The 116,745-nt window shown below is 41.7% G+C and overlaps 6 protein-coding genes across 12 annotated transcripts in view; 5 read left to right on the top strand and 1 right to left on the bottom strand.

The window, feature by feature from the left end:
- Positions 1–5,348: 5,348 nt before the first annotated feature.
- On the bottom strand, positions 5,349–14,721 carry LOC119499373 (tissue factor-like). 3 transcript variants are annotated; one of them, XM_037788667.1, is made up of 8 exons: positions 14,523–14,717; positions 12,171–12,285; positions 11,085–11,139; positions 10,578–10,667; positions 9,799–9,899; positions 8,001–8,179; positions 7,692–7,857; positions 5,349–6,182 (listed from the first exon to the last, which is right to left on the bottom strand). In XM_037788667.1, the coding sequence occupies exons 2-8, from the start codon at positions 12,283–12,285 to the stop codon at positions 6,046–6,048; spliced, it is 843 nt and encodes a 280-aa protein (XP_037644595.1). In that variant the 5' UTR covers positions 14,523–14,717; the 3' UTR covers positions 5,349–6,045. The 3 variants fall into 3 exon arrangements, with proteins under 3 accessions (XP_037644595.1, XP_037644593.1, XP_037644594.1); XM_037788665.1 differs by lacking the exon at positions 11,085–11,139 and having other exon boundaries at positions 14,523–14,721; XM_037788666.1 differs by lacking the exon at positions 11,085–11,139 and having other exon boundaries at positions 7,701–7,857; positions 14,523–14,720.
- An 18,482-nt stretch (positions 14,722–33,203) lies between these two features.
- fam110b (family with sequence similarity 110 member B) lies at positions 33,204–75,125 on the top strand. 4 transcript variants are annotated; one of them, XR_005209146.1, is made up of 6 exons: positions 33,204–33,375; positions 56,131–56,245; positions 63,721–64,355; positions 64,953–65,362; positions 66,664–67,734; positions 74,470–75,125. XR_005209146.1 is itself a non-coding variant. In XM_037787619.1 (5 exons), the coding sequence occupies exons 3-5, from the start codon at positions 64,233–64,235 to the stop codon at positions 67,544–67,546; spliced, it is 1,416 nt and encodes a 471-aa protein (XP_037643547.1). In that variant the 5' UTR covers positions 33,204–33,375; positions 56,131–56,245; positions 63,721–64,232; the 3' UTR covers positions 67,547–68,595. The 4 variants fall into 4 exon arrangements, 3 of the variants coding, with proteins under 3 accessions (XP_037643547.1, XP_037643548.1, XP_037643549.1); XM_037787619.1 differs by lacking the exon at positions 74,470–75,125 and having other exon boundaries at positions 66,664–68,595; XM_037787620.1 differs by lacking the exons at positions 33,204–33,375; positions 74,470–75,125 and adding an exon at positions 45,132–46,312 and having other exon boundaries at positions 66,664–68,595.
- Positions 75,126–76,589: 1,464 nt separating this feature from the next.
- On the top strand, positions 76,590–82,045 carry atg10 (ATG10 autophagy related 10 homolog (S. cerevisiae)). Its single transcript, XM_037788031.1, has 7 exons — positions 76,590–76,732; positions 78,936–79,058; positions 79,166–79,279; positions 80,164–80,347; positions 80,991–81,088; positions 81,180–81,277; positions 81,506–82,045. The coding sequence occupies exons 2-7, from the start codon at positions 78,951–78,953 to the stop codon at positions 81,627–81,629; spliced, it is 726 nt and encodes a 241-aa protein (XP_037643959.1). The 5' UTR covers positions 76,590–76,732; positions 78,936–78,950; the 3' UTR covers positions 81,630–82,045.
- Positions 82,046–83,149: 1,104 nt separating this feature from the next.
- fam151a (family with sequence similarity 151 member A) lies at positions 83,150–95,141 on the top strand. 2 transcript variants are annotated; one of them, XM_037788029.1, is made up of 13 exons: positions 83,150–83,352; positions 83,549–83,700; positions 86,043–86,192; positions 86,289–86,438; positions 87,539–87,701; positions 87,988–88,045; positions 88,766–88,855; positions 89,909–89,985; positions 90,230–90,366; positions 92,073–92,243; positions 92,852–92,934; positions 93,645–93,824; positions 94,664–95,141. In XM_037788029.1, the coding sequence occupies exons 1-13, from the start codon at positions 83,303–83,305 to the stop codon at positions 94,967–94,969; spliced, it is 1,767 nt and encodes a 588-aa protein (XP_037643957.1). In that variant the 5' UTR covers positions 83,150–83,302; the 3' UTR covers positions 94,970–95,141. The 2 variants fall into 2 exon arrangements, with proteins under 2 accessions (XP_037643957.1, XP_037643958.1); XM_037788030.1 differs by lacking the exons at positions 83,150–83,352; positions 83,549–83,700 and adding an exon at positions 85,365–85,411.
- A 1,290-nt stretch (positions 95,142–96,431) lies between these two features.
- On the top strand, positions 96,432–108,407 carry LOC119499274. The gene is made up of 2 exons (XM_037788547.1): positions 96,432–98,300; positions 106,165–108,407. Exons 1-2 carry the CDS (start codon positions 96,639–96,641, stop codon positions 107,920–107,922), a joined length of 3,420 nt encoding a protein of 1,139 aa, XP_037644475.1. The 5' UTR covers positions 96,432–96,638; the 3' UTR covers positions 107,923–108,407.
- Positions 108,408–111,112: 2,705 nt separating this feature from the next.
- LOC119498765 (acyl-coenzyme A thioesterase 11-like) overlaps positions 111,113–116,745 on the top strand; it is an 11,263-nt gene continuing 5,630 nt past the window's right edge. Inside the window, exons 1-5 of the mRNA XM_037787816.1 lie at positions 111,113–111,204; positions 114,321–114,518; positions 114,660–114,729; positions 115,507–115,567; positions 116,650–116,745. The exon at positions 116,650–116,745 is cut by the window's right edge and continues 9 nt beyond it. Coding sequence (XP_037643744.1) covers positions 114,329–114,518; positions 114,660–114,729; positions 115,507–115,567; positions 116,650–116,745 — 417 coding nt within the window. The 5' untranslated portion in view covers positions 111,113–111,204; positions 114,321–114,328. The remainder of the gene's footprint in view (positions 111,205–114,320; positions 114,519–114,659; positions 114,730–115,506; positions 115,568–116,649) is intronic.

The following is a 116,745-nucleotide window of genomic DNA, read 5'->3' as shown; positions in this document are numbered from 1 at the left end:
GTCACATGAAAATGTTTTTTAATCATATCTTGATTAATCTGCAGGAAGAACACCTGAGAAGAAATAAAATATATAAAAGTTAATGAAAGTTTGATTTAGTTCATAAATTTGCTCTAAAAAGTTGAACCTGTTTTTTAGAGACGTGAATGATCAGATTAAAACAGACCTTATCTGAAATAGACGCATAACAGAGACACTATTTAATAAAACAGGATTGATTTGATTAACCTTTTATCTCAAATCTGTTCAGTAATTATTCTTCCAGCGCAGGCACGTTATGGACTAATGTGTTTGTATTGCACTGATAAACAATCGAGATGTTAAAGGTGTAGTGTCTAGGAATCTGGAGCCATCTAGTGGTCAGGTCGCAGACTGCAACCACATGAAAGTTCTCCTGTGTGCCAAGCATTTAGGAAAACTACGTGAAGAAGATCCACTCCCTCTATACATGACATGCGAAAAAAGCTAAAATACGTACTGACGACACGCAGAATGTCCGTGTAATGGCGTGCTATTTATACGCCTTCCCCTGAGCCCACGTTACACTGTTTTGTCAACACGTTTTCACTCCCAACTTGTCAATATACCGCTGCGTGTTGATGTACGCTAGTGTCCTTTCAAAATAAACTTAGAAGTTAGGTTTAGGCAACACAACCACTTAGGTAGGGTTAGGAAACGGTCGTGGTTGACATTAACTTCACTGACTAGCGACTCACGGGACTCAGAGGACTGACGATACCGTCGAGTCACGTGACTAAAGACTGACATGACAAAATAAGTTAACGTTATTTTCAGTTTCAAACGGGACACAAACAGCGGTCTCCTGGTTGAAAGTCTTGTGTTTGTTTGACCCGCCCACCCTGAACGGACTCTCACGCTATTAATACTACGTCACATGCTCCGACCGTCGAATAACGCCGCGGGTGGGTTTACATTGGAGTTAGTTGAAAGCCCGGTTCGTCACATACTGTTGCTAAAGGGTGCCTCCGTGCGCCATTTTCCAATGCTGAGGGGCGCTGACCAAACTTACAAAGTTGGGAGTGAGAACGGGTTGCCTAAACCTATTACTGCTGGTTGTTTGCATGGCGTACAAATGACACGTAAAAAGGCTAAAATGCATACTCATGACACGCGGAATATCTGTGTAATGTGTCATATCATTCAGGTCTGAAGTATCATAGGTGGAAGATGAATTAAAGTGAAGAAATAAGATATGACATAGTGGCTACGGTCTCTACATAGAGTACTATATACATGTATGATCAATGCATAATACAGGGACATATTGTATATGTTATATATTAGCTTAGTGTGGGTTTACTAAGGGATTGAGTGTGAAAGAACATCATTTTCTCATTATTAACAGCAGCAACAGAAGGTTATCTGGAAACAGACCGCGGTGTTGCATTTAAAGCAGTGACATGTAGGTGTGAAGAGAAGGCTGAAAACACGGCTAATGTATGTAGGTTACTGCTTGTTCTTTCTCTTAAATGAATCAAAGGTCCACACGGTAGTTTCATGTATGATTGTAGATGTTTGACTTTTCTCAAGTAAATGTTAAAAAGGGATTATATATATATATATTTAATAATAAAATAATGTATAATAATTATACATTTGTTATGAATAATACATATAATATTTGATTATTACTGTATGTGTTTATGAGTTTTGTGACTCTTTGCCCATGAAGCCTGTAAAAACCTCACTTTCCAGTTACATGGACATCAATATGGAAAGTGTACTTTTCCTTTTTATGATTGAGGGCACGTTTATGTCATTAAAAAACAACCCATATTTATCATTCTTATTCCTCATATCTTATTATTAAACCTGATTAAAGTCTCCGCTTCAGTTTTATTAAATCAGTGATGATATCCAACCCCTGCTAAATACTTCAAAATAGTTGTAATGACATTATCAACCTGTTGCAAATGTTTCTTCTTCTTTTTATTTTAAATAAAAAAATTTGATTAAATGTGTGAAGAGTTAATTTTGGTTGTTTTTTTTGCCCACATAACTATAAAGTAAATAATAATTTAAAAAAAAAATTGGGTGAGAAATGGAGGTTGTTTTTTTTTTTTGTTACCTTTTTCTCACCTTCACATTAAAACCACATCGGTTGAAAAACCAGTCCTTGGCCAGCTGATAGATCACATTACTTTCCTGTCATGTCAGGGTTGCCAGGTTTGATAATACTTTACATTTTGTCCACAAGCGTTGCTCCTATTTAAAGCTTTTATTATTAGGATTATCTGCCTCCGTTCTCTGTGTTTCTTTCCTCTTACCTGAACAGTCTGCAGACACACGATGTTCGTTGCCGCTGCGCTGTGGCTTTGCAAATTACTCTTCCCCCCACCCTCATATAAGGAAATCATTGTACCTCCTCCTCCTCCTCCTCCTCCTCCTCCTCCCCTTCATCATCATCCCTCTATCTGTCATTACCCTGCACAGTTTCAGAGAGGAGACCAAATGAAAGGAGAATAATGAACATGGCAGTGTTATACTCTGTTTTACAAGATAATCCTTTGTCATTACTTTTAGTTTGGTTAGAAATGTGCTCATCTCGATGTCTCGGTGATTTGCCCTCCTGTGATGCTCTTGACCCGAAGAGAAAGAGTCTTATGATGCATCTAATCATCAGAGAACCAGGACGACTCCAAGATAATCTACTTAACCTTCAGAAATCTGTTGAATAGCAAACAGTGGGCGAGTAAAGAAAACGTGGGCACGGATGAAGATGTAAACAAACACCTTTTCTTACAATTTATTTATCTAACACTTTCATTGCACATTCACTACCACACACGTTTAGCTTGATTTTTGTCTCCAAAGGTTTGTTATAACAACGTATTCTCATCCCAACTCCTCGTATACTGACGCTTTATCCGAACCCTCGGCGTCACTCTTTTTGGTCGCAGTAAACACGTGTTAAATGTTGTGAAGTCAACAGAAACACTTGCTTAGGTTCAGGAAATAAAACCGCTATAGTTAGGTTAGGCTTAAATTACATTTGTACAATGAAATTGACGCTGAGATATGAGACACGAACAGGATGAACGCCTGGTGTGTGAGTGTTTAATATCGACGCTGATGGGTTTACATTGGGGCCAGGTCTCGGGGGCCGCAGGCTAAGCAGCAAATTCCAGACGTCCCTCTCCCCAGCAACGTTTTCCAGCTCTTCCTGGAGGACCCCGAGGCGTTCCCAGGCCAGACGAGATATATAATCTCTCCAGCGTGTTCTGGGTCTACCCCGGGGCCTCTTACCAGTTGGACGTGCCCGGGAAATCTCCAAAGGGAGGCGTCCAGGAGGCATCCCGATCAGATGTTGAACCACCTCAGCTGGCCCCTTTCGATGCGAAGGAGCAGCGGCTCTACTCTGAGCTCCCTCCGGATGTCTGAGCTCCTCACCCTATCTCTAAGGCTGAGCCCAGCCACCCTACAGAGGAAGCTCATGTTGGCCGCTTGTATCTGGGATTTCATGCTTTCGGTCACTACCCAAAGCTCATGACCATAGGTGAGGGTCGGAACGTAGATGGACCGGTAAATCGAGAGCTTAGCCTTCCGGCTCAGCTCCCTCTTCACCACAACGGTTTGGTACAACGCCCGCAATAACTGCAGACGCCGCAACGAGTGTGAGTACCTCGGGATCCCGAGATACTTGAACTCCCTCGCTTGGGGCAAAGACTCGCTCCCAACCCGGAGGACGCAATCCCCCGGTATCCGGCAGAGAACCACGGCCTCAGACTTGGAGGTGCTGACTCTCATCCCAACCGATTCACACTCGGCTGCGAACCGCCCCAGTGTGTTCTGAAGGTCACGGTCTGATGAAGCCAACAGAACCATGGGTTCTTATTTCCCATTAATTGAACATGCACATCATATTAATGTTAATGAAAAAAAAAAAGTGGTTTCTGAGGAGCTTAATATAAAGAGGCAGTCAAGAGGAAGGACAGTGTGAGGTTTTATCTTCCTCTATCATAATTTAAGTGTTTTAAAAATCACAGTTTTTATTTACTTCCTATAAAAGTGACACTGTACTAAGCAGTTTAATAATGAGTTAATCTTTAAATAGAATTAATCAATTATTTTAGTTGTTGTTCTGTACATTAAAACATTTCACAAGTTCACTTTATATCAACTGTAGCTACACAGTCACCCTTTTGTTTCTCAGAATTTAATTCACTGTGCATGATGTGGATTTATCCTCCGTTTATAAACACTACCATGACATCTAGTGGGGAAACACCCTCTGTACAAACTCTGCTATCAACACACTGCTCTCAATCAATTTATATGATGTTCTCTTTGAATTGTACATGTTAAATCATGTTTCTTTAAACACCTGGCCGGCCTACTCATGCGCTCTGAATTACAATGAGGTCAACGGTAGATTAAGCTCCAACTCTGCAGGCAACAAATAGGATGAAATGGTCAAAGGTCGATGGCTTGTATCCCTGAAGGCCCGAGGGATTGGCCAAGTGGTGGAAGAATGGGGTTGACCGACAATCACCTCTTGTATATTTTCACCAGACAAAAAGGATAAAGTAGGATGCAATTTTGGAGCGTGAGTGTGACTACAAACGGAGTTCACTCCACCACGGAGTGGGAGGCTGTAGGGACCGTTGATGTAGGTATAGGGGCCGGATTGGAGTTGGGTCTCTGTCTGTTCGTCTGTCTGTGTTCCTGGTCCCCGTCCCCTGTACTCTGTTATCTCAATCTGGTCTGCTGGCCTGCAATGATCCACACCTGTTCTGCCTCAGCAATCAAGCTCACCTGCTCGTCATCAGTTCTTCATCTCCACACAGCATATGTTCACTGCACTGATTCATCTCTCTGTTCAACGGGTTGTTGTAGCAGTGAAATCTAGTTAGTCAGTTTGCTAGTTACCCGTCTGCCTGAATCAAGTCTGTCTCTGTCTGCACAGTTTGTCCAGCCAGCCAGCCACGCCAAACCTCAAGCCCGCCAGCAGCTCCTGATCCTGGACCGTGTCTTCTGCCATCAGCCTCTCTGTGAATCATCTCCCACCATCACCATCACAATAAAAATTGTTTATTTTCCACTGAAAACAGCTGCCCGCTGCAGGTAAACAACACTGATGAGAGTTGAGTTTGTGTGTTGAGCTAAAACAGCTGAGGTGGGGGGGGGGGGTGCAGTGCGGAGTTGGTGTTGGTTCATTTATCGTTTCAGCTCAGTCACATACAGAACGGACCGGTCGGCAAATGTTCAGATGGCTCACTGCCTCTCCAATCATCTTAACCTTGTTATTAACTATTAAAACTATGTATTAAAATAAAGCCTCATGAGCATCATCGCTGAATATGAAATGAATTAAGAAAACAACAGGATCTGGAGAACCTTTTTTATTTTTAATGTTTTATTGCTTTTCCATCCTTTTGATCAACAAAAGTTCATCCAAATGAGCTCCAACACGTAAGACTAAAAGCATAATATATGAATATGGATTTGCAGCGATGAGTTATGCTGATGTTTTTGTAGTTTTACGGGGCAGCCACTTGGTGCCACTACAGCTCTTCATTTACTGTCCTTTTTAGTGGTCACTCCTATTTGGTCCTGACAGAACTGTGAGGGGAAAGTTGAATTGAATAAGAACAATGAATGGAAACACATGTTTAGAGGAAATAGAGTGAGGGGCAACTGGATTAACATGACGGGTTAAAAGAAGAAGATAATGTAAGATTAAACAATCTAACTGGTATCACATTTTAAATCTTCTTAATTAGCTGCTGACAAAAGTCTTCCAGTTGGAACTGTTGCTGATGATCATGAGTCCACATGAGTCATTCACACACATAGAATAAATGTAATAAATGCACAGTTGGTGCAGCATGACCTCAGAAGCAGAAGTCTTAATGTAAATTCAAATGTGAAATAAAAAAAACTAATGACGACAACACACTGTAAACAAAGAGCACAGCAGTGTAAAGTAATGTTCTCCTAGAAACAGAGAGGAGAGAGGAAAGGGAGACCAGCTCCCACACACACACCCCTACGCACACACATACAGACACACACACACACACACTAAATAGGTGCCGATGATTGTTGAGATGTGTTTCTTTGTCGGCAGCATCTGCAGCAGAGGACCGTCACCGTAACGATGATGATGAGGACCGTGAGAAGGATGAAGACTGCACCGACCCACGCACCGAGGCTCAACTCTGGAGGGACAATGAGAGTCACAGTTAGACCGTCACTTTAAAGCTGCATTGTGTAATATCTAGCTACATGCTGCTAACAAATAGAGGACAGCATTTCACCTCTGCTACTGGGGCCATACAATCGAAATTTACAGTATTTTTTATCTGTTCAAAATGTACCTTAAAGGGAGATTTCTCACGTATTTAATACTCTTATCAACATGGGAGTGGACAAATATGCTGCTTTATGCAAATGTGTGTATATAATTTATTTATTATTGGAAATCAATTAACAACTCAAAACAATGACAGATATTGTCCAGAAACCCTCACAGGTACTGCATTTAGCATAAAACAATATGCTCAAATCATAACATGGCAAACTGCAGCCCAACAGGCAACAATAGCTGTCAGTGTGTCAGTGTGCTGACTTGACTATAACTTGCCCCAAACTGCATGTGATTATCATAAAGTGGGCATGTCTGTAAAGGGGAGACTCGTGGGTACCCATAGAACCCATTTACATTCACATATCTTGAGGTCAGAGGTCAAGGGACACCTTTGAAAATGGCCAAGACAGTTTTTCCTCGCCAAAACTTTGTGCAGATGTGGAGCGTTATTTAACCTCTTTCTCGACAAGCTAGTATGACATGGTTGGTACAGATGGATTAATTAGGGTTTCTAGTTTCATATGATACCAGTATCTTCATTGTAGCTTGAAAACCGAGCCTGCTACAATCTAAAAATTGTAAGTTGCGTCAATGCTTTAAAGAAATTAGTGGCAATTGCCCGCCCGTTCCTAATGCGCTGACGTTGACCCTGTAGAGCAGTGTTTTGATGGGCAGGTCCCTGTGTGTTGTTTGATAGGATTTTTCCAAAGCACATTAAAATCTAATCAAAGCACAGGAAGTGTTTAAAGGACATTCCACCACTGAGATCAAGCACGAGAACGTTTCTGAGATATTTCAGCTTTTTTGAAGAAAAATGTTGCGGTTCCATTTTTGCTTTTTGTTTTGTTATGCACAAAATTAACATGCACATAAAACATAATGGGTGGAATTGTACCTCACACAATCTTTCCAAACACAAAAACATCAGTTTAGCAGATGTTTTATGAGGTACTAAAATGCCTGTCAGACTTCGGGTGAAAACATGCTTGGTTAACAAGAAAGCTCTCAGAGGCTTAGGGGACTCTTAGAAAAATGACCACAAAGTACGTCAGCTGGAAAGGTCCCTAAGCACACAGACAAAAGAACTTCTTATCCATAAAAGCCACAAGCGAGACTCATGATCTGGCCCACCCTCCTCTGCCAAAATGTGTCTCCAGTGCTGTTGTCCCTTCAGAAACCCGGAGGTGACCCTATGTCATGTGAGTCTTTGCAGTCTTAGCGATCACACGAGGGCTGAGGTGCAAAGATATCACAGGAACCACTCAAGATCGTAGTTTAACAATGTCCGTTCTACTCCTATTCTATTCCTATGGTCCATTCTGTGTGTAGTGTGGTGTATAGAGAGTGTGTGTGTGTGCACCTTGCAGACCGTTAGTGGTTCCAGGTGTACACTTCTGTTTGCTCCAGGCTCCCAGCTTGGTGCTTTCGGGTCTGTTGCGGATGGAAGCTGCCACCATGAAGCAGTAACTCTGTCCTGCATCCAGCGTCGACACCTCTGCTGTACTGGATTCAGATATGTTGTCTCTCTATCAGGTCAGAAGGAAATACATAAATCCAACACACTGAACTTCCTCTATGATCATTCTAGTAGGTATTTCGTTATACAACGGCTTTGTGTGTATGACTGAGCTTCCTGTTAGTGTCAGTGTTGGGCAGCTGAGTACCGTACCTTGTTGGTACTTTCAGACTTGTAGTAGCTGATCTTATAGTTGAGCTCCTTTTTGAAAACGTCTCTGAGGCTGAGCTGCTTCCCACGCCGGTGAATACCAGTCAGAGGATCTGTGATGTTGACAATTACTGTTCTCTCATCTACAGCCTCCACAGTGAAGTTCACAGCACTGATGTTACCTGAGGAGAGGACAAATCGCCAGGGATGATGAGACTTACTGTCAGGCTTATTCATACGGGTTGAAAGTGTCTTATTCGTAAAGCTGAAGGGGGTGAGTTAGTAATAGCAGCTATCACCTTCTTTTATCATTTTGTGTGTTCAGCCCGTTCTCGTTCCCGGGGGCGCCTAAGACCGACTCTTTGTCGCGGCCATCGTCGTTCGATACCGCTGCACGAGGCACCCCGTAGCGGCAGTATTAAACGCACCAGGCGTTCCATTAACTACAGTGTAAACCCATCCACGGCAACAGTAAACTTTTCGAGAAAGTGCCCCGGGAGTGTGGCGACTTAGTTTTAAGAGCAACAAGACACACACCGGGTGTAGCGGGAGGGGAGGTGGATGGGTCCAACAAACACAAGTCTTTCATCCAGGAGACCGCTGTTCGTGTCTCGTGCATCACGTTACAATCAGCTGTTCCGTTCGTGTGTGTTCACGACGTCCAGTGTCATCTTCACTGTACAAACGTAGTAGTTTTAAGCCCAACCATGTAGTTCTTTGCTGAATCTAACTATAGGGGTTTTGTTGCCTAGAATAAAGTAACGCCAAGGGGTGTGACGCCAACGCCAAGGGGTGTGATGCCAACGCCAAGGGGAGTGATGCCAAGGGGTGTGACACCAACGCCAAGGGGTGTGACACCAACGCCAACGGGTGTGATGCCAACGCCAAGGAGGGGCGTGTGACAAGTGCGTCTCCACATGCGTCTCCACATGCGTCTCCACATGCGTCTTGAGTGACCACTTGTGGTCTGACCACACTTACCTGCTCTCTATGCAGCGTACACGTAAACACGTACATCATTTCTGTTTGCAAAAACCAAATGCGTTGTTGTAGAGACAGCAATGCACTTCCATTCCATTCTATTCCATGGTCTACTCCTTTGGCGTGTTCCAGGCAAACCAAATCACCTAAGATGTTCAACGCACTTGTAATATCTCTAAGGGCTCTTCGAAATTGTCAGATGTCGTGGACAAAGCCGAATGTGTACATAGGCCTGCTTGCGCTTATGCAGAAGACATCAGTTGAGTAGGCGGTCCTTAATGTGGTCCAGGACACATTTGCGTACACACTGCTAAAAGAATGCGGCCATATGTGGCTCAGACCACCTCTGAATGTGGTCTGAGCAAACGGATCTCAATGCGTCTTGAGTGCATTCACACCTGTACTTAGAGCTGTCCACTTGTGATCGGATCACTCAGGACGCATGATTATGTCAGGCGTAGTACGGTGTTTTCTTTATACAGGCTTCCCCATGGGCACATCGTTACAATAATTCAACATTGACTTAGTTTCACACAGGACATGAACAGAAGTATCCTGGGTGAAAGTCCTGTGTTTGTTTGACCCCCCCACACCCCACAACCACCTCCTTATGTGGACTTCCATGGACTCATTAGAAACATATTTCCTATTCGTCAAAAACAAACTTAATCCGGGAGGAAATCTGTTTCCCTCAAAACATAATTGACAATGCAGTTTCATTGTATGGGAAGGCAATTGTTAGGCGACAAGGCTGCTCACCGTCAACTGTGATGAGTGTTAATGTGTGGAGTTTTTTATCGTGTGTGCATGCGATACTTACTGTCTTTATAGGGGTTGAACTGCGGGGAATAGGTGTGAGGGAGCTCGTCGTAGTCATATTCCACGTTCTCAGCCTCTGTTTTGACGTCAGCAGTGAAGGTCCTGTCAAACAGGAATACATGAATGTGGGTTGGAGGTATGTGATCAGAAACCGACGCACGGAGGCACCCTTTATCAACAGTATGTGACGAACCGGGCTTTCAACTGGCGTTATTCGACAGTTGGAGCATGTGATGTAGTATTAATAGCGTGAGAGTCCGCTAAGGGTGGGAGTGGAGGGAGGGATGGTGGATGGGTCAAACAAACACAAGACTTTCAACCATGTTCATGTGAAACTAAAAGTCAACGTTGAATTATTTTGTCACGTGACTCGTTGGTATCGTCAGCCCCGTGAGTCGCTAGTCAGCAAAGTTAACATCAACCATTCCTAATCCTACCTAAGTGGTTGTGTTGCCTTAACCTAACTTCCTGTGAAGTTTATTTTGAAAGGACACTATGCATGTAAGTGTTTATTGACACTTCCCTGGTCCGTCCAAAAGTAACGTAAGAGGGGTCCCCCCGTGCGTCAGTCTCCGATGATAAATCAAAACTAAGATAAAGATGGGTAAGGCCACAGGCATAGATAATGATAACAGAGAAATATACGTTTCTGTAGAAATATTTCAAAACATGAGTGGTGTTAGGAATTACAAATGAATGTGAAGTAAACCAGATATCTAAGCTCTAAAATATTACAGAGATATTACTCAGGGTTTGAAGTGATAGAGGTTTTGTTCCTACCTGTCGAAGTCTTCAAGGTTGTTGGTCAGATCACATTCTGATCCTGACACTTGGATGCAGTCGACAATGTCCAGCCAGTCACCATTATCGCTGATAGTCACATGACAAAACACACAAAACAGGAGAATAATGTCAAAAAACACAAATTGCTGACTTATTGCAAGATCCCTGTAGTACAGGAGCACATAGACACTGCAAATAGATGACGAAAGAAATGGAAACAAATATTAAAACCTTCATGAGAAAATTACGGAAACCCTGAGAAGCAAAAATCCTTTTTCTAAGTCTGATCTAAATTGTTTTTTCACTGGTCTAAGTGTTTGTTGGTGTAGTACTCATTTCAGCCACAAGAGGCTGAGGTGCACCACTACCCCGTGTTCTAAATAGGACTAAAAGCATTCACGTTTTCTTCCAGGTGAGTTTTAAATGACATAACTTGCTACCACACAATATATATATATATGTATATACTTTGTGTTTAGAGTGAATGGAGAAATTAAAACTCACCTGGAGGAAAACATGAATGCTTTTAGTCCTATCATGAACAATTGTTCCTCCTGATCTGTGAAGAACACAGAAGACATTCTGACATGTCATATTAAAGGAAAACAGGTGTAAAAAATTTAAATTAAATTATCTGCTTCAGTTTCAGGGTCCTTTTCACAGCATCATTTTTCGATATGACATGGAAGGGTAAATACAGGTGTGATTGAGCAACATGGCAGACTCCGTGAAGAGGACCCGCTCCCTATGGAGATGTGAGAAGCTCTTTCTAAGCCAACGAAAACACAACGATTCTTAGTTTCAAGTGATGATACACTAATGAAAACATAGTTATGAATATTTGTTTTTTGCAGCCAGAAGTGACACGAGAGCGTGGAGCTAAGTACGACTGAACACTGAATAAGACATTTCTAGGCGACCAAAATGACAAAGATGAAAACACGGACAACTCCCAGACCGGACAATGCCGTGGCAGCGACCTGTCAATCACAAGGTAGCCCCGCCCTAAAGCATCCCCTGCTTTATGGTCTCTTTGACTCTAAATGGGACCATAATTTACTAAATGAACATCATTCTATATTGAAGAAGACTTGAAACTAGAGATTGAGACCATAAACTCATGTTTACAATGTTTACTGAGGTAATAAATCAAGTGAGAAGTAGGCTCATTTTCTCATGGACTTCCATACAATCAGACTTCTTTTTGCAACCAGGGGAGTCGCCCCCTGCTGGCTGTTAGAAAGAATGCAGGTTTAAGGCACTTCAGTGTCGGCTTCACTTTTCAGACCCGGAGGTTTCCGCCTGTCCTGAATCCTACACACTGGTCCTTTAAATGATGGGAGTACAGTGTGTGACAAGCCTTCAAATGTCATTCAAAATTAACTTCCTGGTTCATATTTAGATTGCTCACCCTACCCTAAAGCAACATACAAACACGAACGTAGGAGCAGTGGAAGTATTGTGATTCTAGTAAAAGTAGAAGTACAACAATGTAAAAATGATTCTATTACAAGTAAAAGTATCATTATATTTTGGTCAAATTTGACCAATTGTTCAATTTTCACAAACTGTATGTGTGTGTGGACTCACCTAGAGTACTGGACAGTGTATTTGTAGTCAGATGGTGTGGTAGTCCACTTGAGGATGGTTTTAAAGTCCAGAGACACCCAGCGTACGTTCTCTGCTTTGGGCACAATGTTCCCATCTGTGAACGTAACACAACATTACAGAGGACCTGTTATGCTCATTTTCAGGTTTCTACTAGAACATGTTTCCTTGCTTTAATGTTCAAAAGAATGCGTAACTTTTCTCATACTCCGCAAAGTCTAGTCTGCTCTGATTGGTCAACTGAAGAAAACACTTTGGACTCCGCTCCAGCTCCGCTCTAACTATAGCTTTGTTTTAGGGCGTGCCAAACTTGCCATTCAAATGTGTTACTTTGTGACATCACCACGTTTCGGAGGAAAAGGCGGGATTTCAATCGAGGCGTTTCAGTCAGTTCAGGAGCAGCGTTTCTGTGTAACTCTCTTTGGACTTTGGGCTTTATAACTTCGCAGACCTTTTGCATGCACAAAAAAACTATATAACACACTAAAGGAAAGGTGGAAAAACACAATAGGTCCCCTTTAATTTCCACTCATCCATGAGCTCTGAAAGTTCTCCCCTCCTGTTTTTTTTTGTTAGTGTAATGTCACACCGATATCGACTTTGATAAATCAGCTGAGAGAGAGAAAAACTTTGACTTCCACCTCCTCTTCTTTCTCATAAACAAACCATAATTAAAGACAGACTTTGCCAGTGAGCAAAGCTGAATAAGGGCCAGAAGTGATACCGTTACATAATAGAAACACACTTATAAATGCTGTTTATGCAGTGTGAGATACTGTATGTCCAATCTCGTAACATTCCACTATGTTGTGATTCATTTCTTGCGATGTCTAAAGAATTTAGTGGAACATCTTGTTTGGTTCGTTAGTTGCTTTAACATTTCCACATGTCTAATTAAATGCTGAGTCACGATTAGGTAAGAACTGCCATGAACGTTTACTGATTACAGAACACCTGAAGAATGTTATAGAGTTCTTGTTCCACCAACTTAATGAAGAGCCTGTCTTTATACAACTATATATCCAGAGAACACTGTCTTTTCTACTGAAGAAATAGTCCCCTATGAAAACGGTCCACAGTGAAGTCTGTGGAAATTCCACTGACCTCCATTGTATTGTATTGGGGTGGGGTGGGGGGGCGGAAATATCACAGGCAAGTATTTCAAAACCAAGACAAACAAAAGCAAAACTTGCATGCAGCATAGCTTTTTTAGCAGAGGTGACTGCCTGTAATATCAAACATCATTATGCCCCCATTATGTTAAGTTAGAACAGGAATGTAGGAACCAAACTCCAAACTGCAGAGATCCAGTTACAAGCTGTAAAACAACTGAAAGCCATAAGCAAACATCTTCGAACACAGCCAAAGTTCCCTCTAGGATGCCCTTCCCGTAGAGAAAACAAGATGAAGTGCCCTCTAGGGTGCCTTTTCAGCAGAGAAAATGTGATAAAGTGCCCTTCCAGTAGAGAAAACGAGACTCAGTGCACTAATGGGTGCTCTTTAAATGGAGAAAATGTGATAAAGTTCCCTCTAGAGTGCCCTTCCAGTAGAGAAAACGTAATAAAGTGCCCTTCCAGTGGAGAAAACAAGATAAAGTTCCTTATAGGGTGCCCTTCCAGTAGAGAAAACAAGATGAAGTGCCCTCTAAGGTGTCCTTCCAGTAGAGAAAACGTAATAAAGTGCCCTTTAGGGTGCCCTTCCAGTGGAGAAAACAAGATAAAGTTCCTTATAGGGTGCCCTTCCAGTAGAGAAAACAAGATGAAGTGCCCTCTATGGTGCCCTTCCAGTGGAAAAAACGTGATAAAGTGCCCTCTATGGGGCCCTTCCAGTGGAGAAAACGTGATAAAGTGCCCTCTACGGTGCCCTTTCAGTGGAGAAAACGAGATGCAGTGCACTAATGGGTGCCCTTTAAATGGAGAAAATGTGATAAAGTGCCCTCAAGAGCGCCCTTCCAGTAGAACAAACGTAATAAAGTGCCCTTCCAGTGGAGAAAACAAGATAAAGTTCCTTATAGGGTGCCCTTCCAGTAGAGAAAACAAGATGAAGTGCCCTCTAAGGTGTCCTTCCAGTGGAGAAAACGTGATAAAGTTCCTTATAGTGTGCCCTTCCAGTGGAGAAAACAAGATGAAGTGCCCTCTAAGGTGTCCTTCCAGTGGAGAAAACGTGATAAAGTGCCCTCTATTACGTTTTCTCTACTAGAAGGGCACTCTAAAATGCCCTCTAGGGTGCCCTTCCAGTAGAAAAAACATGATAACGTGCCCTATAGGCTGCCCTATCTATCTACAGATCTATCAATCTATCTATCTATCTATCTATCTGAACATGTGGTTTTACCTGCTGTAGTGATGATCCAAGCAGACAGACAGACTCCCAGATAAAGCACAGTTTTCAGAGATGCCATGTTAGCACAACCCAAAATCCCTTCTCCTGGAGCTGTTGAGGTACTGCTGTATCTGCAGAGGTTCTTCTGGGTTTCAGCTGCTCACACTGACTGTGGTTTCTGGTGAACAGGACAGAGGGTGTGGGAGCTGTAAGTGGGGGAGCTGGGGGGACGTTCTGCCTGCTGATCCCTCCCACATGCCTGCCTGCTGATGGGAGATTCTACAACGATTTGCTCAGTTTGAACGCCTCCTTTCTCCGAAGCACAGATTATATGAATGTCCTCGGGCTGATACACGACACCCCGTTAAAACATGGAAACTGTCCCTCTGTGACGGACTAAACTCACAGAAACATGAGCAATTAGTTAGCAGTGGTCACACCCAGCCTGACAAGAACCAAATAGCTGATTCTTTCTTCGTGGGAAGGGAACTCTTGGCACAATGCTGCTCATGTATTCAACTGTGTTTCTGTGAACAACCAAACAGCTTGACGCCCCGTTGCCTTGACGGCTGAAAGAGTTTGTGCCAAGTGGTCCAGTTCAAGTTCTGTACCGGCCCTTAGCTCACCAGGAAACTCACTCATCTCTTTCTTAACTCACACAGCAACACTGGAGTCTCAGAACATGGAAATCTATATGGGATGGCAATGCTAATACCCACTAGTACACTTTTTCTCGATCGCTTTGGCTCATTTTTCAGTCTCTAACCTCTAAGTGCAATGGTCACAACTGTTTGATGGGACATCACAACTCTTTTGCATGTTTGCAAAAGGCAGTAACTCATCCAAAATAATTCATTCATGCTTCAAAAACCTAGTTATTGTGTCAGTAAGTTGGTCAACAAAATTAAAAGTTGTTTAGTCATCGTGAGATCCGTACTGGTAAAAATAAGATAATAAGATAAGATATACTTTTATTGTCCTCCTGGGGACATTTTTCCTGGACTCTGTCCAACTGCAGTTACAAACACTAAATTAAAAATAAAAATGTTTAGATATTTGTCACCATGGCAGTCAACTGGAAATGTTTCTTATATACAAATCTGTGTTTTTTTTTTAACTTTTTGTTGACTCACTCTCAGTGAATGCTGTTGTGTATCGCACGGAGCTTTTTAGATTCCCATTTCAACAGTAGGTCAAAGTTTACGGTAAAAGTCAACACTGTAGCTACACAGAAACATGATATGCACGTTTATATATAGTCAATTTATTTGTGTAGCAATGTGTCACATGTACTGGAAACAGAAAATTCACTTTCGATGCCAAAATATCACCATTAACCCTGCTGCAAAAATGAAAAAAAACAACAAGTTGTACCTCCTCGTCACAGATATTCATGGAATATACACGTATGTCTGACAGATTTTGATAACTGAATGGATCATTTTATTTGCATGAGACGGCTCAGACGATGAAATAAAGTTTAGAAGTTGTGAAGAGGACGACAACTTCACTGAGAATCATCTCCTCAGTTTTGATCAGCAAGATGTGTGCAGGTGGTTATTGTACTGACTCTTTAGCACATGTGCCAAAACGTGAATGAGAAATTCAAATTTGTTGTGAACAACAACAACAAAAAATAATTCTCATTCAAGAATTGAGCCAAAACGAATGAGAAAAACTGTAATTTTAATCTTTATCACAACTTGATATATGTGATCATATACATTGTTGTATTTCTCATTTGTTTAAAAATGTTTTTTAATTGTGTAAAATGCGAAGCGAGACCATAAGCACTACACTGTTCTATTGTTTTTCTCATTTGCATTGGCTCAATTCTCGAATGAGAATTATTTTTTTTCAAAGCTATAAGTTCAAATCTCTGAACAATTAGTTTGTTGTTCACAGCAGATTTGAATTTCTCATTCATTCAAGCAAATTGCACGTGTTTTTGGCGCACATGTGTAAGTACAAACAAGTCTACAAATAACCACTTGGACATATCATTCTCAGTGAAATTTTCATCCTCTTTACAACTTCTAAACATTCCTTCATCGTTTGAGCCGTCTGTGATGTTACTGAACTGTCGTTGCGTTTCTGATGGAGGTGTAAATAGGTGACTCTGTGCTAACAAATTCCCCATAACAACTTTTTTATGTGATAATATGTCAATGTTGTCTTTAAAGCTTGTTCTGCCGCCACCAAATGACCCCAAAAAAAAAATAATAATAATCACGTAATGCAGCTTTTTAGGGGGTTTTTTCTGCTGCAATGACATTGGGGCGCTTTAGGTTGTAAAAGTTGCCTAAGTGTTGCACCACAATAGTGAAGTTTCTTATCCAATCTATAAGAATATGAAACCACTGGTCCACACTCTAAAAATAATTAAAAAACAAACATGTAATTTAAAGGAAAGTGCAGTTTTTAAATTGAGACAAAAACATTTTGTGGCAGTTGGGATTAAAATAATTTAGTTATGTCCTCTTAAAATATTATATTATTGTTTTTGATGTTATTCATTTTTGATTCATCCCATTATAACATTAACAGATTAAAGACAACCCATTACATTGATTTTTGTATTTACCATAACATTTTTTAAAAACTACAAACTTTGCTGCTATAAATTGACAAATTCTGCTGCATATTTTTGAAGCGTCCCTCCGCTCTCGTTCTATGAGTCCTCTGGGACAGGAGAGCAGCCAAGGAATGTGGGACTGAAGAAAAGTGGAAACATACTAACCGGCTGTTTGCAGAGATCGCAGCTAAAGCAACGGGCATTCTGTGACTTTGTCTATTTAAGGTAATGGCATTCAGGTCAATCAGAGATCTGCAGTAAAACTCTGCGACCTGTTCGGACGGACACAGTGGTATTGAGCAACTGTGTGGGAACATTGCAGCAGTGTCAGTGTGTGCGTGTGTCACCTCCTGGTACCAATTAGAAACCATGTGACTGTTCTAGTTGGACCTCTCTTCCACAGACGTACGCACGAACTCTGAGAAACACACTCATGTGGCTGATTTATGTTTACTCAACCCTGTCTCATAACAATTACACTAAAGCTGGGCGGCAATTTTAGCCCGTTTCTGGCCCGAATGTTGAGCCGCATGACTCATTTTAGAGTTGGACCGAATTTTAGCTTCGTCGGGCGTCGTTTGCCGTGCGGTGTACGAAGGGGGGGGGGGACCAAGGACCGATTAACTCCTTTTATTTACATACACTGCAACAGGAAATAAACTGGGACACATTTAGAATGTTCACATTTAAAACCATGAAATAGTCTAAATATTGTATATTTGTGACATCACAAATGGAAAGAAATCCTAACGGCTTGTTTCAAACGCACAATTTCTGAATACGGACTGTGTGTGTTTCTCCGTATATTGAGCGTTTTGATATTTTAACAGGATTTATAAAGCATTTAAACCTGTTTTATAATATAAAAGACATGAAAATCTCGCTGTTTACAATATGGGACCTTTAATTATAACTTTTTTGGTTGCCTAGAAATGTCTTATTCAGCGTTCGGTTGTACTTAGCTCCACCCTCTCGTGTCCCTTCCGGTTGCAAAAAAACAATATGGCGACGGCCAAAATGCTGAACTCAAGGCTTCAAAACAGCAGTCCACAAACCAATGGGTGGCATCACGGTGACTACGCCCACTTGTTCTAAACAGTCTATGGTCCAAACCAAAGTTCTGGACACATTTCATTTTTGACCTGATGATGGTGCTAGAAGACAAGTGAAGGGATCACTGAAAGTTCTCCCAATCCATCCAGAGGTTGAGCTAAGTTTCATGGCAATAGTTTCACTCTGAATCAAAAAATGTTACTTCAGTGGCGCTAGGGGAAAAAGTCAGGAGATCATTAAAGCCATTAGTCCGGATCAAAGAGGAGAACTGACCGATCGGTCGATAACCTGACTGACATTACTGCCTTTGCTTCTAGCACGGCAAAAAAAAACAGAGAATAACAGCTCTCTGACACTGGCGCAGAAGCACGATCATTCAGCGATGGGTTGACCCAACCTTTGTGCATTTATTGTCCCCTTAAGTCAAAAACATACTTCATACACACCTCATGTTAATATGGAGTCAAATGAGCTATAGCTGAACTCTCACAAACATCCACTCTTTGTAAACAACTCTTGCCCAAAGCTGCACTTATTACTGAGTTTTGTTGTAAATAAGCTGAAACCACAGACAGCTGTTTTTAATCACTGAGACAAAGAACACAATGAAAGTGAACAAAGCGTCGTGGGACTGTCGGTCCAACGGCTATTGTTCTAAAACATTTTGCAGAAACAATAACAACAGCCAGCCCACTGACTCATCCACAGAGATACGGATCAATGTACCACAGGCATTTACTTTCTTATATAAGATTAACCCTATACAGTGAGATAAGGTGCATACACTTGTACAGTAAAATGCAGTCCGATAGACCTGAGAAATGTGTTCTACCACCAGCGTACCAAGATCCAAATATATCTGCATATTTGTTGGGAAGTCAGATGACTTAGTTCACATCAGACCGGCCCATCCGGGTACTTCACAAAACGTCAAGGCCACACCCCCTTTTGAGGGATAGAAAACCAAAGAGACTTCAATATAATTTGACATATGTTTGGATTTTAATTTTGACAATTTTGTATGCATTCATCTCTTCTTATACAAATGTTTGTTTTATACACATGTCTAATAATTATTTTGTGCCTGAGCCTGAACCTGAGTGTTCGCAATACCTTAATAGATTAAGGTTGATCGCCACCATGAAATTAATGAGCGACTACTGGTACTGGTTTCTGTATGAAGGGTGTGCAAATGCTCCCGCTCGTCTAGTCGGAGGGCCATAGGACAGAGGAGAGGGAAGAGCGGAGAGCTGCAGGAGGAGGGCTGTATTTCCAAATTCAGGCTTTATTTTTTCTTTTCTTGTGCTCGCTCTACATAGACATGAACAAGGCGACACACGTCAGCTAAAACCACAATATCACTCTATATTTCACCTGCTTGGCAGTAATGTTAGCTGACCAGACGAAGGACTGTGTTTTCCTGCTTCAGCCTCCCGACCGTGTTCAGAAGGAACATGGGAGACACCGGAGTTTTGGTCGGAGACAATAAAGTTTACTCGCTCCGGAGCTCCGTCTATTCACTCAGCAGTGGGAAACAACACGGGAAACCTCTGTTGGTCTGGAGGAGCTGCAGCAGTTATTTCTGCACAAACGTCCACTGTACATTCACTAGATACTCTCAAAGCTAAACTAACTCTTCTGCAGTGTGTAGTGTGCGCGCATGCACGTGAGAGGTGGAGCGAGAGAGCGAGTGAGAACGAGCGCGGTGTGTGAGTGAAGGCAAGCAGAGGAGCAGAGCAGCAGAGTACAGCAGAGACTCCGGCCCTGGAGACCAAAGCTACGGTCTCCTCTGTGTCTTCTGACTGTGGTCGGGAGGCCGAAGCAGGAAGAGTTGACACTGTTTTGCAAGACGGGCTTCACTAGATGTAACTTTGCGGTTTGGTGCTTCCGTGTAGTTTGTGTTGGAGTCTGAGTCTGAACAGCGTAGCCACACGCGAGTACGCATGGGACACCGACCCGCAATGATTTATACGTCTAAGAAGTTACAAACAGTCCCTTTAAGAATGCTTTTACTAAACCTAACCAAGTAGTTTTGTTTGAATTTCTTAACCGAGTGTTTAAAACTGCTACGGTAGTTGAGCGTCATAGTTTGTCGCTTAGTGCTACCCAGTGGGTTTAAAAGTGACGCCACAGGGTCCTGACCAAGCGTCTGTATGTGATGAGTTGACATGAAAACGGGCTGCAGGGCTCGATCTGACCTTGAAGCAGTACACAACAAAATGTCCAGGAATCTGCTCTGTGCCGTACTCAACCCAGAGTACTCCTGTGGGATCTTAGAAGTCCATCAGTCTGGCATGATACATCAGGGATGGCAGATTCCAAGAAACGAGACAGCAAGTCTGGACAAACTCAGACTCTTTATGGATAGCCAGAGCGTAATATTTCAACAGAATGTCCTCCCTATCTCGGGGTGTGGAAAACTCCACCAGTGATACGTGTAAGGAACGCCAGTTTCCTGGAAGTGTGTGGGAGAGCTCGGCATGCTGTCTCATATGCCCACTAGGATGTAATCAATGAATGAATCTGATAGCTGACCCACCCAATAGTCATGCTTCTGACTCACACATTGAATAACTGCATATGTGTCAGCTTTAGTTAGAATGCAGCAGATGTTTTTCAGTAACCGCATGCCGTTACATGAACACATTGACTTCCCATCTGTGGGATTTGGATACTGTAACCTCGTAGTCGTAAATGTCGTCAGCTGCAGCTGGAACATCTGCATCCTATCTGACTAGTTTCTATCATTAGAACAGAAGTATTGAGTAAATCTACTCATGGGATTTATAGGAGTGTTTTGAGCAAATGTTTTACAGTTTGACATTTATAGTACTAAACCCAGATTATCGTCTGCATAGGAACTGATGTGTTTTGAATGGAGCGGCCAGAGCGAAGCGCTGACGTCATGGAAAACTGAGACCCTCCTTCCCCTGTGTCGTCTCTTTGCTCGGCTCCTGTCACTAGAGCACCAGCCGGGAGAGTCTCAATGGCCGGTTCTCATGTCCTGACAGTCAGGCCACTAAAATGAAGCACATCAGTAGTAGTGTGACCTATACACATTGTGTGTGTGAGGTAACAATCAGTGTCTCTAAAAGATAATTTACTGCTGGTTATTTAAAGCTGAAGTAGGCGAGATTGGAGCAAATATGATTAAAAAAAGTTATTGTTATAAAACGGTCGCTATATCCTGACAGTAGAACATGAAACAGGTAACCTGACAAAAATCATGTTCCTCTGTGTCCTCCGGTGCTCCTAACGGCATCTGCAAGATTTCACTTACCGGAGGAAAACAAGCAGTAAGAGCTGATCTGAGGTCTGCTGTCCATCTGCTGTCTTTGAGAGCTGGCAATCAATCATTCGCGAACTCCGACCAAATGGTCAAACTAGGCAGCGCTGATCAAATATGAATCAATATTATGTTACATTAATGCTTATTTCTCTCCTCAGATGTTTCCATATTTCATGTTGTAGTGCACGGTTTAGCTGTAAAATGAGAAAGTTTGTGACGCCGCTGCCATTGTGAAATCTGGTGAAGGAACGGTCACATGACCGGAGCACAGCCAATAGGAACGCTCTCTCAATGAAATGACCTGTGATTGGTCAAAGTCTCCCGTCACGGGCTAGATTTTTTAAAGCCTGAAAACAGAGCCATCAGGAGGAGCAGACGTCTAGTTTTCTCTCAGAACACTTGAATTACAATATGCTGAAAGGTTATTATGGAATTTTTACCCAATGATGCCAAAAATATACTGCCTACTGAAGCTTTAAGTAATTTAAGCCAAACCAGCAAATGTTTTTTGTTTGCATTCACAATGTTAACCACGTGTTTACTGCGACCGTAGCGGAGCGTCATAGTTTGACAAGCTGGGCTAACCAGTGCATTAGAAAACGGTAAAAGTTGTAAAACACACTAATAGCTGAATCCAGAGTTATTTCCCTTCTTCCATTCCGTGAATGAGACCCAGACCGAGGCTGGAGCGAGGGCTGGGAGGCGGAGTTAGCAAGCCGTGACGACAGCGTGACGACAGCGTGACGACAGCGTGACGGCTGTGACGCCGTGACCGAGCCATGTGAACGAGCGGACGCTACTGCACCTGCTCCATGGGCCCAATGGATGCGGACGATCGCCAGAAGTACTTTTCCACTCAGAAGTCAAGACATTTTGGCTTCATGCTCCACTGAGCAACTTTCATAGGAATGAACGGGGCCCCGCGTCCAACGCTGTATCCAGTTCTCTTAATACATCCATAGTACCTGCCTACCTTTTCCTGGCTACTTCTGTTTGGACTTTCTGCTCTGGAAGCTTCTGTATCATCACATTACCATTATCAACATCACTGAACCGTTCCTGTGGATCCTCTTCCTTGCTGCCTCGAACACATCCCATGACCAACTGACGGATAGTAGAGGCTTTCTTTACCGGCAGTGAGCCATGGCCACAGGTTTGATCATGTTTTTCTGAACATGAATGAAAAAACCTTTTGAATCAGAAATAATATGTTCTACTCTTTTGTACCTCTTAGCATGTTAGACTGCAACCTTTGCTTTTAATCCAAAATGGCTCTGGCTCACACAGAGAGAGAGAGAGAGAGAGAGAGAGAGAGAGTAATAAGAAACCATCTCATGACTGCATCAGATAAACATGACCTCAGTCAAACCTGAACTGCTCAAACACAGGGCATGTTGCTATGTTGTTGCGAAACACAGCACTTTGTGGAACTTTGCTTCTACCAAAGTGTGCACAAAGAACAAAAGAGAGATTCATAGGTTGAGTAACACCCTTTTCCCAACAAAATGAACACTTATATGCAGGTTTTTTAAACACGGAGAACCCTCTAAAAATATAGGCGATAGACTCCTTTCCCATTGCCAGTATGCTGTGTCGTTACACTAGCCTTTCTGTTGTTTTTTTGTTTTCAAAGCTCCTGGAATTGCGATTTTTACCTGACAACATTTATCACATGTTGACTGTAAGTCCTGAATCTGCAGCCTTCAGATCCACGAGGGCTTAACCCCTTGTTGTATTCAGGGTTTAAAGCCAAAAGAACCATCTCACTTCTTCAGCTGGTACAAAACGCAGCTGCTCGCCTTTTTAACAAAGATCACATCAGCCCTCTCCGCTGGTTACCGGTCAGCTTTAGAAGTGATTTTAAGATTTTACAGGTAGCACTTCATGGTTTTCCTCCCAGTTAAAGTGCTGAATTGCTGCTCCCCTATCAGCCAGAATCAGAACTAAAGGTGATTGGGCACTCTGTTATATTTAACAGGTCTTATCTGTTTTATTATTTTTATTATTTGGTGTTTTATTGTATTTTATTTTTGCATCATTTAACTTATTTTTTAAGTAATAATGTTGTGGCGCCTCAGATTTATCGTAACCCCTCAGGTTGGGAAACCACTGAATTAAAACCACCCGGCCATCTTTTAATTAAATTCATCATGAAATGCAAACTGTAAATGGAATAATGGATTTTTGACAAATTATAGATATGATGATAAATGTATAGTTTTTCACACTGTATATTTTTTTCCACATCATTTTCTGCAAGTGCTCCAAATCAGTCTCACTTTACTATGTTTATAATGGCTTCACTGTTTCAGACTGTGTACATTTTGATTACTCTTGAATGAAGACATTCAGCGGGGCATACATTAGATGTTGGCTGTGATCTTCCTCTCCGTATCCAAAGGATATTCTGTCCTTTTGGAGGATGTAATAGTAACCCACTCCCAAGGCAGTCAGGATGTTATGAAAGCTCCTCTTGTCTAAACAGTGATCCAGTCCAACCTCAACATCAGACATCTGCTCCACAATATAAGAATAACATGATGTGTTGGTGAAAGATGTGTGGGAAGGCCTCTTCACATACCTTCAGATTACATTAAAGCATTCCTCACGGTCTGACTGCGCTGACTATCATGGTGTGCAGATTGCACTGGGACGTGATATGGTGGTATGCACATTATACCATTACAGTACTGTTTGGTGGAGGAGCCCATTCTGAGTCACTATCTCTGTTATCTCAACCTGATTGAGCCATCTCTACCAATGGGTTAAGGTATGCTATATGCTAAAAGAATCCACTAGATGTCACTGTGTCTTTAAATAGTATGCCTTTTCAGTCTGCCTCCTTACAGGAAGATAGCAACAAAATAAGTGACCAGACATCAGGGCTCTGTCTGGTGGAATCTAAGCATATTTTACATACACACATGTCCCTTTGACTGTATAACAACACTGTGAGGGATTTGCAGCTGTGTCATGAATCTCAAATAGATAAGTACCTCCGCCAAGGCTGAAGGAAGGAGGTTATGTTTTCACCGGCGTTGGTTTGTTGGTTTGTTGTTTGGAGGATTACTCCAAAAGTTTGCGATGGATTTGAATGACATTTTTTGGGGGGGTTCAGTTCAGCTTGCGCCATCATCTACATGTGTTTTTGTTTATGTTGAGATCAGCTGTACGTTGCGGAGCAGTATAGCAGAGCAGCATAGCAGAGCATCGTAAAATGACTTCAGTGGAAGTGGTCAGAAACAAAATAAAACTCACCTAAAGTGTCGTCGTCACTCTTTGCAACAGTCACCAAGTGTGCCTTGGTCGAAGTAAGCTGTAATGTCACCGTGTTTGATGAGGAAAGCAGGCAGAAGGAGAAAGGCTGGGTGACGTGTCATGAACACGTCATCAGTCACACTGCGCATGTCTTAAAGCCTGTGGTGTGAATGCACAGGCTGAGCGGAGTTATTAAAAAAAAATCCCGAAGCCGGAACATGATCATCCGGATCGCCACCAAAATCAAATGGATCGTTCATTGTGCCACACTCCAACCGTCCAAAAAATTTCATTCAAATCCATCGCAGACTTTTGGAGTGATTCTGCTAACAGACAAACCAACAAACCAACACCAGTGAAAACATAACCTCCTTCCTAGGCCTTTGGCCTTGGCAGAGGTAAAAATACACAGCTTGACGGAGGTCTGCGCTCTCCGAGTGCCATTCTAGTTGTTAATGTGAACACACATCTATTCATGTTGTGAAATATATACACTGTAGAGTCTGTTTAAAAAAACATTAATTGTTATTGTTGCCCCAAGGACATTTTTCCATTGCGTTTTTCTTAGTGAGGACATTAAAACAACAAAGTTGTTCAGAGCTACTTTCTCATTACATACAAATCATTTAACACAGATTAAAGAAAGACTGAAAAAGTCGACTCCTCATACTAGTATTTAGAAAAACTGAATCATGAGGGTCATCTCAGAGAAACACCTTCATGACCAAAACAGTTTGGGGTTCTATAGTAAAAAAAAAAAGGGCTCATCTAATCTATAACACTGTACAGTATAAATATAATTTATTTTATACAAGAGGAATTCATCACATGCAGCATACAGTAGAGAGGATCTGCCATCTCTTATTAGTTGATCACATGGTCCACTGTGCCTGATGACAGCATGACAGACTGTTTCTCTGTGTTTGCTACACTCTTGTGGCTGCTCACTGAAATAGTATGTGAATCACACACTTACATTATCAGATCAATGCCCAGCGTCCCAAACCACTTAGTAATATTTTGGTTGGCTCCAATGAACACGTTGTGATCCTTTATTTTTCTGTAATCTTGTTTCATTGCACTGTATGACTGTGTGTTGTATTAAGTCACTTTCACTTGCCATTTTTAAGGGTGTGTGTTCGTGGGTCGGTGCTATAGGACAGAGCCATTGACCATGTGTCCTTGCATCCAGCAGGTTGCATGTGTTGCAACTCTGCAGGTCTGTTTGACAAGAGTTGCGCCTTAGGGGTGTTTGCAGCGGTGATCAAAACTGGCTACGGCAGCTTCAACCGCTTTGCTGCTAGATGTCCACTTGTGATGCGATGTTAGGGAACATCACTGGTTCCCCAATGGCATCTGTAGATTTCTTTGGGGGGGAAATCTTTATCTGTTTATCTGGTTGTGCTAAACCAAACTCTACAAAGGCCTCGTTGGAAGACATTGCCTGGCTTCTTTATGGACTCCCATCTCTGCCTTTGTGCTGTCATACCTCAGTCAATCGTACTCGTACTCGGGCACGGCACGGATCAATCGTACCTAATATGAAAACGCCCTGTGAGTAACTGACCGAGGGATGAAGTTACACGATTGGTCGGCCGAGTGTTGGAGTTCCCTCATTGGCTGTTTCTCTTTCAAAAAAAAAAAGGTGGGGAACAGCCCTTTATGCAGCGTGACGCATCCGGCTCAGGAAACTCGGACCAAGCTGTGAAACTAGGTGACTAGTTCTGAAATGAAACGAGTATCATCAGTGGCATCGCCTATTTCTTGCTGAAAACTTTTTCAGGCCGCCATGTTGTTTCCTGTTTGAAACAGCGAGCAGAAAACCAGGGACCAATCAGGTGCATTCATTGAGAGGGTACGTCACCACTTGAAGGGCCGGTTGAGCGGAGCAGCGCGTCCCCTATAGTATCCTCGCCGGACCTGGTGGACATGTACCGCTGGATTTAACTGCTACATTTAGCCACAAAGTCACAGACTGACCACACACAGTCCAGACATATATACTCGGTTCGAACCGAGTCTTGTTATGTTCTTAAATGTTCTGATTTAACTTTAAATATCTGAGGAATGCGGATTCTAATCTACATACCAAAATAACAAGAATCTACTAGAAATGCTTCTAAGCTTTTATAACACTCACAGGTCGGAGCTACTTAATGAGTCAAGTTACATCTCAGCTTCAATCAGGCTTACAACCTCTCTCTCAAACACACACACACACACACACACACACACAGCAACCCTGTGAGCCTTCTTCACCGGGTAAGTGTGCCAGTGCCCCTCGGTTTCCATGGCTACCATTTAACCCAGTCACCACATTAATCTGGAGCTATATCCCCCGGCAACAAGAAACATTTATGAAGGAGCAGTCGAGATGTATGAGCCATGTCTGTCTCTCGGTCTCATTCACAAGCACACAGGTCCGTACTGTGAAACGGCCTCGCCCTATTTTGATTAATCTTGTCCACGCAAATCAATTTCCTGTTATATTCAAAAACTCTACTGTCACAGACTACTGGGTAATATAATAATAATAATAATAATAATATGATTTTATTTCAAGTTAAAGCCATCCCTAACCCATCGGTGGTTGTACTGTACAGTCAAACACTGATCAAACCTACAAAACTTTATTTTGAAATTCATTCATCGGGACCACGGATGTCTGAAACGAGTTATGGCAAACCATCCGATATTTTTCAAGATATTTCAGTCTGGACCTCAGACCCTGATCAGGTAAAACTCATACATACAGACAACACATGTACCTTCTCTAACTATAAAGTGCGGTATCCCTGTCTGTCTTTCTGTGTGTCTGTCTGTGTGTCCTTCGCATATCTCAACAACCGTTCATCCGATCAACTTCACACTTGGCGGGTTTATTGCTGGGGACCCAAGGGAGCTCTTTGTCAAATTTGGTGCAATTTGGACATGCAACATATTTGTTATTGATAAACTTTGTATAAACAAGCATACACAGCGCTGAGTGCAGCAGCGGGCGGGGGCGGGGCTTCAGGGCTCCGTGGATCAGTCCAGCATGTCGTCTGCAGCGGGCCCATACCTGCCACACATCACAACGCGCAGCACTTAAAGTCGGGCTTTGCTCGATGCAACAAAAAGCCGTCGTGGCGCAAACCGTTGGAAATAACGGGTTTCAGAGCGCAGTAGTGTCGTTGTTGCATTGTGTCTGAAAGGGGCCTCAGTGAGTGAGAGACGGAGAGAGAAATGGAGAGTAATAAGAGAAAAAAATACCCAAGCAGGGGCAAGAAATGAATGAATGAATAAAAACTGATGAATATAAAGTGCAATACTTCAATCAATGCAATATGCGCAATATGAAAAAATAAAAAAATGCCTGTGCAATCTTTTTATAGTATGCAACCTCTACTGCTCCCATATATATATATATATGCTTCTATATTTACCATATACCAAGTATTTCCTTTATTATTGTACTGTATATTATTTGTAAATACACCTTTTTTTATTCTATTACTGTAAATATTTTTTTTATCTTTGTGTCATTATTTTATTTTTATTTATTTTTTATTTTTTTGCTACTTAACTTACTGTTTTCTTAATGGAGCTTCCCAGTAAAGAGTATTTCACACAATTATACTTGCAGTGTAGTTATTATTTTGCCATTTTTATTCTTTAAAAGTCACCAGAATGCAGGAAGCAAAGTCTCTGAAACTCAAATTGTCCTGGGGGACGACCCCCAGACCGCCTGCTTTCATTTTGAAAGAGTGTATTTCACCGGTGTCTCTGACCGTTAGTAAGCCACATCTTGGGTGTGTTTTTTACTGAGTAACACTGTATTCCCCGGTGTCAGACTTGATTTTAACTTATAACATTAATAACATTGTTAGTTACATTAAATTACATTAAATCCATGCTCTGCTTTATAACGATGTTCACTGATGTTTCTGACCACAATTAACTGCGACTTGAGTGTGTTTTTTCAGGGTGATAAACCCACTGTGATCAGTGAACCTGCTTAGATCAGAGCATGTCTGTATGATGGAGGAAGATCCTGATCCTGAAAGTCTATAAAAGATAAACTCCGACCCCGTTGTTGTGACGTGGCCTCTAGTAGTAGCAGCAGCAGTGTGTGTATCTGGAGTGACATCCACCTGGGCCTCGCATGGCTTTCACACTCTGTTTCCAAAACAACCAACCACACGGCTTGATCTTGTGTGAGAGTCTATGATGACAAGGATGCTGTCTCTGTAGCCTGGTTTTCCACCGTTGCTAGGTAACAGTGTGGGGGTTTGCCCACATGACAACACAGAGCCTCAGAAGCTGTGTAAGGGTGTGTGTGTGTGTGTGTGTGTGTGTGTCATGGCAGAGAAACAGCGCTGTCTTTCAGCGAAGCAGGCACACGCTTACTGACTCCCGACACGTTTCCTCCTCTCTTTCCTCCTCTCCATCTGTGGAAACCAGCCTGGCCAGTTTAGGTGTTTTAAGACTTTTACGGGAGAGTTTCTGAGCTGCTTTTTCCTGGAAGAAAAGAACGTGGAACTAAACGGCCCCAAAAATATATACTGAAGTCAAATCCTTTCTTGCTTAAAGCCCCGCTCCAGTCTATTTTGGTTTTTCTATATTTCATATTTATTTGGGTCATTTCCTGACTAAGTTGATTAGCCACGCTGTTTGCCAATTTTGTGCTCGAAAAAAGAAGGTTGTTGGTAAATGACGTATGACTATAGTAGAAGCTGCAGGTCACATTCCTGCTTTTTTGTGCTTCTGTGGAGTTTGTGTTCTGAGTTCAGAATCTGAGTTGTCAGCCGATCAGACTGTTATCAGGCTATTAAATAGGCGTTATCAGTCGCTATAAGCCCCATAGATGTGGGTCAATAGGGGCCTACTACACTCACTAGTAGGTTTTATCATCTATACACATGGTAGATCACCAAAAGAAGGGCACGACAGCGACCTCTAGCGACCGTAGTAATTATGACAGGAGCAGAAGCGGAAGTCAGGTGCTGTAGTATAGACAGTGTGAAACTCCATACGATATTGAGGTTGGGGGCAATGGATGGGACACAATACATGTGGCTTTCACCCAAGAGACCAGAGTTTGCATCCCGTGTGAAACCAACAATGTGTAGCTGTCTTTGTCTTCGTAATTATTTTAATCCAAAAGTGTTTTTTTGTTTTTTTGCCTAAACCTAAAGAACCTAGAACGTGTTGCTTTTAAGTTTCACTTTCACTTACAACGTAGTAGGCCCCTATGGTGCTTAGAACGACTAATAAGACCTATTTAATGGCCTGATAACAGTTGAATCAGGTGAGGTGGGAGCTGGTCGCTTGTTGGCGTTAGCGGACTCCATTTCTAACCGAACGTAGCTATGGTTGCACACTGTTAGCCCTGTTAGTGGAGCTGAAAATAAAGGCACTCGTGAGCGCACGTGGCGTCACATCCGTTGGATTTTCACAGAAAAACAGGCCTGGCTTCTTCACGTTAAAACCAGTCTACAGGCTGACAGAGGAAACCCAGAAAGTCATGAAAGGTCTCATTATTTTTAGGTTAGGTTACAACCTGTTGATTAAAACACGTGTTTAAAAACGTGCATACAGTCCCTTTAATATTTCACCTTTTCTGTACAAGGCAAAGGCAACAACATCTGAATCTTTCTTAGTGAGCTGGTCACCCGAGTCTCTTTAAATGTGCGTTATTATCAGTCGTTATAAATAGATGTTGTATTTGCGACATTTCTTTTCAAGACAGACATGAGACAGACGTCACTGGAGAATCTACCAAATCTAATCTAGCAACCATTAGTCGTAACTATCACAACCACAGACATCACAAAAAGCCAGAGTGCCCACTGTTCGCTAACCTTTCCATCCCTTTATACCAGGGACTTCCTCCCCCCCTCCCACCCCTGTGTGTGTGTCTCATACAGTAATTGATTTTCACAGCCGAGTGTGAAGTCGGTTACATTTTCACTTTGCAGCGTCTAACCTCTTTGATTAGATAGAGTTCAGAAAACACACACACCAATCCCCAAGGAGCCACATGGGATCACATTTGCTTCGGGTCCAGGCAGCTCCAGAAGCGTGCAGGCAGCCGTACACACACCCACACGTGGTGATGAACTGGGACTACAGACAGAAGAGGGCAATATGATGAATGAAATCACTCGTATCAGGAGAGTTAAATAAGAAGACCTGCGTGGATAAATAATGATCTATGAAAAAAGCTTTAACTGTCAGTCAGGGCTACAGCAAGGTGTTGGTAGGTGTTTGTAAAAGTTAGAGCCAGGCTACCTGTTTCCCCTCTGCTTCCTGTCTTAATGCTAAACTAAACTAAGCATGAGTCCAGCTCAGTACTTTATAATGCACGTTTAATACTCATGGTTTTGAGATGTTGAGCAGTTTATTTCCATGTCTGCTGATAAATAGATAATAATTAGCAAATAACTTCTTTGAAATTTCTTTAAAATAAAAACTCCCTGAATCATGACATCAGGTTACATTTGTGTAGACAATAAGTCACACAAATGGTGAGATTTTTGTCTTCTATTAGTTTTCTATTTAGCTTCTCAAGCCTAAGGGCCCTATTTTTAACAATTATATGCTATTTTATTATTTAATTATTAAATAATGTTTATAATAAAGTAGTTTTTTGATACATTTTGGGGTAAATATTGGGGGTAATTTGGCAGCAATTCCAAAGAAATTTCAAATAAGTTACTTGCTAATTATCACTTAATTACCATGAAATTTGCAGACCTGTAAAATGAAGTGTTACCACCATGCGTTTGTGTATTAAGTGTCTTCTCAGACAGTAATTAGAAAGGAAGGATTTTCCCTGGTTTGCTGTGATAAATGGGAAGCTGTCAATGTGGTTCAGACGAGCTGTCAGTACTGGCCCTTTAATGACTGGACTGCTCCATTCATAGTCAAAGGGGAGAACTGACTGTCTAACAATGAGGTGTACTCACATATAATAAAATGACAAAGAGTCAGGGGCATGTACAGAACTAAATCACATTGATAATGCAGTTGTTCAGAGTGTAGACTCTTACAGTGGATGTGAAATGCAGTAGAGAGCACAGTCAGAGCCTCTCTGCTCTCCTGCTCAGCTGCATCTAACTGTCTCATTGCAGAGACTGAGCTGCTGGCTGCTGCATCAAGCTGCACAACACTAATGGAGCTGTAACCGGAAATAGGTGATTTTATCCTTCAAAACAAAAGCATGAGAAGGGTTACATTTATAGTACTTGGAAGGAAACTGCTACTGTGTAAAAAATATATCAAATTTCTCTATATTTTTTATTCACTACAAACCCTAAATTCTTTCACTCTAAGACGAAGATATATTTTTATAAATATTAGATTTTTCTTTTACTTTGCATGCATTTTGGAACTTGTTTGAAGGTTAAAATTTTAAATTGTAGCGGGTAGTTTTAAAGCTAGAAGATATTGGTATCATATGAAACTATAAAAACCTAAGGAATCCAAATAAGAGAAATAAGAAAAAAAAAGTTTCCAAACAAGCCGCCATGCTGGTTCCGGTTTGAAAGCTGGGAGCAGCAGCCCAGGGAGGGAAAGCGTTTGTCCAATCAGGTCCCTTGTGTCTCATGGCAGCCAATCAAACGTCCAATACTGGGAAGCGAAGCGATCCCTCTCGATAAAGAAAACGCCCCCGTGGACCCGTACCATCACGTTGGCCGCTCCGTATTTGCATAAAGTTGAGGTTTAGGCTACTTTATGCAAATCAAGTGCGTCTGACGCGACTCGCCGTCTCTGGAAACGACTGAGAAACTTTTAAACTAATCTCGATCTGCAATAAAGACATATTCAGCAACTGCATGGCTTATTTCTCGCATAAAATATTTTCAGAAACACATTTCGGTGAACTATCTTCGTGAAATAAGAGAAAAACGAGCCACCATGCTGGTTCCGGTTTGAACGCTGGGAGCAGCAGCCCACGGAGGGAAAGCATTCGTCCAATCAGGGCCCTTGTGTCTCATGGCAGCCAATCAAACGTCCAATACTGGGAAGCAAGGTGATCCCTTGCGATAAAAAATGCCCCATCACGTTGGCCGCTCCTCATTTGCATAAAGTTGAGGTCTAGGCTACCTTATGCAAAACATTGGTGTCCGACGCGCCTCGCCGTCGCTGGATACCACTGAGAGACTTTTAAACTAATCTCGATCTAAAATAAAGACAGATTCAGCAACCGCATGGCTTATTTCTTGCATAAAATGTTTTCAGAAACACATTTCGGTGAACTATTTTTGTGAAATAAGAGAAGAAAGTTTCCAAAACGAGCCACCATGTTGGTACCATCACGTTGGCCGTTCCTCATTTGCATAAAGTTGAGGTCTAGGCTACTTTATGCAAAACATGGGCGTCTGATGCGACTCGCCGATCCAAAATAAAAGTTGATTCACCTAAAAAAAAAAAATGATCCGCTGAGTTACAGACGTTACAGACTGAGTTACAGAAGTCTCTTTCCCGATGTGAGTCTATGGAGGAAAAAAATCTTTTTGGGACCAATGACATCACAAATCTGCCTTTTATTGTGAAAGTTGTAACCGGAAGCGTCCGCTGTGTTGCCTGGCAGCCTGACAGAGAGCTGCTGGCTGCGAACAGGATGCTGTCAGGCCGAGAGACGCATCAACCTAACGGAGAGAAACCGCAGCAGCATCCTTTGTTTTCTGGAGCTGGACATCCAGGTAAGGACGGCTACCTAACAGCAGAAGAGATGCTGTAACTCAGCTGCCTGTCACACCTATAAAACACTCAAACTGTTACTGAAGCTGTAGACGATACGCAGGACCTGTTTTTTCCCTCCTCCTTCATTCCCAGACATGTTAGTTGTAAATATGGCTTATTGTTCGGCACTCTGCTTCAGCTAAAACACACATTTCATCCAACGTGTGTGTGTTTAGCTGAAGAAGCTAATGGCAGCAGTGGTCAGCTTGTTTGAGTTGTGCTGTGGTTGCAGCGCTACAGAGCTAGCAGGAACTCTCTCTCTCTCTCTCTGTGTGATGTGTGATGCATCCCCATGGTATGCTGGCTGGTTGGTTGGATGGTTGGTCGGTCGGTTGGTTGGTTGGTCGGTCGGTTGGTTGGTCGGTTGGTTGGTTGTGCTGCTGCAGTGTGATGCATCCCCATGGTCGTTTGGCCGGCTGGTTGGTTGGTTGGTCGGTCGGTTGGTTGGTCGGTTGGTTGGTTGTGCTGCTGCAGTGTGATGCATCCCCATGGCTGGCTGGCTGGTTGGTTGGTTGGTCGGTTGGTTTGTTGTGCTGCTGCTGTGTGATACATCCCCCCATGGTTGGTTGGTTGGTTGGCTGGTTGGTTGGTTGTGCTGCTGCTGTGTGATACATCCCCCCATGGTCGGTTGGTCAGTTGGTTGGTTGGTTGGTTGGCTGGTTGGTTGGTTGTGCTGCTGCTGTGTGATACATCCCCCCATGGTCGGTTGGTCAGTTGGTTGGTTGGTTGGTTGGCTGGTTGGTTGGTTGTGCTGCTGCTGTGTGATACATCCCCCCATGGTCGGTTGGTTGGTTGGTTGGTTGGTTGGTCGGTTGGTTGGTTGTGCTGCTGCTGTGTGATACATCCCCCCATGGTCGGTTGGTCAGTTGGTTGGTTGGTTGGTTGGCTGGTTGGTTGGTTGTGCTGCTGCTGTGTGATACATCCACATGGTCGGTTGGTTGGTTGGCTGGTTGCGCTGCTGCTGTGTGATACATCCCCATGGTTGGTTGGTTGGTTGGTTGGTTGTGCTGCTGCTGTGTGATACATCCCCATGGTTGGTTGGTTGGTTGGTTGGTTGGTTGTGCTGCTGCAGTGTGATACCTCCCCATGGTCGGTTGGTTTGTTGGTTGGTTGGTTGTGCTGCTGCTGTGTGATACATCCCCATGGTTGGTTGGTTGGTTGGTTGGTTGGTTGGTTGTGCTGCTGCAGTGTGATACCTCCCCATGGTCGGTTGGTTTGTTGGTTGGTTGGTTGTGCTGCTGCTGTGTGATACATCCCCATGGTCGGTTGGTGGTTGGTTGGTTGGTTGGTTGGTTGGTTGGTTGGTTGGTTGGCTGTGCTGCTGTTGTGTCGGTGGAGGTTCGGCATTGCATTACTCCATCACTAGCGCGTGCAGGTATAGTGTTTGGTGTCAACTGCTAACGTGCAGCTCCTGCCACGTGCAATCTGCATTTCGCAGCTGGACACAGTCAGTGTGTGTGTGGTAACAACAGCTGCTCCTCTTGTGTAATGAAGGGATTATTACATGTGCAGAGGACATATCAATGCTTTTAAAGTGCTTTGTTGACTTTTGTCTCCAGTCTTTTGATAATCCTGTGCACATCCTACTTATTCTTGATGTGACAGTTATACTTGCCAACCTTGAGACCTTAAAAATAGGGAGGATTTCAAAACCAAAGTATAGGAGGTCTGGGGGTCCTCTTTCGGGAAAAAAGTCGTAGTATTATGAGAATAAAGTCATACATTTACGAGAATTGTTTTTTATTATTATGAGAATAAAGTCAGAAGTTTACGAGAAAAAACTGGTAATATTATGAGAATAAATTCACGTTTTCCACCGAGGTCAAGGAAAAGTGGTTAGGAAAAAGAGATTAGGACTTCATTTTTTGACTTTTCGGCCACAGCCCTTGTTTCCTGCATTCTGGTGACTTTAAAAGAGTGGACTAAACCCTGGATGACTTGGCTTGATGCAGTCCCAACAGACTGACTAACAGCACACGAGATGGTGTTGGTGTATAATGGACGCATTCAAGTGATGCCATCACAAATGGGTGTTGCATGTTGTGAGTGTTTTCCAGATACATAACCAACTTCGGTTGAACAATGTTGGCACTCCGTTCAATGTCACCGCAACTTCCTGAGAAAAACACAATGCTCCCAAACAATAGATGTAAATGACATTGGAGCATCTCCCAGCTCCGGTTTTGTCATACTGATGACATTAACAATATGAGCTGTACCTCCAGGGACGGACCCCACCAGCATGGTGCACAACTGCCAGTTTTCAAGGTGGAGTTTTTGTTTTGTACTTGTACATGTGTCCCATAGCTCCTAGTTGTCATCACAGTGAATTAAACTAATGGCAACTATTTGCGTGATAGGGTGTACCCTTCCAGTCAGTGACAGCTTAGGGAAAATGATGGAGAAGACAGTGTGCATCCAAACCTTGTACGGGGACAGACAGAGCATGGCTGGATCGGTTCCCAGGGAAAAAATGAGCCGCTGGGGCCCTATTAACCAGCTCCTTCCACACTTACCACAGTGATTCTAGTCTAGAAAACTACCTGCACCCAGATTTGCTGTGTAGCAATGAACACACATACTTTTTGGTTATATTCAACACATAAGCACGGAATAGAAATAATGAATGTCTCAAAAGAAGGTCACGAGATAGGCCTCATGATAATAATTGATCATATAAGGCCTTATATAACAAAGGCCTTACCCTCCTTATCATATCAGTTAATAGTGCTGTAGTTCTGCTGTATACTTCCAAACAAATGTTCAATGAAATCAGCTCAAACCAGTTGACAGTAGGGCTGGGACGATTCACCTATCTGCTGATTCTTGGGTGCTGATTTGATTCGATATGTATTGTGATTAGATATTACAATTTATTGCAATTTTTGTCAATTTTTTTTAACACTAGACCATGGGAAAAAGTTGAATCATACACTTCTAGGGACTTTTACTTTGGAAAATATTAAAATTAAACAGTAAAGAAGTCAAATATATCAGTCATTGTCAGGCAATATTTATTACATGTCCCTTATAAATTAAAAAGAAAATACCACTAATTTGTGAGAGAAATGTCGTAGCTGGACATTTCTTTATAAATAATTTCTGCCAATGACTGATATATTTGACTCAAGGACATCTCTGACTACATACATGCTGAAAATCAAACATTCTTACTGTATTAATTTAGATATTTTCCAAAGTAAAAGTCCCTAGAAGAGTAAGATTCAACTTTTTCCCATGGTCTAGTGTTAAAAAAGTTAACAAGAGTCGTAATAAATCATAATATCGAATCACAATACTTGTAAAACCGCAACACATATCGAATCGTGAGATATATGTATCGTCCCGGCCCTATAAAGCAGGGTTTATTTAACCAGATGTTTGTTTTAAAACATGCTTTTTACACGTGTTAAACCTTGTTAAGCTGTGCTTGGTTAAGTTATTGCACAGCCCAGACCTTAACCTCACGTTGCCTCTCTTCTCTTCGCTGTTTGGCAGTCTGTAAAAAACTTAACTTGAGTCCGTCCGTGCAGTCGATAGCACAGCAGCACCATTTTCTCTCTGTTTTCCAGGTTGTGTATTCACTCAGATGGGAGTGAGGTGACCTTGCATGCTGTCTGATCTGTCGAGGGTTTTGGTTATTGAGGCCCCTTCGACCTAGTTATAGAGTCGAGGAAAAGTCATGGAATTTAGCGTCAGGGCTCCAGTGAGAACCTTGCTGACAGTGCACTGCTTCTGCCTGCAGTCTTGATGAGTAATGCTGGATAATTTAGTCTGTGCAAACACCACCAGTCAGGCTTTTTCCTGGCTCTGACTGGAGCCTCGGCGTTAGGCCCAGGGCTGCAGCGTCCAGGAACACGACAGGGATTTCATCACACTTTTTGCAATATTGAGGGATGAAATATATCAAGAGTATTGTAACACTTGACTGGGTAATAAAGCACACTATTTCCTCATGTATACAGGGCCTTTATACGGCGTGTGGGCCTTTCAGACACAACGCAACAACAGCACGCTGAATCTTTAGAAAGTTTAGCTGCGAGGTTGTCAGCTGTGTGGCTGCCCGGTGTAACTTTAGCGAGTGTCCGACAGACCGCGTGTGTGTGGCGGCGGTGAGTGTGGGGTTGTCGGTGGCGTTGTAGCTGTGAACGTAGCTGTAGCAGTGTGTGTACAGTTAATATGTTGGTGAATAAATGCTACAACTCAAGCGATTAACTATTTGAATCGATTGACAGCCCTATTAGAAGTATTATCTGGGCCAGTCTTTCTCTGCTGTTAGAAATGTAATGCTATTCCTGAATCTTATTGTAGTATTGATCAACTCTACAATCAATCATGAAGTGATTATAATCGTATGTTTGATCAGGTTCCACAGTTTACATACTGTTGTTTTCCAGGATTAAGTTAGGTCGCCAGTGTGAGTTAGAGAGGCTGTGTGTGTGTGTGTGTGTGTGGTTGGTCATGTAATGCATCATTTGAAGTGTGTATGTCAGTGTGTTTAAACTGAGCATGAATAATGAATAGTGTGTAGGCTGAACTAGGCCCCACTTACATTACTACACTTGGTCTGACCTCACAGAGATGGAAGCTTGGTTCAGCCTGCAGAAACCAGACTAAGGTTAGGGGACTGGAGCGCCGTTTTACTTTCACTTTGCAGATCTATAGCGTTTATTTCTGCGGATCCCAGGATACGTGGGCGTCATAGTAGAGCTGCACGATTATGGCCAAAATGCTAAATAAATGCTTAAATAAACACAGAGCGCTGCTTTCACCTTCACGTTGTGCTTCATTCCAAACGTCAAAAATTAAAAATGTTATTCTTTCACTTTGTTATTGTCATCTTTGTCATTAAATATTTGCTGTGATTAAAACAAAATCTTGGCATTAGTACTTCTAATTCTATATTAGAAGCTGTTTAGAGGCAGTGTTAGGAAGTTAAACAGGTCATATTCCTTCTCTATTATCTATTTTATATTGCTGTGAAAACATCTCCTTCAAACAACTAGATTAATCAAGTTTCTCACCAAAAACTACTTTTACAAGATTACATTTGAACGTATCATGATAGCGTTATAATTTACCATCAGCCATCATGTGGCAGCTGCACATGCGGGCTTTATGACCTAGACTGCAGCCAGCCACCACGGAGCAATCCAGATGTTTTGGCTTCACTTTTGGGGAGCTGTCATGTCGTCCATCTTTATACTGTAAACAGTCTATGATCTAGACTACACTAGACACAAAGGTGACGGGGCTCCTAGACTTTGGAATGACTTACCTGATGAGAGCAGGGCTGCAAACTCTGTATCTTCTTTTAAACCATTTTTTAAAAAACACCTTTTCATAGTAGCTTTTTATTTATTTTTATTCTGATTTAGTTGTATCTGTTGTGTGAATATGTTGTTTCAATTTGTCTCATTGTGAAGCACTTAGTTTGAAAAGTGCTATATAAATAAAGTCTACTAGTAGCTGTAGTAGGGCTGCACAATTAATCAAACATTAATCACGATTTTGGCTTCCCACAATTAAATGAACATGATCGACTATAGACATTTAAAATGTGTGCTCCGCTCATAGAAAACTCTGCTGCATAGCAAATCAAGCGCTTCCTAAACTAATAGCCAGCCACCAGCCGGCGATCCAGATGTTTTAGCTTCACTTTTGGGTATAGATATTATCTATATAACCAATGTGTTTATGATTAAATTGTGAGTGTAAAATTGTTTATCTAACCTCTTATTGTTGCTCTCAAAGTGCAGCAGATTGGTGCATTTAACTTTAAAATATAGCCAGCAAAAGGGTAGGTTGAATATTCCTGTATTTTTTCATATGCAGTCAGTTTTTTCCAAAATCATGGAGCTCCAATTTGTACATTAGCAGGATTGTAGCACAGCATGGAAGTGAAAGCAGTGCTCTGTTTATTTTAATGTAAAGTGCAATAAAAAGATGTTGCTGCTAAAATCAATGAATAATTGTGCTAAACAATCGGGTTCTCAATATTGATCAACAATAATCGTGATTAGCATTTTGGCCATAATCGTGCAGCCCTAAGTAGCAGTAGTAGTAGTAGATAGATAGATAGATAGATAGATAGTAACTTTATTGATCCCGAGGGAAATTCAAGTAGTAGTAGTACTAGTAGTAGTATTATATGTACAGTTATTTTTTCACATATCCATGAAAGTGTAAATCCTACATGAGCAGTTGCGGTCCCATTCTTCATTTCGTAGTCTCTGAAACCATGTTGGAGAAAACAATCTTTAAGACTGATTTCAGAGTGTCTGCATGAGACGCCCTGCCTGTCACACGTGTCAGCTGATGCTCTCAGTGTCACACAAACACAAATACACACTGTATACACACTGTATACACACTGTATACACACTGTAGGCTTCCAAGATGCTCTTTATCCTTTGTTTTGTTTTTGTAGGGCACCTTCAGATGATGTGAGGGGAGATGGTTAGATGATCGGTCACATTAGGGTGAACGGGTGAGGACGAGTACAGGGATAGGGTGTGGGTATGTATGTGTGGAGAGGGGAGGGGGAGGTCTTCCAGATGGCTGCCCCCAATCAGATTAGAGATTTTAAACCTTTCTACTCTGCCACCCCTCAAAACAAAGGCGAGTGTTTTCAACGTCCTGTTCTTCACAGCACTAAAGTGGGGCACCAAATGGTTCCAGTAATTCTCCTTCCTTGAGATTAATTGATGAACAAATGCTGCAAATCAGTCATTGTTGGAGGGTAAGAAAGAAAAGCACCTCCCCCCCCCCATCTCAGTCTTCAAAGCCACTGGCCTACATTACATCAGGTCAACAGCAGCTCTGCATTAACCCTTCCATTTCTATCACTTTAAAGTGGTGCTGTGTAACTTTTGAAAGAACTAGACATCACAGCTAAAAAGCTGCATGCTAACTCTGTAACAGACAAGAAACATTATCGTATTGTGGTAACGTGGCGGTCGAGCCGGCCGTCACTCTCGTCTCCGTGGTCAAATGGACCGACGCTACAACTGTAGAGCACCCATATACTGACATTTATGTTCTCTGCATTGAAACGGCCCCGATGGAGCTGACCATGGATGAATAAAGAGAACGGAGCTGACGGGAGAGCTAGAGACCACCTTGGAGAAGTTAGAGGAAGTAGACACGTGTGACTACGTCTGGTTTTCAAAATAAGGTGTTAACAAAGGGAACTGTATATACAAAATACATCTATTGAAATAAGATTGATTGGATTATATTCACCAGAAGTATAAAACATTACATGTCCCTTATAAATTAAAAAGAAAATACCACTAATCTGTGAGGGAAATGTCTTTATTCTTTGATTTTTGGGTTGCTGGAAATCGTTTTTACAATTATTGCCTGACAATGACTGATATATTTGACTTCAGGACATCTCTGACTACATACAGACACAAATGCAAGCATTTTTTCTGTATAAATTTAGAGACTTTCCAAAATAAAGGTCCCTAGAAGTGTATGATTCGACTTTTTCCCATGGTTTAGCATTAAAACAGTTCACAAAAATTGCAATAAATCGTAAAATTGAATCATAAAAATCATAATACATAACAAATCGGCACCCAAGTATCTTGATGGTATCGACCAGGCCTATTAGATAAAGTTTTCTGTTTCATTCCAGTCATATCCAGCTATAAGCTAACATCCATACAGCTATCATTACTACTTTGCCACTTCCTGCATGTGCTTCACAATAAATGCATTTTAATGTGAAGGCATTAGTAGATGACAACAGCTTTAGAAGCCTGTAAATAAGCTCAGAGAAGCCCTTTTTCCGCGTGGACACATGGGACAGTGAATGCAGCTCTGTGTATTGATCCACCTAAACACGGCTGGCAAAATCCTAACCTCGGTGGAGACGGATGCTGCTGGATCATCCACAAGCTCTGACTTCCAGACAGGGATCACTGAAATGTATGAGTTCATCAGAGCGCGTTAGTGCTATTCATGTGGTGAGTTAATAACGTTACATAAGAGTGTTGTTTTTTTTGATCAGTGACATCTGCTGTACAGTGAGGGTACTGAAGCTGCACAGAACATCAGCTTTTTAGACGTCAGGCTCTTCACAATATCTGTTTAAGTCGTGTTTCCAGGAGATTGGATTTCAGGAGCAATGGACTGTTGTAAAAAAACCTTCTTCTAATCAACATTGAACTGGTGCTAGTACACACTTTTAAGCTCCATGTGATGCTGTCTGAGTTGCAGGGAACTGTAGATATGAGGACTATGATATATATGTAGCTGATTTCTGGAGGAACACAGTTGGACCAGGCTGGGTCTTCCTGCTGATTGCACAGAGGTTCTGTATTATGGGCCCAGTAACCATTGAAAGCACAAATCTTAATTTACAAAGTTACAAATCAGACTAAATAAACTAACACAATGTGCGACAGACCATACTTTCTATTAGGGCTGTGACGATACACCTATCTCCCGATTCAATACTATCACCAAACTTGGGTGGCAATTCGATATAACGATTTATTGCGATTTTTGTTCACTTTTTTAACACTAGACCATGGGGAAAAGTTGAATCATACACTTCTAGAGACTTTTACTTTGGAGAATATCTAAATTAATACAGTAAAATGTTTGATTTTTAGCCTGTATGTAGTCAGAGATGTCCTGAAGTCAAATATATCATCATCATTGTCAGGAATTAGCTATTACATTTTTGTCCAGCAACACAAAAATCAAAGAATAAAGACATTCCCCTTACAAATTACTGGTATTTTCTTTTTAATTTATAAGGGACATGTAATGTTTTATAAATCTGGTAAATATAATCCAATCAATCTTATTTCCATAGATGTATTTTGTATATACAGTTCCCTTTGTTAACACCTTATTTTGAAAGCCGGACGTAGTCACTCATGTCTACTTCCTCTAACTTCTCCAAGGTGGTCTCTAGCTCTCCCGTCAGCTCCGTTGTCTTTATACATCCATGGTCAGCTCCATCGGGGCCGTTTGAATGCATTTAACATAAATGTCAGTATCTGGGTGCTTTACAGTTGTAGCGTCGGCCCATTTGACCACGGAGATGAGAGTGACGACCGCACGTTACCGCGATACGATAACGTTTCCTGCCCATTACAGAGTTAGCATGCAGATTTAGCCGTGATGTCTAGCTCTGCTTTTCCTGTCAATGTGTGAAACCCAAAGTGTTTCCATCCTTTACTGGATGTGTAGTGTTTACCACGCTGGATTTAACATGTGAAGGTGCAGGTCGTATCCACGCCGACCCTCTGCCGTTTTGTACTTCCTCGTTTTGGCTCGCTGTGGTTTGTTTTGGTTGACGGGTACAGAATGGATACGACGTCACGTTACTCAGACTACAACAATAAAAGCGCTAACTTCCTTCTACCTCCGTATAGACCCAAATGAAGCAAATATTTTGATTCTGGCATGAAAAAAATCTATTTCAATGATGTTGTGTAGAAACATCCATCAAAGTCAGATTGTATTCAACCTGGCCTGCATGTCTGTCGTGGTCGTAGTATGTGTTCAGTCAGATTAGTGTTCAGTCGCTGCTACTGTATTTCCACTGATTCTGGTTGCACACCACCCCTCTCTGTGCCTGCCTCATTAGTATTATCCGCCTCTGATGGGAGACAGTTTAATTAATGACATATTTATTGGACACTTAATTACAATACTGATTTCTTAAAGATGAGAACGAGAAGCATTTTGAAATGAGCAACAGACGGGAAGAAACATGCCTAAATTCTTCTAAAATTGATGGATGTTCAAATCACTAATGTGGGACAGTGCACATTAATCAACATTTGCCTGTAAATGTGCCAGATTTGAAATGTATCTGCGGCCCCTTACCATATTGCTAGCTTTACCTGCAATGATGCCATTCAGGCCTGATGAAGGATAAAGGTTTTCTGACAAATGCTGCTGCTTTTTGTGCCACTAAAGATTTAGGATATCCCGTCCCTCCCCAATCTGTTCTTCTTCTTAGTTGCAGTTGATTTCAGCCACAAAATATTGACTGAACAAGGAATTTGTCCAGTCAATAGAAAGTCCTTACAAGTGTGTGTGTGTGTGTCTGTGTCTGTGTGTGTGTGTCTGTGGTTACTGGATTGAGGCCATCAAATCCACAGAGTTCAGCAGGCTCACTGTCTATCTGTGGCGCTGAAAACCCGGCCTGGATTAACCTTTGTGTCGCCTCTGATCTGGTTAGCAGTGCTGTCACAGTGCAGCTAGTACTACCACTGACCCTAAAGCAGACCTCAGGAGTAAACAGCAAATATGACAGGATCACATATCACATGAAAAACCATCTTGCCAGGCTTCAAGTAATGCGTTTGTGTCCGGCAAGCCAGACCACGGACCAATCGGCGTCCTTGTGAGGAGCTACTGACAGCTATGGACATGGTTTAGGTATGTTTGACGACACACTGTATGGTCTGATCGTCAGCCACGACCTGAGTGCTCACACTACTTACTTACTTTATTTAGTACTTGTTGCGCCGGGCGACACATACGACAAGGACTAAGGATCTCCACTCATCTCTGTTGTTTGCTTTCTTCTCAATGCTGTTCCAGCTGTATCCTCTCGTCTTCATTTCTCCTTCGATGGTTCACTTCCAGGTTGTTTTGGGCCTTGCGTTTTCCCCTCTGGTGTCCAACTCAATTCCACTTTTGTCATGTCATCAGATGGTTTCCTTAATACACGTCCTAGCCATCTCCATCTTCTTCTTATCAATATCGTTTCCATGTCCAAGCACCCTGTTGTTTTGTGTACTTCATCATGGTTTGTAATCAGCCTAGGCCAGAATATCCTCATGATCTTTCTGAGGCGGGTATTGTAAAAGCTGGAAAGCTTGCCTGTGTCTCTTTCAGTCATTCTCCAGCACTCAGCACCATATAGAAGGACAGATAGTAAACGGCTGTTGTATAACTTTATCTTGGTGTTTCTAGTTATATGTGTCGACCTCCAGATGTTTCCAAGTCTTAGAAATGCTGTCCTTGCTTTTCCTAATCTGGCCACAATGTCTTGGTCAGCTCCACCATCTGATGTTACCCGGCTTCCGAGGTATGTGAAAGATGACAAAGCATGTCAGTCGTTGTCCATTTAGCTCTGTGACAGGTGGTTCTTTTATGTTGAGGGGCATGACTTCTGTTTTCTTGATCTTAATCTCAAGTCCTCACACTGCACGTATAAAATAGAAGGAAAAAAAAACACGACCGGTCGGCTCCTGAGGGTCGTTCTGGCTGTTGACAGTTGTCAATAAAGATTTGTTTGAAAGCTCCGAGGCAGGTAAAGTTAGTTTGCAAGCAGAGGTCTGTACGGGTCACAATGCTAACAAGGCAGAAACCTGCTGCCTTGATCATCTGTGCCATCTTGTCTGCTGAAACGTCTAAATAAAAAAAGAGACAGCGGCATAACGTTATATGGACTCTCAGGTGGCAAGGAAGACGTAGACAGTACGGGAGAATTGGAGGTAAGCTAGTTACATTTTACTAGCTATATCTATTGTAGCCTACATTGTTATCTGGATAGCTACGCTCTGATTTCTGTAAAAAGAGGAGAAAAAAGGCGCTGACGTTGGGGAATTGGCTCGTGGCTCTGCTTCAACCGACCAAAATTTCTGACATGACAGAAATTCATCCGACTGTCTGACAGACGGTCGGGAGGAGTTAATCGGTCCTCGGTCTCCCCTGTACGCTGTGCAGCAAACGACGCCCGACGAAGCTGAAATTCGGTCCAACTCTAAAATGAGTCGTGCCGCTCAAAATTCGGGCCAGAAACAGGCTGAAATCATACAGTGTATGCCCAACTTTAGATATTAGACACTAGCAGGAACTCCCCATCAAGTCAATGCAAAACACTGGCTACACCAATGCATCAGATGTTTTTTAGACTGTGTAATGATGTTGTGTCGGAACATCCATCAAAGTCAGATTGTATTCAACCCCGCCTGCATGTCTGTCGTGGTACAGTATGTGTTTAATCAGATTAGTGTGCAGCTATGGACGTGGTTTAGGTCTGTGTGACGACACGGAGAGGTTGTTCTAAACAGCAATGGCGCCTCCTAAAGAGGTTAGCGTAGAAACTGCAATAGCGTCAGTTCTATCAGCACTGGAGAGTATTTCTTCATTGAAAGAAGAGCAAAGAACGGACAGAAGATAAAATGATCCTCGTTTGCTGTTTGTAGGGATTAGTCTCTGAACTGATCTTGGCTCTGCTTCCTCTGGCGTTCCAGCTAGCATCATGCAGCCCTGAAGCGCACCACAAGCCTTAATACCAAGCAGGCCTACTCTTCCTCATCCTTTTTTTTTTTTTCTAGAGATGTCAGCCTCTGTCTTTCCTTGTTAAAAAGTGGAAGCAGTGCCAACGTCAGATCAGAAACTAATCCCAAACACAGTACAGACAATCTTGTCAAATGGTTTCAAAGATGTTTACTGAGCCTTTTTATTTCTAAACAGTGATTTAGTGTGACTGGGTTCCACAAGGTGTCCTCGACTACTGTGGTGATTAAGGCAGTGGGGTAAATCTGTCTGTAAGATGTGATCTGCAGCTCTGCGGTAAACTCATTAGCTCGGCCAGACGTCAGCTTCGCTCTTGCGCTTCTTAACTTGAACCCCGGGGCTTCAGGGATGCTCCTGCTTTCTGAACTTTCTCTCACATTCAGATTTCTGCAGAATATTCTTGAAATCTTCTATCAAATTTCTTTCTTGCATATAGATGTTGTGCTGATACAGCATATGATGTGAACGGTGGACTTACTTTCAGCTTGTCGTGAGGCAGGGCGGACCTACTGTTGCCATGGGCAACAATGTGTACCGTGATCGTGTGCTTCTTCATTCGCCAAGTTATCAAATGCTTGATAACTGTGTGGAATTCCAGGAACTGCTCTTGTGGTGAGTCCAGCTGTGTGAATGTGGTGTGTAGAAGTGTGACGTTCTCCAAAGTTTTGTTTCTCTGTAAAGTGAAAGAATTGTCAAACTGAACTAACGTCTACCATACACTAGGAGACTTTGAATAGACTGAAGTCTGACACCCTCTCACATCTAAAGACAGGTTTTAGTCACAGACTATAATATTTTGGAAGGACTGGGGATCTTTCAGCGTCACTATTTACAAGATACAAGAAGAAAAACTGTTGAGAAAGAAGTGGACCAAAATTGCTGCAGCCCTCGAAATCCCCCGGAGAGTATCGCTATAGCTAACTAGCATGAGCCCGCAAGTAGCCCCGTTTGGGAGGCTGCAGCTGTTTTCCGTCTCCACTCTATCGTGGTACAAATGGGAAGACACGTCAAAAGAGGCGATCTTGTTCACTCCAGTTCCTCCATGTTTACTTTCTACCCTGTTTGCCGCTTCCTGTTTGGTGCTGGAGAGAGCGCACCTATTGGTTGTTGACAATGTCCGCGTCACTGAACTTACGATAATATTAAATTTGTTTGATTTTATCGGAACGTCAAGACGAGAAAGAGACTGACTTAAAACAGCTTGGACTGAGTTTTATGACCTACTTGCACTAAACCATCGAGATCACGGGAGCGTAACCGCAACTCTCGTGATTTTATTCCGACATCGGAAATATGTCTGCGACAGTGAAATCGCTTGAAAAGTCGTTAGGTGTGAGGTCACATGGTCAGCGTCTGATTCAAAAGTAGTTTGTGCAACCACAGTGACAGTTAGCAGCACCAGAGCTGAAAGCTCTTTTTACTGTGCGGCCATATGTTTCCCTTCATTCTCTTCCTCTCTCGCTCTGTTATTAAAAGGCCGATTTGCTCCACTCTGCCTCAGTGGGATTTCAGTTATATGAAAATGCAATAATAACAATGCTGATACCCCCCTTCCCCTTTCCACACACGGGCCTTTTACTCTGCATGAAGAGCTGAAAGCCTGTAATAAGATTAGAGAACGGTTGAACAAACTGGGAAAGAGAGAGAGAGAGGAATGGGCAGGTGAGAGAGGGGTCATTCATTTCCCATTCACATACAGTACAGCTGTTGGTAATGCTGCAGGCTGGGATTACAGACGCACACTATCAAACCTGCAGGTTATAGAGTTCATGTAGGTGTTTGCAGATCGACGCATTTATTGATAAAGCAGACCTACTTGGCAATATTGACACAAAACAGCAGAAAACTGTCCATGTAGGTGGTGTAGATAGTTTGTGTGTGACTCACCCTTCTCTTGCTTACACAATCCCAAAGTACCTCGTGCTGGCGGAACCGCTAACCTCAAAAGTAGCATGGGTGCTGAAGTAGCATGGGTGCTTTTAACCGATAACCGACCCTCGTTTACCGATTATTAACCGTTAACTGACAAGATTAGTGCGTCGCATGCAGCGTATGAGAACAACAGACAACGGAGTCCCCAGTTCAGGGACTGTGCTCGCTATGCCCTCTCTGCCTGTGGTTTTGTCAAGTATTTAATACTCTTATCAACAAGGGAGTGGGAAATATGCTGCTTTATACAAATGTATATTTATTATTGGAAATCAGTTAAACCTCTTGAGACCCGCGCGTCCGGGGGGGCGACCCCGACCAACTTCACTGACTTTCAGAGGCTCTAGCAGGTTCAGTTTTAGGGCTAGAGTGAAGCTGCAGATATTATATGAAACGAGAAAACCTAAGGAATCCATTGGTATCACACATGAATACAGTTGGTCTCATTGGATCCACAAGAGTCTCAGCTTTACCGTGAAACCCAATTTATGTAATTCCAAGACTGTTTAGGGACCCCAGTATGCAGAAATATTCAAACACACCATTTTTAGAATAGGAGAAAATAACACATTTATACTGCATGAAAAGAACTGCATGGTTTTTGCCCCAAACTGCATGTGATTATCATAAAGTGGGCATGTCTGTAAAGGGGAGACTCCTGGGTACCCATAGAACCCATTTTCATTCACATATCTTGAGGTCAGAGGTCAAGGGATTCCTTTGAAAATGGCCAAGCCAGTTTTTCCTCGCCAAATTTTAGCGTAAGTTTGGAAAGTTATTTAGCCTCTTTCCAGACAAGTAACCCCTAACCTTAATTCATTAGGTTTTCTAGTTTCATATGATACCAGTATCTTCACTTTAGCTTTAAAACTGAGCCCGCTACGACCTAAAAATCACAAGTTGCGTTAATGCGTTAAAGAAATTAGTAGGGATGTCACGAGAACCGATGCTGCAGTACCAAGTCGATGCCAAAATTCTAAAAACGTGACGGTACTCATATTCTACTGTACCGAAGGTACACTACGACGCCTGCAGGGTCCGAAATTTACACCCGCCAAGCGCCAAATGCGGCTGCTTATGTCCTCTGCTCACACACACAACAGCACCATACAGCAGCGAGATCCAGAGATGCAGAGATCCTCTCTGTTCGTGAAGAGGACTCACTCGTGGGGAAAAAACTGAACTGAACTGAACTCCCCAGATCCACTTAGTTTGAACCAATCCAACAGCATCCAATCAAGTTTCACGAGAAAACCATGAAGAACTAACTTTACGTTTCTGAGCACCAGTTGGATCCAGTTACTCTGCTGTTAAAATGACGTTACATTTGATGAAGAGCCCATATGGCTTGTTTAGGACTCGAGACCCGAGTTGGGACTTGACTTGGGACTTGGTCCCACCTCTGATAGCCTATACAATACAGTGAAATGTCACCAATATGAAAAATGTGTGATAAAAAAGTCTTAAAAATGTCCGATAAAAAAAGTCTGAAAAATGTCCGATTAAAAAAAGTCTGAAAAATGTCCGGTAAAAAAGTCTGAAAAATGTCCGATTAAAAAAAGTCTGAAAAATGTCCGATAGAAAAAGTCTGAAAAATGTCCGGTAAAAAAGTCTGAAAAATGTCCGATTAACAAAAGTCTGAAAAATGTCCAGTAAAAAAAGTCTGAAAAATGTAAAAAAAAAAAAAAAAAAAAAAAAAAGTCTGAAAAATGTCCGGTAAAAAAAAGTCTGAAAAATGTCCGGTAAAAAAAGTCTGAAAAATGTTCGATTAAAAAAAGTCTGAAAAATGTCTGGTAAAAAAAGTCTGAAAAATTAAAAAAAAAAAAAGTCTGAAAAATGTCCGGTAAAAAAAAGTCTGAAAAATGTTCGATTAAAAAAAGTCTGAAAAATGTCCGGTAAAAAAAGTCTGAAAAATTAAAAAAAAAAAAAAAAAAAAAAGTCTGAAAAATGTCCGGTAAAAAAAAGTCTGAAAAATGTCCGGTAAAAAAAGTCTGAAAAATATCCGGTAAAAAAAGTCTGTAAAATGTAAAAAAAAAAAAAAAAAAAAAAAAAAGTCTGAAAAATGTCCGGTAAAAAAAGTCTGAAAAATGTCCGATTAAAAAAAGTCTGAAAAATATCCGGTAAAAAAAGTCTGTAAAATGTAAAAAAAAAAAAAAAAAAGTCTGAAAAATGTCCGGTAAAAAAAGTCTGAAAAATGTCCGATTAAAAAAAGTCTGAAAAATGTCCGGTAATAAAAGCCTGAAAAATGTAAAAAAAAAAAAAAAAAAAAAAAGTCTGAAAAATGTCCGGTAAAAAAAGTCTGAAAAATGTCCGATTAAAAAAAGTCTGAAAAATGTCCGATTAAAAAAAGTCTGAAAAATGTCCGGTAAAAAAAGTCTGAAAAAAAAAAAAAAAAAAGTCTGAAAAATGTCCGGTAAAAAAAAGTCTGAAAAATGTCCGGTAAAAAAAAGTCTGAAAAATGTCCGATTAAAAAAAGTCTGAAAAATGACCGGTAAAAAAAGTCTGTAAAATGTAAAAAAAAAGAAAAAAAAAAAAAGTCTGAAAAATGTCCGATAAAAAAAGTCTGAAAAATGTCCGATAAAAAAAGTCTGACAAAAGTCCGATAAAAAAAGTCTGAAAAATGTCCGAAAAAAAAGTCTGAAAAATGTCCGATTAAAAAAAGTCTGAAAAATGACCGGTAAAAAAAGTCTGTAAAATGTAAAAAAAAAAAAAAAAAAAAAAGTCTGAAAAATGTCCGATTAAAAAAAGTCTGAAAAATGTCCGGTAAAAAAAGTCTGAAAAATGAAAAAAAAAAAAAAAAGTCTGAAAAATGAAAAAAAGAAAGTCTGAAAAATGTCCGATAAAAAAGTAAAAAAAAAAAAAATTAAAATCTGAAAAATGAAAAAAAAAAAAAAAAAAGGGCTGAAAAATATCCGATACCATGTCAGTAAATTAAACTACTGCTTGCAATCTGAGGATATATATATATACACATTACATTATATGGGATTTATTGTTTTTTGGGGGCGGTTTTTACCGTGGTATCGAATTTGGTATCGAAAATTGTGGAAATTCACTGGTATTGGTATCCACTACTAGATTTCTGGTATTGTGACATCCCTAGAAATTAGTGGCATTAAAACAAATTTGCGTTATCGCGTTATTATCGTGTTAACTTTGGCAGCCCTACTGCAAACAAAATCTCTGCATTTTTGTTGTCCTCAGTAAGTCCTCGCTAAGTTTATAATTAGTAGCTCTAACCTTTACTGTGCTACACCAGGTGGCCATGGCATCACACACACACACACACGCACACACACCCTGTCGGTCCCAGGAGTGCTGGTATATTTGTAATGCAGGGGGCTGGGTTGGACCAATTTTGGCTCTTTATTCACTTTGATATGACTGTAGATCTGATTAATATAAACATGGGCTGTACTGGTTGTCTCTAGTTAGGTACCTCATGCATGTTCTGCTCCATTAGAATATTTTGGGAGAAATAGCAGTATCGGTGGTGGTTTGAACCCTGTCGGCGGTGCCTTTGCTGAGGGCTCCTGCTCCGGAGCAGCCTGTCCACCTCAGTGCCTGCTGGGAATGTGTGGGAGGAGAACGGGACGGTGGGGGGGAGAGATTAACAGAGGAACAGACGAAGGTGAGTTGATGGGAGGTTAAGAAGGGATAGAAAAGAGGAGGAGGAGGAGGATGGAGAGAGAAGAGGCAACGATGACTTTCCACTGTTGTCTCCGTAGAGGTCAGCATTAAGAATTCATCAGCTCTTACGCGTGTGTGTTTATTAAGGCCGTTAAAGATTAATCACCATTAAGAATTGAATTGATGGGCGAGCAATGAGCAAAGGTCACAGGTGTCTTCTTCTACGTTGAGACTGAGTACTGCGGTGGTGCCAACTCGGACAGCAGGGAACCTGGGAGTGACCCTGGATGACGAGCTGTCGTTGTCTAACGGGGAGGGATGGGAAGAGAAGGAGAGTAAAAGAAGACGTCCAAACAGAAAGAAAGAGGGTTGAATAACAGCAGCTCGTCCAGAACACTGTGTTCTATAGGACCGGCTACACACTAGTGATGTAACGTGTGTGTGTGTGTGTGTGTTTAATACTGCTGAGTCAGGCTGGAGGAGCTAGACTTCCATTATCACTGAGCTGGAAAAGACCCCGTCACACACACACACAGACAGACAGTTCTGCTTTTCCCCATGTTTTGGTGATGTGACTGTCTTACAAGCTGAGCACGCTCACAAATGGTTTTAAACATCTGGAAGTCAGGCTGAGCTCCTTAAAGATGAAATGTGACTTTAAGCGAAATTCAGTTGCAAATACAACCAACAGTATTAAAGGGGACATGTTATGCTAATTTTTAGGTTCATACTTGTAATTCTACTAGAACATGTTTACTACAGTTGGGATGATTCACCTCCCAATTCGAAACTGTCACGATACTTGGGTGCCGATCCGATATGTATTTAACACTAGACCATGGGAAAAAGTTGAATCATACACTTCTAGAGACTTATATCTAAATTAATACAATAAAAATGTTTGATTTTCAGCATGTATGTAGTCAGAGATGTCATGAAGTCGAATATATCATCATCATTGTCAGGAATTATTCATTACATTTATTTCAGCAATGACATTCCCCTCACAAGTTAGTGGTATTTTCTTTTTAATCTATAAGGGACATGTAATGTTTTATAAATCTGCTGAATATAATCCAATCAGTCTTATTTCCATATATGTACTTTGTATATACAGTTCTCTTTGTTAACGCTTTATTTTGAAAAACCAGACGTAGTCACACGTGTATACTTCCGCTAACTTTTCCTCCAAGTCCGTCTCTAGCTCTCCCGTCAGCTCCGTTCTCTTTATCCATCCATGGTCAGATCCATCGGGGCCGTTTGAATGTATTTAACATAAATGTCAGTATATGGGTGCTTTACAGTTGTAGCGTCGGCCCATTTGACCACGGAGATGAGATTGACGGCCGACATGACCGCACGTTACCGCGATACGATAACATTTCCTGCCCGTTACAGAGTTAGCATGCAGCTTTAGCCGTGATGTCTAGCTCTGCTTTTCCTGTCAATGTGTGAAACCCAAAGTGTTTCCATCCTTTACTGGATGTGTAGTGTTTACCACGCTGGATTTAACATGTGAGGGTGCAGGTCGGATCCACGCTGACCCTCTGCTGTTTTGTACTTCCTCGTTTCAGCTCGCTGCGGTTTGTTTTGGTCGTCGGATATGGAACGGATATGACGTATAATGACCCGTAACTTCGTTGTAGTGATGTCACATTTTACAGTATTTAGCAATTAACTATGCAAGTAATATGTTATCATAACTGATTGAAATGATGGCCAAAGCCACGAAAGTAATATGTAAAGTGAAATAATCCATTTTATCCAGTTGACCCTTTGTGTCACTATAAAACAAGTCACCATGGTCACTCTGTGTCAAATCATCGAGCATTGACAGGGAAAGAACTACTGCTGAAATGCTAAAGAGCTGATGGGCAACCGACTGCAGATTCAGGAAAATATCTGCTGAAGGCTAAAGACTGTGAAGCGTTGAAGTGTTGCTGACTTTGAGGGTGTGTAGTTTTACGACTGTACAGTAGCGGAAGCTGTTTGTGTGTTTCTGCTGTGTGACTGTAGTACAGCTAGCGGGTCATTTGGTGGGACTCCAGCTCCCACTGAGTGACCATCTGGACCCCTGAGCTCCTGCATACACAGGCACTGCAGTGAGTCATTAATGGAGAACCAATCAGTGCAGGGCCAAGTGATGATGTCAGCTGGTAAAAGAAATGGATTTGATGATTAGGACCAGGAAAAAGCAACACAGCTGGGAGGGAAACCAGACCGTATGTACAGTATGTAGTTAAGCCTCGGACATACTCTCCACGTTCTGCATCCGTGAAAGTGTGGTCTAGTTGTGCCTTTTGGGGGTTAGAAGTGCAGGGTGACCACATTTTTTGATAATAACAAGCTAGATTGTGCTCAATAGACTAATGCCATTAGATCCAAAAGGGCCAAACCTTTGGCACTACTTAAGTAGGGGTCAAGCAGGAGTGGCGGTATGTGAGCCATGCTTACTTTTGCCTTGTATTTCATATGTTCAGTGTTAGTATTGTGATATGGATGCTTTGGGGCTTTTTGCCTTTATTTGACAGAGATAGTGGTAGCTGTGAAAGGGGGATGACACGCAGGAAAGGGCCACGGGTCGGATTTGAACCACGGGCCGCTGCAGCAAGGACTCAGCCTTTGGTACATGGGGTCGCCCGCTTTACCTGGTGAGCTGCCGCGGCGCCCCGTGAACTGGACTTTTGACTTGAAGTGTTATTGTGGTCCTTGTTTTACATGTCTTTAATGCCTTTTCTTATGATTTGTATATGCGTAACGTGAAGTGATATAGTGATTCTTGTGCTAACCGTGCCAATTATTTATGTGGACACTTCCTCCAGTTGTAGTTGTTCCCTCCCTCATTTTATATTCATGGGCTCAGATACATAGATTCCTACTCTTATATATGTTATGAGGTACATTCTAGTTTATTTGTGACGCCTCTATTCCGCTCTAGCCATATAGAAAGTAAGACAGCCAGTGGCTTGATGTTATTGAGAGGTACTTGCTGATATTATGAACGTGTATATGAATTTTTGTATATATTGTTGTTTACTATGTATATATGAGTTTTGTGTAATATACATGTAACATTACTTTTGATTATATATGGGATACTTGGGTCACTGGCGTTATCATGTGAATATCATGTGACCAGAGCGCTTACCCTTTAAAGATGGCGTCTCTGTACAGATTTATTAAGTCTGATGAAGAGCTTGTGCTCGAAACGTCACTTACAAAGATGTGCCAATAAATTGCACTCCAAGGGAGCTACAGTGTGCGGACCTCCTTGTACGTTTTTCAATGGGTGAATGCTGACATGTAGTGTAACACGCTTGGTGAGTGGTCGGAAGACTAGAACGGCGCTATGTAAATGCAAGTCCATATACCAATTGATGGTCTGCATCGGTCTAGCATTCTGCGCATGTGCATTTCCCGATTCACTCTCCATTCCAGTTGGTAGCGGTACTACACCATAACGTTGTTTACCAGGAGTTCAACACCATTTGGCTGTATTCCTTTAAAGACCAATTATATAAATGTGGGTAACTGGATCCCCTAGCACAACCTCTCTTCAAAACAAGCATCCACTTTGTTATCTTCTTCTTCTTCTTCTTCTTGGCAAACCAGCTAGAGGGGCATTCGCCACCAACTGGACTGGAATGTCGAATAAAACTGGAGCATGAGCAGTCGGCGCGCTTGCTATGCGTACAGTCCGCACGGTCACAAAATTTTGGGCTGCTCACAGACGTCCACAAAGGGTCTGCCCGGACCCTTGTGGATATGGGTGGTCGACGACATTCATGTCACGAGGACCAAAGCAGACCCTCGCGAACACACGGAAAGTATGAGTTGGCCTTTAGGGTTTCACCCTGACTGTAGTGGGAACTTTCACACACATAGTTTAGTCCTAGTATTAAAGTTCTTTGTGTTGACGGGGGATATGACATTTTTTCTGAGCCACTTTGAGTCATGAAACCTCATCCAAGATTGGTCAAGGTCACTCTGACCTCATAACCATCTCATTCTTGTGATATCTCAGGAACGCCTTGATCAAATTCCTTCAAATTTGGCACAAACGTCCACTTGGACTCAGGGATGAACTGATTAGATATTGGTGGTCAAAGGTCACTGTGACCTCAGGTCTGTCCCATTCGTGTGAACGCAATATCTCAGGGACACTTGAGGGAATTTCTTCAAATTTGGTGGTCAAAGGTCAAGGTCACTGGGAGCTGTCACTGGGAGCTTTTTCAGCCATAACTCAAGAATTCGTATGCACACAATTCACACAAATGTCTAATAGTATAAACTGCAACTTGACTAGTTGGTGGAGGCGTACAACCTTTGGGTAGTAGTTCTAGTTTGCAAGTAGTCATAATGTCACCACGGTTTTAGCACCACTTATTTCAAAAGGACACAATAAAGAATCTCACTTTATAGTGTCACCAGGGCTCCTCTTTGACATGATTTAGGATAGCAACAGGCATCTTTAAAATATTTGACCGTATAAAAACACTTTGTGGCTGATTTGTCCTGGGATGTATCACTCCATCCGCATAAATATACTCTACCGTAAAACAACCGAAGCCCATCTCGAATCAGATTGTATATTGCATCTTCAAATAAGACTCATATTCAATCAATGACGTGTGTCAAATATCAGGGAGAGCTGTGTAATATTATTGCTCCAAGCATGGATGAGACATAAAAGTGGTTATGGAGGCTTGCCTCTACAGCCTCTGCCATCAGTGTATGAATGTGTGTGTGAACGGGTGAATGCTGACCTGTAGTGTAATGCGCTTTGAGTGGTCTGAAGACTAGAAAAAGTCCATTTACCATTTACAATTCGCTCTTAATATTTTTGTCATTTGTGTTTCTTTTACTGACAGCTGTGACACCCACTGACAACCTGCAGCACATAGAGGAGGAGGGGGAGGAGTCCAGTTCCAGCAGCCAATAGCAAGAGCTCGGAGCGTCGAAGAAGCTGGTGACAGCTCCAAACTGGTAACAACTTTTTTTTATATACGACAAAACTTGAGGTGCTCTCCCTGTTTCCTGTTTGTGAATTAACTACTTTAGACTTTCAGTCTAAAAGAAGAGATTCATTTGAGACATTTTAGCTTCATAACCATGACGATACCTCAGCAAATGAATTCCCCAGTAATAAAAAGGCTTTGATTAGCATATTTATACCCCCGCGACAATTTAGTCGGGGGTATATCGTTCTCCGTGTGTCCGTCCGTCCGTCCTTTCGTCTGTTTGCGTGTCACACTTTCGTTACCGGAGCAGAACTCGAAAACTATTTAACTTAAGAACTTCAAATTTGGTGTGATGGTTGACAGTGTGGTCTAGGTGTGCCTTTTGGGGGTTAGAAGTCCAGGATGCCCACAATTTTTTTAATTTTTCCAAAAGGGCAAAACCTTTGGCCTTACTTTAGCAGGGGTCAAGCAGTGAGTGGGGGTTTGTGAGCCATGCTCACTTTTGCCTTGTTTTAACTGTTGCATACAGTGCCCTTCCAAATATGTCTTTTTTTTTATTTAATCCATTTCCATAAACTGAAAACGTACTATCGGCATACTCACAAATGTTAATCAACTGACCTTTTGACCAAGACTAAGGGGCTCCAGTTTACTAAATCACTATCTAGTGCCTCATTTCCACTGCACGGTACGGCTCTGCTCAGCTCGACTCACTTTTGGTACCAGGTCCTTTTCTTTATTTCGTTTATCCACTGCAGATAGTATCCCCTCGGTGGAGGCGGGATTCTCTTATCCGTGATAAATCGGCCTGTCTCTCAGCAGACATTTTGACTTGTCAAAGCAGAAGAACAACAGGTGTAACTAATAACATCAATAATGGCTGCATTCCATTTGAGTGAGCCACTTCCTGGTGCTCCTGGTGTTGCGTAAGCTGACTCAATGGAATGACTCACACACTAGTGCATTTTAATGAGACAGAGCTTCATTATTAGTAATGCCTGTGCTACGGGTCTACAACCAGAATACTGTGAATATTCATATGTAAAGACACCACATCACTCAGCTGAATGAAGTACATCAGTCTGTTGATGTGTGTCAGCGTACAGTATTCCTCAGCACCGGTCCGTTTGTGATAGTATAACAGCATCTCGTTCAGTATTTGTGCTCCACCAGGTCATTATAAATGGAAAGCTCAACCTTTTGAAAGGGGATGCTGAACTATGATGAATACTGGTGGGAATGTGGAGAGCACTGGCTGCCGCTGCTGCTCAGAGCGTGGTTGCTTTCCCAGCAGAGCTCTGCTGCCTCTGCTCGACATGCTGCTAACACAGGAAATAGAAAGAGCTAGAGGGTCTCTGTGTGTGCATGTGTGGTTGTGTGTTTGCTATTGATTCTTGGCTGCGTGCCCAGAGGTGATACATGGGAGAGAGAGAGAGACCTAACACTAGAGGAAAGAGAGGAGGCAGAGAGACACTAAACACTGACATCGTACACAGTTGTAGATGCTCACTCAGTGGATAAAACCAGGTCATTTCCATATATAATCCAGACCAGTTACCATGAAGCGTACAAAGACGAGGTTTCATTCGTACACAAGGCGGTCAGTTTCACTGACAGCCACCCTCAAGTGAAGCAGAACGAAGGCTGCCGCTGGACATTGGTTAATAATATCTGACCCGGGAACACGACGATGAATCAATGGACCAAAAGCAACACATACACTGCACTAGATTTCACCTGGACTGTCTAATCTTTCTATCAACAGAAAAATGCTAACATAAACACATAGAGGACACATTGGCCCTGTTTAGACCTGGCACTAACATGCGTCTTGGCTGATCCGATACTACATCTCGCATTTTACATCTCGTCTGCTGCCGCGTCTGCTGCCTGCTAAACACCCACTACTACCATCATTATTGACACCCACTACTACCATCATTATTAGCCTTTTTATTATTAGTAGTGTTAGTTATGTTTCTATTATTATTACAGCTATTTATTCCGATAGTTGTATTATCACTCTTTTACATCCACTGCTATTGATTTTTGTTATTAGTCCTACTTGTATTAGTTCTTAAAGCTGCTGTGCTATTATTGTGGTTGCTGTACATCTCTCCCTGTCTCTTTTCTCTCTCTCTCTCTCTCTCTCTCTCTCTCTCTCTCTTTCTCTCTCTCAAAACCCAAACGGTCGAGGCAGATGGCCGTCCACCCAGAGCCCGGTTCTGCTCTAGGTTTCTACCCGCTAAACGGGGAGTTTTTCCTGGCCACAGCCCATTCCAATGCAATGCTCTTGATGGGATCTCTTGTTGGGTCTCTAAACTATAGAGTACGGTCTAGACCTGCTCTATATAAAAAGCTTCTTGAGATAACTTCTGTTATGATTTGACGCTATATAAAAATAGATTGAATTGAATTGAATTGAATTGAATATCTTTCCATTTGCAAAGATCAAATACTAAATGCGAGTGAATTTAAGTTCCCTCTGGTAAGCAGTGATGCAGCGTATATATGTCTAGGGCTTTTATTGTGAAAGGTCAGAACTGAAAGAGTGAAGCTGTAATGCGCTGCCAACCCGGTCTCACAGGAATGCCTATAAATACCACGACATTATACGATTATTCCGCGTGTCATTTGTACGCCATGCAAACGTCCACACTTAGGTTCAGGCAAGAAAACCACTTAGTTAGGGTTAGGGTAAACGGCATGTTTGGACTTAAAATAAGTACATAAACTAAGTAAAATACGTACGGGAGAAACGTAACATAACTACAGAAAACACGTCACAAACGTCAATAAAAACACGTGACAAACGTCACGTGACAAACGTCACATGACAAACGTCACTAACGTCACTTAGAAGTCAAAACACTGGTCCCGAACACAGGTCTCCTGGTTAAGAGTCCGGTGTTTGTGAGACTCATCCACCTCCACCCCTCTTTTTTAACATTAGACCATGGGAAAAAGTTGAATCATACACTTTTACTTTTACACAGACTTTTACTTTGGAAAATCGCTAAATTAATACAGTAGGAATGTTTGATTATCAGCATGTATGTAGTCAGTGAAGTCAAATATATCAGTCGTTGTCAGGCGTTATTTATTAAATTTTTTCCAGCAACCCAAAAATCAAAGAATAAAGACATTCCCCTCACAAATTAGTGGTATTTTCTTTTTAATTTATAAGGGACATGTAATGTTTTATACTAGTGGTGAATATAATCCAATCAGTCTTATTTCTATATATGTATTTTGTATATACAGTTCCCTTTGTTAACACCTTATTTGGAAACCAGACGTAGTCACACATATCTACTTCCTCTAACTTCTCCAAGGTGGTCTCTAGCTCTCCCGTCAGCTCCGTTCTCTTTATCCATCCATGGTCATGGTCGGAACGGATATGACGTATAATAAACAATATAAGCCGTAACTTCCTTCTACCTTCCGCATAGACTCAAATAAAGCAAATATATCGATTATGGCATTAAAAAAATTATTTCAAAATCGCAAAATAAATATCACGATACATAGGTGAATCTATTTTTTTTCCAGCCCCCACAAACCGTGCACTTTGGGTGCTCATCTCAGCTATCCTGCAGCCCACATCTGATTCCTGGTAAACACAATAATAAGACATTACAATCCATAAAGCCAGAAATGAACAACAGCCAAGTGTTCTCTGGGAGAGAAGAGGCCTGCAGGCATCTAGGGCTGGAACCCTCTCCCTCTCTCATGACTATCATGTGTTATAGGAGAGAGAGAGAGAGGGAGTGTGTGTGTGTGTGTGTGTGTGTGTGTGTGTGTGTGTGTGTGTGTGTGCGTGTGCGTGTTAGCTGATTGTTAGCTTTAGAAAGCGAGAGAATCGTAGACTAATCACGCCGGTGTTTTTCCCGTCTGCTAGAGCACGATAAGAGTGAACTTCAGTGTGTGAAGGACCAGGTGAGAGAGAAGCCTGAAGGATATTGCAAGAAGACAAGAAATGTAGTGTTAGTCCACCGTTTCTCTGTCTGATACTGTGTTCAGCAGGAAATGAGCACAACACATGTTCCTAATCCAAATGAAATCAGTCCTTCAGTGTGTGTGTGTGTGTGTGTGTTTATGTGCGCTGTGCGTCCGTGGTAAACTAGAAACATATGGCCTTGTTCAGTACTGGAATCACAGAGTGATCACATAATACATCACACTCACACATCCCTAAAAAGTCTACATTTATAAACTGTCAAACTGTACTTCAGTTCTTCAATGGTGCTCACCGTATAACATGCTCCAGGCCTCAAAAACAACAAGATATGATTATAGTATAGGAGTGTTGCTCATCTTCATTAAATGTTTTGGAACATTTGGATTTAAAAACTTAATCAGCTTTGTGACACCAAGGTGGAGCATTTTGTGAATACTTATTTCCATACTGATGATGATGATGATGATGTTCCCTATTATTACCATTGCAGCGGAGAGGCTGCAGACGGTCAGCGACAACACAGCAGAGTTTTTCATTTCATTAAATCAAAAAGTTGCATATTCTCACACACTTTTCTCTGCTTTTTTGTTGTTTGCCAGACAGTGACATGAAGAGCTGTTAGTTTAACTGCTTCTAAATGTACCTTAAAGGGAGATCAGTCAAGTATTTAATACTCTTATCAACATGGGAGTGGGCAAATATGAAACTCGTGAACTCGTGTTTACAATATGGGAAGTCATGCACACGATATGTGTGGCGTTCAAGTGGTTAAGTGGTGAGAACACCGCTGCTAAGCAACGGCAATATTAACGTTACTGTCAGCGTCTAGAAGCCACAGAGGCTAACAATTTAGCAAGCTAGCTAGTGGGTAAGACATAATGACAGAGGACAAAGATGAGGCTGTTGGGAATATTATAATATTGTAAAATTACGAAGAAAAACTATATATCTATACGACTAAAATGTCAATATATTAACTTATTATGCACCAAAAAATGAACTTCCATGGCCTCCGCCATTTCTGACAACGTCAACAAACACGTCATAAGTCGTGAACTCAGAACTTTCAGAAACTTTCCACTTACGATGTCGTGAATACGACAAGAGGGGGGTCGTTCATATGGACTCTTCTTGTGAACGCGGTAAACACGACCCCATGTGAAGGCAGCACAAATGACGATTTGTGAGAATCATAAAGTCTGAACAAATTAAAAAATATATAACGCCTAGCAAAGTGAAACCTGACACGTATACTTAAATGGAAGTTCTATTGACGTCACAGAGCTGTCCGCCATTGTCCGTGAAGAACGCTGTCGTCTCTACTGCATTACATTGTGGGATATTTATGCCAGCATATGGTCCAGTGTTTGCACTTTGTAATATTTCACCAGAAATAATATGCAATTCACCTACTATTGGTTTCATTCTAAGGTTACGCACATACTAAAAATATTTTGGATGTAACCGCAGCCTTTGTTAATGAACTGCTGCCTCTTAGTGTATCAGCAGACAGAGCTCCAGCAAATTATGCTAATGCTCTTTTTTCCCAGTTTGCTTCTGAGTTGGATTTATGTGTGTGTGTGTGTGTGTGTGTGTGTGTGTGTGTGTGAGCCATCTCTGCAGGGGACAGATTTGGATGGCAGATTAGAAGATTTTAATCAGCACAACACACACACACACACACACACTGTTTTAAGAAAACAGATAATACGCACAAGCAGCCGCTTTCGTATTCATAATTAATATTCCATACAGAAATTTCAATCCAATATCAGTGGCTTCATATTGCCAGATTAAAACATACGTAATCCTCTGACGTCCAGATATGTGAATGTAAATGGGTTCTATGGGTACCGACGAGTCTCCCCTTTACAGGCATGCCCTCTTTATGATCATCACAGTTTTTTGCCTGCAGTCCAAATGTGTTATTTCTGCCTATTCTAAAATGGTGTATTTCTGGTGTGTTCTTTATACTATGACAGTTTTCCTAAAATTAGATTTAAATTTTTTTCACAGAACGTTGTAATTGACCAATCAGAATGGAATATTCAACAAAGCCGTGTAAAAATGCTATATAATGAATCGTTACCCCTGTATCATGATACGTATCGTATCGCCCGAGTGAAGGGGGTTAGCCCCGAAGTGAGCATCAACTTCGGCGTCTCCCCTGTGCTTCCTGGACACGGTCTGGAAGCTGAAGCAGGAACGATCAACAACATGTTTACAGCAAGGCTTTGAATACTTGCATATAAAAATACTTTTATCTAAGTATTTTTAGAGTGGTAGAGCCATAATCAGCTCATATTTGTAAGTTAAATCAAAATGCCCACATGTTGTCAGTTTTTTGTGGCCTAGACAGCCCACAAAAAAATTGACTGGGTTGTCTTGTTTCACAGTTTGTGGGTTGGTATGTATGGAGGACAGAACCTGCCAAAATCATAAATACATGATTAAATAAATAAATGACTTGATAAATAAATATGTCATTAGATGTAGCAAAAATAATATTAAAAATGAAAGTAGCCATTAATTAATTGATAGAATGTGACATACCGGGACGAGGGGGAGCGGCAGCAGGCCGATGACTTGCTTTACGGAACCGGGAATGAAGACTGGAGTGCAGCTAGCTAGCTATGCATATATGCACTCTGACCCCATGACACACGTTGAGTGACAGCCCCTGCATTAACATGACGAGGCAGAAATGTAAAAAGAAAAGAAGACAGAAATAAATAAGTTTGGGGAAATAAATTTAAAAATGCATGTAAAATAAATTAAAAAAAATTAAAAATTAAAAAATAAATGCAAAAATAATAAATTAAAAAATTAATAAAAATAAATAAATAATGGTAAATTAAACAGACGAGTAAATAAATAAGGGAATTAATACAAAGATAAATAAATAAGAAGCAAATAAAAAAGAAAATATCAATTTATGTCACATTTTTATTAATTAATTAATGGCTATGTTTATTTTTAATATTATTTTTGCTACATTTAATGACACAATTATCGTGTCATTTATTTATTTATTCATTTATTTTGGCACGTTCTGTCCTCCATAGGTAGGCACTCCAGATACCCAAATGTATGAGCACAAGCACTGAAAAAGTGAGTGAGTTGGGACCAGAGAGTTGTAGGTTTGTATCCAGCCTGGTGTCCTCTCTCATCTAACCACACCACTAAAGTGCCCTTGAGCAAATCACTAAAGCCCCAACAGCTCCAGCGCTGCTTTAGTGACCACAAAGTGGTTGAGTGGGCAGTTCCAGTGGGATTTTGGGCAATGTAGTGTTCTGCACGAGTAAACATTTCATTGAAAAGTTTGCTGCATGTTTATGTCATCAGAAATGAGTTTTATGTTCATTAACCGTCAGTCAGCTTTCTTTACACAGTGGTACCTTGCAGTGTGTGTGTGTGTATGTGTGTGTGTGTGTCTGTGTCCTAGCTATTCCTGCTATTGTTGCTAGGTGCATGATGTCACAGTCTAACTCTACCCTCATTGGCTGTTTCTCTCTCTTTTTTTTTTTTGCCTATTCCAGATAGTGTGGCGAGCTGAAGGGAGAGCTGAGGCGAGCGTGGAGAGGCGGCGGGGCTTTCCTTTTCCAACCATCCCGTGCTTTTCCTTCGGCCCTGTGGAAGCACTCATCCACACCACTGCACCGAAACACACTCATCACTCCTCTTCCTCCTCTCCGTTCTGTCACTGTTCTCTCTCTTTCTATCTGTCTATCAGTCCATCTTGCTCAGCTGAACCTCAGCACCACAGACCAGTCAAGACCTCTCAGTGAAGACTGGTTGTTCAGGTTGTAGATCATCCTACTCAGGCAGTGCAGTAGTACATTTGAATACAGGACTTCAGCAGCCCAGAGTCTGGCTCGGTACCACAGGGTCCCACAGGCGATGAGGAGGGCCAGGGGGTTCGTCTCTTTCTAGACTTTCTCTTCTCCACCTTGTGTCTTCATGTTTTGGGGGTCCTCCGGTGCCCCCGCCCTCTGTCGACCCCCCCGCACCTGCTGCCACCACGGCCGGCCACCCCAGTCGCCTCGTTGCCATGCCGACAGAGACGCTGGCTCCAGCCCTCCCAGATAGCAAGGCCGCTGGCCCCGCGACGGCCTTCGGTTCCGCCGTACCCCTCCGCATCCTCAACAAGGGCCCAGACTACTTCAGGAGACAGGTACAAAGACTTGTCCACTGGCAAAAGACTGGTCCACTACCCAAATACTTGTCCATTATCCAAAGACTTGTGCAGAGTCCAAAGACTTGTCCACAACCTAAAGACTTGTCCACTATCTAAAGACTTGTGCAGAGTCCAAAGACTTGTCAACAACCCAAAGACTTGCCCACTACCCAAAGACCTGTCCACTATCTAAAGACTTGTGCAGAGTCCAAAGACTTGTCAACAACCCAAAGACTTGCCCACTGCCCAAAGACTTGTCCACTGTCCAAAGACTTGTGCACAGTCCAAAGACTTGTCCACTGTCCAAAGACTTGTGCACAGTCCAAAGACTTGTCCACTGTCAAAAGACTTGTGCACAGCCCAAAGACTTGTCCACTGCCCAGAGACCTGTCCACTATCCAAAGGCTTGTCCACAGTCCAAAGACTTGTCCACTATCCAAAAGCTTGTCCACTGTCCAAAGACTTGTCCACTATCCAAAGACTTGTCCACAGTCCAAAGACTTGCTTCAATGTGAGTGTTACTGGTTGGTCTGTCTACAAGTTGTAGGCTGCGTTTTGTGTTCATTAACACATTATTTTTGATCTGTGTCTCAGGTGGAACCTAACCCAAAGCGCCTAAGTGCTGTTGAGAGACTAGAAGCTGACAAGGCCAAGTATGTCAAGAGCCAGGAAGTTATCAATGCTAAGCAAGAGCCCATCAAACCACCCATGCTGGCCAAGCCTCCCGCCGGTCACACCCTCCTGTCCAAGAGAGGCTCTGGGATTGGTGGAGGAAATGGAGGCGGGATACCTTTCAAAGCATCCAATAACAACGCCAAGTCGGACTCGTGTGCAACAAGCAGCGGCGGCAGCAAGCGGGAGAACTTAAACCTGGAGATCCTTAAAAATCTGCTGAACTCGTCGTCCTCTTCGGGAGCAGGATCTGAAGGACTAGGAGGCGGAGCTAAGAGTGCTGTGTTGATGAGGTCATCGGGGGGAATGGCCAGGAGTTGGACGCCATCAGGGTAAATTACTGCTTTAACATTCAAGCAATGATTATGGGCTGTTTTTGAGTTGAAACACTGCAGTTCTACTGCAAATGGGTCACCTTGACTGAAGTTTCCTAAATGTTCCAGATACAGGGCTTATGGGGATTCACCATAGTTGGAACATAACTGCATAACAGAAGCCAATATTTGCTGTATTATATGTGTATCAGATGCCTTGTCATGGTAATATATGTAGGCCTATATTAGATAAAACTCCAGGTGGTGATCAACAGTTACCAACTTTACCTCTAAATAATTAATAGTTTTTCTACCCAGTAAGGATTGTGGCATTATGGTTTATAAAGGTTGGCAAGTTACTGTAGATAATTAGCTGAACTACATAGCCACAGGTTAGTATAAAGGGGAGTCAAAGATGGAGCAAACTCAAGATACAATATTATGTCAATTAGGGTTGAAGGTTTTGTGGAAATTTGAGGAATTATAGATTTGGGCAGTCCAACGCAATTGCACACTACGTTGGGCAATGTTTCTTAAAGAATACTAAATTTGCATTTATATTTATAGTCACTTTTTATACTTTGATACCGATCCCAGTCTTTGCAGGAGTAGTTCTTTGCCTTTTTTCTTCTGTACCAAACACAAACATATCTCTGAAAGAAATTCCTTCTATTCCAAACATTCTACTACTATTACAGTGTTGATCAGTGTTACGGTTCTGGGGGCAAATACACACTTCTTACCACTCATTCACATCCATAGAAATAGAATAGAACAGACATTGAACTGTATTATGTGGTTATTTGATAAGCACAAAAGAAAATGCTGATTGTTGTTAGTTGTTATGGTGAAAACACGGGCCGTGAAGTGTGGTCGCAGCTCGCCAGGAAGAGAGCGGACGCAACTCCAGAGACGGATGGGTGGCTAGTTAGCCATGTTGTTTGTCTTTCTCCGGAGCGGCGGGGAGTGAGGCGGAGGGACCGTCTCGACCCACCAGCCTGCTGTTGGGCTCATTTTCTGTAACCAGTGTAGCATTAAAGCATGCCGAAATTAGCAAGCTAGCTAACTAGCCAGCTGTCTGCTAATTCCACCGTGCTTTAATGCTACGATGGTTGCAGAAAATGAGGCAAACAAAGTTATCACTCATTTGGTGATAGTGATGTGCTTTCCTACGCTGTGATAAGAGTGTATGGATGAAGCATTGAGTTAATTTGACGAGGAAGTACAGTACTTGAATTCAGCCTACGTTTTCGTCCACACTCACTGATTCATTGTCATAAATACAGTCATGTATTTAACTTCCTGTTTTCTGCTCCTAGGATGCCGTTAACCTACCGGTCTACAATGACACTTAATGAGCAACCACCAGACTCAGCTCCCAGTCCAAGCACCTCACACTCCCTCCGATCCTTCTCCCATTCCCTGAAGGTCCCTCCGATCAACAGCGGGGGACGTCGCAGTCCACTACAGGGAGGGAACCTCAACCTTAGCAGACGCGGCGAAGGAGTCATAGATCGTTCTCGCTCCCCGCTACCACCTCTACTCACCTCCCACTCTTCCTCCGACCTCCTGCGACTGTGCAACGGCAAGCCGCTTCGCACGGCCCGATCCAGCAGCTCCTCAGCTCCGCCCCTCCCTCCAAAACCAAACCCTGCCTCCCTCCCTCCCCCCGCACTTTCCTTGTCGCTGCCTCCCCCTCGCCCAACCCCGTCCCCCTCGCTCTGTGACAACATCACCCCCCAGTCGCTACTTTGTGATATCGGAGACCCTTCCAACACTTCAACCGATGCCAACCTGGAGCTCGAGCTCGGTTCATCCGTGGCTCGTCGTTCCTCGCTACACAGATCCAAATCAGACCTGTCGGACCGGTACGCCCGGGCTGGAGCTGACGTGGAACGCTTTTTTAACTACTGCGGCCTCGACCCAGAGGAGCTGGAGGCGGTCGGCCCTGAGAGCTTTGCGCGTGCCAACTCAGACATCGTCAGCCTGAACTTCCGATCAGCTTCTATGATCTCTTCCGACTGCGACCGGTCGCGGCGATCTTCCAACGACGGGCTGTCGGACGCAGACGAGGACGAGGAGGAGGAGGCCGGGGAGCGTGTTCCGTACGGCATCTCGGCCGTGGAGCGAAATGCGAGAGTCATCAAGTGGCTGTACAGCATCAAACAAGCGAGAGAGACGCAGAAAGTCTCACATGTTTAGGACAAGCACTGCAGTGGATTGGATGTACTTTAAACTACAGACAAACTGCCCCCATGTTTCAGGATGGATAGATGGACCAGAACTTCTCCAGAGACTGTGATCTGGGCTCAGAACTGAAAAATTGTCAAAATGTATAGATGGATGAATGAAGAGATGGAAGAGAAAGCCTGACAGGTCGAACAAACTTGGTAAGAAAACAGACATTTTGTTTATAAATGAATGAAGAGATGAGGAGAAGGACTCTAATCCACTTAGGTTTAGAACAACATGAACACTATGAAAGAAAGGAATAAAACTTGGACAGTCATATGAACAAAATGTTCGGTCGGGAGAGACAAACAAACACAAGAACGTTTCTCTACGGACACTGTATAATCAGACAGACAAAGTCTGTCAATTTGCTTAAAAGCAACAAGAGGAGCAAAATGCACTGCGATTGTCCACGGACCCATAACGTGACCGCCTCACTGCAAAGGGTTATAGGCCTTTCTCACAGAGAACATTTTGGCTAATTAAAGCATCGTCAGTGGGATTATCTTCCCACATAGCTTGCGAGCTACCCAGCGTTCTATCTGTCTTCACCATGCAGTCTCAGTAGAAGTTTACCGAGGTGACGCGCGTCACACGCGTGTGTCTCGGAGCTAGTGTGGATCGATACATGTGATAAAATGGAAGCGTGTATGTTTTATGAGTCGGGCGATTGACGGACGTCAAAAACTAAAAAACGATCGATCAGCGTATTTCTTTGACCGATGTTAGAGCCGTCACTTTGTCAAAAATCAACTTCAGACGATTAAGAACTAAAGCATCATTCGTTTGACGTCATTACAGATCAATACATATTTCCTACGGTTGGAATCAAAAAGTGAAAACCCTAACTGACCTTATGTTAACTCCTCATAGCAACTCGGACCATAGTTTCTGTGTGAACCATAGACTGTATGTAAAGATGGACGACATGACAGCTCCTACTCCAGCTAGGGAATGAGTCCTTACCCCGGGTGAAGGAGTTCAAGTACCTCGGGGTCTTGTTCGCGAGTGAGGGGACTATGGAACGCGAGATTGGCCGGAGAATCGGAGCAGCGGGGTCGGTATTGCATTTACTGCACCGTTGTGACGAAAAGAGAGCTGAGCTGGAAGGAAAAGCTCTCGATCTACCGGTCAATCTTCGTTCTTACTCTCACCTATGGTCATGAGGGCTGGGTCATGACCGAAAGAACTAGATCGCGGGTACAAGTGGCCGAAATGGGTTTTCTCAGGAGGGTGGCTGGCGTCTCCCTCAGAGATATGGTGAGAAGTCATCCATGAGAGACTCGGAGTAGAGCCGAGATACTCCTTTCCGTTGAAAGGAGCCAGTTGAGGTGGTTCGGGCATCTAGTAAGGATGCCCTCTAGGGAGGTGTTCCAGGCACGACTAGCTGGGATTAGACCACGGGGAAGACCCAGGACTAGGTGGAGAGATTATATCTCCACACTGGCCTGGAAACGCCTCGGGATAGTTCTTATCACACTGATGTATGATCAAGTGTTCTGATAAGTTTGGTTTTAATTAGTTATTTGATGCTATAAAAAGGGGGGTGAGACGTCATGGTTGACAGCTGTGAGTTTCTCTCGCTAACAGGCTTGCGGCCGTGCTCGACTCTGGCTCCAGATGACGTCAAAACCTCGAGATGGCAGCTCCCGTATCCAGGATATTTTGGCTTCACTTCTGCACAGGGAGGAGGAAGTGGAGACGCGTCGTCCATCTCTATGTACAGTCTGTGGTGTAAACTGAAACTAGTTTGTCAGGGCCACCGTTAACATTATTAGTCCCACCGCTACTTTTTCTGCAATGACAAAGTCAAATGTCTACTTTGAGAAAGGCCTATGTCTCAGTGTCTCAGTGTCGATGTCTCCGTTTAAACCGACTTTGAAACGGGTCCCGACAGATGCCGAACTCTATCTGTCAAAAATTAGAAATCACTTTGGAAAGTCAGCGATGCTGGAACACTGTGTGACCGTGATGAAGTTGATATTCGTTATAAGTGACTGTTAAAGGAACATTTGATCAATTCAACTTCACAAAGTCACACAGATTAGGTTATTCACGAGTCGAGTAACTATGACGCTGCAAAATGTTGAGAAACTCATGAAACACGAATGCTGGTGAGCTAGTTCTGGCTAAGCATTAGCTCTTGATAAGCTACATATTGGTGATTTGCTGAATGAAGGCCTTGAAGTGTGATGATGATGATGATGATGATGATGACTGAGTGATGAAGGAAACAGAGGACACACACAATATAAAATATAATCTCTCACGCATATATATCCGTACAGCGTTAAGGTTATTAACAGATTTATCATCAACCTGTCCATGTCAACCAACAACAACATTTCACTGGAGAGTTTTAGTGTCCTGTGATGGGAGATGGTTATTCAGAGGCTGACATCTTTGTCATAAAAATTTGGTCAAATGGTTAAATGTACTAAATATTGTCGAAGGCTCAATGGATCACTAATGGTGCTGCATTAGGGTGCCTTTACACCTGACCTGTAGGGCTGTCCTCGACCAAAGAAATTCTTATTTTGTCGACTAATCGATGAGTTGATTTAATCGTCAATCCTTCAGTGTGTTCCAATCCGCGTACTTCTGTACTTACACTTACTATTTTGAGTGCATAAGTGCGTTCACACTGGGAAGTACAGCAAAATGCAGTGCACTCAAAGTACCCGGATGTTGTACTCAAAACGGTCAGATCGTTGAGTGTGGAACGCTGGACACTTTCCACACTCAACTGTCGCTATCTTGGCTACGTAGCGGAAGGGGCGGAGCCACGACCACTATTCAAACAGACGTAGATAACAGAATAAAACAATACAATACGTAAACATACCGGTGCATTTTCAGCCAACAGGAGGAAACATCGTAAGCGTAGGCGACGACGTTGAAAACGTAATTTCCACTCTGCTTTCATTTTTTTCAGAAGATATTTTGGCGGGTAGCGAGCCGCGGTCAAATATTGCAATCGTCATTTCCGGTCAGTGCGCCGCAGAGTATTCGATTTGAGACGACCCTACCCCGCTGAAATTTACGCACTACTCAAGTGAGTACAGAGTGCACAAAGTGCACTACATTGAAGTGTACTTCTGGAGGTACGTGGATTGGAACACACTCCTGGTGTTTACCAGAGATGTGCTCATAAGTTTCTTGGAAATAAGTCATTCAGCATGAAAAAAAAGCATTAAAAAAGGACTAATCGACTAAAGACATCTTAGTCGATTAAGACCAAAACAACCGATTAGTCGACTAATCGACTAAGAGGAGGCGGCCCTAGAATGTTGGCATTCAAACTGGGACCAACTGCAAACCAAAGAACTGCCACCAGACTGCTAAGGTGGTCTCGGTCAGCTTCCAAACAGACTCTTGTGTCTTTGTTTGCGGTGCAGACTCAAACCAGACCGACCACAGGACTTTGCGATAGTAGATATGTGTTTTTAGCATGAATTCAAAAGATGAACTACTATTACATTTATACGATCCATATGCCTTTTAACAAGTCTACCAAGTGATTTGAGATGTCTGTCACGTTACACATTCAACAATTGGGAAGACCCATCATGCTGTTCACTAGGAAAGTAGGAGCTAGCTTACGGTGACCAGATGTCCCGATTTACGAAGCTGACGTGTCCCGAGTCCCGACACATATCTGTAAAACACTCAAATGTCCCGGTTTTCAACAGTCACTAACAAATTGTCCCGGTTTTCAACACAATTAAAATAATAACAATATTATACTTACATAGACGTTTATCATGTTCCACTCGTTAATTAATTTGTGCGCACGAGATAAGTATATAGAGAGCCAGCACAGCGCACCCCGCTGTAGTTCTCTGATTAGAGTGATGTTGAGCGCCGTCAAAGCCACAATTACGCACGGACACGGCAGATCCGCCGGTGACATTTTGTGCCATTTTGAACCACAGAACCCTTCGTGCTTATGTGCACATCAAACGTGTTGTTTTGATTCATTATTCCACACAGTTCCTTCTGCGCATCAACAGGCATTTCGCTCCGCTTATAACTCCATCAGGACCGTCCGTTCCTGTCCAGTCTTTCAAACCGGACGGTGTGTCCATTCTAGACAAAATGTGTGTCTGGAACTCCACATTTTAATTATAATAGCCTGAGGATGATGTGATAGAAATTGTTCGGGTTCAAAACTAAAGTTGAAAAATAATTTCCGTAGAAACAGACAACAATATGTTTCCTCTGAGGAAAACTCTCTATAGGACTCCCAAACTGTCAGTGCGTCATGACGGGGGATAGTCCTGTGATTAAAGGGGGTGAAAGTAGTGAATGTGATGAGTCATGATTGTCGCAGCCTCTGATGCACCCCGCTATAATAATGCCTTTTTAATAATGCAGAGTAACATTTCTTTACTAATAAAAGTGCTAAAAAATACATCCATATAATGTTGCTTAAATACAAGGTGCAAATTCTTAATAGCGATGCAATCAATTATTTACTTTGCAAATTGATTTTAGATGGATATACACTACGTCCCCCGGGAAGGACAACTTGCCAAGTACCTATCGATGTAGTTGGATGTAGATGAGTCGTTACGCCTCTAACAACTATGCATCTTTTTATTTTTATCTTCGGTGCGAACCAGATGAACCAAACTACAATCAAACCTTTACTTATATACTACATCACTTCTGGCTGAACTATCTCACATACATCCACACGCAAATCTGTGGGATGATTCAAAAGTCGAAGAACCAGAGTCCGTCACGCGAGTCACGAGTTTTAAAAGTATTAAAGTCGCCTTCAGCAGAGATGGCTGTTCTGCGATCAGATGAACGGCACCTCAAGCATTTCCCAGCAGTAATATTGCAGGACACCAAAACTCTCCTCTCAAAAGCAATGTTAGTAAAAACCTGTGATTACGTAGACCACCAGGCACTACACGTACACTGAAAGCAATACTAATGAAGCTGTCTGTTCACTATTACAGTCCAGTCTAGCAGAGGAAGGAGGAAGGGGAGGTTGTGGTTGTTTTATATGTCAGCGTTCTCTTCAGATTTCGGGTGTTTGTAGTTGCTTATACTGTAGACGACATCCTACGACCACGCACAGAGAAGGAGCTCCAGCAGCGCTGCGTTTCACGATGAGCACCGCGTCGACGCACCTCAACTCTGCTCTGTCTCTCTATCTGTCTCCGAGTCCTCGCAGCCAGCCACGGGAGGAAACCCGTTGCTGCACTCTTGTGTGTGTTCCCCGATGATGAAGGGGGGTGGGTGGTGGACTACCTAGCTCACCTCCACCATCACCCTTTATCGTCTGTCTGCACGTCGCTGACACGTCTCAAGGCCTGAAGCCATATCGGTGTGAATGCAGCGCCTCAGTCAGCGCCTCAGTCAGCGTCTACCAACTGTCAATGTGTCTGTCCGCCTCGCCACCTCCCTTCACCTCACCTTCAATCTGTGGGGCAGGTCTGCTTCAGTCTGTCAACGGCAACAACCCCCGCTGGGCTCACTTCACTTCCCTGCATAATACGCTGTATCCAACGTTGGTGGTATCGGAAGCATCAACATCTGAGGCAACTTGTCGTCTCTTTCATTCTGACGGGATTTGGTGACACTATTTTATAGGGGAGAGTGGGGTAAGAGGATTTTAGTGAACACATTGCCAGATTTGCTTTTGTCTAACACCCCAGTTACACTTGGTTTCTGTTCAGACCTGGTATTAACAAGCGTCCTCTGGGATCGGATCACAAGAGGACAGCTTTAAGTACGTCTGTTCACATCTGGCATTAGAATGCGTCTCCACTTGTGATCCGATCTCCTTTCCCCGCTCTCTATCCAAATAAACACGTAGCAAACACACGGCTAATACAACAGACGTTGTGACTTAATATTACAGGAATGTCAGTAGTATTATCCTGCATATTCCTGAATTCGGGCACATTTTATTAACATTTTTATAACATCAAAATATAAGGTTGTTATACCGCCTCACCACCGACACCGCTGCCTTTGACAGACAACAGCGGGGTACAGAGCTTCAGAGAGCCGGGGAGGAGAGAGAGCGAACTGTCGGGTGTCAGCTCCGCGCAAAGCAGCGGAACAAAAACACTGACACATCTCTGACAGTATAATAATAATAATGCACTTCCTGTGCCTAGTCTGTAGATATGTAGCCTATAGATGAGATATATTTTAATAAAATACAGTTGTACCGACAGAATACAGTAGAGCACAGAAGTCGTTTCTATGCGCGAGGCAGACAAGCGCTCACGTCTGCACAGTGAGACCCCAAGGATCCCAGCGGGACGTCAGTTGAGTACGCGTCCTTAATGTGGTCCAGGACACATTCACTACTAAAAGAATGTGACCATATGTGGCCCAGACCACCTCTGGATGTGGTCTGAAAGATCCGATCTCAATGCGTCCTCAATGCGTCTTAGGTACGTTCACACCTGTACTACTTAGAGCCGTCCACTTGTGATCCGATCACTGAGGACGCATGTTAATACCAGGTCTAAACAGGGCATGGTATAAATATGGTCCATATATAAACATCATTGTTTTCTTGTTGATGACATGATGAGGAGCTCAAACTCTCCAGTACTGTAATAAAAACCTATTTAACTGAGAATATGGACAGAAAGATTTGTTAAAGAAAGCCGTCTACTCACCTATCAACTATCAACTAGCTAAACTTTGCCAGGAACAATACTTTTTAAGCACAAGTATGCACATATCCCAATGAAAGACTTGATGAAATCAGTCATAATTATACTCCTGAAAAAGTCTCAATGTGTCTTAAATCAAGTCTTGGAACAAGATGGCTCGTCTAAAATGAGAGAAAATCTAACGTGTTTGAGCAAAACAGCATTGTGGGAAACATTTTTGATGCGTCCCTTCTTCCTAAATAGACTGAAGTGGAAGTGAAGTGACCCCGGCTCCCCTCCATCACCTCGCTCTGAGCTCAGGGTTGTGCTAGCATGTTCCTGTCCTGTAGCCTGATCCGTCATCCCGTGTGTCTCCCTCGTTCCTCCGGAGCCCAGGACACCCTGCTGCTTCTCACTGTCGCGCTAATAAAGACAATGTTGTGCTGTTCTGGCAGCATCGTCATGCTTCAGTTTCACTTCTCTCTCTCTCTCTCTCTCTCTCTCTCTCTACATGCTGTGTTTTTTTTTTGTTTTTATCTTTGGATTGACAGATAGAGTTCTTCTGTGGTACTTTGCTTTGTTTTATTTTATTTTTTTCCTCTGTATGTGTAAATGCTGTAAGAACAAATGTATATATTTGATTTATAAAGCCATGTGTTGGATTTCAGTTTTTTCTCTGTCTGAAGGTTTACGTGTTACAAAAGATTCCGAACAAAAAACTGCTGTTTAGCTCTTTGCCCTCGGTACAGAACTGCCTGATCCAGACCGGGCGGGAGTGTTTCAGAGACGTAGTGTTGACTGTGTTTTTCGACGTGGAAACTGTTACATTTTGCTTGATTGAGAAAAAAAAAAAAAAAAAGTGTTCATGTTTAGTTTCTTTTGATTATTTCAATAAATGGCTTCTTTTGCCATCTCGCTCACTGATGCTTTCTTCAAGTGTTCACTGACTGCTACTGTATTTATTTATTTTTTATATTTGCCACTTTTGAAATCTCTCTGCTAAATGAAGGATTAACATTTTAGATCTGATGTCATTCAATGTTTGATATATTTTAAACAAAAAACATTATATGGTAAAGCTTCCAGGGGAGCCCTATTTTTCGGGGGTAGGAGGGTACTGTGTTATTGTCATCTATAGTGATTATTTGCATAAAAACACAATTCAAACGATTAGAAAAAAAATTATTGTAATTTTATTTAAATATTTGCTTTGATTAAAAAAAAACTGGGCATCAGTAGTTTTAATGATGTATTATAAGCTGCTTAAAAGCTAATATTAGGAAGTTAAACAGGTCACAATTCCCTCTGTAATATCTATTTTATATTACTCTGATAACATCTACAAACAACTGGATTTATTTTTATTTTTCGCCAAATATTTAATTCTACGAGATTACATTTGAACACATCATGATAACATTATAATTTACCTTCACCCAATAGTCATATTCTACTCATTGAAGAGAAAAAAAAATTATAATATATATATATATATATATATATAAATATATTTTAAAAATAAATAAATCTGTTTTATATATATATATACTGTATTTAAATATATATATAAAATATATAAAAATAAATAAATATGTTTTTATAAAGTTATATTTATATATATAAATATGTATTTATATATATATAATTATTTACTTTTGAGTTTACAAAATATATATATTTATATATATATAAATATTTTTTAAATATATTTATACATATATAAAAATAGAAATATATAAAAAACATATTTATTTTTTATATATTTATATGTACATATATTAAAAAGCATATATATATATACATATATTAAAAACATATATATATATATATATATATATATAATATAATATAGTACTGTGCAATACTGATTTAACAGTGCAATAATTCAGCTATGCAATAATCTGGTTAACTCCAGCATTAACACTGCATTTATTCATATAGAACATTTAAACTAATATTCTTATTTTACATTATTCTGAATGCATAGAATAAATGCATGCATTTATATTATTTGCACATATCCTATTTTTCAGCATTATTATTTGCACTGTTGTTATATATATATATTCTTATTTATATTTTCATATGATTTCTCTATTTTATTTTTATTTATTTATATTTATACTCTAGAATAAAATAAAGTATTTCTGAATCTGATATTTATTTATCTGATATATTACCTAGTAGTACTCTGTTGTTGTACTCAGTAGCCTCCACAGCTGCAGCTCTGATGTGGTATTTGCTGCCATCTAGCGGTTGTAAAGACAAACTACACGAGAAGCGCCAGCTCAAAGACTGGCGAAGGACACAAGCCATATTTTAATTAAATCTATATTAGGATATATATGTAATAGGCTTCTTTGCATTTGGAAAATTTTGCCTATTTCAGTATGAACTTATTGTTCTTCAGATAGATGTACTATCACTTTAAATGATGACGTCAGTAGTCACGTGATCCCATAACCCGGAAGATAAACATTGGTTCTGCAGCAGCAGCAGCATCATCAGCTGTTCCTCCAGTCCAGCAGTAAGTACTATATACTGTAATATAGAAAAGACCAACTCAATGTCTGCTGTTCTCTGTTTGTTGTGTGTCTAAAGACCTTTGTTTTGCTGTTATGCTTTTATAACTACATGTAAGGTTTTATGAGTACATTCATACATTCTCCCATCAGTACAAAGCACTAATGGTTATGTGTATTTACTGCAAAAGCACTATTCTACTATTAGGTCTAGTATGTACTGTAGTCGAATTGGTACACAGCTACAGGCTGTAGCTATACTACATATACTACATATACTGCATATACTGCGTATACTACATATACTGCATATACTACATATACTGCATATACTGCATATACTGCATATACTGCATATACTGCATATACTGCATATACTGCATATACTACATATACTGCATATACTACATATACTACATATACTACATATACTGCATATACTACATATACTGCATATACTGCATATACTACATATACTACATATACTACATATACTACATATACTGCATATACTGCATATACTGCATATACTGCATATACTACATATACTGCATATACTACATATACTGCATATACTACATATACTGCATATACTACATATACTGCATATACTACATATACTGCATATACTACATATACTGCATATACTACATATACTACATATACTGCATATACTGCATATACTGCATATACTACATATACTGCATATACTGCATATACTGCATATACTACATATACTGCGTATACTACATATACTGCGTATACTACATATACTGCATATACTACATATACTACATATACTGCATATACTGCATATACTACATATACTGCATATACTACATATACTGCATATACTACATATACTACATATACTGCATATACTACATATACTGCATATACTACATATACTGCATATACTGCATATACTGCATATACTACATATACTGCATATACTACATATACTACATATACTGCATATACTGCATATACTACATATACTACATATACTGCATATACTGCATATACTGCATATACTGCATATACTACATATACTGCATATACTACATATACTACATATACTGCATATACTACATATACTGCATTCTGAGGTACTTGTACTGGAGTATTTCAGTCATACTACTTCATACTTCAGCACAGTTCAGAGGGTCATATTGTACCTTCTACTGCACTACATTCATCTGACCAGTTGGAGTCACTGGTTACTTTTCAGATAAACATTGTACATAGAAAACATGATTAGTTCATAAAATATAAATTATCAATTAAAGGGGAACTGTTTAAAGGGACTGTTTGTAAGAATCAGAAATTGCTTGTTAACAGCAACACCTGTGGCCGTTAAGTCAACTAAAGTCAGCGTCCTGTTGCTCGCGCTTATGCTCGCTCTACATAGACATGAACGAGCATCGCTCAACACAGTGAGGCGACACACGTCAGCTAAAACCACAATATCGCTCTATATTTCAGCTGCTTGGCAGTAATGTTAGCTGACCAGACGAAGTTCTCTCCAGAATCAATGCTGATCCTAGTGTTGGCTTTTCCTGCCTCAGCCTCCCGACCGCGGCCGGAGGGAACAGGGGAGACACCGGAGTTTTGGTCGGAGACGATAACGTTTCTCTCTGCGGAGCCCCGTCACTTCACAAGACACGGGTAACCTCTGTTGGTCTGGAGGAGCTGCAGCAGTTATTTCTGCACAAACGTCCACTGTACATTCACTGGATATTCTCAGAGCTAAACTAACTCTTCTGCAGTGAGGAGTGTGCGCGCATGCATGTGTAGAGGTGGAGCGAGAGAGCGAGTGAGAACGAGTGCGGTGTGTGAGTGAAGGCAAGCAGAGCAGCAGAGAACAGCAGAGACTCCGGCCCTGGAGACCAAAGCTACGGTCTCCTCCGCGTCCTCCGACCGCGGCCAACACTGTTTAACAGACGGACTTCACTAGATACAACTTTGCGGTTTTGGTGCTTCCGTGTAGTTTGTGTTGGAGTCTGAGTCTGAACAGCGTAGACACACGCGAGCGCGCCTGGGACACCAACTTAACACTACATGTCAGCATTCACGCACACATTCATACACTGATGGCAGAGGCTGCCATACAAGATGCCAGATCAGGATCTAATCTAAATACTCATTCACACACCGATAGCTACAGCCGATTTTAAAAAAAGTTGTAATCTATCAAACCCTCCACAGCGTTGCCTGGCAGAGATGAGCTCGTGCGTCGCGCTGGATGAGGAGGACTTCCGTCGCTGCTGTCAGATCCTCCTGCAGCAGTCAGAGCAGCTGAGAGACGGCTGGAGCTGGGAAGCAGTCCAGGTGAGGAGGTCTGGACTCTCACACTTTGTCTTCACTGTAGACAGAGCCTGAAAGCCTGCTGTGGTCCATGAATGTGGTAGTAATGGTAGTTTCTGATCCGGGCTCAGGGTTCAGAGGAGGGCTACCTGAAGAAGACTGCTCTCAGGTCCGTCGTCATTGACTCCAGCCCAGTGTGGTACCAGGAAGGATCCGGTTCAGACTCAGAGCCAGACAAGGAACAGGTGAAAGAATATTCAACGTTCATCTTGTATCGTGGGCTTTTCCTCCATCTGTGCCTTTACTATAATATTACTGGATGTCAGGAATTAGTCAGTACTACTAGAATTGTTTTTTTTAAACCGATTATTAACCGTAAACCGACAAGATTAGTGCGCCGCATGCAGCGGTGCGCCAGCTGCAGTGTATGAGCACAACAGACAATGGAGTCCCCAGTTCACCCATCCGGGAGCGTTAACTTAGCAGCCACGATGCTGCGAGTATTGTCAAGGACCGTGTGTTTGTGGCGGCGGTGAGTGTGGGGTTATAGCTGTGAACGTGGCTGTAGCTGTGTGAACAGTTTATTTGTCGTTGAATAAATGCTACAACAATGGATGAATTAGGGAACTGGATACAGCGTTGGAGGCGGAGCCCCGTTCATTCCTATGAAAGTTGCTCAGCAGTGCATGAAGACAAAATGGTTCAACTTCCGACTGGAAAAGTACCCGGATCTTCCGGCGATCTTCTGCATTATTGGACCCATGGATCAGGCGCAGAAGCGTCCACTCGGTCACATGGCTCGGTCACATGGCTCGGTCACATGGCTCGGTCACGGGGTCACAGAGCTGCTCCTCTGAGTTTTGCTCAGCTTTTTAATTAATTTTATACATTTCTTTTCTTAACGTCGGTTAAACGGTTAATTATTAACATCCCTAGTCAGTATTTCTCATTTTCAGTAAAATTAACCTTTAATTAAAATATTGAGCTAATAATCTTCACACACCTTTAATAATGAATGAATTAATTAATAATTCCAGGCTTCAGATTTGAAGCAGCCACAGACAACACTAAGAAACAGAGCTGATAGTGAACTCTGTTCCATTCACTGCTGTCTCTCTTCTATCCACAGTCTGTCCTGGTTGCCTCAGTTGATACTGACAGCATCCAAGGTGACATAGATGATGAAGCTGATGAAGATGATGGGGTCTGTACGGTGTCTGAAGGCAGCAGCCAGGTGCTTCAGTACGAGTATCACATCCTGCACTCCTGCAGCTACAGTACTCCCGTACTCTATTTCAGAGCCGTCACTCAGGGTCAGTTAGATGTGAGACACACACTGTTATGATTCAAGTTCATGTATCCTTTGTGAGCGGTTTGACTGTGTTTTACTTGCTGCAGGGATGGAAAGAGTACTAGAATATTGTTCTCAAGTACTGTTACTTTAAAGACAACTACAAGTACAATTACTCGGGTAAAAATGTACTTAAATAAAAGCAAAAAGTAGGTCAGTTAAAATGTGCGTTACTGAGTTACAGTCCCTTTAACCAGAAAAGAGACAAAACTCAGACAGTTAAACAAAAATATCCGACGATAATAACACAGAGATGTATATACAAGTTAAACTCCACAGCGGTTACAACCACAAACTCACACATGAGCTGCACAGTTTTTGCACTTACTGTATATGGCGCACACACACAACACTGCATTGCCTCCTAAAGTTTGAGCAATATTTGGAAGGAAAACCGATTCATCACACCTCACATCTCTAGACTATGAAAGTGTTTTTATGAGACTCAAATATCAGACAACGGTTCTCATTGGTTTCTTCTAAAAAGTACATTGTTGCAGTAGGAAAAGGTCCGTACACGTTTGCATATCTGTCAGTATTTTGTGAGGATGCCCTCAGTGATATTTCTGCTGCGTCTTCTTCTTCCTCGTGTGTCACTGTGTCAGAGGGGAGGAGCCTGTCGTTAGAGGAAGTATGGAGCTCTGTTCATCCCAACTTCAGGCATCGACTTCAGAACAGCCCTCTGAATACAATCACCCTGCAGGTAAAAACCAGGAAAAGATGTCGCCTTCAGCTTTATTATCGTCACCTTGCTCCTTGAAGCTGAGATTTCCTCTGTGTGTCTGGTGTGTCAGGAGCATCCCCTGCTGGGTCAGCCTTTCTTCATGCTCCACCCCTGTAGAACAGAGGAGTTCATGAGGCCTGTGATGCAGGCGGCTCAGGACCAACACAGGTAGGATCACTGCCTTCAGTGTGAACAATAGCAGGCCCATCAACTCATTTAAAGTTACATGCAACTTATAGCATTTCCGTTAAGTTGAAGCTAGATGTAGAACTAGGCCCGTGCAACAGCTACAGTATAATCAGGAAACAGTGTTGTTCTTCACTCAGCTCATACAGTATTGCTAGATATCGGTCATGTTCATAGTACTAACTGTGCGTGTGGTGTGTGTCTCTGCAGGACAGTGAACTACGTGTTGTCGTGGCTCAGTGTTGTGGGTCCTGTGGTGGGTCTGGACGTCCCTCTGAAGTATTCCACCCAGCTCAATCCTGCAGCCTCTCTCAGCAGCACCAAGCCGGACTGAGGTTGCACCTGCTCTGCTCTGCTCTCTGTCGGTATCACTGCGGAGTCTCTCTGCATGGAGGCCGGATTATCAACTGGGACCCGGAGCCCCAGAGGCACTGAAGGCACAAGGTGGACTTTGTTTTGGGGCGATATACTGAAATGCAACAAAAAGCTGAAATAGTAATAAGGGCCTTTTGTTATCTTCTGCATTTTTACCTGATCTTGAGTCTGCATTTTGCAGAAGGCCCCTGTGTCAAAATCAAGTTTTAATACTTTCGGTAATTTCTTTAGATATCGAGAGCAGCGGTGGTCGAGCAAGTTCTGGAGTGAATGAAGAGAGGGAGCGGCGTTAGTGAGAACAAAGCAGTGAATCGGAGAAATAAAACATTATTTTCTGATTGTTTCAGGGCGGTTACTTTCTAAAGCACAAATAAACATGACCACAACTCCGCATTAGGGATGTGCATTCCAAGCAAAAATACTATTCGAAAATCACTGGGAATTAGTCGATTATTATTCAAATAATCGCCACATACCCCACACCCCTAGCAGCTGCTCTTCGGGGAGAGACAGACATGTAGCGTCGGCACATTTTCCCATCCAACGCTGTGGATTAAGAGTTTTTTTTCAACCATATTGTTGGAACAGTGGAAGAGGCCGGTGGAAAGACAAACTGAGACGGTTTTGGTGAGTTTTATTTTGTTTCTGTCGGGTTTGAATGACAATATGTTCCGCTGGTGGAACAGCTGATCTACCTGCTGAAACCTGAAACCTACCTGCTTTTTATCTGACAGAGCGAAAGGGGGACTTGTGCCTCGGTATCAGACATCGAGGGGCGTGACAAAGCGGTGGTATTTGACCTGGGAATGAGAACGGGCTGTGCACCCTGCTTATTGGCTGCAAGTTACACCCCCACGGGGGGCACAAAGCCAATTTGCAGACGTCCAGAAGAGTCCCGAGCACAGCTAAATAAGAAGAAAAGAGACAATACAAGCAGAGGGCTGCAGGGTCTGTGTAGAAACAGACACCACCAGAGACTTCTTGAGATTGAGAGGGATTACATTAGTATCAGTCTATACATTGTTTTTTTAAGAAAACGTTGCATGTCATACCTTTTTAAACAAATTATCACTGGCGATCAACTTTTGTCAATTGTCCTGTATTTATTGTTTTGCTTTCCTCGTGTTGTCCCTTTAATGTTCCTGTCTTTTGTCTTGCAATAAAGAAACTCTTAATATTCACATCAATTCAACGTAAAATTAGCATCTTCTTTATTGACCTGTTAATCATCCTACGACATAAATCATGTGAACATTAGTGAACCTGGGAAAGGGCAGGTTAAACTGCCTTGTATTGTGATTGATTGCGTTCATATTGTATAAGTTATGTTTTATTGAAGGGACATTCGAGGCAAAAGGAAACGCTCTGCCCTGCTACCTTATGTGTTTCATACCTGCTTCATTCTTGACCTCAGAGCTCAGAAGTCTCACGGGATCCGTCAGCACCGATAGAGTAGAACGGACACCGTAGAGTGCATGTGCACCTTATCAGTGAAAACGCTGTGATCTCTGCTCTGGAGATAAGGCTCATATAAATGATTTGCCATCTGTCGTTGTGTTGTTCCGCAGCTCTTTACAAAGACGACATTTTTTAATTCTGAGGACAGTAGAAAGAACAGGGCAGCGGGAGAGGATGGGAGAACGAGAGGTCAATCAGAGAGAAAACATAGGCATGGCAGAAAGGTCAGTGACGGACACATTGATTCAACCTTATCTATCGAGCTGTATGTAAAAACTCATTTATTTTCCAAAAGGCATGGTGTGAGTTTTGTAGGATATCACCAAATATTTCTTCTTAAATGCTAAATGTTGTTCACGTGATTGCATAGAAAGATGTGTGATTGCTTCTTCTATGTTTTTTTTTGCCGTGTTCCTCCAGGGCGAGGCCGCAGTCTAACCGCCAAGGACAAAAGACAGACCTTTATCTGGGCTTTTTAACAAAACAACAACTGATAATCATATCTGTGGCTGTTGGACTCGTCGTCCTGGTGATTATCATCACGGTCGCAGCCGTGCTCGGCACAAAGTCAGGTACATACGAGATCTTTGCCATAATATCGTTCATTGAAGTGGCCGTTTAGTCAGGATAAAACATCAGACACATGTTCATCAACGTTAATACAAGCCTAATTAAGACAATGTACATATCTAGTAGCAGATTCAGAGACGTAATCATGTGTAGAAGTAAAGTAATGTGGTCTGTCTGACTCAGAGGAATGGTTGTTTGGCTCCAAAATCATCTCAATCATCTCACACTTAATATTCTACCACTGAAGGTAATACTGATCTCATTTAAATGTTTGTAGTGGAGTAATGCCAAACCATCCTCACCGAAAAAAACGGCCATATAGGTCGTCTGTGCAAGCAGCTTATTACGACATATTTATGTTTCTTGTTAGCATAGACCAGGGGTCAGCAACCTTTACTATCAAAAGAGCCATTTTAGGCAAAATAAAGTCATAATTTAACGAGAAAAAAAGTCGTAATATTACGAGAATAAAGTCATAGTTTTACGAGAAAAAAAGTCGGAATATTACGAGAATAAAGTCATAACTTAGCGAGAAAAAGGAAAATAACACGTAAAATGACTACTTTATAATATTATGACTTTATTCTCGTAATCTCAGATTTATTTTTTTTCCTCAATGTGGCCCTAATACTCCGTCGTACCGTCGTACCATAGACCTACAACAATGATAAATAAAAATGAAAATGTAAACAAAAAACAGTTATTCATTTCCATTTTTAAAAACCCACATGGAGCCACTGGAGAGGAGCTCTAGAGCTGCAGGTTGCTGACCCCTGACATAGACTGTACAGTATATAAGAAGTGTGTCAATGTGAAATTTAAATGTACGTTTTGCGTCCAGCCAGATGCCAAGGTATTTATACTCCGAGACCCTGTCAATACTAAGTCCATTCATAATGTCCACAGTATCCCTGGCTCTAGAGAAGAACATATATTTAGTCTTCTTTGCATTCAGAACTAATTTTTCAGATTAAAAAGCGTATTTTGCAATTTGTCAAAGGCTTGTTTAAGGATGTCAGTGGCTGAGTGTGCGGTATCAGCAAAGCAATACACTTTGTCATTATCACACTTTATAATGCCATTATCCAAAGTTTTATTTGATTAGGATGGTCAAAGTTCTTTTGATAACACATGCTGTTAATTTTAATGGGATAATGGCCCATGTGTATCACTAGGCAACAGTTCCTGTTGGATCCCTCTTCCAGGATGGACAGACGTGCAATAGATGTTGTGTGTACAAAGTACAACATAATGAAAATACAACGTAGACAATCCATATGACAAAAATGAATACATATAATGTGAACATAGGGAAATAAACAGCGGTCTCCTGGATGTTTGTTGTTCGAACCATCCATCCACCCCGGCCTCCTCCCTACGCAGACTTTGTAGTTTTTTACATTATGTTTCACTTGTTTAAAAATCATAAGCCCTTCCCAGGATTATTAACATTTTCTTTGGACCCTCCCCTTGACTAACAGAAAAACTGCAACACCCTCCCAACAACATCTCAAATGAATATATCACTGTTGAATTGCCGTTATTCATTTAAGTGCACAAATCATTTAAGATAGTGTGCTCTAGTTTAATCATTTTCACATTATTTCATTTTCACAATTACATCTGTTCAAAATGTACCTTAAAGGGAGATTTGTCAAGTATTTAATACTCTTAACAACATGGGAGTGGACAAATATGCTGCTTTATGCAAATGTATGTATATATTTATTATTGGAAATCAATTAACAACACAAAACAATGACAGATATTGTCCAGAAACCCTCACAGGTACTGCATTTAGCATAAAACAATATGCTCAAATCATAACATGGTGAACTGCAGCCCAACAGGCAACAACAGCTGTCAGTGTGTCAGTGTGCTGACTTGACTATGACTTGCCCCAAACTGCATTTGATTATCATAAAGTGGGCATGTCTGTAAAGGGGAGACTCGTGGGTACCCATAGAACCCATTTACATTCACATATCTTGAGGTCAGAGGTCAAGGGACACCTTTGAAAATAGCCATGCCCGTTTTTCCTCGCCAAAATTTAGTGTAAGTTTAGAGTGTTATTTAGCCTCCTTTGCAACAAGCTAGTTTGACATGGTCAGCACCAAAGGATTCATTAGGTTTTTCTAGTTTCATATGATGCCAGTGTCTTTAAAACTGAGCCTGCTACAACCTAGTGGCGTTAAAACAAATTTGCGTTAACGCTTTATTATCCCGTTAACTTCGACAATCCTAAACAAAAAAAACTCCTGCTTTTCCTCTTTTGGCCTGAATGATGTTTTTACAGTCCTACACTTGCATATACGTACCTGCCTTTGTCTTGCCATCCAATCAGGTTCCTCGGCTCCTCGGCCCTCGTTTTCTACCGACGGAGACATGCTGGACTTCCTGGTTCAGTCGGGTGACATCAGCGAACCCGACGGTCTGTTGGCTACCTGGTTTCACAGAGCTAACAGCAAGGAGGAAATGAACACGGCTCTCGCGAGTAAACTCACTGATCTGATGGCGCAATAGCAACATTACACCTCCATTATATACATGATTTGTCAAAACCTGTACCCCCTTTCTCTCCTCCTCTCAGGTGGTGTTATGATCCTGGAGGCTGATATCACTCTGGAGGGTTATGGAACACCCAGTGAGAAGCCAATCCCTATCATGGCCCACCCTCCTGCCATCTACAGTAACAACACTCTGGACCAGTGGTTGGATGCTGTGCTGGCCTCTAGAAAAGGTACCGTAGAGTAGAACAGGTGTGCCTCGCTGTTTCTTCATCTGTTATACTTGCAAACCTTGAGACCTTAAAAATAGGGAGGATTTCAAAACCAAAGCTGGGGGGGATCCTCCGCCAGAAAAATGTGAGTTTCAGAGACTTTGTTTCCTGCAGTCTGGCGACTTTAAAAGAGTGAAAATACTAAGTACGCTGCAACAGCATTTTTTTGATAAACTTTTGATTTTACCTTTAAAGGGACTATTTGTAACTTTCAGAATTGCTGCTTAACAGCGACACCTGTGGCCGTTAAGTCAACGAAAGTCAGCGTCGGGCTCGCGCTTGCTCGCTCTAAATACACCTGAATGAGCATCGCTCAAAACAGTGAGGAGACACACGTCAGTTAAACCACAATATCACTCTATATTTCACCTGCTTGGCAGTAATGTTAGCTGACCAGACGAAGGTCTCTCCATGAACATGATTTAGATCTGATCCTAGTGTTGGCTTTTCCTGCCTCAGCCTCCTGCGCCCGTAGGGAGACCCCGGCAACCGGAGCCTCTCCTCCGCTGCCTGCTTGCCTTCACTGACACAGCGCGCACCAACAGAGGTTTTCCGTGTCTTGTGAAGTGACGAGGCTCCGCAGAGAGAAACGTGAACCGTGACACCGGCACCTGGTGTCTCCCTGCGGGCGCAGGAGGGAGACAGTAACGTTTCTCTCTGGAGGAGCTGCAGCATTTATTTCTGCACAAACGTCCACGATATTCACTAGATATTCTCAGAGCTAAACTAACTCTTCTGCAGTGTGGAGTGAGTGTGCGTTCACGTCTAGAGGTGGAGCAAGACAGCGAGAACGCGCGCTCTGTCTGAGTGAAGGCGAGCAGGCAGAGGAGACGAGGCTCTGGCCATACGCGAGCGCGCATGTGTCCCGACCCGCTACATTTATACGCTTACAAAGTTACAAACAGTCCCTTTAATTCTCAGGAAAGAAAACTGAATAATTTGCCCCTCTTTTACAGGCACAGAAAACTATAAAACACAAAAAAAGGAAAAGGGGAAAAGCATAATAGATCCTCTTTAAGAAAGAAAGCACCAGTTTTAATGCTCTTTGTCTCTCTCTGCAGGCATGAAGTTGGATTTTAAGTCTCTGAGATCGGTGGGTTTGTCATTGGACCTGCTTACTCAAAAGAACAGTAGCAGAGGAATAAACAGGCCTGTGTGGGTTAATGCTGACATCCTCCGAGGTCCCAACGCACCAGCCTTCCTGCCTCTAGTCAACGGAACCAGGTGAAAAAGACAGACTTTCATGCATTTTGTCCATCAGTTCTTTGAGATTCATAGGCTTGTATGGTACATGTATTATTGCCATCCCCATCCCCTCAGCAAAGATGGATTTAGATCAGATTTAGGTTGGGAGAGACGTTGATAATCCACCCTGTGAGATAATAATAGGATGCAAGAAAAGGTAGAACAGAATTGATAGACTGGATGTTAGTGAATTGCGTAGATAACACAAACTGAGTTTCACATTTCCATTAACTCACTGCCCCGTCATCCTTCCTTCCTTTTCCAGATTTCTGCAGTTGATTCAGGAGAAGTTTCCAGATGTGACTTTGTCTCCTGGATGGAAGGTATCACATGATCACAACCTTTGTAGCTTTATAGGCTTTAGAGACAAGCCGGTAATAGAGCGCTGCAGGAATGAGTCCTAAAACCCGTAAATGAGTTTTAGCACTTTTAGCACTTCCTGTTCCCTCGTCTGGACGTCAATGAGTTTTTAGTTAGATGCCTGAAATAAGGTCTGTGGTTAACACAAGCTGAAGAGATTTTAACGTTTTGTTCTACGACATAAAATACTTCCGTGAATTTTGAAGATTTCACGTCTTCAAAAAGACAGTTGCTAACAAGTGGCTACTAAATATCTTCACGTTGTGTAAACGTGCGTCCATGTGACCGTGGTGTAGTTTGTTTATAGCCTAACTTTTTTACTTCTGCCAGTTGCACTCACGCTTCAAAAATCATAAAAGTGGTGTTCATTTGTGGAGATGATCTTGATGAACAAAACGTGCTGGTATCATAAATGTTTGCTACAGTACTCATAGTAAGAAGCTGACAAAGAAAATATGTGTGTTTTCAGGGCCTTTAATGCTCTCCAGAGGATAAACCGGTTTGATGTAGTTAACGACATCGTCCTTCCATTCGCGTAACGCAAAGCATTACATTCTTGAAGGATAGCAAGGATGTCGCTCCATTTTTCAAGGAGGAATCCAACAATTGTTAAAGCCTCAAGGGACTGCTAGCTACGCCTTAGACCTTTAGTCCAGCAGCTGACATTGCATTGTTTCTGACAGGTAGCCTACGCTCCTCCATTCTTCATTGAAACCTACACCAGGGCCATGGTGGAAGAAATGTATGATATGATCAAAGATGTCCCCCAAAAGGTAAGCTTTAAAAGACACGCAAACATAATGTCATGTTCCTTAAGTTTTCATGTTATACCTGAACCTTCAGTCTAGCTCCGGGGTCAGCAACCGTTACAATCAAAAGAGACATTTTAGGCAAAAAAAAAAAATCTGTCCGGAGCCGCAAAACATTTGAGCATTGTGAGTATAGAGTATATAAGTCTAATGCAGTGAGGGCCAAAGTGCAAATGTACAACAAAGTGTTAGGGCCACATAGATGGAAAAAAAATCATAAATTTCCAGAATAAAGTCATAATATTCCGAGAAAAAAAAGTCTTAATGTTACGAGAATAAAGTCATAAATTGAACTTGACTTGACTTGAACTTTACGAGAAAAAAAATCGCAATATTACGAGAACATAGACTTGAACTTTACGAGAAAAAAAAGTCATAACTTTACGAGAAAAAAATAAAATAACACGTAAAATACTTTATAATATTGTGACTTTATTCTCATAATATTATGATTTTTTTCTCATTAATTTATGACTTTGTTCTCGTAATATTATGACTTTACTCTCAAAATCTCAGATTTTTTTTTTTCCTCAATGTGGCCTTAATATTCCGTCGTACCATAGACCTACAACAATGATAAATAACAATTAAAATGTAAACAAAAAACAGTTATTAATTTCCATTTTCAGGTTGCTGACCCCTGGTCTAGCTTTAAAACTGAACCTGCTACAGCCTCTGAAAGACAGTAAAGTCGGGTGTCAGGGGGTTAATGTCCAACGAGAAGATCTCAATAGTATCTAACAGGAGTAACAGGAGTGTTCGTAAAACTGAAAGAAGAACTCTGTTGCTTCCCTCCTCACATTTCTTTGTACAGTTTTTTTAATGTCTCCTACTAAGACGCAAAAACACATGGGACAATGCTAAAATTGTAGATGTTAAAATGTGTTCAACATTAGTTGGTAGGTAGGGAGGGAGGACAGGTAACATCGTCACCACGGTTTCATTTGTTCACAGTCATTACATCACAGTGAGTTTTAAAATCTGAAATGAATCATTAAGAGTAATTTGTGTCTTCAGGTGACGTTCCCGGTCCATGTCATGTTGGTTCGCAGTGGCTGGCAGCACATCAGCTGGCTCCTCAGCCAGTCGCCACGGTAACGCAGACGACTTCCATCTGTATCACAGCGATGAGGGAAAACCAATCATTTATTTATTAATAAGAATGACTGAAGCCAAACATTTTCACACACAGAATGATTCACTGTTTGCATTTCCTCTCTCATCTCTGCTTGACTTTTTTTTTTTGAACACATATCAGTTCATGGAAGCTTTCACACTTTAATGTTTATTTCCTCTGTGACACTGAGACTGTTTCGGGGTTGTGATTTGGTTTCCCAGGTTCAGTCTGACATTGTGGCAGGGTTCGATTCACCCAAACATCAGTGACCTGCTGTTCGTTCGTGAGAACAGCCATCCCGCCAGGGTCTACTACGATATCTATGAGCCAACGCTGTCTGCATTCAAAGAGGGCGCAAGTAAGGACATCCAGAAGCAGTGACCACATTTACAGTCAGTCGTTTGTTGCAAATATGAATCAATAATTCTGGCAAAATGTTGGGTGCAAAATGTGGTAAAAGAATTTTCAATTTAGCATTTGTATTGCTGAATACCTGTTGCAAAAAGGTTTTTTTTAAATATTCAAACTACATTAAAGCTGCGGTAGGCAGAATGTTTTTGGCATCATTGGGCAAAAATTCAATAATAACCTTTCTGCATATTGTAATTCAAGTATTCTGAGAGACTTCTGCACCTCCTCATGGCTCTGTTTTCAGACTTTAAGAAATGTATCCCGTGACGGGAGACTTTGGCCAATCACAGGTCATTTCAGAGAGAGAGCGTTCCTATTGGCTGTGCTCCGGCTGGTGGGCGTTGCTTGGGATTGGAGCAAATATGATTTAAAAAAAAGTTATTTTTATAAAACGATCACTATATCCTGACAAACATTGAGTGCCGGTGCTCCTAATGACATCCGCAAGATTTCACAGACTGGAGGAAAACAACCAATCAGAGCCGAGCTGGAGCCTTGCCGTCTCTGAGCAGCTGTCAATCACTCGCGAACTCCGATCAAACGGTCAAACTAGGCAGCGCTGATCAAATATGATTCAATATTCTGTTACTGTAATGCCTATTTCTCTCCTCAAATGTTTTCAGAAACATCTTGTAGTGTACTGTTTAGCTGTAAAATGAGAAAATTCGTGACCCGGAAGCCATGTTGAGATCAAGTTGAGGAAATACCAAGCACCACCGCCCAGCAGCCGGAGCACAAACTTTCTCATTTTACAGCTAAACAGTACACTATGATGATGAATCTGAAAACATTTGAGGTGAGAAATGGGCATTACAGTAACAGTAGTTTGATCGTTTGATCGGAGTTCGTGATTGATTGACAGCTGCCTCCGTTGAATGAACAGCCAATAGGAACGCTCTCTCTCTGAAATTACCTGTGATTGGTCAAAGTCTCCCGTCATGGGCTAGATTTCTTAAAGCCTGAAAACAGAGCCATGAGGAGGTGCAGAAGTCCAGTTTTCTCTCAGAACACTCTAATTAGAATATGCTGAAAGGTTATTATGGATTTTTTTCCCCCAATGATGGCAAAAGCATTCTGCCTACTGCCGCTTTAATCATTTAAAAAATGTTGGCTTGTCCAAAATTAATGTTTTATCTCTGTGGAAGCGTTTGGTTCCCACTCCAAGCAAGGCTTGTGAGCCAATAGTATAACGACTACGTTGGTATCACTTGATATCTCTGGGTCATCAGTTAGTGTGGGATAAACAGATAAATGGCTGAGATTGACGGTAAGTGCCTGGCAACGACTTGTTGTGAAGTGAATGCAATGTCGGGGAGGGAGAATGCCCCATTTGAATGTTATCAATGCTATCAATAGCACCTTTAATTTTTAAATCCCAAAATAACCAGTAGGTTTTTGACTATTAGACACTTGTTACTACATTTCATTGCTCATAAAGATAATTCATAAGATATGCACTCACCGGCCACTTTATTAGGTACACCTTGTACCTATCAAAGTGGCCGGTGAGTATATATCAGTTGTAGAACATTATCATCTGTTACCATGTCTGTGATACATGAGTCAAAAGTGAAAATCAATTTTTATCAGATGATGGGATGAGGTTAGGAATGACTTTCCGTTTACTTATTGCTGTATTCATTGTGTTTACAGGGCAGCAGGGCCTTCTGAGGAGATTCTATCCTGGAGGAGACCTGATGGACTTCCTCTATCCAGATCACAACTCTGACAGCGACTTCCTGTCCACAGCCACACAACGCAACAGCCTGGCAGTCCGTTGGTTTAGAGTCACTGATCAGACCTCCCTGTTGGCTCAGCTCTCAGGTACAAACAGACGGACATTCACTTTCATCATTATCTGTTTTCACTCAATGAATAATTGATGTGCTGATAGTCGGCTGTCTGGCTTTCATGGCGTTATCAGTGGTTATCAGCCCCATAGATATGGGTTAGAAGGGGCTTGCTACACTTACTAGTAAGTTCAGAAGGCCGTTATCAGCAATTCACATTAGTAATAGAAATATACAAAGACAACGCCGACCTCTAGTGGCTGTAGTAATTATGATGGGAGCAGACAAGGAAGTCAGGTGACGTAGTATAAATAGTAGGCGCAGTTTGCCCCGCCTGAAGCATTAGAATGGTAGTGATAACAACTCATAACAGACATTTAATGGGCTGATAACATTCGTCACTTTGTGTCATTAGTATCGTCAGTCATGTGAGTCGATAGTGTCGTCAGTTCCGTGAGTCATGTGAGTCGTTAGTCACAGGAGTCGTTAGTAACGTGAGACGTTAGTATCGTCAGTCGTGTGAAAACGACTAGTGTGTAAACCTGTTGACACTGTTGATCTTATGAATCCTAAAGCCACTGTGATGAAGCATTAATCCTGTTCACCTTTACTGTCCTGTTTATAACACCTGTGTGTGTCCAGGTGGTGATGGTGGCATGCTGGTGGTTCAGGTTGTCCCTCTGGTTGAAGGTTCTGGAAAGAGCTCAGCGGCTCTCACACTGCAGGTATATGAATGAAAAACAGGCTAGTTAGTGGCACAGGAAACCCTTTTCTCTTTCTCATTGTTTTCTTTTTGAATGAGATTGATGTATTTTAGTTGGGCAATACAATAAATGGCTGCAGTTGAAAGTCCTAATGGAGTGAAATGACCCAGAAGTGTCTCAGTAGCAGCCGTGATAAGAGCTGTTTGAATCCTCTAAATGTTAAGGAAAGGTGTTTCAATGCTTCCTTAATTATCTCCTTTAGCGTAAGATACACTGGACCATCCTTTACCAAAGGAAAGGAGATAATGCCGTCCCACAATTCCTTGCGGCCGCAACTTTTAAAGCGACGCACCATTCTGCCGTTCATGAAAACAAACGATATGTTTATCTTGCATAATATTTTCAGTCATAATTGGGATTAATGTTGATAAATATGAGTGGACAGTGACAACCATTTGGTTTCATTTTATTTCTATTTATTTATTTCGAACAAGTAACAAAAAGTAAAAAACATTCGATGATTCGTCCACCGTGTCTCGTTGAGCTCAACCGTCTCACACTGGATGTTCTTCCAGATTAGACTCTCACAGCAGAAGCTGATCTGGTGTCTGCCTTTGCATTTCTTTGGTCTTATTACTAGTTTTGTGCAGCTCTTTATTATATTTCTATGAACAACAGAAATGTGCAATATGGACGAATAAGGCCTTACGTGTGTGTATGTGTGTTTGCAGGACGTCCTGCAGCTGCTCGGGCAGAGAGCTGGTGCACCCTGGGGTGTTCACCTGCGGATCCCCACTCAGCAGCTTCTGGAAGCTTCTCTCAGGCTGCTGCACTCGGCCTACAGCGGAGAGAGGCTCTACAGACCTGTGTGGATCAGCATGGAGGGTTTACAGAGCACTGATAACACCAAGGTACGTAGCCTCCTGCCTGAGCCAACATGGGTTTCTGACACACAAAGAACTGGACTTCAATTTCTACTGATTTCATCCCAGAAATCAGTAGTTTATTCCTGCTAGATAAAGAGTGTTAAAGCAGTGTTAGCAACGTCTCAAAGAATTACATTTATTAAAATGATGATGGTTTTATTAGTTTTCTAATTTATTACATTGTTCTATTTGGTAACACTTTATTATAACCATCATTTATAAATGGTACATTGATAGTTAATTAAACTTAGTTAATAGTTATTTTACTGGTCGCCGTGGTAGCGACCTGTCAATCACAAGGTACGGTAGCCACGCCCTAAAGCATACCCTGCTTTATGGTCTATTTGACTCTAAACGGGACCATAACTCACTAAATGAACATCATGCTGTATTGAAGAAGACTTGAAACTAGCGATTGAGACCATAAACTCATCTTTACAATGTTTACTGAGGTAATAAATCAAGTGAGAGGTAGGCTCATTTTCTCATAGACTTCTATACAATCAGACTTCTTTTTGCAACCAGAGGAGTCGCCCCCTGCTGGCTGGTAGAAAGAATGCAGGTTTAAGGCACTTCAGCATTGGCTTCACTTTTCGGTCGCACCTTGGCAAAAACACTGTAGGAACTTCCAAAGGTCAATATCAGGCCAATATATATCAAAACTAATATGTTATACGTAATCGAGGGAAGTAAGTGTCACAGTGTCGTCATTCAGGTATCATAGTTAAATGCATTTTGGAGGTGCTTGTCTTTGTGCTTCCGCTCCGCCACATGCAGCGCCGTAGTGTCCATCCTCTGCTGTGACGTCCTCCTCTCTCTTTCAGGAGTTTGTAGCCACAGTAGAGAGGCTGTTCCCGTACGTCACCGTCGTCCTGGCAGAGCAGAACTGGCCTCCTCTGATCCCAGTGATCCCAGGCTTGTCTCAGAGGGTGGCTCTACATCTCAACGCGGCGTCACTGCCGACAGGACAGGAGGCGATTAACTCTCTGATGGGAATGATGGATAGATATGACCTGTTAGTGGAGGAGGACACACAAAGCAGCGCTGGAGCTTTCGCTGTCTTCAAAGGACTTATGACCCAGCGAAGGAGAGCTAACACAAACCTGTATGTGATATCTGGCCAATCCTAACTGAGGATGGATATGACCAACACATTGTTAATCATAGCCTGACTGGCTCATTACTGATCTATCCGTGTATACGCTGGCGAATGTGGGGGGGAATTATCGTACATAATGCTGCCATAAAGTGTGCTTGAGTTGTCTTGTCTTGCACTGAAATAAAATCAAATGTAGGATGCCACTTGTACACGTAGAGTGACATCTTTCATACCTCTTAATTTGCAAAAAAAAAATCTGTTGTTGTTGTCAATCCATCAAATAAGGAATAATGTACAGCTAGCGGGTCATTGTTGTGAGCGAATCCCCGACAGGGCGATGCTGCAGGGTCTCTCGTTGCCCTGAAGGGGATTCTTTCACAACAATGACCCGCTAGCTCAGGGGTCAGCAACCTGCGTCTCTTTAGCCCCTCTCAAGTGGCTCCCTGTGGATTTATAAAAATGGAAATGAATAACTGTTTTTTGTTTACATTTTCATTTTTATTTATTATTGTTGTAGGGTTCTGTGGTACGACGGAGTATTAGGGCCACATTGAGGAAAAAAATAAATCTGAGATTTCGAGAAAAAAGACGTAATATTATATATTAGTAGTAATTTTACGTGTTATTTTCTTTTTTCTCGCAAAGTTATGACTTTATTCTGGAATTCTCAGATGTTTTTTCCCCTCAATGTGGCCCTAATACTCTGTCGTACATTGTCTCTTTGGCCCTCACTGCATTAGACTTATATACTATATACTTAGACTATAAACTGTGTTACCTTCATCACAATGATCAAATGTTTTGCGGCTCTAGACAAATTTGTTTTGCCTAAAATGGCTCTTTTGATAGTAAAGGTTGCTGACCCCTGCGCTAGCTGCACATTATCCCGCTTATTACACGGCTACTTACTTAAGAAATCAATATTTTGACACAATAACGGTCCGCCAGGGTCCGACATCAGAGATGCGCCCATAGCAACGGTCTGAAAACTGAACAGAGTTTGAGGAAGAGTTTATGAGAAATGTGGAGCCATCACCAAAGCCTGAGGAGCCAAGAAATATTTTACAACTGAAAGCTGAAATGTTTTCAAATGTGGAGCAGGTTTGAACCGAGGCTCCGTTTGTAAATGAGGAAACATACTGTGCGTTCCAATACTCATACTACCATACTACTTAGTATGCCAGAAAAAAAGATTTCTCATGTCCCAATACATAGTATGTCAAATGCAGTATGCCAAAACTACCAGGATGTCCTACTACATCTGGTCACATTTTACAGAATGAAAGCCAGCATGCTTTTCTGGCTGTTCTGACCCACAATCCTCTGCACAGCAGATATATTGTATGCATACTGCATGTAACAGTACGTACTTTGTAAGGGCAGCTGCATGGACTAAAAGGAAAAAGGAAAAGTATGTGATTTGGGACGTAGTCAGTCGTGCTGCTCCTCGTCCTGGAATGAATCATAGCTTGATAACTCCTCCCTCCTCTTCCTGCTCTCACACACAGACAGCTCCACTGTCCATTTACTTCCTTGTTCCCTCCCCTTCAGATCTACAGTTTGAAGGAGGGTGTAACCAACATGGTGAGAGCTGATAGGCTCCATTCACTTCACAGACACATGCTGTTTAGATCAGAGCTCAAACTAGTGTCGGTTCTCAGGAAGTGAAACTCAGACAGTCGTTGCTACTGAGAGGTGAAATGGCGCAGAAAGGAGTTCAGCTGGACCAGGAAGAAGTCTCTTGTTCGATCTGTCTGGATCTACTGAAGGATCCGGTCACTACTTCCTGTGGACACAGCTACTGCATGAACTGTATTAAAGGCTTCTGGGATGGAGAGGATGAGAAGAAGATCTACAGCTGCCCTCAGTGTAGGCAGACCTTCACACCGAGGCCTGTCCTGATGAAAAACACCATGTTGGCAGTTTTAGTGGACAAACTGAAGAAGACGGGACTCCAAGCTGCTCCTGCTGATCACTGCTATGCTGGACCTGAAGATGTGGCCTGTGATGTCTGCACTGGGAGGAAACTGAAAGCCTTCAAGTCCTGTCTTGCGTGTCTGGCCTCTTACTGTGAGAAACACCTCCAGCCTCATTATGACTCAGCTCCGTTCAAGAAACACAAGCTGGTGGAGCCCTCCAAGAAGCTCCAGGAGAACATCTGCTCTCGTCATGATGAGGTGATGAAGATGTTCTGTCGTACTGATCAGCAGTGTATCTGTTATCTCTGCTCTGTGGATGAACATAAAGGCCACGACACCGTCTCAGCTGCAGCAGAAAGGACCGAGAGGCAGAGAGAGCTGGAGGTGAGTCGACTCAACATCCAGCAGAGGATCCAGGACAGAGAGAAAGATGTGAAGCTGCTCCAACAGGAGGTGGAGGCTGTCAATCGCTCTGCTGATAAAGCAGTGGAGGACAGTGAGAAGATCTTCACCGAGCTGATCCGTCTCATGGAGAAAAGAAGCTGTGATGTGAAGCAGCAGGTCAGATCCCAGCAGAAAAGTGAAGTGAGTCGAGTCAAAGAGCTTCAGGAGAAGCTGGAGCAGGAGATCACTGAGCTGAAGAGGAGAGACGCTGAGCTGAAGCTGCTGTCACACACAGAGGATCACAATCAGTTTCTACTCGACTACCCCTCACTGTCACCACTCAGTGAATCTACACACTCATCCAGCATCAATATCCGTCCTCTGAGCTACTTTGAGGACGTGACGGCGGCTGTGTCAGAAGTCAGAGATAAACTACAGGACGTTCTTAGAGAGAAATGGACAAACGTCTCACAGACAGTGACTGAAGTGGATGTTTTACTGCCACAACCAGAGCCCAAGACCAGAGCTGGATTCTTAAAGTATTCACGAGAAATCACACTGGATCCAAACACAGCACACAGAGAGATGTTATTATCTGAGGGGAACAGAAAAGCAACAGCAACGACACAACATCAGTTTTATTCTAGTCACCCAGACAGATTCACTGGATGTTATCAGGTCCTGAGTAGAGAGAGTCTGACTGAACGTTGTTACTGGGAGGTGGAGAGGAGAGGGGAAGGAGTTTATGTAGCAGTCACATACAAGAATATCAGCAGAGCAGGGGGGGGGACTGAATGTGCGTTTGGACGGAATGACAAATCTTGGGCGTTACGTTGTGACCAAAACAGTTATAGATTTTTGTACAACAAAGTCCAAACCCCCGTCTCAGGTCCTCTGTCCTCCAGAGTAGGAGTGTATCTGGATCACAGTGCAGGTATTCTGTCCTTCTACAGCGTCTCTGAAACCATGACTCTCCTCCACAGAGTCCAGACCACATTCACTGAGCCTCTCTATGCTGGACTTAGGCTTTATGATTATGATACCACTGCTGAGTTGTGTAAACTGAAATAGACAGAAGTGTTCACGTTTTCTGGGGATTGTGTCAGCGGTTCATTGAATCATTACATCGTGCTGTTGTTTATGTTTGTTTAAGTTACGCTACGTTGTGCTTCGTATTGTGTTACCGTGCATTCACACCAAGCAAGAAGCAAATTAGCAAGCCACACGTCGCTATTGTGGTATGAACCCAAAATAAACAGACTGTGCTGTGATTTAATTGCAAAAAACGGATAAAAATGATGCCGAAATAACGACATTATGATGTTGATTGGTAAAAAGACCGAATTCATGCTTTGTCAGGTCTGTCCGTAAGACGACGAGCAAACAACTTTTTAAATGCTTGTTTTCTGAACGGAGTTCGGATCGATCACTGCCAGGCTATGCTAACATTGTAGCTGCTCCATTAACACTCCATCTAGGAATAAACACAGCAGCAACAACGTCAGTGATGACATCAACTTTGTAACTATGTATATATTGTTACACATCACTTATATGATGAATGCTTTTGATACACATGCTTTAATATAAAACTGAAATACTTTTAACTCTTGTTGCTGCAGAGCTGATTTTTCTTTTCATGTCTTCACTGCTCAGAGATCAGCTGTCAATCAAACATTACGGGCTCTACTTTGACCAAAGAACGTTTATTACCAAGAAGTGAAGTCAATTGTTTGTTCCATTGTCACATTCTACCAAAACGGCCGGTGTTGAACAATAAAATATTATGAATATAAGAAGTGTTTTCAGTCCAAAATGGCGGCAGCGCCTGTTGTCAAAAAAGCAGCAGAGTTGCGTCTCTTTGCTTCTACACTCTTTGCTTTGACATCTTCTCATGAGTTGTTCTGTAAATGTGTGAGTGTCTTCAGGTGGCGCTCCTTCCTGTGTCTGTTTCACTGCTCATGATGATCTTTGTTCACCTGAACTGATATTTCTCTGCATGAAAATGTAAACTTCTCTGTGCTCTAAATGTTTGATGAATATTTGTATATATATATATGTGTGTGTGTGTGTGTGTGTGTGTGTTGTTGTTGTTTCTCTTCCACTGCACGGGGCTTAAAGGAAGGTCTAGTGATTTATTTCTTATCGTAGATATTCTGTTCTCACCACTTTTTGTAAAGATATCTAGAGTCACATTTATTTGTTGGGCAGACTAAATGTTGTCGTCCAGATCGACGTACAAACGAGATACTGAGATGTTTAATGAAACTGTAATTATCATGATCATAATCAATAAGGAAATCATTATTCTCTGTTACATCGCTGAGATTCTGCTCAAACAAACTGATTGTGTGGATGAAAATGAATCTGTACGTGAAATCATTGAACAAGAGTCATTTAACAGACTTTACTGATGGGATGTGTGAACAAACTGAAGGTTTCTATAATCAATAAACAAGAATGAACTAAGTCTTTTCTTCCTGTCTTCTTTCCAGGGTATCATACAAAGCTCCAGGCTGCTTTGGATCAGGATGACGTCCTGAAATTTAACCGTTTTCTCACAAATGCTTGTGTTTGAAAGTGCTTCTGTCCGTATATTGACTGCTCAACACGTGGAGATTCTCTCATTAAGTGCCGACTTCGACCACAAGAGGTCAGGAGTGCTCAGTTTTAAAGTCATCTGAGGATGTTAATCCACCAATCTGACAGCCTGAACTCATTCAGTCAAAGTCCAAGCCAAGCTTTCACATCTAGCTGTTAGTCTGAAGGACATGAATGTCATCAGGACACTGATCCATATCACAGTCAGATGCTGAACTAGCAGTCCTGAACCTCGTCATCGCTGTCATTACTGTGAATGCTCATTTTGATCCAGAGATTTCTGTAGAAAATGTGACCGATGGACAGTAGTTCAGACACGGCAGTGAGCTTAATGGAGATTGTCTGACCTCTTGACCTCTTGTAGAAGACATTGCATGGTTTGAAGGACAGCGAACGGCCGTATTGTTGCTATGTGATTGAACGTGCATCATTAATTAAATTTGGCACAGATGTAGGTTTATATGTTATGAAAAGATGTAGATATCGGGGCGCTGCCAACATGGCCACTTTCCAAAATGTTGCAGAAAACTGATTTTATGACTCTTGATGATTTCCAAGGTGCGTTCAAGCTGATGAGATCAGATGTCAGAAGATCACAGGCATGATTTTTTTTACCTCTTTATTTTTTAAGGGTTCTTTTTAAAAGCTTTTAACCTGAGAAAAACGTGAAAATCAAATAAAAGGAGCGTGGCCACTTCAGGGTCAAACTTCACCCCCATGCCTTCATGATAGAATGACAATCTTTAAAACAGCAAGATCGTCAGCTTTCCATCGGTGTATTTATATTTTCATTAGCAGTAAAACTGACAGAGATAACGCTGGATACATTTCTTAGTCACCAGTAACCTTTAATCACAGTTAAAGTGATACTGAACTTTGGTAGAACTTTGGGTTGTATTGCTCACTAGCCGTGATATCGGCCCAACTAAAGGAGAAAATCATCATCAATTGCTTCCGCTGCTTCTTTTCTCTCTCCATTCAGTCCTGTTGCTAGTGAAACAGGTCGCTAAGGTTGCTTTCACTCATAACCCATTTGGTTACCTGAAAAGGTGGGTCTCGATCCGCCTCCAAGCCGACTCTGGTGCGGTTTGTTTGTAATTTTAGCATGATTTCAAAAGCTAAACTATTAATAAATCCATCTGCTGAGGGTGAAATCTGTTCAGGAAGTGATCTTATTGATCTGTATTTAAGGCCATGTATAGAACCACGCCAGCGAGGAGGTTTTGCCTGATTAACAGGTCAAAAGCAGTTAAACCCACCGATCATAAGGTCGGTGGTTCGATCCCCGGCTGCTCCGGTCACATGTCGATGTGTCCTTGAGCAAGACACTTAATCCCAAATTAGCCATCGTTGTGTGAACGAGTAGTTAGATTAGATCCTAGTTGGCACCTTGCATGGCAGCCTCTGCCATCAGTGTGCGAATGCTGACATGTAGTGTAAAGCGCTTTGAGTGGTCGGAAGACTAGAAAAGTGCTATATAAATGCAAGTCCATTTACCATTTACCATTAACTTTACATAAAAAAAAGTGTGTTACAGCGATCTCACAGTAATACACCCCATGCACGTGCCCGTGTGCTCCCCGACGTTTTTAATATGCATTCACACCAATCATCTGAAAGCGTGTAAAGGGGCTTTTGTACAGTCCTGTCTCTACAATTATTCATCATAACGTGACTGATTTGCAGTCTAATAATACTAATAATCAGTTATTAATCAAAGAACACAACTATACACTTCAGAAGCATTAAAGTGCTGCATATAGACTTCTGTCAGTCACCAGAATTTCATTTCCCCACGTGGGTCCTGATGATGCAGGATGACAATCAGAGAGTTACCTGTCAGTCTGTAGAACTTCATATTTACTCCTCTGGTTGGTTTGTAAAAAGTTAGTGTGAACAGGAACTGAACCAGAACGAAAATGCAACTATGCATCATTTTTTTTCACTTGGACCAAATGAACCCAGCTACTGGTGTGAAAACACCCTGAATCACACTTTTAGCACATAAACAAACGTGAACAAAGGGGATTCTGCTAACATGTAAAATAATGAGTTGTGTAGGGCCCTGTGATATCTGCGATGAGGAAAACATGGACGGAATCGCAGAATTTGATAATAAAAATGGAATCAACTGTAAAATGGTGAATATCGTGGAATTTGCCTAAATGTGGATACAATTGATAAAACTCAGGGTTTTCCTGCAGCCGTTATAAGCATTGTTTTCACAGCGCCTGAGCCACATGAACAGAACAAACTATGCTGCTTTGTTTTGGTGTCATTAACGGGCACGCTGCTTCTGTCCTCTGCTCTCTGTGTTGGTGTTTCATCGAGAGCGAGGCTCAGCTCCTCGTCCACACACGGACACACTGCACTCTAAGAAAAGTCCGTAAAAATACGGGCCAATGTACCGTGTTAATATGAATGAATTTTCTCTATCGATTTTTCACAGAAGTTTTACCCGTATTTTTAAATACACATCGCATTGTGGGAACAAGAACCTCCGCTAGTGCAAAAGTTCGAAGGGGCAGACACCATCACACACACGGCAAAGTTTAGTTCAAATTTAGAATTTGGAGAAACCTTTCTCACACTTCTGTGGTAAAAAAATCAACAATTAATGTCTCACCAAAATGATTTATGTTCAGGACTTAACGTTAGCTCAGTATCGTTTTAACTGGAAAGCTGTTTTGTTGTTTAGTTCAGCTGTTAATGTCGACCGTTAACGTTACCAGATACGCCAGGAATATTTTTGCCGACGAACGCTCATATTTAAGACTTCAGTGGACGTCAGGTAGAGTTAGCCGGGGTTATGTAGATGGAGCGGGCCCATAGGATGTACACAAAATCCTCAGGTGACAACAAGCCTAGACCAGTTATATTCAGGCTACTTCGTTACACCGACAGGAAGGCCATACTGGATGCTTACCGAGCGGCTGGCTCATCTATCGCCCATGGGAAAAATAAGCTGCTGCTGTTTGCTGATTATTCCCCATTTACCTCAAGACGCAGAGTGGCTTTTGCTCCTATCATGAAAGATCTACGAGGAAAAGGAGTACAGAACTTTCTCATGTATCCTGCCAAGTTGAAGGTCTCCCATAATAAAGAGACCCTCCTGTTTGATTCTCCTGATGAAGCTCGGAAATTCATGGAGGGGTTATTCTGATCCCTCCCCCTTCAACCATCTTCCTCCACAAGATACTGTATGTATATACACGCTTTTTTTTGTGCTGTAGGCTGCATTTGTTAGAGCCCAGTCTTCTGCATTGTGCTACCTCACCCCTTTTACATCTGGCTTGTGGAATTTGAATTTATTGTATACTACTAGAAACATCTTCCGTTCTCTTTGATAGAATTGCGAAATGGTCTTGTATTTTATTTTTTTATCCCTATTTAAAGGGAATATTTTTTTCTGCATTGATGATTTTTGTTCTTAGTTTTATTCTCATAAATTGGGATTGGATGTTTTGTTATCGTAAAATGTTTCTCTTGGACGCTATTTAAAAGGGAGAAAAATATGACAATGGGAAATATATTAGCAGAGGATGGAGGAAACAGGAAATAAGTGAAGGTGGGAAGTTGGGTTGGTAGGTGTGTCCAGGAATGGGCAATGAGAAGAGGGGAGAGGGAAATATCTTAGTGTAGCAAAGCAAATTGCATTATTTGAACCACCTTCAATTAAGACAATCAGACTTAAGGTGCCCCATTTATAATCAAGCAAGGCAAGCTCAGGCTGAGCATCCCAATCTTATGCCAGTTTACTCGAGGGATCCAAATATGATCCTATGTTATATATAGAATAAATAGTTTGGAATCAAAAATCTCAATGTATGCGGACGATGTAAGCTTTCAAATTCAACCAAATGTCGCATCCTTTACTGCATTAGTTAAAGAGTTGAATAACTTCTCAGTAATTTCCGGACTAAAACCTAACTATGATAAATGTACTGTGCTGCGAATTGGATCTCTGAAAGGTACAAATTTTAATATCTATAGTAATCTGCCACTAAAATGGTCAGATGGCCCAATAGATGTCCTTGGTATACATATCCCTAAAGACATAGAACTTATCACGAAGGAAAACTTTGATAGAAAGCTACATACAGTCGACAGAAAATTAAAAGTTTGGGGAATGACTAATTTAACTTTATATGGAAAAATAACAGTGATAAATTCCTTAGTGATTCCTCAGTTTATCTATATCCTCATGTCATTACCTTCCCCAGGAGAGGAGCTGTTTAAAAAATATGAGCAAAATGTGTTCAACTTTCTATGGGGTGGGAAGCCTGACAAAATTAAAAGAGCTTATCTGTATAATGATTACAAACACGGTGGACTTAAATTGTTAAACCTTAAGGCACTCAACTTTGCACTAAAAGCATCCCTTATACCAAAATGTATCTTAAATCCGCAGTGGTTTTCAGCAAAATTGAGGTCTGCTCATCCTCTGTTCCACAAAGAACTCTATCCTTACCTCCAGTTAACTGCTTTTCAGTTCACTATATTAAAGAGAAAGTAATTTCCATACTTATCAGGCTTTTTGGTAGAGGCCATAGTCAGTTGGTTTCAATACCAATATCATCAGCCAGAGTTAAGTTATGAAATCCAGAGCCAAGTGTTGTGGTATAATAGAAATATTTTGATTAATGATCACCCTATCTTTATTGAATCAATGTTTGAAAAAGGAATATTATTTATAAATGACCTCTTGAATAGTGCGGGCGAAATCAAGTCTTATGATGAATTTAAAATAGTATATTGTAATGTTTGTGACCTTTTTACATATAATCAACTCTGTGCAGCTATACCTCAGATCTGGAAAAGGAAGCTATTATTATGTACAAAACAAATGACATGTTAACCCTACATGGGGCATCCATCCAACAATGTGACTTATGTAAATTCTGTGAAGGGGAAGAGGATTCAGACATTCATTTATTTTCGTATTGTAAGGAAGTTGCATTATTTTGGATTAAAGTTGAAAAGTGGATCTCAGTCTACAAATCAAATTTCTATAGTTGTCCTTTATCTATAATGTTTGGTGATTTAAGGGATGATGAGAAAGGAAAATACCTGAACAACATCATCATTATGATGATGGGGAAAGCATTTATATTTAAAGCTATAAAAAGACAGCAGTTAAACACTGAACGTTTCAAAATGTTTTTGAAACATCAGTGGGTTCTTGAGAGGGATGTTAATAGAAATAAAGAACAGAATATCATTTTTTAGCGTGGGTGGGATACTTTGAGTCAGGGTGAGGATTGGAGTTAAACAAAATTTATAAATAAATAATGTCGATAAAAGGTCAACTAAAGGGATGTAAATATGTCCCTTTTTTTGTCTGTAAAATAGAATAGATAACTGTGAAAGCAAATGTGTCTAAGTGGATATTTATATGTACGCGCGTCTTGATATAGACATATGTATATACTGTATGTGTATATATATCTATATATGAGGTTGGATGTATGTATATAAACATGAATATGTATGTATATGAATATTAACTTATCTCTTGACACTGCACTATTACAACGGGTAGTACTTTTATTTATTATTTTTCGTTTTATTATTTTTCTTTTTATGTTTTCTTTTTTTGTTTTATATATGTTATTGTTGCTGTCTGTATGTGACTTTTACAAGTATGTGTATGTATTCCTTTAACAATAAATTTAAAAAAAAGAAGAAGTTCTCATGTCACCTGTGACTAGAAGTTAACGGCAATCTCTGAACTTTACCCAACGTTATCTCTGTCAGTTTTACTGCTTTATTGGTTGTCATTCTACCATGAAGGCATGGGGGTGAAGTTTGATCCTGAAGTGACCACGCTCCTTTATTTGGTTTTCACGTTTTTCTCAGGTTAAAAGCTTTTAAAAAGTACCCTTAAAAAATGAAGAGGTAAAAAAAAACTGTTGCGTTCCAATACCCATACTACCATACTACTTAGTATGCAAGAAAACAAATGTCTTATGTCCCAATACATAGTATGTCAAATGCAGTATGCCAAAAATACCAGGATGTCCTACTACATCTGGTCACATTTTATAGTATGAAAGCCAGCATGCTTTTCTGGCTGTTTTGACCTACAATCCTCTGCAAAGCAGATATATTGTATGTATACTGCATGTAACAGTACGTACTTTGTAAGGGCAGCTGCTGTGTACTAAAAGTAAAAGGGCAAAGTATGTGATTTGGGACGTGGTCAGTCGTGCTGCTCCATGTCCTGAAATGAATCAGCTTGATAACTCCTCCCTCCTCTTCCTGCTCTCAAACACAGACAGTTCCACTCGGTCCATTTATGTCCTTGTTCCTTCCCCTTTAGATCAACAGTTTGAAGGTGGGTGTAACTAAGATAAGCGTTGGTTCTCAGGAAATGAAACTCAGACAGTCGTTGCTACTACTGAGAGGTGAAATGGCGCAGAAAGGAGTTCAGGTGGAGAAGGAAACCTTCTCTTGTTCGATCTGTCTGGATCTACTGAGGGATCCGGTGACTACTTCCTGTGGACACAGCTACTGCATGAACTGTATTAAAAGCTACTGGGATGGAGATGATGAGAAGAAGATCTACAGCTGCCCTCAGTGTAGGCAGACCTTCACACCGAGGCCTGTCATGATGAAAAACACCATGTTAGCAGATTTAGTGGAGGAATTGAAGAAGACTGGACTCCAAGCTGCTCCTGCTGATCACTGCTATGCTGGACCTGAAGATGTGGCCTGTGATGTCTGCGCTGGGAGGAAACTGAAAGCCTTCAAGTCCTGTCTGGTGTGTCTGGTCTCTTACTGTGAGAAACACCTCCAGCCTCATTATGATGTGGCTCCATTAAAGAAACACAAGCTGGTGGAGCCCTCCAAGAAGCTCCAGGAGAACATCTGCTCTCGTCACGATGAGGTGATGAAGATTTTCTGTCGTACTGATCAGCAGTGTATCTGTTATCTCTGCTTAATGGATGAACATAAAGGCCACGACACCGTCTCAGCTGCAGCAGAAAGGACCGAGAGGCAGAGAGAGCTGGAGGTGAGTCGACTCAACATCCAGCAGACGATCCAGGACAGAGAGAAAGATGTGAAGCTGCTCCAACAGGAGGTGGAGGCTGTCAATCGCTCTGCTGATAAAGCAGTGGAGGACAGTGAGAAGATCTTCACCGAGCTGATCCGTCTCATGGAGAAAAGAAGCTGTGATGTGAAGCAGCAGGTCAGATCCCAGCAGAAAAGTGAAGTGAGTCGAGTCAAAGAGCTTCAGGAGAAGCTGGAGCAGGAGATCACTGAGCTGAAGAGGAGAGACGCTGAGCTGAAGCTGCTGTCACACACAGAGGATCACAACCAGTTTCTACTCAACTACCCCTCACTGTCACCGCTCAGTGAATATACACACTCATCCAGCATCAATATCCGTCCTCTGAGCTACTTTGAGGACGTGACGGCGGCTGTGTCAGAAGTCAGAGATAAACTACAGGACGTTCTGAGAGAGAAATGGACAAACGTCTCACAGACAGTGACTGAAGTGGATGTTTTACTGCCACAACCAGAGCCCAAGACCAGAGCTGGATTCTTAAAGTATTCACGAGAAATCACACTGGATCCAAACACAGCATACACACATCTGTTATTATCTGAGGGGAACAGAAAAACAATATTAATGCCACAACAACAGTCTTATTCTAGTCACCCAGACAGATTCACTGGATGTTTTCAGGTCCTGAGTAGAGAGAGTCTGACTGGACGTTGTTACTGGGAGGTGAAGAGGAGAGGGAGAGGAGTTAATGTAGCAGTCGCATACAAGAGTATAAGGAGAGCAGGGGGGTGGAATGAATGTGGGTTTGGATTCAATGACAAATCTTGGGCGTTAGATTGTAACCAAAATATATTTTTGTACAACAATATCAAAACTCCCGTCTCAGGTCCTCTGTCCTCCAGAGTAGGAGTGTACCTGGATCACAGTGCAGGTATTCTGTCCTTCTACAGCGTCTCTGAAACCATGACTCTCCTCAGCAGGGTCCAGACCACATTCACTGAGCCTCTCTACGCTGGCCTTTGTCTGCCTTATTATGATGCAACTGCTGAGTTGTGTAAACTGAAATAGACAGAAGTCATTTAAGGGTTCAATTCTGTGTTTTAACTCTTAGACTTATCTGGTGTCCATCATTGTTGTGTCATGTCTTCACTGCACAGAGATCAGCTGTCAATCAAACATTACGGGCTCTACTTTGACCAAAGAATGTTTATTACCAAGAAGTGAAAGTTAATTGTTTGTTCCATTGTAACGTCAGCGCCCAGCAGCAGAGCTACGCTTCCGCCATTTTGAACTGAAAACGACTATCGGAAGCCAGTAAAACGTCCGCCTACAAAGTGACGTACATAAGTAAAACTACATTATTTCTATTCTATTGTCAAATTCTACCAAAATGGCCGGTGTTGAACTATAAAGTATGCATATAAGAAGTGTTTTCTGTCCAAAATGCCGGCAGCGGCTTTTGTCATAAAGGCATCAGAGTTGTGTCTCTTTGCTTCTACACTCTTTGCTTTGACATCTTCTCATGAGTTGTTCTGTAAGTGTGTGAGTGTCTTCAGGTGGTGCTCCTTCCTGTGTCTGTTTCACTGCTCATGATGATCTTTGTTCACCTGAACTGATATTTCTCTGCATGAAAATGTAAACTTCTCTGTGCTCTAAATGTTTGATGAATATTTGTATATATATATATATGTGTGTGTGTGTGTTGTTGTTGTTTCTCTTCCACTGCACGGGTCTTAAAGGAAGGTCTAGTGATTTATTTCTTATCATAGATATTCTGTTCTCACCACTTTTTGTAAAGATATCTAGAATCACATTTATTTGTTGGGCAGACTAAATGTTGTCGTCCAGATCGACGTACAAACGTGATACTAAGATGTTAAATGAAACTGTAATTATCATGATCATAATCAATAAGGAAATCATTATTCTCTGTTACATCGCTGAGATTCTGCTCAAACAAACTGATTGTGTGGATGAAAATGAATCTGTACGTGAAATCATTGTAACAAGAGTCATTTAACAGACTTTACTGATGGGATGTGTGAACAAACTGAAGGTTTCTATAATCAATAAACAAGAATGAACTAAGTCTTCTCTTCCTGTCTTCTTTCCAGGGTATCATACAAAGCTCCAGGCTGCTTTGGATCAGGATGACGTCCTGAAATTGAACCGTTTTCTCACAAATGCTTCAAAGTAGATCGTTAAATATGAAGAAAAATGATTATAAAGCCATTTAAATATTTCAGGACAGTTTAGTTTGATAACTCCCTGTTGTCAGTCAGCTGTTTGTAACCAGTCAAAGAACAGGATTTGTTGTGAAATCACACCGGATCCAAACTTATTTGGTGTTCATGGTATTTAACCTCCAAATCACTATTCCAATGCTTTTCTTATTTATTATATATAAGTATGTAATAATTATGAATGAATCCCAAATATACCCCATTAAATAAGGAATAATCCCACAACATTATTCATATTTAACATTAATTATTATTAGTTATTCTCAGATGGATTTAGCTGTTTGTTGTGGTTAGAGGTGGTTTTACTTTACTGTTTAGTTTCTGGACTAGCCCACACTGTCTTCTGTCTGAGTGTCCTGAATAGTGTATATAGAGTAGTCTTTGTCAAAATGAACCCGTAAAAACTAACAAGTGCATATTTTTCTCTCAGTTTGGGGCTCCGTCCTCACTAGGCCGCCGTTTTCCTCACCCTAACAGAGCTCTTGGGGATAGAGCGGCCCAGTGAGGGCTGTGTGGCAGTAAGAAAAGCTGTTGTTGCCTCCTGGGATCACTCATTTTAAATGTCAGCGTAGCCCATCACACAGTACGGCTGCTGTCATTAAACAGTATCACATGATATTGTGATTGAGTAATGCTCAGCAGAGCAGCAGCTTGGGAATGACTGCTGGTCAGCAGGTGGTACTATCTACGAAAATAATGTGAATCACTTCTCCTGTGATCATTTCTTGTGTTTGAAAGTGCTTCTGTCTCCGTATATTGACTGCTGAACACGTGGAGATTCTCTCATTAAGCGCCGACTTGGACCACAAGAGGTCAGGAGTGCTCAGTTTTAAAGTCATCTGAGGATGTTATTCCACCAATCTGACAGCCTGAACTCATTCAGTCAAAGTCCAAGCCAAGCTTTCACATCTAGCTGTTAGTCTGAAGGACATGAATGTCATCAGGACACTGAGCCATATCACAGTCAGATGCTGAACTAGCAGTCCTGAACCTCGTCATTGCTGTCATTACTGTGAATGCTCATTTTGATCCAGAGATTTCTGTAGAAAAGGTGACCGATGGACAGTAGTTCAGACACGGCAGTGAGCTTAATGGAGATTGTCTGACCTCTTGACCTCTTGTAGAAGACATTGCATGGTTTGAAGGACAGTGAACGGCCGTATTGCTGCTATGTGATTGAACGTGCATCATTAATGAACTCCTGAAGTTTGCTCCGGCCATGTGAGCGATGCTTGGTATTTCCTCAACTTGATCTCAACATGGCTGCAGGGTCACAAACTTTCTCATTTTACAGCTAAACAGTAAACTACAAGCTGTTTCTGAAAACAGTGATTGACAGCACCGGAGGACAATACTGCACTATTGTCAGGATATAGTTTTATAAAAAATAAAAAAAAGTTTTAATCATATTTGCTCTAATTCTACCCACTGCTGTTCTAATAGCTAAAAAAAACGTTAACTGTTTGAAAAGTTAAAGTCCCATATTATAAAAAAGTGAGATTTCATGTTTTTTATTATAAAGTAGGCTTAAGTCCTGTATAAATACTGTGAAAGTATCGAAACGCTCAATCCACAGGGAAATACAGACAGCCCGTATTCAGAAACTCTGCATTTGAAACAAGCTGTCAGGATTTTTGCCCATTCGTGATGTCAGAAATATACAATATTTAGACCCTTTACACAGATTTAAACATAAACATATTAATAGTGTCCCAGTTTATTTCCTGGTTGCAGTGCATGTGAATGTCATCAGCTGACAGGAAGTACACATGGACCCAAGCTATTACCTAGCAACGCAATTCTGTTGTAATTTCGTCAAAATGCGCTAAAACGGAGCGTTTCAGACAGAGAGTGAATACAGGCATATTCAGGCAGACAGTATGAGGAAAATAAAGTTTGTTTTTTTAACATTACAGCATGTAAACATGTTCTAGTAGAAACACAAAATACAAGTATGAACCTGAAAATGAGCATAATATGGGACCTTTAATAACGTTTTTTTTTTTTGTTTTATTTTGAAAGGTATTACCGGAACACCCTCTGCTGGTCTTGTTATAATAAACATGACATCAAAGTTTAGCTTGACACTTCCACAGGTCGCTTTCAGGTTGGTACCTCCTCATTAAATCAGCTTACAAACATGTCAAAGCTCAACTGTTCAACTTTGGTATCAGTTATTTCATGTCTTAACTGTCTAAAGTAACGTTAATTACCTGTTTGTCGAGTTTGTGTGTAAAGTTATATTGTTTTCTCTGCGTGTCATGTCATGCAAAAGTCTGGTTGTGTATCCAGCCAGCTAGTTAGACTCTTCTGAACATGTCAGTCTGCAGGTTTTTAGACTGCTTAGTGATGAAGAGCTGAAGCTTCAGGAAGCTTTCCAGCAAAATGGTTCAGAAAAGGCTTCATTTCTTCTTCTGCTTCATGTGCACAACAAAACCACCTGTTGGTCAAAGAGTGTAAAACAGGCAGATATGATCTTAACCATGTGATAAGATAAGATATTCCTTTATTAGTCCCACAGAGGGGACATGTGCAGTGTACAGCAGCAAAGGAGATAGTGCAAAAAAACCCAGGATGCATCAGCTAACACAGTAAAAAGAAAGAGCTAAACAAAGTGTAACAAAATATGAACCATTTAAATAGAAGGAAATATAAAAATAGGAGCAGTATATACAGTATTGACAATAAACAGATTATTAACAAAATTGCACAAGTGGAAAATGATTTTGCAAAATGATATTTCACTACAATACTTACTTTTTGAAATAATTCATTCTCTTTAAAACATGATTTACAATGAGTCATATCATTTTTAAACTCCTATAAACACATTTTATTCCTTACTTTTGGAACAATACTGTCAGGTTTTGCTGTTACATATGAAGTAGTACCTGTAGAAATATTTTATTTCTATATAAGATCAGATATTCCTTTAGTAGTCCTGCAGTGGGGACATTTGCAGTGTACAGCAGCAAAGGGGATAGTGCAAAAAAAAAGAGCTAAACAAAGTGTAACAAAATATTATATATAATATTGACAATTGACAGACTATTAACAAAATTGCACAAGTGGAAAATGATATTGCACAGTGAGAATGAAATTAAATTCCACCTGAAAATATCAGGTTATTGTCAGTTTTTGGTGTGTAAGTGTAAGTGGTCTACTGGGACCACAGATCTGAGATATACTGTATTTTGTGCCAGTGAAGGCAGTTATATATAATATAATGTCTATTTTCTAGTAAGTATATTATGAGTATATAACATACATGTATAATAAACTGTAATTGTTTTGTGACTAATGCACCTTATGTGTGTAAACCAATCCTTTGGTCAATAATTGTATTGTATTGTAGTGTAATATAATATAATAATGGTAGGAGGGGTAATATTGGTGTTCTGTGTCACTTCTTAAAAGTGGCATTGGTTTAACCAGTGAAATCTGAACCACTTCCTGAACCAGTCACGTGGTATGGCCAGGCAGCGAGGCTTTGGACGTCATCAATGACGTCATTGGTCTAAAACGATACAAACCTCGATATGCGCATCGCGGAAAACTTCCTGGATTACTCGACACACGCTCCGAAGCCTCGGCACAGCACGTAACATCACTAACTTCATTGAGATGAGGGTTTCTGGTGCATTTGTGCTTCACCTTGCAGCATTTAATGTCATGTTCAAACCACCAGTGTAGTAGGCTTTGGCCCCCGTCTAATGCCTGGACTATGTGGCTTTCTGGGGGGGGGGGGTCTGAGAAACAGACTGTGACAGAAAATAGAAAATGCATTCAGTTGAAAATGCATCATTGTTTACAGGAAGCTGTTGCAGGTTATCTATGTCGCAATCATTGGCTGCATGACTGCAACCCTCATGTTTACACTTAAAGCCCCCCCCCCCCCTCCCTCCAGTGTATTTTCTATGATATTTTTTATATTTATTTGAGTCATTTCTTGACTCCTGACATTTTTTGATTTATAATTTTGTGTTCAAAGTTAAAAAAAAAAAAAAGAAGGTTGTTGGTAAAATGGGAATCTGACATATGACTATAGTAGAAGCTGCAGGTCAAAGGTCATCCTCCAAGCTGCAGGCTCACCCAAGCTTTTTTGCGTTTGAGCCGCAAACCTGTTTATCTTTAAGTTTGTCTTTCTAGTTAGTTAGGTGTAGTTAGCGAGACCAACTTGTTGCATTAGCTACTAATTTTATTACCTCCGCCAGGGCCGAAGGGCTAGGAAGGAGGTTATGTTTTCACCGGCGTTGGTTTGTTTGTTGGTTTGTTGGTTTGTCCGTTTACAGGATTACTCCAAAAGTCCAAGATGGATTTGAATGAAATGTTTTGGAGGGGTAGGGTGTGGCACAATGAACAATCTATTAGATTTTGGTGGCGATCCAGATCATGACCCGGCTTCTGGAATTTTTTTTAATAACTCCGCTCAGCCTGTGCATAAACGCCACAGGCTTTAGGACAATGCGCAGTGTAACTGATGACGCGTCACCCAGCCTCTTTCCTTCTGCCTGCAGAGAGAGGGACAGAGAGAGCGAGCGGGAAATGGAGGGAGGGGAGGGGGACACCTGTAGATTTGCGGCGTTTTTTCACATTAAACTCAGTGAAATTACAGTTGAGTTTGACCAAAGAGTAACGACGACGGTTTGGGTGAGTTTAACTTTGTTTCTGTCCAGTTTGAATGAAGTGTTTTACGATGCTCCGCTACGTACAGCTGATCTCAACATAAACACAAATACACGTGGATGATGGCGCAAGCTGAACGGAGAAGAGAGGGGGGGGGGGCAATCGTACTCGGGCAGCTTGACGGACGTCTGCGCTCTCTGAGTGCAATGGCATTTGTGTATGCGGTGAACAGGTGAAATCAACGCAGTAGATTACACAAAATCCTACCTACATCACAATTAGCATAACACATAAATAATAGATAAAAAAGACCAGGAGTTGCTGGATAAAACACATCAGGTAACGTTTCATTTGTGCGTGGTCATAGCAACTTTAGGTTTAAGCTCCAGAATCATCCCAGAGTTGGTAAAAAAAAAAGAAAGCTGGACAGTACATGTTGAAGAGTTATTATCAAAAGGTGTAAAAAGGGAGCACGGACACACTGGTGATGAAAGAGATGCATATTGATGATCACTTTTTAAATCTTCTTAAAGTTGACCGAGAAAACTAACGTGAAACTGAAATCTATCTCAACCTGAGAAACTCTTCTCCCCTCAGCTTTGAAGATGAGTTCCAGAGTGTCAGGTGATCCGGAGGAAGAGGATGAAGAAGAAGAAGACGAAGAAGAAGAAGGGAGCGTCAACCCGACAGAGGTGAAAATGAGTCAGATGGTGATGCCCTGTCACAGCAACCATCGACAGGAGCTGAGCGTGGGACAGCTGCTCAAGTGGATGGACTCCAGTGCCTGCCTCTCTGGTGAGATCTGTGTGTGCGTGTGTGATTCAGTAGTCATGTGGTGTGTGTTGAAATGATTTCACTTGTGAGTTTCCGCAGTCTGTTGTAATCACTGAGTAGCCAGACAGGACATGCTGACATGTGTCTGTTTCATATGGGCAGCTGAGAGGCATGCTGGGTGTCCCTGCGTCACTGCCTCCATGGACGACATCCACTTTGAACACACCATCAGGTAACAGGAAGTGTGTGCACAGAGGCGTGTGTGTGTGTGTGTGTGTGCGTCACTAAATAACTCTGGATTCGGCTATTAGTGCGTTTTACAACTTTTGAAATCTAATGATTTAAATAAGGGCTATTAGAGTGTTCGTACTGGGGAGTTTATTTACCTAAAAAAAAATTATCCCCTGAGTTACAGACGTCTCTTTCCCAATGTAAGTCTGTGAAAAGCCTTTTTGGGCCCAATGGTATCACGTGACGGACACAGAAGTTGCAGTACTGCCATTTGACCACTACGAAAGTCGGGATCAACATCCGGCGCTTGCGGTATTGCAGTGAAAAATCCCCCTGTTTCCCAAAAAGCATTTTCCCCATAGACCATTATTGTGAAAGAGAGGTCTGTAAACTGTTAACAGGACACCTCCACCTGCAGACAAGGATGATTATGACTCTTTCTAGAATTAATTTTTGATCCATGGAGGTTTTACATTTGCAAAACTTTCCTCAATCTGAGAAATGTGATTTAAACATCTGTGACGTCATCACGATGTGAAGTCTGTGGTAACTTGGGAGAGTTCAGAGCGGGAGAAACACTACTGCGTGTATTCAGTGTGCCGCATACCCCGGGAGTAAACCTGGAAGCTACAAAACCTTTTTTGACGTATGCGCCAGGCGAGCAATTCTCATTGGACTGAATGGGCGCCATCTAGTAGGTCTGGTATCCAGTTCTTATTATACATCCATGTTTTATATACAGTATGTACTCATTCATCCTTTCTGTCTCTCTGTTCAGCGTTGGTCAGGTGGTGAACATCAAGGCAAAGGTCAACAGAGCCTTTAACACCAGCATGGAGGTCAGATTTACGTTGTGTTCTCACTTATGTTTTACACTCCAGCATTTTATACAAAGACACCGACTCATTCTTTGTGTCTTTACATTCATACTAGGGCTGTCAATTGATTAAAATATTTTAATTAATCTCATGATAGTTAACCGTTATTAATCACACATTTTTTTATCTGTTCAAAATGTACCTTAAAGGGAGATTTGTCAAGTATTTAATACTCTTATCAACATGGGAGTGGGCAAATATGCTGCTTTATGCAAATGTATGTATATATTTATTATTGGAAATCAATTAACAACACAAAACATTTACAAATATTGATCCAGAAACCCTCACAGGTTCTGCATTTAGCATAAAACAATATGCTCAAATCATAACATGTCAAACTGCAGCCCAACAGGCAACAACAGCTGTCAGTGTGTCAGTGTGCTGACTTGACTATGACTTGCCCCAAACTGCATGTGATTATCATAAAGTGGGCATCTCTGTAAAGGGGAGACTCGTGGGTACCCAGAGAACCCATTTACATTCATATATCTGGAGGTCAGAGGTCAAGGGACGCTTTTGAAAATGGCTATGCCAGTTTTTCCTCGCTAAAATTTAGCCAACTTTGGCGCGTTATTTAGCCTCCTTCACGACATGGTAGCACGACATGGTTGCGTTAACGCGTTATTATCGCGTTAACTTTGACAGCCCTAATTCATACCACTATACCCTGCTCAAGATTTGGTGGAGACCAAAAACAGAGCTAAAAGAGGGTGAATGTTGGCCTCCAAATCGCTCCGTAACAGCTGGATGTGTAAATAAACAACTTTAGCTAACAAGGTGGCCATATCACCTTAAAAGGTAATGATACGCCAATGTTCATAACCTGTTTCCGCTGCCCACAAGTGGTAAAAAAAAAAAATCAGTTATTGTAGTTTGAAGAGCTTGAAGACCTCAGTGAGCTTTTGAGCCAAAGTGAAATCCCTGCTGGCAGCTTTAAATCTTGTTATTTATTGTTGTTTGCTGAATACATCATATCATATAATCTATGGTCAAAGCATAAGAGTTTGACCGTAGATTGTCCCTGATATATTCCATCCCAGGTGGGCATACAGGTGATCTGTGAGGACCTGTTCTCTGATCGCCACTGGAGGGTTTGTCACGCCTACGCCACCTTTGTTACCCAGCGCACCAACACA

This window comes from Sebastes umbrosus, chromosome 12, assembly GCF_015220745.1.
Source record: "Sebastes umbrosus isolate fSebUmb1 chromosome 12, fSebUmb1.pri, whole genome shotgun sequence".
Taxonomy (NCBI): Eukaryota; Metazoa; Chordata; class Actinopteri; order Perciformes; family Sebastidae; genus Sebastes; species Sebastes umbrosus.
Note: the sequence above shows the minus strand (reverse complement) of the source record. Positions and strands in the feature narration are given on the sequence as shown.

Bases quoted from the DNA above. Each gene is read 5' to 3' on its own strand.
- fam151a (XM_037788029.1), top strand. From the start codon at position 83,303: ATGGGAGAACGAGAGGTCAATCAGAGAGAAAACATAGGCATGGCAGAA. The intron at 88,046-88,765 runs GTATCACATGAT...TGTTTCTGACAG, and splicing joins CTTTGTCTCCTGGATGGAAG to GTAGCCTACGCTCCTCCATT. The intron at 89,986-90,229 runs GTAACGCAGACG...TTGGTTTCCCAG, and splicing joins CTCCTCAGCCAGTCGCCACG to GTTCAGTCTGACATTGTGGC.
- fam110b (XM_037787619.1), top strand. From the start codon at position 64,233: ATGCCGACAGAGACGCTGGCTCCAGCCCTCCCAGATAGCAAGGCCGCT. The intron at 64,356-64,952 runs GTACAAAGACTT...TCTGTGTCTCAG, and splicing joins CAGACTACTTCAGGAGACAG to GTGGAACCTAACCCAAAGCG. The intron at 65,363-66,663 runs GTAAATTACTGC...TTCTGCTCCTAG, and splicing joins AGGAGTTGGACGCCATCAGG to GATGCCGTTAACCTACCGGT.
- LOC119499274 (XM_037788547.1), top strand. From the start codon at position 96,639: ATGGCGCAGAAAGGAGTTCAGCTGGACCAGGAAGAAGTCTCTTGTTCG. The intron at 98,301-106,164 runs AAACTGAAATAG...CTTCCCCTTTAG, and splicing joins ATACCACTGCTGAGTTGTGT to ATCAACAGTTTGAAGGTGGG.
- LOC119499373 (XM_037788665.1), bottom strand. From the start codon at position 14,589: ATGGCATCTCTGAAAACTGTGCTTTATCTGGGAGTCTGTCTGTCTGCT. The intron at 12,286-14,522 runs GTAAAACCACAT...TTACGTTCACAG, and splicing joins TTGGATCATCACTACAGCAG to ATGGGAACATTGTGCCCAAA. The intron at 8,180-9,798 runs GTAAGTATCGCA...TCCTCTCCTCAG, and splicing joins GTTCAACCCCTATAAAGACA to GTAACATCAGTGCTGTGAAC.
- atg10 (XM_037788031.1), top strand. From the start codon at position 78,951: ATGAGCTCGTGCGTCGCGCTGGATGAGGAGGACTTCCGTCGCTGCTGT. The intron at 79,059-79,165 runs GTGAGGAGGTCT...ATCCGGGCTCAG, and splicing joins GGAGCTGGGAAGCAGTCCAG to GGTTCAGAGGAGGGCTACCT. The intron at 81,278-81,505 runs GTAGGATCACTG...GTGTCTCTGCAG, and splicing joins GCGGCTCAGGACCAACACAG to GACAGTGAACTACGTGTTGT.